This window comes from Ipomoea nil, unplaced genomic scaffold (assembly GCF_001879475.1).
Source record: "Ipomoea nil cultivar Tokyo-kokei standard unplaced genomic scaffold, Asagao_1.1 scaffold2036, whole genome shotgun sequence".
Taxonomy (NCBI): domain Eukaryota; kingdom Viridiplantae; phylum Streptophyta; class Magnoliopsida; order Solanales; family Convolvulaceae; genus Ipomoea; species Ipomoea nil.
This window is the reverse complement of record NW_017618464.1, coordinates 2,042,526-2,154,234: the sequence shown is the minus strand read 5'-3', so window position 1 is coordinate 2,154,234 and position 111,709 is coordinate 2,042,526. Positions and strand designations below refer to the sequence as shown.

General features: G+C 39.5%; 7 protein-coding genes across 14 annotated transcripts; 4 read left to right on the top strand and 3 right to left on the bottom strand.

Moving 5' to 3' along the window:
* Window positions 1-8,309: 8,309 nt before the first annotated feature.
* On the bottom strand, window positions 8,310-14,659 carry LOC109147723 (G-box-binding factor 3-like). Of its 7 annotated transcripts, none has more exons than XM_019295373.1 (10): window positions 14,472-14,659; window positions 13,865-13,913; window positions 13,331-13,405; window positions 12,455-12,538; window positions 12,213-12,293; window positions 11,774-11,934; window positions 11,468-11,612; window positions 11,114-11,191; window positions 8,953-9,078; window positions 8,310-8,778 (listed from the first exon to the last, which is right to left on the bottom strand). In XM_019295373.1, the coding sequence occupies exons 3-10, from the start codon at window positions 13,388-13,390 to the stop codon at window positions 8,686-8,688; spliced, it is 828 nt and encodes a 275-aa protein (XP_019150918.1). In that variant the 5' UTR covers window positions 13,391-13,405; window positions 13,865-13,913; window positions 14,472-14,659; the 3' UTR covers window positions 8,310-8,685. The 7 variants fall into 7 exon arrangements, with proteins under 7 accessions (XP_019150918.1, XP_019150915.1, XP_019150913.1 ...); XM_019295370.1 differs by lacking the exon at window positions 13,865-13,913 and adding an exon at window positions 13,649-13,814; XM_019295368.1 differs by lacking the exon at window positions 13,865-13,913 and adding an exon at window positions 13,649-13,814 and having other exon boundaries at window positions 13,331-13,399.
* Window positions 14,660-23,157: 8,498 nt separating this feature from the next.
* On the top strand, window positions 23,158-25,856 carry LOC109148252 (V-type proton ATPase subunit E). The gene is made up of 6 exons (XM_019296128.1): window positions 23,158-23,353; window positions 23,443-23,543; window positions 24,000-24,156; window positions 24,796-24,989; window positions 25,091-25,190; window positions 25,551-25,856. Exons 1-6 carry the CDS (start codon window positions 23,252-23,254, stop codon window positions 25,584-25,586), a joined length of 690 nt encoding a protein of 229 aa, XP_019151673.1. The 5' UTR covers window positions 23,158-23,251; the 3' UTR covers window positions 25,587-25,856.
* Window positions 25,857-28,145: 2,289 nt separating this feature from the next.
* LOC109148251 (V-type proton ATPase subunit E-like) lies at window positions 28,146-31,511 on the top strand. Its single transcript, XM_019296126.1, has 6 exons — window positions 28,146-28,389; window positions 28,475-28,575; window positions 29,509-29,665; window positions 30,420-30,613; window positions 30,713-30,812; window positions 31,155-31,511. The coding sequence occupies exons 1-6, from the start codon at window positions 28,288-28,290 to the stop codon at window positions 31,188-31,190; spliced, it is 690 nt and encodes a 229-aa protein (XP_019151671.1). The 5' UTR covers window positions 28,146-28,287; the 3' UTR covers window positions 31,191-31,511.
* Window positions 31,512-32,620: 1,109 nt separating this feature from the next.
* LOC109148149 (6-phosphogluconate dehydrogenase, decarboxylating 2, chloroplastic-like) lies at window positions 32,621-34,558 on the top strand. Its single transcript, XM_019295964.1, has one exon. It carries the CDS (start codon window positions 32,853-32,855, stop codon window positions 34,332-34,334), a length of 1,482 nt encoding a protein of 493 aa, XP_019151509.1. The 5' UTR covers window positions 32,621-32,852; the 3' UTR covers window positions 34,335-34,558.
* Window positions 34,559-38,239: 3,681 nt separating this feature from the next.
* LOC109148254 lies at window positions 38,240-39,475 on the bottom strand. The gene has a single exon (XM_019296131.1). The coding sequence runs from the start codon at window positions 39,176-39,178 to the stop codon at window positions 38,303-38,305; it is 876 nt and encodes a 291-aa protein (XP_019151676.1). The 5' UTR covers window positions 39,179-39,475; the 3' UTR covers window positions 38,240-38,302.
* Window positions 39,476-42,066: 2,591 nt separating this feature from the next.
* Window positions 42,067-46,575, bottom strand: LOC109148253 (BTB/POZ domain-containing protein POB1-like). 2 transcript variants are annotated; one of them, XM_019296130.1, is made up of 7 exons: window positions 46,212-46,260; window positions 46,135-46,165; window positions 44,653-44,796; window positions 44,197-44,318; window positions 44,023-44,086; window positions 43,381-43,660; window positions 42,067-43,126 (listed from the first exon to the last, which is right to left on the bottom strand). In XM_019296130.1, exons 3-7 carry the CDS (start codon window positions 44,780-44,782, stop codon window positions 42,301-42,303), a joined length of 1,422 nt encoding a protein of 473 aa, XP_019151675.1. In that variant the 5' UTR covers window positions 44,783-44,796; window positions 46,135-46,165; window positions 46,212-46,260; the 3' UTR covers window positions 42,067-42,300. The 2 variants fall into 2 exon arrangements, with proteins under 2 accessions (XP_019151675.1, XP_019151674.1); XM_019296129.1 differs by having other exon boundaries at window positions 46,135-46,575.
* A 22,208-nt stretch (window positions 46,576-68,783) lies between these two features.
* On the top strand, window positions 68,784-69,614 carry LOC109147766. Its single transcript, XM_019295423.1, has one exon. It carries the CDS (start codon window positions 68,784-68,786, stop codon window positions 69,612-69,614), a length of 831 nt encoding a protein of 276 aa, XP_019150968.1.
* The last annotated feature ends 42,095 nt before the right edge of the window (window positions 69,615-111,709 follow it).

Genomic DNA, 111,709 nt, shown 5'->3' with positions numbered 1-111,709 from the left:
CTATAACCAGTTGAGCTACTCATGCGGGTAAAAATCTTTCTTTTCATTCTCCCTATTAAATATTAATGATGGTAGCCCAAGATACCTCCCCCACCCTAATTTCCATGATCTCACTCACATAATTCTTACACTCCACTCCCACATTCTTGCTAAAAGATAAAGAAGATTTGTTATAATTTATCACCTGTCCAGAAGTAGTGACAGACTTCTCCAAAACTTCCTTTAAAACCCTTCCAATGTATTTGCTCTACAGAACATGTAGCAATCGTCTCCAAAACAAATAAGTGTGATCATTGGTGCCCCTTTAGTAATCACAACTCCAGGGATGTTACCCACCTCCTCGTATATCTTGATCATTGCACTCAAGCCCTCCAATACCAAAATGAAAAATACGGAAAAAGGGGGTCACCTTGCCTTACACCTCTTGATGGAACAATCATTCCAATTTTGTCTCCTTCATTTATGATCTTGTATGCATGGTTGAAATGCATTCCTTTATTAAAGAAATCCAATGTGCATTAAAATCCAATTTCTCTAGGATAGCCGTAAACAACATCCAATCCTACTGTAAACACGACTCTTATCCAATTTTAGGACAGTAAATCCCACCTCCCTTGAGTTTTTCACTTCAAATAGTGGTGTACCTCATATGCAATCATTATGTTGTCGGTAATAAATCTTCCTGGCACGAACACAATCAGTGCTTCCGATATCAAGTTCTCCAAAATTGAACTCATCCTATTTGCAAGCACTTTGGAACAAATCTTATACAAGACATTGCATTGTGCAATAGATCTTAAGTCTCCCATTCCCTGTTGCTTAGCAATTTTTTACACCAACACAATCTAGGTCTTGTTAATCCCTTTAGGTAAAATTTCTCTCTGAACAAAATCTTCATAGAACCGTACTATACCGTTGCCCATAACATCACAATATTGTTGATAAAAGTCCGAATTGTTGATAAAAGCCTGAATTTAGACCATCTTGTTGATAAAGGATGAGGTTTTGGACTTCATAAATTTTCTGAGGGATACAATACAGCACATGTCTCATATCTCCTTTGGAAGACTTGAAAAGATTGAGGGATACAATACAGCACATGTCTCATATCTCCTTTGGAAGACTTGAAAAGATTGTTGTAGAATTCCCACATTAACAGGGCGATTGGTCGGAGATGGGGAATTACGTGGGAAAGGAATTGCAATTTCATGGGAGATGAATTACTAGGAATAAAGTGGGGATTTAAATTCCAGTGTTTGGTTTACAGGAATAGAATTACTGGGGATTTCAATTCCAATGTTTGGTATACATGAGAATTGAAAATGAATATAGTATAAAGTAAAAAATGTCCATTGTTGTTGTTAGGCATTAATTTTAGGTTAAAAAATGAAGGGATAATTTTGACTCATCACTATCTTTTGTTCTTCCTAAAATCACAGGAATTAAAATCTCAAAGGACATGAGATTTTAATTCCATGAAAATGGGGGAATTGCAATTCCTTTGAATTACAATTCCTTTCAACCAAACAAGAAAATTTTGTGGCCTTTGAAATTAAGTGGGAAGGAAATTTACAACCAAAAGTCCTGTAAATTGTTCAGATTACTCTCTTTTTCCACTCAATTGCCTTACTCGTCCTTTAGCCATGTGATTGTGTTGTTCCGTCTACGACGTATGACTGTGAGTTATGAAAGAATGTTGTGTTTAGGTCACCTTCCGTCAACCGAAACTCTTTGGACCACTATCTCCGATGGGTGTCCTATTGCTCTAGGGCCAGCAAATAGAACCTCTGTGCTTCGGCAAAAGAATCCACCCCTCTTCGATCTATTCAATGTCTGTATTTTAATTTTACTTTGAAGCTATTAATGCCTCCCCGTACTCTTAGTACCACGGAAAAGGTTCACAAGCTCACAGTTCAAGACCAAATGCATGTAATCAAGACCTATTTCAAAAGGAATTCTGCAAGGAGAGTGCAGACATCATTCATAGGATTCCGATTCAAGAGAAAATGTCGGAAATCAAACTTACAGGACATTTTAAATCTTATGTTCTTTTTATGCATATTTTTTTTAAACAGATGTTAAAATTAAATTCATTAAAAACCTTATAGTGACGAACTATCAAGAAAAGTCAAAAACTTTGGGTAAAATGTGAAACACAAGAGCCTTAGCTCTTTGATTAAAGGTGGGTGAACGTGAAGATTTGTCCCTTTTGCAAGGGGGAAGCAGATGTTGGAGTTTTCTGCACTGTGGATATACGGTTTGGAACGAAAAGGAAAAACCAAGGTTCTGTATCGTGTATAACACACTACCTTAAAAACATTTATGACCAGGGATTGAGTCGCATGTTTTCGACAGGCAAAACAGAACAAACTCGCAGGCAATAAACAATATGCAAGCTGACAGAATTTCGAAAGCAATAGCAGTAGCGTTCTACACTGTTTCTGTGTGTTTCTCACCATTCTGACAGCATGTATTTATAATACAATGTAGCAGAAGTGTAGCATCATCCCACCTCTCACTACCCACCTTTGTAGTGCTACAAAATAGCAGTAGACCAACTCTGCACACTCCTTCATGGAGTGGGAAAAAAGGTTTTGGGAGGCACACTCCTTCATGGAGTGGGAAAAAAAGTTTTGGGAGCAAAACGTTGACCCCACCACACGCCGTGCCGAGCCGAGCGGCGGCGGCGCGAGCGTGGTTTACCTCTTTTCCCTTCTCATAACACTTCAAACTAGTTTAAAAGCCTTGGAGTATATAAGCAAAGAAATAAGAGGCTAATCTTCCAATGTGGGACAACATGGATAGGCGCCTTTCCCTTTAAATGCTCCCAACAATCCCCCAACATGGATAGGCGCCTTTCCCTTTAAATGCTCCCAACAATCCCCCACCCTTAAAGGGATTTAGGCTGATGCTGACATTGCCTGAAAACGATCAAAGCAAATTTTCATGCCAGTATATAAAACTTGAACTGTCATATAGTGACATTAAGTACTTCTCTACGCAGGAGTGAATTTGATCTTGAACTCATTGAATAGACAAAGCTTGAACTTAATGCACTTAATTTTCTTTGGTCGCCTTGAATTATGTGAGGTCATACTCTTGACCCTGAATTATCCCTTGTTAGGTCTATTCCAGTGTAGACCTTCAACTCTGTCAAGTCTACCTCAACGTAGACCACCATGATTGGCTACAAAGCATGTGGGTTCCAGACCCATTTCCCTTGATGTATCAAGGATAGCCTTTCTATTTAGGCCCTTCATGAAAGGATCTGCAACATTCCTTTCAGATCTCACAAAAACCATTGTGATTACCCCATTTATTATCAACTGCCGTACAGACTCATGTCTGACTCTTATGTGTCTACGTTTCCCATTGTAGACACTATTTTGCGCAACACAGATGGCAGTCTGGGAATCACAATGTATGGGAACAGCAGGTGCAGGGCACCCCCACAATGGCACGTCTGCCAAAAGATTTCTCAGCCATTCGGCTTCCTGACTTGCTAGATCTAGTGCTATGAACTCTGATTCCATAGTTGATCTGGCTATACAGGATTGTTTGGTTGACTTCCATGAAATCGCGGCTCCACACATAGTGAACACGTATCCACTAGTTGAGCTTACATCATCATCGTCATTTACCGACTGAGTTTATTCACAGCAAATGCAAGATCTGGTCTAGTATAGTTCATCAAGAACATTAGACTCCCAATTATCTTTGCATATTCTTCTTGAGACACACTGGCCTCTATGTTTTTTGATAACTTGATGCTGGGATCATAGGGGGTTTTCGCCGGAGTTACATCATAACTCTCAAACCTCTTCAGGAGTTTCTCCGTGTAATGACTTTGGGATAAAAGGTAACCTTTCTCCGTTTTTGTAACCTTTATCCCGAGTATTACATCAGCCTCCCCAAGATCCTTCATATCAAACTTGTCACATAGAGTTCTTTTAGTCTCTTTTATAGCTCCTAGACTTGAGCTAAAGATAAGCATGTCATCTACATAGAGACAGATTATTACGATGCTAGACTCTACCTCTTTTGTGTATAAGCAGGCATCTGAGCGGTTAGTGGAATAACCTAGCTCTAACAAAGTTTTATGAAACTTTTCATACCACTGCTTAGGGGCTTGTTTCAAGCCATAAAGAGATCTTTTAAGTCTGCATACATTTCCTTCTTGTCCTGGATCAACACATCCGGGGGGTTGTTCCATGTAGATCTCCTCTTCTAGTTCACCATTTAGAAAAGCTGTTTTTACATCCATCTGATGTACTATCAACCTGTGTAAAGATGCTAAAGCAAATAGAACATGTATAGTAGCTATCTTTGTTACTGGTGAATAGGTATAGAAGTAATCCTCACCGAATTTCTGTGTGAAACCTTTAGCTACCAGCCTGGCTTTAAACCTTTCAATTGAACCATCTGGTCTCAATTTCCTCTTAAAAATCCATTTACAGCCTATGGGTTTACAACCCTTAGGCAAATCCACTATTTCCCACGTATGATTAGACTGTATGGAGTCTAACTCACTTTTGACTGCTTCTCTCCATAGAGTAGCGTCTACAGATCGCATAGCTTCTTGAATGGATTTTGGTTCTTCTTCTAACACAAGTTGACATATAAAATGATCACACAGTTCATTTAGATCTTTCAATTCAGTCATATACGTTATGAAGTCTGAGCCGAAGTTTTTCTCAATTCTAGGGCTTTTACTTCTTCTAGGCTCTTCTGAATTACATGAGAAATCAGGGAAAAAAAGATCATGTTGAACTTTATTCGCATCTAGTTCAAGAACACCCTTCAAGGGAAACACATGTTCAAAGAAAACTACATCTCTAGATTCACATATTGTACAGTTTTCTAAACACATAAATCTATAAGCTGCACTATTTTCAGCATACCCAATAAAAACGGCATCTAAGGTTTTAGGTCCCAAGTTGGACCTTTTAAAGGACGGGAGTCCTACCTTTGCCAAGCAGCCCCATACTTTAAAGTATTTAAGATTGGGCGCATGCCCTTTCCACAGTTCATAAGGGGTTTTTTCAAACCCTTTGTGCAATACCCAGTTTAGAATGTGGTTAGCTGTTAGAACAGCTTCCCCACACAACGAATCAGGAGCACCTGAACTGATTAGCATGGCGTTGATCATCTCTTTGAGAGTTCTATTTTTTCTTTCTGCTATGCCGTTTTGTTGGGGTGTATAGGGTGCAGTTACTTCATGTATAATGCCAGAAGATTCACACAGATCTTTCAGGAAATTTGATTCATACTCCCCTCCTCTATCGGATCTAAGTCTTTTGATCCTTTTTTCCAACTGATTTTCTACTTCATTTTTAAAAACAACAAACTTTTGTTCGGCTTCACTTTTTGTTCTCAATAAGTATAATTTTGTATAACGGGAAAAGTCATCAATAAATGTTATATAGTAACGCTTACCACCCCGACTTTCAGTGGTTTTAATGTCTGCTAAATCAGTGTGAACCAATTCTAGCAATGATGAAGTACGATGCTTTACAGTTAAAAAGGATGTTCTAGCAAATTTTGCCTCAGCGCATGTTTCACATGTATCATTAGATAGGTTTGGTAGCATATTCACGTTTTTCAGTCTATTTAAACATTTTGCACCAACATGTCCTAATCTAGCATACCAAACATTAATTGATACAGCAGTATAAGCAAAAGAAGCATTCTTATTATCACGAGCAGTCAGAGAAGAACCAGATACATCAGAGTGATTGTTAACTATAGAGACATCTAGTACAAAAAGACCTCCACGCAGATATCCCTTCCCAATGAACTTCTCACAACGAGTCATAACCAGACGGTCAGACTCAAAAACCATCTTAATTCCAGCCTTATTTAGAAGGCATCCGGAAATCAGGTTTCTTCGGAGGGAAGGGACATAAAGCACATTTTGCAACAGTAAATGTTTTCCAGAACAAAGCAGTAATTCTACTTTTCCTCTACCACTTACCTCGGAAACGCTGGAGTTTCCCATGAAGATTTGTTCTCCATCAGTGATAGGCTCAAAAGTTTTGAATGAAGCTTTGTTGTTGCAAAAATGTCGTGAAGCTCCAGTGTCCACAACCCATTCGTCTGGATTTTCCACCATGTTGGCCTCAGTTACTACTGCAGCTACTAAATCAGCATCTTCTGTGTTCTCCATCAGGTTAGCCTGGTTCTTCGGCCTCTCGTTGTTTGGTTTCTGACCATTCTGACTCGTAGACCCTTTGCGCTGATAGCATTGGGCAGCACGGTGGCCTCGTTTTCCACATACATAGCATTCACCACTATTGTTCCCTTTTTTCTGAATTTTTCCACCCTTGCCACGAGTGGAATTGTTATTCTTATAATTCTTCTTTTGGTTTCTAGAATTGTCACCAGGTTTTGATTTCTCAAAGCCAGAGTTAGTTTCAACAATATTAGCTTTAACATTGTCAGTAAGAGTAACAGACCTTTGAACCAGGCGGTTTTCTTCCTCGATATTCACGCTATTAATTAGTTGTTGCAGTGTGTAGCTCCTTCGATCATGTTTCATTTTATTCTTGAAGTCCACCCAGGAGTCGGGCAGTTTGTCAATCAAAGAATCACATAGGACTACTTCATTAACTATCCCACCTTCTGCTTTCATGTCACCGACTAAATTTTCAAACTCATGTACCTGTTCGATTACAGGTTTGGTGTCCACCATTTTAAAGTGTAACCAACGACCCACAGCATATTTGCGTCTCCCCACATCATCGGCCCCATAATCTCAATCATTAAATCCCAAATTGCTTTTGCAGATTTGTATTCAGAAAACATATCAAACAACGGGTCACTTACACGTTGGAGAATGGTTGTCCGGGCAATCTTGTTATCTTTTTCGTATTTGATGCGAGCTGCCTCGGCTGCTGATGTATCTTGCGCTGATGATGACTTTGGGTCTTTGGAAGCATCTGTAGACTTCGAGTCTGTCGCAGCAGTTGAAGCCGTGGTCTGCAGTGCAAGCTGTGTAGTAGGCGCATTAAATTTCGCAGGGTATGCAAAAAGGACATAGTCCACATCCTTTGATTCCAGAAGCATGATTAATTTTGCAGCCCATCTCTTGTAGTTCAAACCACCAGTGAGTGGTTGAATAGGAGCAATATCTGACACAATGTTTGGTATTGCTGACATTTGTGACTCGACTTGGTATATAAATGTTTTTAACTGTTGGAGTTTTCTGCACTGTGGATATACGGTTTGGAACGAAAAGGAAAAACCAAGGTTCTGTATCGTGCGTAACACACTACCTTAAAAACATTTACGACCAGGGATTGAGTCTCATGCTTTCGACAGGCAAAACAGAACAAACTCGCAGGCAATAAACAATATGCAGGCTGACAGAATTTCGAAAGCAGTAGCAGTAGCGTTCTGCACTGTTTCTGTGTGTTTCTTACCATTCTGACAGCATGTATTTATAATACAATGTAGCAGAAGTGTAGCATCATCCCACCTCTCACTACCCACCTTTGTAGTGCTACAAAATAGCAGTAGACCAACTCTGCACACTCCTTCATGGAGTGGTGCGGACAAGGTCATTACATGATCCACAAAAATAGGGTAAGAAAAAAAGTTTTGGGAGCAAAACTTCCCACCCCACCGCACATCATGACGAGCCGAACAAGCAGTAGTGGTGTGCGTGTGGTTTACCTCTTTTCCCTTCTTATAACACTTCAAACTAGTTTAAAAGCCTTGGAGTATATAAGCAAGGAAATAAGAGGCTAATCTTTCAATGTGGGACAACATGAATAGGCTAAAAGAAGTCTTTCCCTTTAAATACTCCCAACAGCAGAATCCAATATCCATGATGCACTTGTCTCAGGACGTACCCTACTCCCCCTAAATATGGGCTTTGACATGTACCAACATTCATATCAACTTTTTCTTGTACACCCTTGCTGATTCATGTATCTTAGGACAGAAACGTCAGGTTTGTATTAATGTGTGGTGGCTGTGGAAAAGTATAAATGATAAACATAACTCTTTGAACTGCACCATGAATTACTCTCAAGTCCATGAAAAGATAAGTTAAGTCTGTTTAATTTCGAGACTCAATACTAAACTATACACTTTTACAGACTAAGGAATTCAACCCAAACCCAAACTTCTAATGTTCACGACAAGAATCAAATATCCACCCTACTACTGAAAGCAAGTTTTATGTGTAGCTTCTTTTTGAAGATAAGTTTTCTAGTCATATGAATGTAATTGACAAGACTAGGATCATCCGTTTTGAGTTTAGGAAGGCTAAAAGCTTTGCCTTCTAGCGATTTAATCCCAGGTCAAAAGCTACTAATAAAAATGCAGAGGCTAAGATCTTCAAATCAACAAGCTTCAGTACTAGATTCTACACAACAGTGCCACGCCTGAAAGCTAAGCAGGCGAGCCAGGTGATGCGGAATAATTTAAAAAAAAAAAAAAAAAAAAAAAAAAAAAAATTCACCAGATCCTAACTTCCATATCAGATAACCAAACCTTGAAACTAACTGAAAGTGAGCCAAGAAGTGCAAAAACCATTGAGTTGCCTTTCCATCTAGACATTCAGTGTTGCAATGACAACAGGTTTGAATAGCCGGTGTTTGCCTGCGGAAAACGCTTCTGATTTGTGAACCAACATTTACAAGTCTGTCATAGTCATTTGAAACATCTGCAGTCTCCATTTTACTTCTTCTTGCAAGAGTCCTCATGCTTAGCTTTAGGGTCATTTGGAACCGCTTCTTCAGGCTGTCTGGGTTGGGTAGATTCCAGCTTCTCCTGCAATGTAAATCTCACATACGTAACAAATTTACGAGAGAAACAATGGGAGGATACATACAGTCACTGATGAGTGTGCATCACGCACTAATGTCAAAACTTTAAAAGTCATGAAATCCGAGTGGTACTAGCAAAAAATAGAAGTAACATGAGGGAAATGAGTAGTAGAATTACCATTAATGTAGCATTTTCGAGCCTCAATTTCTCCATATCCTCTTTCAACTTATTCATTTCAGACTTGAGATTAACATTATCCTTGTTCAGGGAGTCGTAGCTCCTCACCACCTCCTCATATTCAGCCTGTATTAAAATTACAAAAACAAGTTGAGTAATGTGGAAATCCCAAGCTATTTTCAGTAGTACAGCTATAAGTCGTAACTGTATTCTTTTCTATTTGTTTCCTATTTTAGAGAATTTGGTTCTCATCATAGGAAAATGCTAATTGTGCTCAAATTTGTACCTGCTAACATGGCTTCAAAATCCTTTAAACGGAGTATTATTGGCCTTTAAACTCACCACAAATTCATCAAAGCAAACCACATTAGCCAGTGCAAATTTGAGTGCACTAGCATTATCATTTCATATATAACCGATCCAACATCCTATTATTTGGCTTATAATTCCTGGAGACTAAATTTTGTAGGAATTGTTTCCTTGTTTATGGCTGGATTATACAGTCACATTAGTATTAACAACTGGTCTTGTTCATGACCAAAATCGATGAAGAAAGAAAACCTTCTATTCTCAGAAAAAGAAAAGAAAAGAAAAAAAAAAAACACACACACACACACACAACAATAACATCAACAACTTCAATGGTATCAACGCTTTTTATTGAAAGAGGCAGAATCCAAACGGAGTGGATGAAAATAGGGAATTTTTAAAACTTGAACAAAAATAGGTAAAACTACTCTCTTTAATGCATTTGAGTCAAACAATTCTTACGTTTTCAAAAAAAAAAATAAATAAATAAAAAGCATTGGTGAAAAATAGAAATTAGCTCGAAACGAATTTAAGAAATGCGTTTTGGTGTAAAAATTAATTCTCCGCTAAATATAAGAAATACATAGTATACTATATTAATGAATTAATTTTCATTTACTGGTGCCAAACACATTAGCTTAATCAGTTAATGTGTTTGAAATCTATTCTAATTTCAATATCTAATTTTAATAAAGCAGAGTAAGAGGAGAACACTATGGAAATTTCAGAAACTTGAATCCTTGTACATGGAAATGCAATGTCAATAATCCCTGGGAAACATAAGAATTAACCGATATCATGATGGTTTAATATGATGTGGTAATTTTTAGATATAAAAATAGAAGTTATAGTGTTTTCCTGGGGATTACTGAGATTGCATTTCCATATACAAGGGTTCGAGTTTCTAAAATTTCCGTAGTGTTTTCCTATGACTGACCGCACGCTCACTCTGTTTTATTGAGATTAGAATAGATGCCAAAGCAAAAATTAATCTGTTAATAGAATGGAGGATGTATTTTTCATATTTACCGGAGTACTAATATTTACACCCGGCCTAATTTATATTTTTCACCAATGCCAAAAGTAAATATTTGAAAACATAAGAAACGCATTTATGATTCTCCATCTTTGCCTCCTATCCACTGTGGTCGTACACCTCCAAAGTCTCATCTTCTCAAATACTTCCAGTTTCTAGTAATGGAGGATCTGGTTCTTCCACTAACTTTCTCGTCATAAGAAACAAAAATTGAACAGGCAGAATTAGGTCCCATTAAGTTATGATGTTTATACATGGAAAAAGGAAAGATGGCTTCTTGGGGTGAAAATTGCAAGACCAAGTATGGGCATTGCTGTCTCACCTCAAGGAGGTTGGGATGCTGGGTTGTAAGCTGTCTGTTGGGCCCGTGGTTGTAATAAAAAATGTCTACACTCCTGCTGCACAACAGACAACAGACACTCTGACCAAGGCTCTTCCCAACGCTAAGTTCAAAGAAATGAGATACAAGCTAGGCTTAATCAATACCTTACAGCCCAGCGCCCCAGCTTAAGGGAGAATGTGGAGACCCCAAGTTATTTTCAGTAGTATAGCTATAATTCTTAATTGTACTCTTTGTTATTTGTTTCCAAATTTCAAAGTTCATATAAGAGTGATCCTATTATGCAGTTTTTAATTGCCTGATCCTTAGGAAATTTATAGGGATTGTTTCCCTGTTTATGGTTGGACATTACCAGCCACATTTAAATAAATATCTGGTCCTGTTCACAAGCCGAACAGATTAAGAAAAACTTTTATCTGATTCTTAAAAACTTCAAGAAAAATACCAGCAAACTAAACAAAATCACAACATCCTACCTGCTTCCTTAGCCTAGATCTCCTTGCAGATTCTCTGTTAGCTTGCTTCCTTTTCTCCCTTTTCAGCTGCCGTTCATCCTGAAGAAGCAGATATTTCACCTCAAATTAACAAAAGGTAAACACTGATACTTTCAAACAGCTTAAGCCTTAAGGACAAATATCATTTGAGTAGGATGAGTGCATATTTCAGGTCTTTTTTTAATAAATTCTAGAGACTGACTACACTCCCTATTTTTCTAAAATGCATAAAAGTTGGTACAATTGTGATATTATAACAATGAATGATTAATCTTTTTGAAATGATAAAATAACAAAGGATCTGAACTCAAATGAAGAACAATTTACTAACACTACCTGGACCGACACTTCAATGGGAAACCTTACAGCATTACGAGCGAAGCATATTTCTGGAGTTCTATTTAAGGAAGGCTGTTCTTTAACAGTTTTAGGGTCCTCCATACCTTCATTACTTTCATCAGTGGAAGTCGCAATGTCATCACTGCACATGATATGCAATAATAAGAAAGTGAAACGAGAGTTGGCAAGCAAGCATGACCTTGACAACGACAAAAGTAATGGACAAGAAAGCTCGTTCACTTCTCATCTACCTAGTTCATACTAAGGAAGGATCAGAGGATGAAATTATGAAGGATATCAAACCTTTGTGATGTCCCATGGACAGATCCTTCAGCATTAACCTCAAAGTTGTCATTAGTAATTGGCACAGCAAGCCCATTATGCCATTTTAACCTTTTTGCTGAATTTTGATCAATAGCCTCTGATGGCTTAGGAACCAATTCCACGCTTGAAGTAACTGCAGCCTAAGGAAAACAATATTAAAAATTAATATCTTTCCATGGACACCAGAAACACAACTATTCTGTTATTTATGTATATGAACTTAATTACAGAGTATTATTTATAAAAGTAGACAGGAAAGAAATCTTATGACTTGCAAATGAACAAAACAATCCCTCAGATATTAACAAATTTTCCAAACAATTTGTAACAAGCAAATATTCATAGACAGAATGGAGAAAAGCCAGCACACCACTGATAGGAAATAAAAAGAAAATTATTAGCAGAAAGCACTACTTACTAGCGTGACTGCAGGATGAGCATAAACAATTCCTTGAGGGTACATCATTGGATAAGGCATCCCATATGGGGGCATGAATGGCTACAAATAATGACATTCAATATTTATAAAGACTAAGTCAGTGGTTGCTCCTCCAGAAATTTGCCAACCCAATATGCTTTAGAAGTTAGAACCTAGAGAAAAAAAAAAAAAGGAATGCAAATAAGCAAAATTATCAGGTAAAAGAAGGCACACCAGAGTACCTGTTGAGGGGGCCACATGTGAATCTGCGGAACATGCCCAGTTGGTAGTGAAGTGCTTAAATATGAAGATGGTACAGGAAATTGCTGTAGATGAAGCAAATGTATAGCTTAAAACCAGTTTCTATTAAAAAATGATATCTAAACAAGTTTTATGCAGTGATGTTTAGGCATAAAAACTGGGGGAGGCCGGTGCTTCCGCTATATAGAGACTTATAGAGGGATATAACCTGAATAATGTCAGGAAGACTATTGCATCTCCCTGAGGTGTAGATGAATAGCTTCTCAGAAATAACTGACATGGATTTACCTCTCCACCCAGTTTTAAAAAGTGCTAAACATGTCGTGAGCCTTTGAGCAAGCACATATTTCCTAATAATAGATACCCAGGTAAGGTTTGCCTTTTTCTCTCATATTCCCATTATTAACATGTTATCATCCATTCTAACTGGTGAATCATAGTCCTAGATTGAACATCTCCAAACAATCTATATCAAATTTCTTTCATTTCCTCTATGTGCACTGCTTGTGAATTGTCTTAAATGAAGTCATCTCTAATATAGTCATTTCTTGCATTTCCACACCTCCATTTTAACACTCCCTTTTAACTTACTGCCACTTCAGGGATTCTCCCACCACACTGATATAGCGATTCTTGTATCATTGGAAACACAAATTGATTAGCATGGAAAATTTTCACCATCTTTTCCCACATAGCTCATCTTATCTCAGTAAAAATATATTAATATCCAGTTCCAACAACCATTTATAATTAAAGGGGCAATGAACCAGAGGAAAGTTAAAATTAATACTAACAACTAGTGGAGATCCCTTCAACTGAACTTTAGGCATTTCTTTTCAACAGCATGAGGGACTAACCTGTGCCGGTTGAGATCCTAGGTCACATTTTGGTGAGTTATTTTCCTCATCTTTACCCATTGTGTGCTTCTACACCTACAAAGGGTAATGCAAATGAGCCGCTGTGGAGTCTTGACATGAAGTACTATGCTTTTCAATTAACTTTTTGACAACTCAAGCAAATTCATGATCCTCTGAAGAATTAAGAGTTGTAAAACAAGGAAAGCAAAGAGTAGATATACGAAAAGGGGGGCATCAAATGCTGCTATAGACCTATAGTAGTAGAACAGATACACACCCTAGATAATTACATAATGAAATGTTGCAAAAATATATCACCTCTGACAGAGTGACAGAACCATCCCTTTGTCTATGTAAAATTTTATTTTCCATGATTTTATTGTTGGTTTTCAATCATCGCAAAGCATTTTACAACTACTATGGACTGGAAAAATGGCATTTCATCATCAGCTATTGATGGAATGCTGCAATTCACTTGCCACGTCTTTTTTTTACTATCCAATAATATAATCCCGTGGTTTTGTTGGACTTTACCTAAATTTAGGACCTGAAGAATCTAGCCCCAGTTTACTGATAGCTATCTCTGCAATAGAACGGGGACCATCAATAAACTGCCAACATTAGCAGATTATAAAATCGATAATCCAATTCCTTCATAAATCAAGCTCATTACTTCCAGGTTGAAAATCAGCTCTCCAAATTAAGCAACCTAAAATATTTAATCCCTAATGAACAACAGTATGAAAGTTAACAAAACATCAAAGTTTGCCATTCTTACACACAACAACAGACATTGCCACATTCTGATTTGCTACGGAGTAACATATATAGTGATCTTCCTTCAATCCTTTTTTTCCAATGCTATTTTTATTTAGAAAAAAAAAAAAAAAAAATTGTCTTAAGTTAACTTTCGACTCTGCTGTGTTAATTTAAGTACAATCGACTTCAAACGAAATCCAATACGAAGCAGGATTGATAACGACACCAGTAAAGGAATAATAATCGAGGAAACCACTGAAAAAACAGATAAAGTAGAAGGAAAATATGCACACGTCTTGTTTGATCAGCTATCCTTGCATTCAGGCTTTCTACACTATATATATATACATGGAATTGATATAAGCAAGGGAATATGGCTTACAGCAATCGAATTCGTGACTGAATGTTACTCCGTCGATTATAAAACAAAGGAGAAATGTAAAGCGGCTTTTTCTGGGAATGCGGGGGTTGAGTCTCCAGTGAACGACGGTGGAACGAAGGTATTTTTGCAATCTGCAGAGAGAGAGAGAGAGAGAGGGAGGGAAGACGAAGAAGACAAAAAGGTGGGAAGATAGGCCACGTCAAGCGACGCGTGGTGGTCTACTTTTCACACTTGTACAACTTGGCATACATTTGGCGTTTACATATCCAATTTCCACACTCTTGTTTCATATTCAGTTCTTCTTCTTCTTTTTTTTTTTTTTTTTTCGAAAGCTTTTTTTTTTAATGCTATTTTTACTTTATTAAGTTTATATCCAGAAATTCTAACGTAATACGAGTACTCCGTAATAAAATTCTTTTTTTTTAATGCTTATTAATTGACTGATATATCCTGAGTTAGAAAAATTTATTTAATAATTAAATATAAAATAAAATCTGACATATATAGTGTCACTGTGTCACATGAAAGTAAATATTTGCAGGACAGAAATGATGAAAGATTTGTCATATTACTTTATTTTATTAACTTTTAGTTTTTTATTTTACTTTACCTATTTGATAATTTGTCAAATAGTTAAAATGTATATCAGAAAGTTTTCACATGTGAAAGTCTTCTCACTTTATATGAGACAAAACTCTCCATACTTTAACGGTCGGGCAATGTCCCATGAAGTCATGAACTAATACAAATCGGTGTTCTTAAACCATTAATCTTCCCCTTTTAATTGAACTTATGTGTCTACACAAATTCATAGGAAAGGTGAGTCATATATATATATATATATATATATATATATATATATATATATATATATATGAGAGAGAGAGAGGTTTTAGTAAAGAACATGATCCCAGTAAAAAGTGATGACTAATTTGATTCATACGTTCAGCGGATAAGAGTTGTTAAAAAATAAGAGTTAAAGATGAGGGGTCAATTTTATAAATACTGCAAACATGAAAATTTATAATAATTTTAAAATTAATCTCATATTTTTTTATTAAAATTCGAAGCAATGATAAACCCCTAACAGGGCGTTTGGTTGAAGGGATTTTAAATTCTCTTCCCACTTAATTCCAAAAGCCATAAAATTTCCTTGTTTAGTTGAAAGGAATTGCAATTCTATGGAATTGCAATTCCTCCATTTTCATGGAATTAAAATCCCATGTCCCCCTGGGATTTTAGGAAGAAAAAAATATAGTGATGAGTCAAAATTACCCCTCCCTTATTTAACCTAAAATAAATGTTTGACAACAACAGTTGATATTTTGGACTTTATACTACTTATTTCCTTTCAATTCTCATGTATACCAAACATTGGAATTGAAATTCCCAGTAATTCTATTCCTGTCAACCAAACATTTGAATTTAAATTCCCACTTTATTCCCATAATTCATCTCCCATGGAATTGCAAATCCTTTCCCACGTAATTCTCCCTCTCTAACCAAATGCTCTGTAATAGACGGCTAAAATCAATCCTCACTTTTTACAGAAGTGCTATTCTAATTTAAACCGATCAAGTAGGACCAGGGCAAACCGAAAGCTTTATAAGTAATGCCAGCTTGCGCTAGTAGGCTTTTTCATATATATATATATATATATATATATATATATATATATATATATATATATATATTTGAATACTATTGACTCTGTTACAATGTAATATCTATTCATAATGAACTCATGACTTCCTATTTGGGAGAGTCGCTTTGTGCCACTAGACTATCCACAAGGTCATCAAAAGAAATTACAATGGAAATCTGTCTAAATGCACTTAATGTGATTATAATTGAATTACATGGTATGACCAACAATTACATTTATGGTAATTATATATAAATGTATTTAATTTCTATAATTCGTATGATTATAATGGAACGGGTAAGGAAATTATGTTTGGGATTATCATATAATTCATATGATTATCACTGAAATTAAATGTAGAGAATCTCCTGCGCAATTACAGGAATTATGTAGGAATTACTAGGCAATCTGCCTACGCAATTAAATATATGGAGCCTGGTCTAATTATAAGTGCATTGATATACTTTCAAAAAAAAAAAAATAAGTGCATTGATATACCTAGATAAATGTTATATAAGTTTGAACTCCAAACTTAAAGATTTGGAGATTAATTAAATGGGTAGATTACGGAATGTGTCTCAATTAATTTACATACTCTCAAATGTTTATACACTAATGTCTACAATGTTAAATTCATACCTTTTTTTTTTCATCATTGTTAAGATCTAAACCCTACACCATGCGACTGCTAGTAAAGCAAAGGCAAATTATAATGTGGACTAGGGCATGGTGGACCATACTCCAAAACGACGTCATTTTATTTTTAATATCAACTAGTATTTCCACCCGTGAGATGCACGGAATGGAATTATTGTAATATATTAAGAATATTTAAATCGATATATAATTATTTAAGAGTTAATTTCACCAGAGGTCGCTTATCTTTCCTGACAATTCCAAATTTAATCCTAGACTATAGTTATTAATTATTACGATTTATTCTATGTTATAATTCTTAAGTTAATATTCTTACTATTATTATTAACACTTAATTACTTTTAGATATTATTATTACCACTTATATTATTATTATTAGTTTCTTTTCAAGTTCTGTTAGTATATAATGGCCGTGAGGCACAATAATAATATAATCATTATTAAATATTCTTGTATTGTATTCCGTGAGTCACAATAATAATATAACAATAATTACATATTCTTTTAGGATTCCTATTACCATCATTAATTATTCCCTAATTTACCATAATTAAATAATTTGACCAATTATAAAGAAAGATTATCAAATAATGCACGGGACAATTTTTTAATAAAAAATTTTAAAAATTCATTAATAAAATATAATGTTCTCATAGTTTTTTCTTAAAAACTATTTAATAAAGCATTTATTTTAGAAATTGGTGGGTCAAACCGCTTACGGCAGTTTGCGGTGGATAGATCTCAAAAAAAAAACAAAAGCGATTTCAAAAAAACATTTGTCCAAAACGGACAACCGAGTCAAAAGTTATACCGTGCTGAAGTTTTGACACATTACAATTTTAAAAAAAAAAAAATTAATCGCCGGTTCACCCGGAGAGGTGGCCGCGGAAGATGCCGATTCTGGCCTTCATCGCCACGGCCAGCAACGCGATTTTTGCAACATTGATATATAGTATAGATATAGATTAGAATAGGAATAGTTTGCAGAATTATTGTACGAATGGGAAAGTAGAAATCAATATATTTTATTAGGAAGAGAGATTTTTTAGGAATTGGGCGGGAAGTTAAAATTTCAGGATTTTGTTATTATACTAGTTTTTTACGCGCATTGCGCGATTGGGATAATGCCCAATTTTATTTTATTTTTTTTTAAATAAGTACTTTAAAGTATATTAAGGCAGGATTATATTGAAATTGTTCATGCATAGATAATTGAAGGTTGAATTTGCGTGTTTAAATAGGTAATTCTTCTCCCGAAGGTTGAGTCTCCAACCCCAAGGGCCCCCCACACTCCGACCCGACAGAGCATTGTGGGAGGTTGTAAATGCTGATACGCACAAGGAATCTGCCCACTTTGGACATAATTCCCGCACTGCCGCCGCCGAGGTTCAAATCTTGGTCTCTTCTCCCAAATACTATCCACTAAATCATTGAGCTAAGCCGGTGCGGGTTAAATAGGTAATTTTAAGTTTACAAATGCAAGATAATATAGTCAAGATTGATTATAATTTTCAATAAAATAATTGTATAGGTATGATTGAAACCAAATACGGAACATAAGGGAGAACAAATAAAAATTAGGGCATAAAATATTAAATATATACTAATATTGTTTGAGGAGATTCCGACATTAGGATTTGTGGTTAAATTCTATTAAGACTTTAATATTAGAATTAGATTAATGGTGTAATTATAATTCTATATTAGACTTTAATATTAGAATTAGACTAACGGTGAATTAACGAAAAAATTAAATGGATAATCATATAATTAAGGATAAATTAGAAAATCTTAAAAGAAAAAAGTTAAAACCTGGACAATATGAACCATTCATTTGATTTAATAATTTGGCGGTCATTTTTTCTACTCAATGTTAATAATTAAATAAATTCGCTGGTCAAATCCGCTAACGCTAACCCCTAACTGCTGATTGTCAAACAAGGACATTGCGAGGTAGTTCTCCCTTCAATTTGTTGTGTGATTTGAATACTCTCTTTGTCACAAAATCTCTCAAGTAGTTAATATGGTTGGCTTTATTAATTATATTTTTTTAATTTTTTCATGGTATTAATAAAATACCTGGTAAATAAATATATAGCATTATTTTGTATTATAACGTTGATATTTAATTAGAAAAATAGTGCACAAAAAATATAATAGATAATGTAGTGAATATAATCAATTGATGAATTTGAATGTAAAAATTTTTACATTTGAGAAAAATAAAGACAATATAACTAATGAAAATATTTCTTTTAATTAATTTATTGATAATTAATAAAAAAAAATTTCACTGAATAAAGACATTGTAAGGATAATGTAGCGAATATAATCAATTAATAAATTTGAATATAAAAAATTTTTATATTGAAGAAAAATAAAGACAATATAACTAATAAAATTATTTCTCTTAGTTAATTTATTGATAATGAATAATTTTTTTTTTGAATAAAGGCATTGTGGACACATAATTATAAATTAAAGAAATGCATATGTATTATTTTTTGTTGTAACTACTAAATTATTATTTATATAATTTAATAAGAGTAAAATAGAGTACTAATTATGTCAACTTTGATTGGGATGAGATTCGAACCTAAGACCTTTTTCTATTGAAATCAATGAGTAAGTTAACGGTGAACTAACGGCAATTCTTAAAATTTTAACGGAATTAGTAACGGTGTGTGGGTATTTTAGGAAATTTGAGTGTAAAATTTAAATCTGATCAATCTTTCAATCAATCTGAGCCATTCATTTGATTAAAATCTGTGACCGCCATTTTTTCTACCCATTATAGGCCTAACTCTCTTGGGCTCTTATTAGTATAGTAGATATAGTATAGACTAACCCGTGCATCACCTTTAATAACACCATCATGTATTATGTTCATAATATTTGTTCTATATGCCCATAAGCCTAAACCTTAATGTTCATAAACACTAAACTAAATATACATCATATGCATTTCCAATCACTCTATAGTAAGTTCATAATGTTCATTCTATATGTTCATAAAAAATAAAGTTTAATATACATAAACATTATGTTTACAGACTAATCGTGTTTAATAACATTTATTATGTACTATACTACTATGTTAATAATATTAGTTCTATATGTCCATAAATCTAAACCTTAATGTCCACAAACACTAAACTAAATGTACATCATATGTGCCAAGCACTTTGTGCTCAGGTGGCATGTAATGACCTCTCCCATGTGGAAGGTCATGAGATCGAGCCTCAGTGAAGGCGTTGTTGACTCTTTGTGCTTCATTAAGTTGAAAAAATATATTTGAACATTACAATGTAATAGAGTCAGTAGAATTCAAAAAAAAAAAAATGTATATCATATGTTTTTCCGTTCATTATATAGTAAGTTTGTAATGTTCCTTTTATATTTTCATAACAACAAAGCTTAATGTACATAAACATTATACTAGTATCATTCATGTTTAATAACACTCATCATGTACAATATTTATAATATTTGTTCTATATGTCCATAAACTTATACATTAACGTTCATAAACATTAAACTAAATATACAACATATATATTTCAATTCACTTTATAGTAGATTCATAATGTCCATTCTATATTTTCGTAAAAACAACACTTAATGGACATGAATATTACACTAAAATAATGACTTTATATACCTATATAAATAAATAAAATAATGGATAAGAGTCAAATAAGCTCTTAAAGTATAATTGATTGTACAATTACCCCTCAATCTATGAAAAACTCCAATTGAATCCTCCAATTCATCAAATTAGTACAATCCAACATATTAACCTATACACTTCCAGTTAAGCATGACATGTCACCATTGTTATCGCAAGTTGTCATTGTTGTCATTGCCAGTTGTCATCGTTGTCGTTGCCAACTGTCACCGTCCCGACTAGTGTCTTCATAACCTTATTCTGGAAAAGGTGACAGTCGTCACCTCCTTCCAAGTGGAAGGATGCGACAACGTTTTGCTTCCTTTCGTTCTACGAGTCAAAGTCACATCCTTTTATTTTGGAAGGAGGTAAGACGTTGCCTCCTTCTAGGTCAGAAAGAGCTGACAACATTTTTCCTCCTTCCAATCTGGAAGGAGGCAATGTCACCTCCTTATAATCTTGAAGGAGACAGGACGTCACCTCCTTCCAGTTCAAAAGGAGGTTAGATGCGACGATGTGTCGCCTCCTTCCATATTGGAAGGAGGCTGCGAACATCGTCAGCAGTAGTTAACAAAAAAAAAAAGGATAAAATAATTTTTTAAACAAATATTTGTTGACTGGTAACTTGTTGGTTATTGGTAAATAATTAGGTTTACTTGCACAATTTTATAGAGTTTAGTGATTTAAATGAAAATTTTTAAAGTTGGAGAACCTAATTATTTTTTCGCTGAAAGTTGAAGGATCTATTTGATCATTTTTTCATTAAATAATTACAAATTAGTAAATGGGAAAATGACATTTTTCCCCCCTAAATTATATGTTTATAGCACATTTTCTCCTGAATTATTCATGTAAGTATATTAGTCCCCTCAATTATTCTAAAAGTGACAATTTTCCCACTAATATATTAAATTGACATCTCTACCCTTAAAGTAAACATTTTATTTATTTTTATTCTCGAACAAATGATTGTCTATATGTAGGGATGACCACGGTTCGGTTCGAACTGAACCGGACACTATAGCAATCGAATTGAAAGTTTCCGATTATAATTCAGATCTAGAACCCAATATTTGGATTTCAGTTTATTAAAATTATGAATAGAAAAAACTAGATCGCGAACCGTGTATCGGCGATTCGAATTAGCATAACTACTAGTTTTAGTTTAAAATTAGAATTATACGGAGTAATATTTACAAATAGTGTAGGTTCTTTTTTACATTTATTCTGATTCTCACATATAAGTATATATGACCGCGATTTGGTTTTTATTTTGAATCGCCGATTCACGGTTCCGAATCCAGTTTGAACTGATGGTTCAAACTTTTTTTTTTTTTTTGATAAAAAGGAGGGGGTTACCCAGAAACTATCTACACATGATATCCCCTCAGGTAGAGGGCACCGATCTGGTCACGGCTAATTTCTTCACTAACTTCAAAAGGCATATCCGAGTGAGTTTGTAGCCCGATTGGGTGGGTAAGGGCTAGATTGGCTAGGGTGTCGGCGGCCCTGTTTTGCTCTCTATACACGTGTTCGACCTTCACCTCACTGAACCTTGCCATCTCTCGCGCACACCAGCTAATAGTATTCAGGTTGCAGCGCTGCCATGCGTTATCCATTGTCAGGTTGTCTATAGTCACCTTCGAGTCGCATTCCACCACCACCTTGGTTGCACCATACTCATTCGCCATCCTAAGACCATGCAGCACCGCCCACGCTTCCGCATCATCGATCGAGCATAGGCCAATGTTGTAAGTGAAGCCTCGGCACCACCTCCCTTGGTAATCTCGGAGCAAACCACCACATCCCGCTCGTCCGTCCCTTTTGCAGCACCCGTCGGTGTTGAGTTTGAACCAGCCGGCGTCAGGTTTCGTCCAATCCACACTGTGGACCTCCATCGCTTTTCTCCCCGTCCCCTCCACTTGTGTAGTCGCGAAAGCTGCACTCACATCCGCATCATAACTCTCGAGTCAGGCCATGTATCCCTTCGCCCCCCGCTTGCCCCTCATTGTATGCATGACTTCCTGAAAAATAAGAATGTTATCAGTTATCTGTCTCCCGAGAACAAAAGAGTTATGGCCATGTATCTATTTGATTGCTATATTATCTGTTCGGTTTGAACCAAATCGTGGTCATTATTTGTTGGAGAAAAAAAAATAAATGGAATATTTATTTTAAGGATAAATATGTCCATTTAACATTTTAGGGGGAAAACTGCCACTTAAATAATTCAAGGAGAAAAAGTGATATAAGTATATAACTCGGGGAAAAAGTGCTATTTTTCTTTACGAGGCATTTGGTTGGAAGGAAGGAATTAAGAGGGAAAGGAATTGTAATTCGGTGGGAATAAAGTAGAAATTCAAATTACGTTGTTTGATACTTGGTAGGGAGAAATAGAATTATTGGAATTGAGAAGGAAATAAGTTGTATAAAGATTAAAATACCCTTATGTAATAATAATAGTAATAACAACCAAGAGTAGTAATGTCATTTTATATGTTTTTCCTTTCTGAAATTCATTGAATTGCAATTCATGGGTGCAATTCTGTGAAATTGCAATTTTCTCCAACCAAACAATGTAATTAAGGCATTCATTGAATTGCAATTTAACTACAACTAAATTACAATGAACCAAACGCCCTCTTAATAAATTTGTATTGTAGTAAACTGCTTATAATTTTAAATTATTATTCTTGTAATTAAATGTACTGTTTGTATTGTAGTAAACTGCTCTCAGAATAGAGGAGAAATCTGAACTCCGAAGAGCCTCACGCTGAACTTCTCTGGCTCGATCCAATTCCAGATCCGAATATGAACGACGCAGATGTATCCAAGCAGATCCAGCAGATGGTCCGATTTATCCGCCAGGAAGCGGAGGAAAAGGCCAATGAGATTTCTGTCTCCGCCGAAGAAGTAATTATTGGTTGGTTTAAGTGGAATTTCGACTTGCAGAGTAATTGATTGAAATAATTTTGATGTGCTTCGTTTGCTATTAATTTTAGGAATTCAACATTGCGAAGCTGCAACTAGTGGAAGCAGAGAAGAAGAAGATCAGACAAGAGTATGAGCGCAAAGAGAAGCAAGTCGAAGTTCGTAAGAAAATGTAATTGCAATGTTTCCGGTATTTGAATTGCTTGATTTGCAGCTCTGCTCTTGCCACTAACTGTAACTGATGATCTGGTTAATGCGGTTTTTTAGTTTTAGCAATAGTCCATAGGCACATTGTGTTGGCTTTGTATTGCATCAGATTCTGAGCAATGCAAGATAATGATCAAATTAGATTACTAAAATACATTTAACAAGTCACAGATAGTAGGTTTGCCATTTTCTTTGAAATTCTGGTTGACATAAAAAAGATAAATACATATGATTATTTGTATACTTTTTGAGAGAATTTTCACATTGTAATGAAGCTTTGTTAGACCTACTATTAATATATGGGCTTTGTTGAGTAACTTGACTTTCTATTACATCGTATGTACCATTCTGTCTAACTGAGCATGCCTATTAAAGTTCATATTACCGAACAGATTCTTGAATTTGTGGTGTCTTCTTGCAGTGAGTACTCCATGCAGCTAAATAGTTCACGCATCAAAGTTCTTCAGGCTCAAGATGACTTGGTTAACTCTATGAAAGATGCAGCGTCAAAGGAGCTCTTGCATGTGAGCCATGACCACCACAGCTATAAGAAACTTCTGCATGATCTTATTGTTCAGGTAGTGAGTTTAAGCAAATCTTTTTATTGTAATGTGTTTCTCTTAGTTTTGGAATCAAATTATTGATGGTCCGAATGTCCGAGATTCATGATCTAAGCAAACACTTATTTTTATTTATTTATTTTGGGTGTAGGAATCTCAGGACAAGTAAGCTTTATGATGAAAAATTATTTAACCAATGTAGACCTTAGTTAGATGTCCAATGATGCCCGTTTTGGATGTCATTGTTTAAATATGTATATCATTCTAGAAGACCTCTGTATTAGTTTGATCCAAAAATTACTTAGAATGAGGATTTAACCTTGCCTTGTTCATTATTGCATTGGAGTGAGAAATATGAGTAATATTATTAAGAGCATTGTAGTATTAGATATGAAGTATCTTGTAGCACATTCTGCATGACTTATTCCACTAACCAGTGCCAGTTTTCTCACTATTTATATACTTTAAAGTTTATGTACTTGAATCAATTTAAAAAACTGTTCTTTAATTTAAAAACAATATTTTCATTTTAGAACTGAAATTATGCTTGGTGGCTTTGTTATTTGAAGCATGTGTTTTGTATTTTTAAGGATAATGATAACTTGCTAGTCTGAAGTTCTCTGCCTGCAATTATAACTGCAACACACTATGTTTCAGAGTTTGCTAAAGCTCAAAGAGCCTTCTGTTTTACTGCGCTGTCGGAAAGATGATGTGCACCTGGTGGAAGATGTCTTGCACTCTGCCAAGGAAGAATATGCAGAAAAGGAAAGGGTTCACCCACCTGAGATCATAATTGACCACATCCACCTTCCACCTGCTCCTTCTCATCATAATGCACATGGTCCTTTCTGGTATGTTTGTTTGAACCATTCTATTACGAAATGGAAACTGTGGAAATTGACTTTGTTATTTGAGCCCCTCTCACTAATTTTCTTATTTCCTTTTCTTACAGCTCTGGAGGAGTGGTCTTGGCGTCTCAAGATGGAAAAATTGTGTGTGAAAACACTCTAGATGCAAGATTGGAAGTTCTGTTCCGTAAAAAACTTCCAGAGGTAAATCCCTTTTATTTATCTCCTTTTTTCACTATCCATGTTAGGATGCTCTCAAGCATTTTACAGATCTCCATAGCACCGCAGTGTTGTTGCCATTTCCATTTTCTGGTTTCAACGAGTCTGATTGTTATTTCAAATGTTAACGGCTTCAATCTAATAAAAGTTGAAGGAAAAGGAAGACCTTAGCAATTTTACCTTGATAAAATTATCCAGTTAATTAATCAGCTGTGATCAGTGTATCAAATGTTATCAGTAATCTATGGAGTCATTCCCCTGCTCTACATTATTTATATATCTCTAGGTTGCCAAGTTCTTACACTTGTATACACTTTAACTAGATCTCCATTCTGTTAACTGCAGATCCGCAAGTTGCTATTTGGTCAGGTTGCAGCCTAATAGATTGGAGGTCTTCATACACATTCGGTTTTATTTCTTGATCTCTGTATTCTTAAATCTGCAACTCTGTGACAAGAAATGATATCGGTGATTTCCTACTCGTGTACTTCTGTAGCGATGTTTCATGGTTCTTGTTAACAGTTAACACCTACCTTCCATTTATGAAGCTATCATTCATTCATTTTAATTGAGGCATGGCAAAAATACTTGCTTTAAGGTAATATATTTCCGGAGATTCTAGCATCAGACTGGTATTGCCATTTTTTGCTGTAGTAAGTATAAATCATTTGAACCCTATGTTTTGGTGGCTTGAGAATTGAGTCACAAACTTGACTGTTGCTCCATGCAATTTATTACCAAACAAAGTGACTCCTTTCACTTAAACTCATTACCAAGTATTTAATTTTCATTATCATTCTGATTCCAAATGTTTGAACCAAACACACCATAAATGTTTGTAAGGAAAAAAAAAAAAAAAAAAAAAACTGTCAAATAAGTCTTTTAAGTTGAGTGGGTGGGAATGCTCAGTTTAATCTCCTATCAGTACAAAAGTACAGAGTACAATTTGGTTTAAATGTTGTAGCTAATATGTGACTTTCTGGTACTTGTGTGGATTTCAAGTGTACAATATATTTATTTTTTAATTTTTTTTGAGTAACGAGGGAAATACGTAATTACTATTTAAAATTGTGCATGATATAAATATCATTTTGTGATCCTAACTAAACAAAAAATTTCAAAATTTTTAATAAATAAAACAACCACAAGTGACTTGTCCTCTCCAATGTTAGATAGTTGTGTATATACTATTGATTAGAAAAACGTACTATTGATTAAAAAAGCTCACAACTACCCTGACATCGGAGACAACTAATAGTTGTTTATAGAATAAAAAATATGAGTAGCATTTAGACAAATATTATTTTTTTTTAAAATTAAAAAATAATGCATTTCATGTAAAAAATTTAAAGAACAAATTGCACTTTTGGTCCTGTGAGTATTAGGGTACTGACAATTTGAGTACGTGGCTTTCAAAACTCCCAATTTAGACCTTTAACTATGCAAAAATTGACACATTTGATCCTCCGGGCCAAATTGCCGGCCAATTTTGGCCGGAAAAACATAAATTGGTTCGAATTTATTTGTGTTGAGGGCAAAATCGTCATTTCACTCCCTTCTTCTTCATTCTCCCTTTCTTCTTCGTTCTTCTTCTTCTTCTTCTTTCTTTCTTCTTCTTTGCTGCTTTTTTACCGACCCAATACAATGCATGAGCCATGATTAATTAATTTAATAAAAAAAAATCATCTAAATTTCTCTCAAACCAAATTTGGTAAATCCAACAATCACCCATTTTCCAGTCTCCTAAATACATAAAAATAATACGGTTGTACATAAAAAACATATATGTAATCAATAAATACATAAACATATATTGTTGGCTCATGAACTTTCCAAGCCGCCGCTGAGGTCCCTCTCCGTCTCCGCCACTGTCGGCGACGCCCTGTCCGTTCTTAGAAGCTCGGAAGGCATCTCCATAAGCGTGTGGATATAGTGATTTATATATGAAGATTATTTCATGAAGGGAATTTAAGAAAATTTTGCGAAATGATTAATATATTCTTTAACAATTTAGAAATTCAAAATAAATTATTAATGATAACAAAAGCTACAAGTAATAGATTAAAGAAGCAGCAAAGAAGAAGAAAGAAAGAAGAAGAAGAACGAAGAAGAAAGGGGGAATGAAGAAGAAGGGAGTGAAATGACGATTTTGCCCTCAACACAAATAAATTCGAACCAATTTATGTTTTTCGGGGCAAAATTGGCTGGCAATTTGGTCCGGAGGACTAAATCTGCCAATTTTTGCATAGTTAAAGGTTTAAATTGGGAGTTTTGAAAGTCACGTACTCAAATTGTCAGTATCCTAATACTCACAGGACCAAAAGTGCAATTTGTTCAAATTTAAATAATACACACAATTTATTTTGTGTTATACAATTATTAATCAATTTCATGTACAAAATCTTTATGCTTAAGGTATATAATTTCGTAACATGATGTACAGAAATGCATAACACAATATAAATACACATGTTTTCCTTTTTTTTTTTTCTTTTTTTTTTTTTTGAAAAAAACACATGTTTTATATTTTACTTTTTTCTCAAATCTTATTTATGTAAATAATTTATCTCCTATATACATATAATTTCATAATACAAGACATAAATTCATCAAATAATACACACAATATATTTTGTGTTATACAACTATTAATTAATTTTATGTACAAAACCTTTATGCTTAAGATACAGAATTTCGTAACATAATATACATACACATACTTTCCAAAAAAAAAAAAAAAAAAAAATCTATGAGACGCAAATTGAACAACAAACGGATTCCATTAAGACGTGTGAGACGATTTTATAGGTGAATTTGTCTAAAATAAAGCCTAACAGAACAAAGATTTGAGTAAGGGTGTTGAATGCTAGTTTAACAAATATTATGTGGTTTAAATATAATATTGAGAATATATAGGGAAAGACTTGAAATATCTAAAACTGCTATTAGTTCGTTACCTGTCGCCTAAATCACGGTCAGACACGAGACTACAGACTCCGCCTTAGACAAAATATAGAAGAAATCTGAACTCCGAAGAGCATCGAACTCACCTTATCGGGTCGATCCAATTCCAGATCCGAATATGAATGACGCAGATGTATCCAAGCAGATCGAGCAGATGGTCCGATTTATCCGCCAGGAAGCGGAGGAAAAGGCCAATGAGATTTCTGTCTCCGCCGAAGAAGTAATTATTGGTTTATTTGGAATTTCGACTTACAGAGTAATTGATTGAAATAATTTTGATGTGCTTCGTTTGCTATTAATTTTAGGAATTCAACATTGAGAAGCTGCAACTAGTGGAAGCAGAGAAGAAGAAGATCAGACAAGAGTATGAACGCAAAGAGAAGCAAGTTGATGTTCGTAAGAAAATGTAATTGCAATTATTCCAGTATTTGATTTGAATTGCTTGATTTGCAGCTGTGCTTCTGCTACTAACTGTAACTGAAGAGTTTCTGGTTAATGCGGGTTTTAGTGTGATCAATAATAGTCCATTGAGTTTGTTGTATAAAATTCATGTTTTTTTATGGATTTAATTATATGCTTCTTTTGTGATATTAATTTGGTACTTGGTTGCACATTGTATTTGGCTTTGTTTTGCAATAGTGTGAGAGCAATGCAAGATATAGATCATAGTAGATTACTAAATACATTTAAGAAGTCACAGATAGTACTGAATTTAGTGATCATGTTTTATCATTTATCTTTCACTTGTTCATTCTTGTGATTATTAGTCTTTGCAAGACCTTTTGGAGCGCTTGCAGAGCAATCGCTGTAGCTTTGACTTTACATGGAATATTATAAGTAGAAATTGGGCTGTAGTATTATCAGAGACAAACTTGGGAAAAAATATTGAGTTTTAGACACTTATCTCCTCTAATGATGATGAAAGAATGTCTTACACAGTTCTTTAGTGGATAGACTTCATGAATATTTTGTTTCCTGTCTGATAATATATGTGCTTCAGTGTTCAGCACTCAACAACCCGCCTTTCCACTTTTTTCTCTACCTACCCTTTTCTGTTTCGAAGGTATTTATGCATTGTGTGAGAGGTTTACCATTTTCTTTGAAATTTTGACTGACATCAATAAGATAAATATATTATTGTTTTTATGTGACTTTCTGAGATATTTTTCACATATTAATGAAGTGTTGTTAGACCTACCATTAATATGTTATGATTCTCTCTTTGTTGAGTAACTTGACTCTGTATTATGTCGTGCAGACCATTCTGTCTAACTCAGCATGCTTATTTGATGTTCATATTACCAAAACTGATTCTTAAATTTGTGATGCTTGCTTGTAGTGAATACTCCATGCAGCTAAATAGTTCACGGATCAAGGTTCTTCAAGCTCAAGATGACTTGGTTAACTCTATGAAAGATGCCGCATCAAAGGAACTCTTGCATGTGAGCCATGATCATCACCACTATAAGAAACTTCTACATGATCTTATTGTTCAGGTAGTAAGGTTAAGCAAATCTTTTATTGTAATGTGTTTCAATTAATTTTGGAATCAAATTATGGATGGTTCGAGACTCATCTAAGCAAGCACTCCCTTTTCTGTATTTATATTGGGTGTGCAAATCTTAGGACTAGTAAGAGTTTTATGATGAGTTATTTTGTCAATCTAGAGCTTAGTCAGATATCCTATAATGTCCACTTTTTCCTTTTGAATGCCATCGCTTAAGTATGTATTTCATTTCTAGAAGGCCTCTGTAACAGTTTGACTCAAAGATTACTTAGAATCAGGATTTAACCTCCTTTGTTCAGTCTTGGCATTGGAATCGTGAAGTGTGAATTATATTATTAAGAGCATTTTAGTATTAGGTATGAAGCATCTTGTAGCAAATGCAATGGATCTAATTTTGTTCATTCTCCATGAACTTTTCCACTGACCAACTCCAGTTTTGTCAGTATATGTTTCAGCATTAAGTATATTGTAGGAAATGTGATGGCTATAGAGCAGTTTCTTCTTCCTTAATTCTTCTACTGGACATGCCAATTTCTGCAGTATTTATATACTAAAACTCTTAAAAGTATATGTAGTTAAACAACTGTTTATGTTTAATCTAAAAACAATATTCTCATTGTATAAATGAAATTAGGCTTGGTGGCTTCGTTATTTAGCATGTGTTTTGTATTTTTAAGGACAATGATAACTTGCTAGTCTGAAGTTCTCTGCTGCAATTATAACTGCAACACACTATGTTTCAGAGTTTGCTAAAGCTCAAAGAGCCTTCTGTTTTACTGCGCTGTCGGAAAGATGATGTGCACCTGGTGGAACATGTCTTGCACTCTGCCAAGGAAGAATATGCAGAAAAGGAAAGGGTTCACCCACCTGAGATCATAGTTGACCACATCCACCTTCCACCTGCTCCTTCCCATCATGATGCACACGGTCTTTTCTGGTATGTTTGTTTGACCCATTCTGTTACGAAATGGAAACTGTGGAAATTGAGTTTGTTATTTGAGCCCCTCTGACTAATTTTCTTATTTCCTTTTTACAGCTCTGGAGGAGTGGTCTTGGCGTCTCGAGATGGAAAAATTGTGTGTGAAAACACTCTAGATGCAAGATTGGAAGTTCTGTTCCGTAAAAAACTTCCAGAGGTAACTTTCATTTTGGTCCTTTTTTCACTATCCATGTAAGGATGCTTTCAGGCATTGTTGTCTTAGCACTGTAGTTTTGTTGCCATTTTCTGGTTTCAGTGAGTGTTATTTCAAATGTTAAGTGATTTAATTAAAAATAACACTATAAGTTAAAGGAAAAGCTCAGCCATTTTGCCTTCATAGACTTGTCCATTTCATCAATCACCTGTGATCAGGTTATCAAATGGTATCTTTAATCTATAGAATCTTTCCCCGTCTCTACATGATTTATATATCTTTTGGTTGCCCAAGTTCTTACTACTTGGATACACTTTAACTAGATCTCCTTTCTGTTAACTGCAGATCCGCAAGCTGTTATTTGGTCAGGTTGCAGCCTGATAGGTTGGATGTCTTTGTACTTATTTGCATCTATTTATTGATCTCTGAATTCTTAAGTTGGTTACTCGGTGAACTGAAATGTTATTAGTGATTTCCTGCTTTTGTTTCATGGTTCTCCTTAAGACCTACTTTCCATCCGTGAGGTGTCGTTCATTCTTTTTGGGTGAGGCATGGGAAAATACTCAATTTATGTGATATATTTCCTGAGTTCTTGCTTCAGACTGGTTTTCTCAATTTATTTCTGTAATAAGTGTAAATCACTTGAACCCCCCCTACCCTATGGGTTGGGATTTGGATAATAAAAGTTCATTGAGTCATAAACCTGATTGTTGCTCCTTGCAATTTTAAACCTCTGGTTTTGGAAAGCATTTTTGAGTCTCCACGCAAGTGATTTATGTACAATCTTGTGAGTTTTGTATTCAGTTTTCAATTATTGTGGTGTGAGCATTGGAAGGAAACTGGGAGCAATTGTAATTCCGAATCAAATAAAAATGGTTTCACTTTAAACAAATGCCTTGATAGAAGTGATAGAACATGCGAGCGAAAAAGGCCTCCAAAACAAGCCGGCTTTCAGAAGCATGAAAAGTCGTAAGCTTTTGACAAACATGAATCTGTTACATATATTTCCACATATGTGATGTTTGGTTCGGGAAATATTAGAATACATTATACATTGAGAATAGAATATTATTTTTAATTACTTATTCATTTAAATATTAATTTTTAATAATAAAATATGCTTATATTTTACATGTCAGTTCACAAAATTAAACAGTAAACAATAAATAATTAAATGTTAATTTTACGATATATGTTCTCATAATTAATGGACATGGCTCTTCCACTTCCCTATCCATCTAGTAATTTGATCCTCCTCTTGAACAATCGTTATAATGTTATATCGTAGACTATTCACATTGTCCAATACACATAATTTGACTTTATAATATATATATATATCACTATAATATAATTCATGTTTATAATACATAGAATTTATGTTCATAATACACATATACATAAATATGATATAATGAACATGAATTTTATACATTTGAATATAAATTCTGTGTATTATGTTAAGTGATTGTGTCTTCATTATATCGTTATTTATGTGTATGTGTATGTGTATTATTAACATAAATTCTACACATTATAAAGTCAAATTGTGTGTATTGGTGAGCACTGTAGATTCTGATCCACGATATAAATTGCCCTCTCTGAATAAACCAAAAAGGGAAGAACAACTCGTACATGTCTCGGTAGTGGCAATGTAGAGATTATGTTCAAAATAGATAATCCTACATTGACATTTGGCCCTATATATTTTTAGATGCTTTGTTGGACCGGAGTGTGAGGACCCTAGATTTCAACTTTTTGGGGAAGATATAGGAAAAAAAAAAAAAAAACATTCGAAGTTCGAACGGTGTCGTTTAACAGAGCTGTAGAGTGTAGAACTCATCGCCTAAGCTGAAGCGACAACCTAGGGAGAAGAGGGTTGTTTGGTTGGTGGCTGCCTCTTCACGCCCTCGACGAGTCCGTCACTATTACTAAAAAGCCTTTACCTACCTAACCTTCTCCGATATACTTGCACTCCATTACTGAAAACCTTTCTCCTTCAATCTTGATTTTCTGATTCTTCAGTATCATCGTTTTGTTGCCATGGAAGTCGCTGCCGCTCAAGCTCTGTCCCGGATAGGACTCGCGGGTCTGGCCGTGATGGGTCAGAACTTGGCCTTGAACGTCGCCGAGAAAGGCTTCCCAATTTCGGTGTACAACAGGACGACTTCCAAGGTGGACGAGACGGTGGAGCGGGCTCAGAGAGAGGGCCAGCTTCCTTTAGTTGGGCAGTACAATCCCCGCGATTTCGTCCTGTCAATTCAGCGCCCGAGATCTGTTATCATCCTCGTCAAGGCGGGGGCTCCCGTTGACCAAACCATCGCCGCCTTATCGGAGCACATGGAGCCCGGCGACACCATCATCGACGGCGGCAACGAGTGGTACGAGAACACCGAGCGCCGCATCTCCGAGGCCTCCGCCAAGGGTTTGCTGTATCTCGGCATGGGCGTTTCCGGCGGCGAGGATGGAGCTCGGTACGGCCCTTCCCTCATGCCCGGGGGGTCCCACCAGGCCTACCTCAACGTCCAGGACATCCTCAACAAGGTCGCCGCCCAGGTGGAGGACGGCCCCTGCGTCACCTACATCGGCGAGGGCGGGTCGGGTAATTTCGTCAAAATGGTCCACAATGGGATCGAGTACGGCGATATGCAGCTCATATCCGAGGCCTATGATGTCCTCAAGAACGTCGGCGGGTTAACGAACCCCGAATTAGCTGACATTTTCGCAGACTGGAACCGGGGAGAGCTCGAGAGCTTCTTGATCGAGATCACCGCCGACATTTTCAATGTAAAAGACGAAGAAACTGGAAATGGAGAGCTCGTGGATAAGATTCTGGATAAAACCGGGATGAAAGGGACCGGAAAATGGACGGTCCAGCAAGCTGCGGAGCTCTCTATTGCAGCCCCAACAATAGCCGCCTCTCTGGACAGCCGATATATGAGTGGCTTAAAGGGGGAGCGAGAGGAGGCCGCCGAAATTTTCAAGAAAGAAGGGCTAAAAGAGGATTTGAGTTTCATCAATGGCAGTGGGGTTGATAAGAAGAGACTAATAGATGATGTTAGGCAGGCATTGTACGCCTCCAAGATTTGTAGTTATGCTCAGGGAATGAATTTGCTGAGAGCAAAGAGCTTCGAAAAGGGATGGAATTTGAACCTAGGCGAGCTAGCTAGGATTTGGAAAGGCGGGTGTATCATTAGGGCTGTATTCTTGGACAGGATCAAGAAGGCATACCAGAGAAACTCCGGGTTGCCAAACCTAATGGTCGACCCCGAGTTCGCCAGGGAAATGGTGCAGAGGCAGGCGGCATGGAGGAGAGTGGTGGGACTGGCTATCCAGCACGGGATTAGCGTGCCTGGGATGTCAGCAAGCTTGCAGTATTTTGACACGTACAGGCGTTCGAGGCTTCCTGCCAACCTCGTCCAGGCTCAGAGGGACTATTTCGGGGCTCACACTTATGAGAGGACTGATCGCCCGGGAGCATTCCATACTGAGTGGTCGAAGCTTGCTCGTAAGGCTCGGGTTTAATGCAGCTGCCCCGAATTACATTTGGTATCGTTTACCCATTTCCATCCATTATTGCACTACATTGTGTTATTGCAGAGACTTTAGGGTGTCTCTTGTTGAGAACTTTATTCCTTAGCTTTTGTCGTTTTAGTTTTGCAGTCAATAAATTGAGCAATGCCCTTTTAATGTGATAGATATAGGGGTTTTGATGATTGAAGAACTATATATTTCATTCCAGAGAGCTCGTATTTTTGTGGATGCAATATGTTTATGTAGCTATATCTGTGAAGTTAGGACTGCTTTCTTATATTTGGATAGTTCTAGTTCTTGGTTGCAGGAGCGAATATATTACTTTGTGATCATTTATTAGGTGCTTGGAATTCGATTATCTACTAACGGGACAGGTAATTCCTTGAATTCATGAAATGCTGGATATTATTTAGCATGAGCTGATGCATTGTTGTTGTTCTGTAAAGTGCCATGTTGTTTTCCTTGTCAGATGTTCCTTAAGTTTGTTTATGTTGCTTTACTTTATAGTTGAGTTTAAGGTATGCAATCCTATGTAGTGGTTTTTCTGGATGTGAGGTAAAGCCCCCTCTTTTTGGTTGTAGTTAATTGTCAATTGTTAATTTCCAGCACTTTTTGCTTCTCTCTGGTAGTTTATGGCTGCAATTTCTTCAATTCTTCAGTTTTCATTTATCTTATATCTTATATATAATATAATAATAATAATAAGTGGTCAATTTTATAATTATTGAAAACTTTTAAGAGTGAGTTCATTGTATAATTATTGTAAATTTAAAACTGTAGTAATGATAAGCAGTGTTGCAAATCAGCGTCTAGTGCCGGCTGGCCGCCTAGTGTATCACCATAATCAGTGGTATTATGGTCTAGGCGGCTGGCTGACTAGGTCTAGGTGCTAACCGTCTAGGTGTAGACTAGGCTGCCTAGTAGGCGAATTAGCTATTGTTTTTTTTTAATGAGTTATTTCATTCAAAACGACATCGTTTTGAGCAAAATAGTTTTAAATTGTAATACTTATATTGAAAAATATAATATTAATAATTAATTATTTTATTTTCAAAAAAAAAGTGAAGTATTTTTTACTTATTCAGAAAGAATATAATACTTTTGAATTAAAATTTCATCCATGAGCTCTTAAATTTAAGGGCAAAAAAGTAATTTCACATTTCTTTTTTCTTCTCAAACGTCTTCTGGTCTGTTCCGATTTGAAATGGCGCCCCATTAGTTTTAGCATTCACTAATGATGTCTGTTTGTGTCTCTCTCTTCAAAATTTTCAAACTTGGATGATCTACTCCTATGTTCATTACCAAACCATCTCGTCAAAGTGCAACTACCCAGAAATGAAAATGTATAAAATATTCATTAAATCATTGGTTTGGGAGTGAGTAAATAAATGAATAAAATAACAAATTTTACCTCTCCGGCAGCCGGAGTCACCCAGATAGCCATCTCCGGTGAACCCTTCAGCCGGCAGTGCCCTTGAAGCCACCACCCCCAGCTCAAGCACCTGAGTATCTAAAGAAACGCTTTCGTATTAGGGTGACGGCGGCAGAGGAGATGACGGAGAACATGAGAAACAACTAATATTGTCTTTCCCACAACCCTGGAGCTCGAATTGCGTCTGGATCATTGTTGAAGGGATCATACACTTTAACTCCAGTGAGCTACAATTCTGCAAAAGAACCCCGTTGTTGTACGTGGGGGCAAAGTTCTTGCCGAACAGAGGCTTCATGGCTTCAATCCAGTGCCCGCATTTCGTCGGAATATTGATCATTGTCGTGTTGGGAGTTAGCTGGTAGACTGGGAATTCGCCGTCGATGGATATAGCTCCGTCGGAGGTGCAATTCAGAGGGATTTCGCAGCCGGAGGAGAAGCCGAACGGGAACGAACGTTTCTTTATACCATCATCAGCATATGAAAATGAAGTCAAAGTGAGTATGGATAACAATTTAGGAAGCCAAAATCGTCATATAAACTATTGTTAATCACTATTGGATTCAGTTGGAGTTGGTGAATGGTGGCTAGTGTTCCATCGTCACACGTCCGCGATTTTTCCGGCCGCAGCGATGGGAGGAAAAGACCAGAAGATGGGGAAGAAGAAAAGAGGAGTGTGAAATTACGTTTTTGCCCTAAAATTTAACAGCTCATGGATGGAATTTTAACGGAGGACTAAATCGAGTAAGGTTTTAATAGTTGAGAATTTAATTTGGTAAAAATTATAGTCGAGGACCAAATCGGTAGTTTCGCAATAGTCGGAGGACCAAATCAGTTATTAACTCTTAAAAAAAGTATTATACTTTCTCTTATAAGTAACCAATATTTTATTCTTGATTACTATAATATTAAGTATTACTCACTCTGTCCTATTTTATTTATCCTACTTACTATTGGTCAAATCAATTCTTTTTTCTTTGTTTATTTTCTTTATTATTTTTTACTCATTTTTAAATTTAATTTTTGTGTTTAATAGTACTTTTAGTGTAGTTTCTAAATATATAAATTTTGTATACTAATACTAAACTTAATATTATGAAAAATTAGATTAAAAATAACTTCAGTCAAGTCTCGTTAATCAAACCATACACATAAAATGAGACGGAGGAAGTACATTTTTATCTTGATTCGACTTGCATCATAGTCAAGAGAGACGAATGGAGTACATTTTTATCTTGATTCGACCTGCATCATAGTCAAAAATTTGTGAAACGGTTTTACACAATTTTTTTTTTGTCATATATAGGATTATAGGCAATAGGCATACATTATTTCTTAAAATTAAAAAAATGCAATTAAAAATACAATATTACAATGGGCAATTCTGAATAAGTATTATAATGGTGAGAATATCATATTATATAGAAAAAAAGAATGTAATTATGCTACAAGCTCATATACCCCATAAGTCCATAACTTTAATTACATATTTACATGGGAAACCAAAATGGCTTCACCTTCTTTCATTGCGTCTCTTTTTCCAGTTATTAGTTTACCTACCAATCTACCTTATGTAGTTTAATCTGAACTATACTTGATTACCAAACCCATTCACGGTTCAATGTAAGACTTTTGTAATTAGTTTTATTTATTTATTTATTTATATGTTGGTAATATTTATTCGAATAAATTAATTACAATTGATTTTGCACTCAATGAAAGAAGTACCAGACACTGAACCTGTGCTACGTTAAGGCTCCGTTTGAAAAGCAGAAAAAATGACTTTTGGAAAATGTTTTCTGAAAAATGAGTCATTTTTCAGAAAATATTTTCCTTTCCGGTGTTTGCCTACCCAACATAAAATTGTCTTTTTGTATTCATTTTTCAGAAAATGAGCTGAAAAATGAAAAGAATTGAATACTTCAAAATTTTAATTGTTTAATATTTTTGATAAAATCCTTCTCCGTAGAGTCGTCGAAATGGGCTTAACCCCCCGTCCTGCGAAAAGAGTGGGGCGGGCTTTGATATTTATGGCCTGTATTTTGGCGGGCTTTTTAGCCCGCCCCTGCTTAACCCGCGAGCTTAGACGGGCTGACGGGCCTACCAATCCATAATATAAATAAATAAGTAAATAAGTACGTGTATATATATATATATATATATATATACACGCACTATATATATATACACTATATACTATCATTATAAGTTAAACATATATAGTATATAGTAATGTATACACTATACCATTAGTGTATTGGAAAATGACTTCCCAAAAAAAAGGGAAGTCATTTTACTCCAAAACAAGCCTATTTTTCTTTGACTATGACATCATTTTTTATTAACCTCAGTTTTCTCCCTCTTGCCAAACACTGAAAATCTGAAAGACATTTTCGGAGTTTCCAATCGCACCCTGAAACTTTTTGTACGTTATACGCATTGCTTATGAATTAGTACAGTATAAAACTGAATATGAAACATGGTTGTATGTATTTAGGCTGCACAAAAATGTGGAAAAAAAAAAACAGTATCAAAAAGTTGGATTCTCTAATACTGGATAAGTTCGAGTGGTAGTTGCACGAGGCATTCTGCTCTCATCAATCCAAATGGTATCCATGGATTCACCTTCATCTGCTTCTTTCTCCATTTCCCACATTCTCTTACCTCTTACAATTTCAATGCAGAATTTTCCAACTAGTCCGGCCACGACCAACCCCACAATTCCCAACCCGAATCCGATCATCCAAAAAGACCATTCTTTCATCCTCCTCCTCTTCTTGTACGGCACCACAATGGAGAAATGTCCCGGACCTCTTGCGTAGCAAATGTTTAGAGCGTCTGTACTGCTCAAAGAAACTTCTCCTCTAACATTAAACATGGCACATTCTGTTCTTTTCTGGATTCCCGTGTTTAAATCCTTGAACTGGATCGATATTGGCTCTCCTGTCGTGTTGAATTCGAGTCGGCTAAGGTTTCTGAAGATGGAATCAGAATCATAAGCCATGAAACCGACCACGGGAGTCATCATAGAGTAGCCCGAGACGTTGAAGTAGACAGAAGACCAGTTGCCAAGATCATGGTAGACGATGATGAGCCTATGAACGTATGGGACGGGAAGAGTGTTGGGCGGAATATGAAAATGGCTAAAGTTGGCTCCTTTTCTCCATAGCGTCCGGCTTCTCAGGCGCACCACTGAGAGCTTCATCCCGGCCAGGCTCGCCGGAAGGGAAGCGTCGTATAGAGCTCCGGTACGAGGCCGGCGATGATCCAAGGCCTTGAAGGCGTGATCGTGAAGCAGAACATCCAGCGATTGAGTGCTGCTGTTTGAACTGTGAACCAGAGACGATGATTTCAAGAAGAGAAGCAAGAAGGTGAAGAACCAGAGATTGTTGGTACTGGACTCCATTGCTGGAGCGGTTTCATTGAATTCAAGAAGATGATGATGATGAAGAAGGAGAATGGAGAGAGAGAGGGATTTTCAACGGTAGAATGAAAAGAGGAAAGTAAATTAATGGTGAGGTGGAGATGGAGTTGTTTTCTCATACAAAAGTCATGCTTATGTTAAGTTGGACCCATTAGCTTAATCATGGGAATTTCCAAATGAAGATATGGGCATCTTCCTCCATGGAATGCGGGGACTACCGCGTGCTTCCATTCTTTTTACGTTTGCACTCATCATGACTTGTACTTGTGGGACCTCCATTGTTCAAATGTAGTAGTGCACCAGCGAATACGTTAGTTGGGTCTCTCTTTGTTTCGTGGAGTTGTACTTTATGCTATGAATATTGTATTATTAATTTTATAACACATCTTTATAGCGGTGAATATGTTACATCTATCTCTTTATTTGGTTAAGTGTCTCTTTATTTTGTTGAGTTATGCATTATAGTATAATATTGTATCAATAATTTTATAGGACAACATTGTTGGCAATGTTAAGAGGTAGGAGTTAGAATTATTGAAACGTAGTTCTCTTTGTTTTGTATAATATTGTGACTTGTCAAAACTCAGTGATATCCTCTCGCACAATCTTGTCGTTGAGTGTATTCGGGTAATCTCGATTCGGCTAATTCTGTCACGGTTGACAAGTTTTGTTAACAATCTTTGTCTTCAAGTAAATTTTTGATTCGTTCTGCTTTTAATATAATTGCAGCTCAGGAGGGGAAGAAGAGTTTTCCAAGTGAAGTTGTTCGTGTGGCTCGTGATCAACGAGAAGCTTCTAACTAACGTGGAACACAGCAATAGGCACTTGGCTAACAACATGGATTGCCCGGTGTGTGGGGAAGAGGAGGAGAGCCTTGATAACCTCTTCCAGAGTTGTGTTGCGGCACGGGACTGTTGGCATGCTTCTCTTAGCCTAACATCCTTTAGTCCTGGGATATTCTCCCCGTTTATGTCCTTGATTAAGGATAATTGCTCTAGTCAGGAATGGCTCAATGATGGGACGACTTGGGGGGGTTAAATTCTCCTGCACTCTTTGGAGGTTGTGGAAGGCACGAAACAACAAGGTGTTCAATGGAGTTTGTAAGAATATCAAGGAGGTTATTGATACAGCTAGTGTTCTTGCGACAGAAGAGATGAGACTCTTGGCTAAAAGGAATACAACATATGGGGGTAAAGCCATGTGGGTTGGCTGGTCTCCCCCATGAATGTTGGGTTAAGCTTAATACATATGGGGCCAAAAAGCATTTGACGAACTTAGCCAGCGCTGGTGGGTTATTATGAGATTCTCAAGGGAGCTAGATAGCAGGCTTCGTGGTCAACATTAGCATCACATATAGTTTCTTTGCTGAGTTGTGGGACCTAAGGGAGAGGGTCTACGACTTGGTAAGAATGGAGTTTCCGGTGGTTAGTTGTGGAATTGGACTTGGTGGCGTGTGGTCAAAGGTGATGAGTGACGACCATGACCTTAGTGACTTTTCCATCACTCATCACTTATTGCAAATTCCTTGTCTCAGGATTTGAGGAGGTTATCTTCACGCACATTATGAAGGAAGGAAATAGCTGTGCTGATTTTCTTGTCAATCTCGGTCAATCTGGAGAAATGGGAACGCCAGTTCTTGACGCCCCTCTGGAAGATATGTTGAGGCTCCTGGTTGCTGATGCTAGCAGAGCAAGGTTTAAAAGAGTCAGATAGTGTCCGCTTAGGGCGGTGGCGACAGTTGTCAATACGTTACATCTATCTCTGTGTTGTAGAATTGTGCATTATACTAAAAATATTGTATTAGTAGTTTTATAGAACAACGTTGCCCTTGCAGTGTTAAGAGGGATGTGAATGATTCAAATGTAGTTCTCTTTGTTTTGTAGAGTTACACATTATGCTAAAAGTATTGTATTATTAATTTTATAAGACAAAATTGCTCTTGCAATGTTAAAAGAGATGAGAATAATTCAATGTAGTATGTGAGTCAAATAGTCAATGTGCGGACGTCTTGAGAGTCAAGCCACTTGGCGCTTCTCCAATGAGAGAATGGGAAGAGCTTGAGCCTTATAACCTCATCCGTCACCATCTTGCCAGAACATCCCACACGACCGAACAAACCTAGTAATGTTGGTTTGTGGATCCTTCGAAGGTAATCCGCTAAATGGATTATTTTGCACTAGACTTATCACCATCGGATGGATAGTGAAATTGTTCGCCTCAATTGGTGGAACATAGATAGAGTTGTGCTTAGAGAAGTCTTTCTTTAATTTTATAGGACAGAATTATCCCTACACTGTAAATGAAAATGGGAGTGCCTCAATTGGTGAAACATAGATAGAGTTGTGCTAAAATTATCCCTATACCGTTAATGGAAATAGGAGTGATCCTACATGGTCTTCCTTAGTAACATAGCTGATTGGAAATGGGAGTGATCCTACATAGTCCTCCTTAGTAACATCGTTGATCAATCAATTTTGACTGGTCAGTGTTCGGTAAAATGACTTATTGCATTAGCTTATTAGTTCAATAAGCTAAAATCCAAAAAGCTAAAAAAAAGCTAGTTGCTTAGTATTAATTATGAAATGACCATTTTATCATTGTCATTCCAAACATTTATCTCTCTTTTGTTGTTGTTCATCTGCCTTACCCTTTTACTTTCGGTTTCATAACAACAATTATATGGCGTAGCTTTTAGAAAGTAATAATGGGAATGCATTAACATTTCTAGTTTTCAACTAAAAGTAGCAAAGTGCATAAAGAGTGAACCTTTACACACCAGGTTAACAAACATCATTAACACATAAAACAGTGCAAAAGATTTGCAGAATACAGAAGGTTAGTGCTGTCAAAGCTAGGTTAAAAGCAAACAGTGAAAGAAAAGATTAAAGCTCTGCAAATATACATGTAAGCATAGCATACATTTGATAATAGCAGGATGTACATCAACCAGTCACTGTATAACCTAAAAATCCTAAGGAAAGTTTTTAGCTTTATGGCTTTTTAAAAGTCACCATTAGAGCTCATATATGTAAAGCTCTGCGGGGTCCTGTGCTTAAGTCAATAGAAGAAGGAAAGAAATTACAGCAGTCAGACGATTCATTTTGTTAGTCTCCGAGTAGATCGTTGGGCCGGATAGTTAGCTCAGCTCGAAGGTGGAGAACTCCATTGATGAAGTAAATGCTATCGTCGGCTATAAATGCGGGCCAAGGTATACTAAACAGGTTCCTGTACCCAACGGCCTTCCCACCGGTGAATTTGTAGTTGCCTTTATACTTGCCGACGTACTCCTCCCCTGGCTTCGTCCTTGCTGCGAATTCATACTCGACCGCAAATGAAACCGATCCTTTCTCTTGCATGCCTAAGAAGAGCCCGAAGCAGTGGAACGAGTTTTGTTGATCCATGTTGCAGTGGGCCGAGAGGAAGAAGCCCTGTCCGCCTAAATGAAAAGCCTGTGAATACACTCTACCAGCAGGAAAGAGATTCGAGCATTCCTCTCGTTTTAAATCTAGGTAAACGATGCACTGCTGACGGGGCGATTCAAACTCGAGAACTTTAACTGGCCTGTACTTGTATGCCCGCTCCAAAAAGCGATGATACATAACATTAGCCTCGTCAACAGCCATCGAGCGCTGCCGATATGAAGCCTTGAAGAAGAGAGCCTCAAGTACAAGCTTGGATATGAGATCAGGATAAAATTCGGTGCAATTTAGGACCTTTTTCAGCTTTCGGCACGACATGAAGGGGAAACGAATGAGGCGATAAATTCGTGAACTCAAAATTTCTCGTCGGTCCACTAAATTTGGATAATGGATTCGAGCCCACTTCAATAAAAAATCATAAACAGCATCCTCAGAAGTGATCTGAAGGCTATCACTGGATAGAACTGCCTCAATTCCCGCAAGAGGCAAGTTCATCACCTCTTCTTGATGCCTAGTTAAAGCCAAACAAAAGAAACAGGAAATTACCATCACCAATTTAAATTTGGCCCAATAAATAAATTATAATCTCAAACTTAGATAAACAACCTCGAAGTGTCACATTACTACAGTAGAATCATAAGACAAAACCCGAGAAGCATTTTTTTTTTTTCTTTCCATCTCATTTCTCAAATTTTTTGCTCAATCAGGATTCAATATTATTTAAATTATATTAAAAAAAAAACGCCTTTTTGTAAAGAAGCTTACTTGGTTATATCTTTGAAACGCCCAGCAAGAAACTTCTTGGCAGCATCAGTCAAAGATTGAACAGCAGCAGCTATTAAAACGCTAGAAGGGAGGTCCAAATAGAGCAAAGCTGATTCACATGTCATGGGTAGATCTCGCAATACTCGACTACAATATCTCATGCAGGACGCAACCTCAAATTTATCAGCAGCCATCAGCACATCAAGCAAGCCCGAAGGAGTTGTTGTTGATAAAGTATTGCTATACATAAAATTCAGGAGATCCATGAGGGCAGCTTCTTCTGCTCCACACGAATATGAAAACGTGAGGCGAATATAGTTACAGTAACAATGAATCAATGATGCCAAAAAGATTTTGCAATGAAAAGTCCAGATCAATGAACAAGACTAAACTATCTCAAGCAAGGGCTAAAATCCAAGCCCTAAAATTTCACTCTCTGTCTAGGGGTCGCTCTTTAAGCAAATTATGATATGCTAACGGCCAAAGCAGAGATGTAGGACTTTTGAGACAAGAAGAAATAAAAACTTGTTAAATTAGAAACCAGTCAAGCGAAAAAATAAAAGGATATGAAGATGAAATGGTCCAAAATCTCATCTAGACGAAAAATATAAAGACCCACTAGTTAATATTTGTTGCATTTACCAGAGGCATGGATACGTAGAGTTACATGCCGTTGATCGGACTCTGACATACCATTCGAGAATAACTACATAAGAAAATTACAGGTAGCGGAAAAGGAAATGAGAACAAGAAACAGAAACAAAAACAAAAACACAGGAACAAAAAAACAGAAAAACTGCACTAGAGACTTCTAACCTTGTAAAAGAAGGGGCTTTTTGCTGCCAAGATTGGAGAACTGATGTGTATTGTTTTAACATGAAGGACATTTGAGCTGTTTGTGTTCAAGGATGGATCATTGCCCTCAGTAGCTTCAGCAACTACAAAACCATCTATCTTATTAGGAATTAAAACTACACAATAGACTAATAGTTAACCAGCATAAATCAGAAAATTGCATTTTACAGGCTATATATATATATATATATATATATATATATAAAGCAAAAGCTTGATTGCTACAAAATCAAATATTTTGACCTTTCAGATTCCTTGGGGTATTGGGGATTGGAATATTTTACCCAGTCAAGCCCCACTCCCCCCCCCCCCTCCCCCCCAACCTAAAAGCTAAAATCATTAGAGCTCTTGATTGATACAGAATGAAAAGAACACCATTAAATTAAAATAAGTCAAAACAGTAAAGAAAGTGCAAACCCGGGTCATTTATCATGATTCCAGTCCTTGATGGTGTTTCCTCAACCATTGCCACAGCTTCCTCATCATAGACAGGGCCATCTTCAGTATCCAGCACATTACAGTTCAAACCCTGCTCTTCACGACGCATAAGCTCATCCACAGCTAACGCATAAAAGAGAGATAAATCATTTAAGTTACACATATCAAGTATCAAAGAATAAGTGACATGTCAAAAAGCCAACAAATAAATGCACACGACGTCAGGAACAAAATAAACAGAGTGTGCATATGTTAGAGCATCCCCAATAGGCATAGATTTTAAGGAGTTTTTGCAGGTGTGACTAGGAAAAAGGGAAAAAAAATCAAAACAAAATATGAAAAAAAAAAAAAGAAAAAAAAAAAGTTCTTTGCATTAACGCGCCAAGCAGGCGCGTGGCATGCACACGCCCTACTAGGCGCTCCTGGTGAGCCTCACGCGCACCAGGGAGCTTCTTTGTTTTTTCTGGTGGGGCCCACTATTCCTGCAAAAACCAAGGATCTCCTGCAAGAACGTTGAACACTCTCTCTCCTATTTCTATTTCCTCCACCTAAGCTTTAAAACCTGCAAAAACCTTCCAAAATCCACTATTGTGGATGCCCTTAAGCAACATGTTAATTACTCAAAAAAGCTAAAATAAATTGAGACATATTCCTTTATTGGTTAAATGACAAATGATACGTTTTCAAACAGCCAAGTATATTATCCATTAGCCAAAGGTGACAAATCAAAGTACATTTACCTTTATAGCCAAATGATTTAGAACTATGTCTCTGATATATATATATATATATATATAGGCTTGCGCTCCCATGAAAACCACCCTTAGGTGAGCACCTGTCTACTACTGCCTGAGACCTGAGTGCACACAATCTACGACATGAATGCAAGCCAACTACTCCTAGGCATGCCCAGATAACGGTGGAGACCCCGGAGTAGTTGCGTGTGCCGTGTAGTAGATTGTGTGCACTCATACAGTTCTCACGTTCTCACTTAAGGCATGATCTCATTTGAACGCAAATATATATATATATATAGGAAGCCTAAGGTATCATGAGTACTAGGCTCCCAAAAAGGGCTGATATACTCAAGTACAATTGGCTACCAAGATCTAAGTAGCAAATGGGATGCCTAGGATTGTTTCCATTAAGTGATCATCATATCCAGAAACTAAGAATTCAATAAGTTCCATGACAGCTAAAGCAACAGAACCCTAACACCAAACTAACAAAACCAAAAGTTGCACCATGTCATCTCTGCCATTGATGTGAGCAAAATTCAAAAACCCAAATTTCATGTAAAACTAAGAACGTCCCTAAGTTATATAAAATGCCAATGGGAAACAAACATTCAATCTTTGATTTCCAATTTGCAAAATTCACATCACATTGTAAGAAAACACAAATGCATTCAAGAAATTAAAAAGAATTATTAGCCCTAAAGAAAGATATGGGAAAACTAACGATTATCCTTATTGATTTCCTCTCTGCGCCGCTTGCGTTTGCGCGCCCAATCCACCACGCTGCTAAAGCTCTCACCCCCAGTTTTGGAGCCGGGCAAGTCGGGCAGAATCTCAATCCTCAGGGTCCGGTCGGAGAAATTGCTGTCGTTGAAGGCGAAAGCGAAGTTGGCGTCGGAAGCCGACCCACGGTGACTGGAGGGAGAAAAATCGAAGTCCATTATCGGCCGCTGATCAAACAGTTCCGAGTTTTGATTTTTCATACACGGATAATGACTACAAAACTTTACACAAAGTACTACAAATGAGGATGAGGAAGAGAACCCAAAGCGGGTATTGGGTTTTCCAGGGATGGGGTGGTTGGCATTCGGATTCCGAGGGTTAGTTCGAAAATGGTTACAATTCTTGTCGGGTTTCGTGCTGGTAATGGTGAGTTGTAGGTTCCTTAATTTGGACTAATTCTGAATAATGTCTTTATTTTTATCCCATTTATTCCTCACAACAAATTTTACTCATAAAATACTTGATAATTAGGGGCGGAAATAGGTAGAGCCGAGCCTAGCCTAGCCGAGCTTTAAAATATTAGGCTTGGGCTTGTTACAAAAATTTAAGGCTTGGACCTGAGCCTAAACCTGTATGTAGGCTTTTGTTAGGTTCATGAGCCTATAATTAGTCCTGACCTGAAGCCTTTTTAAAAGCTTGTTTAATATGTAGGCCATTAAAAAGGTTTAAAGTAAGTTCTGCTTTGAGCACATTTAAAACCTATATATTAAGTCTTTTAAAAAAATTTAATAAGTATTTCTAAATAATTTATGAAATATACCTAGCTAATACAAAATTAATATATAATTACATAAGTATATCGCCACAATGCAAACATAATAATATTAAAACATATATAAAATAAAATAAAACAAGTTACAACTTCAACATGCTTGTAAACTTGTTTAGGAATGAATTCAATTGTACTATTGATTGTCATCCTATATAATCTCATAAATAGTTAACAAAACTCACATAATTAAATCGTGACACTTCATTAAATATTTAAAAGTAAGAACAATTAAACAATAAGAAAATTTATAATAGGATTAACAACAATGTTTATAGTTAAATCAGAATTTAGAATGCGATTTTGAAGGTGGAGGGTTAGGGTTTGATAATTATATATACTTGGAATTATATTGTAAATATAAAAATATATTAAGTATAAAATAGAATATATACTAACTTAATATTACAAATAAATTATATATATGTGCGTAAATAGGCTAGGCCTATAGGCCTGAAGGCCGAACTTGGTATAAATAGGTCTGGCCTGTTTAATTTAATAGGCTTCAAAATAGGCCCAAGCCTGACCTTTTTACTAAACAAGCTTGGCTTATGCAGGCCTTAAATAGGTCGAGCCTTAGGCCCCTATGAAGGGCCCTAGCCTATTTCTAGCCCTACTGATAATGCAAATTAATTCTAGTCAACTTATTTAGCAGGGATAGATTATGCAAAAGAAGTAATGATACAAGATATTTTACGTGAAAATTCGAAAGGAATAAAAGGCGATCGAACACTTGTGAATGGCTCAGATGATGTAAGAGTCCAAATGGAACTAACTTAGTTGATCGACAAAGTGGTATCATGAGTTATGACGTACACCGCAAGCATGAGTTATGACGTACAACATGAGTTATGACGTACACCGCAAGCTGTTTAATAAAGAAAGAGTGAAAATGTTGTTGTTGTGCCACATAGATGCTTCAAATTGAGACCTAACCTCCAAATATATGTTACAGTCAGACCTACTTGAGATAACAAGATTCTTACATTTAACTCTACGTTTAATGAATAATAAAACATTAAAGCTAAAATTTGTGTTGAACAGTTCAACCTCCTCATAAAATTTAGGTTGCTATGCCTGAACCAGCTAGTGCAATGCTGCACTTTCTCCTACCATTTTGACATGGATATCAAATGACCAATTACAAAGCACATCAAGCTTAAATACAACCCTTCTTTAGTATTATTTATGACTGCCCTCAATGAAATTTCATGCATATATCCAATGTGCTGGCTATATAAACCTGTTGGTTACACTTCTATACTAATAGTTGCCACCAGAAACATTTAATTTAGAACCCACAGCTTAAGAGAGTACAGAATCACAAAAACCTCAAAGCAAAGAATCTCATCTAGTAAAGCCACAGAAAAATCAAGAATAATTTTTTACTTGGAAATTCTAAGGGAAAATCTATCAAAGTCAATGTGTGATCATCCTCATCCCACCAATCACATAAATCCATAAACATGATTGCTCAACTAAAAATCACAAAGCATATTGGCCACTTAATTCAGCCTAACATAACATAAAATGACAAAGCATCTCAAAAGATCAAATTTCAATTTCTACAGAGCAATTAATCGGATCTCGAAAATTCCAAACTTCAATTACAAAATCAGATAGCAAGGTGCTCAAAATTGAACTAACCCAGGTGGAATTCATGACCACATTGAAGCTTAGCCCAAGATCTATCCCCTTACGATTCACAGTTTCAAGGCAAATCAAACACAACTTTGCTGCCGACACCTTGCCGGCTCCGCCTCCACCATCGCGATCGTCAAGAAGATCCACATTGTTTTTCAAACTCTTGTGTTTTTCATCGCAGAGAGTACTTACTGGGACGCAAAGGTCGTGGGTGAAGTCGGCGGAGGAGTGGGGGTTGAAGAAGTAGTTGTCGGCAGGGGAAGAGGTGGTCTCGGCGGAGTGAATGAGGAGGTGGTGAAGGTCTGACGAACCGTCTACGGTAGAGGAGGGGAAAATGTCGGCGTTGGAGAAGTCGAGAAGAGGGAATAACGCAAAGATGGAATAAAGAGAAGCAAACATCATGAAATGACGCAAATACCCTCCTCTCAAACAACCATCTAACGAAAATGTAGACGGAGGATTAAAATTGTCCTCGTCACAATAAGTGTCAATAAATTGTCTAAATTTTTTATAGAGAACTAAAATTGTCTGTGTCACTATAAGTGTAGGACCAAAAATGTCTTTTACTCTTAATATTAATTACCCTTTTGCAACCGTTCTCATAGCTTTGCATTTAAGCATGTACACTTGATATGTATTTAATATTTGCATACTAGTGTAGTGTGAGTTGCATATATATATATATATATATATATATATATATATATATATATATGTATGTATACATATACGTATGTATGCTTACTCATATCTATATTTCATACTTAATTGTGAAGTTGCTTGGTATATGCTACTTGATGATGGATAAACTATACATTTTCCAAAACTTATATATTTATACTTATTTTACAGGGTTGAGTGGTTAATACTTAGCATTTCATGCTAACGGGTTGCTTTTTTCTTGTTTTTTAAAAAACCCTTTTCAGGTTTGAAATAATGTTTTGCATGAGAGCACGCTTTGAGGAGTTAGATAGATAACATCTTTTAGTTTGGTTCTAGCTCCTAGCATGTAGTCTCATCCTTTGCCCTATCACTATGTCGTTTATTTTGGATACATATGGATTTTAATCTTGATGTAGCCTTAGATTACTTGTCTGTTTTGTTGGTGTGTAGACACCTGGATTGGTGTGTACCCTTATTTTGTTAAATGATGAGCTTTGACTCTAGACGTTTAGCCTTGTGGTCACCCTAGTGTGGGTAGCTACGGCAGTAGCATCCCCTATGATGTTTAGATTCTCGACTTTATTTTTCTAATTCAAGGTTTATGTCGTTATATCTACCTCTAAGTGTATGAATTATACTAGGCTCGTAAGTAGGAATTTTGGGGGTGTTACAAGAGGAGACGAGGTATGTGGCTCTGTGTGGTCTGCGACTGGAGGATGACTCACTGTAGACGCCTAGATGGGTGCCAACGTTGCCGTAGATTCTATGTGGACTGTGATGGCGTCGTTGTCTACTCGTCTGACTCTCTATGAAATGAAGGTAGAAAGTAGAGTTATCAAAGCTGGCTGGCAGGACGGGCCTGCCAAAATGCGGGCCTAAGATGGGACAACATGCCCCGCCCCGCCTTAAGCCCACGGGGTTAGGCAGGGGCCCATCAAAATTAACTTTTTTTTTTTAAATGTAGTGTTCAAGTAAATATAAAATGGCTGCTGATGGGATGTGGACCCCGGGCCCAAAACCTGGGAAGAAGAGAAGAAGCCCAAAAATAAGAGCGGCCCGAAGAGGAGGGGCCAAGCCCAAAAGAAGGAAGGCCCAAGAGAACCATGGATCGAGCCAAGAAGTCAGCTCGACCCTGAGGTTGGCGCGAGTACTCAGTCGGCGCGAGTGCCAAGAGACCGCTGGAGCATTTAAGAGGCTGCTTTGAAGATACGGGCAAAGAGACGTTGGGAGGCCCACTAACGGCCGCCTAACGGGCCTAAGGGTTAAAAGAGAATTACTGGGCCAATTTATGGCCTTAAATGTATGCTTTAATGGATTCCAAGGAGACCCACTATAAAAGCGCTCATCAGAAACTGTAAAGGGGACGACCGGTTCATGCCAAGAGAATACATACACATATTCACAAGAGCTATTATTCCCTTCTATTTTTGAAAGGTGAATCCACCAACTACGGTTGTGTTGGACCTCCCTAGGCCCAAAAAACCTAAAACCAACATTGGCGTCGTCTGTGGGAATCGTAACGAAAGGTTACGGTCGTTCTTGTGCATCGAGAGAAGAGTCGGAGACAGAGTAGAGAGACGAGCGAGCAAAAACAATGTCTTAAGAAATGACTGAGGAACGAAGTCACCCCTCTGGTCGAAATGGCGTGCCGGAAGCAGACCTGAGAGACCAGTTGAACCAACGGAATTCGCAGAGCCAGGGAGATGACTCGGCGCCTCAAAACCAGCCTCCATGGATAATACCCCTCACTCCCGAACAGATCCAGTTCATTGCTCGCGCTGTAGCCGTGCAGACTCGGGAAATGAGAGAGTCATAGGTCTCCCGACCGCCGAATCCGCAGCCGCAAAACCAGCACCCGCCCCAAAGGTCTGATAGAGGCGGGCGAGAGGATCGAAGAGTAGAAGATCCGCCAGCTCGGTCGGTACATTCGAGACTGGACCCAAACGCGACGTGTCGATCGGCGAAAGAGCGGCTGGGTAGAGGAGAACCCAGTCGCGCGCGAACAGGCCAACGGAATCGTGAGGCCGTTCGAGAGAGAACTCATACCAGGAGAACCAGAACTCAGGGGCGACGAACCGAGAGGCCCCCCCGCAACGAAGAACGGCAAGCCGAGTCGCAAGCCGGGGAGAGTACCGAGTCCACAAGAAATCATACCAGGAATTCCGGCAAAGTGACTTACCTGGCTCAGGAGTTGCGCAATTTGAAGGAACAAGTGGAAGGCAGAACCAAGTCTCCAGGTCGGACATTACTCACTGCCTTGCCCTTCTCAGCTGAAATCATGGCATACAGGATACCCGGTGACTTCAAGTTTCCAGAGCAAGCTACTTTCGACGGGTCGGGCTACTCCCGCAAACACCTCTTGAGCTACCAGGCAAAAATGCAAGTTCTAGGGGTCAAGGACCCTGTCATGTATCGCGCCTTCTTGCCGACTCTGAAGGGATCGGCCCAGAGATGGCTCGTTGCCTTACCCCCGGGAACGATCCGCAGCTTCGAGGAGTTGGCCGACCGTTTTATGAGTCACTATGCTGCCAACATAAAACCACAGAAAGACCTGACACATCTTAGCGACATTCACCAAGACGAGGGTGATTCCCTCAAAGCGTACTTAGCTCGGTGGCAGAAGGAAATCCAGTCCATCGAAGAGGTCGAGGATCAGACCGCCCTAACATTTTTCATCGAGTCACTCCGATCCGGTCAGTTGTATTGAGACTTGCGGGATAACCGGCCAGCCACGTACGTGGAAGCCATTCACATGGCCAACAAGCGAGCCAACACTGAGCAATCGATGAAATACAAGCGACAACGTGAGGTCGGAGGAGCCTCTGGAGGGAAACGAACCCGAGCAGACGTGAAAGAAAGACATCAGGATCCGCCTAGGCGACAGGAGTATCACGCGTATACGACAGAGCCAGTACTCATCGGCCGACCCCCCAACACCCAGTGCATGAGGTACAAGTGGTAGCGCCGCCCCCGCCGCCTCCGCCCAGCGAGCATACGGCGACTGCTGACCCGGGTAAGCCATCCAAGTACTATCGCTACCACAAAACTTACACCCACAACACGGAAGATTGCTACTGCCTGAAAAAGATTATGGAGGGGATCATCCAGCAAGGTATGTCGCCCCCTAATCAGTGGCGCCGAAGATCTACGTCTCAGGCCAAGGAAGACGGCGACCCCTCTGGGTCGGCTGAGATAAACCGCGGCAAGCAGCTGGCATCCGAAGAAGACGAGGCTCAGTGGAGACAGAAGCAGGTCATTAATATGATAGTTGGCGGACCTGAAGGAGGAAACTCCTCTAACACTCGCAAGACCTCGACCCGGCAGTTGTATGTGGGGACAGTATATGGGCGTGAAGGTAACCCGAAAAAAGCATGCAGGGAGCCCATAACCTTCACGGATAAGGATTTACCGACTGGCCAGACACCGCACCGCGACGCCTTGGTAATTGCGATGGATGTGAATGGGGTGGTCCTTCGACGAATCCTGGTAGACACCGGGAGTAGTGTCAACATCTTGTATCTGGAGACCTTCACCAAGATGGGCCTAGCACGGGAGCGGCTGACCCTAGTGAAGACACCCCTGGCTGGCTTCACGGGAGACTCTATAGAGGCCGAAGGATCCATTACCTTGCCAGTCGAGGTCGGCAGTTATCCCAACGTACAAAAGTTGGATATGAAGTTTATCGTGGTTGACTTAGCCTGCTCCCACAACGCCATTCTCGGACGACCCGGCCTGGAGGACTTGGGAGCGTTGATCTCCATCAAGCATTTATGCATGAAGTTTCGCACGCCGACTGGAGTGGGCGCAGTACGCTGCGATCAAAGAGTCGCCCGCGAATGCTACCTGCAGGCCTGCCGAGGAATGGGAAAACGAGAAATGAGGGTGCATGAAATCACTAAGCGGACCACAAAGAAAGCGATGCCACCCCGTCCTGAACCAGTCGTAGAGTTAGAGGAAATAGAGATTGATCTGGTCCGACCGGAAAGGTGGGTAAGAATCGGAGTCGGCCTCAGGGAGGAGGTACGAACAGAAGTTGTACGCGTGCTCCGAGAAAATCGTCGAGTCTTCGCCTGGGGGTCGGAAGACATGCCGGGAGTGGACGGTTCCATCATCTCTCACCGACTCGCATTAGATCCCGGCCACCGGCCCATGATCCTGAAAAAGCGATACCTAGCCAACGACCGAAGAGAATTTGTGAAAAAAGAAATCAGCACGTTGTTGGCTGCCGGTCACATCCGAGAGGTAAAATATCCATATTGGTTGGCCAACGCGGTGCTAGTGCCAAAGCCGCTGGCCTGGAGAATGTGCGTGGATTACACCGACCTCAATAAGGTCTGTCCGAAGGATCCTTTTCCTCTACCCAGGATCGACGAAACTGCAAGGTCGGCCCTGTTGAGCTTTATGGAAGCCTTCCGAGGCTATCATCAGATTTACATGCACAAATCTGACGAGGAGAAGACAACCTTCATCACCCCCGACGGTGTATACTGCTACCAGGTGATGCCTTTCGGGCTCAAGAACGCGGGGGCTACCTACACCCGAATGGTCGCTCGGTTGTTCCAGGGTTTGTTAGGGAAGTCTATGGCGGCGTACGTTGATGACATGTTGATCAAAAACCCGAAAGAGTAGGGTCATGCCCAAGACCTGGCCGAGTGCTTTCAGGTGATGCTTAGGTATAACCTGCGGCTTAATCCCAAAAAGTGCGCTTTTGCCGTGCAAGGAGGAAAATTTCTGGGATACATGGTAACGAAGAGGGGTATTGAGCCGAACCCTGAGAAGGTCCAAGCTATCATGGATATGCAACCCCCCAGAACCATCATGGACCTACAAAGATTGACCGGTCGACTGGCCGCCCTGAGACGATTTCGATTATATTATGCTCTGAGCTATCAATTTCGAGCATCCAACAATGAAGCAGAGTATGAAGCTGTGCTGGGAGGCATCATCAGACTCGCTAAAGTCTTGGGGGTCGACCGCTTACGTATTAAGACGGACTCGCGCCTTGTGGTAGGGCAAGTATCCAGAACCTGTGAAGCTAAAAGCACCCAGCTAGTATGGTATAAGGAAAAGACCGTGGAGTTGTTGAAAGGGTTCGTCGCACATGAGATAGAACACAACTGCCGAGCCGACAACACATAAGCCGACATCTTGTCAAAAATCGCCTTGGAAGGGATGCCAGATCCCCTAAGAATCTGTCAGAAAGGGATCTACTTCACCCAGCATCGAGGAGCCGAGTGAAGAAATTCAACAGGTGAGGACCCTGGATTGGGACCACGACAAGAACCCAGAAATGTTCTGGATCGAAGACATACTGCGTTACAAGGAAGAGGGAAAATTGCCTGACGACCTCATTGTCGCCTCCCGAGTCCGGAGAAAAGCCCCTTCCTTTGAGATCGTGGATGGGCAGCTGTACAAACTGTCATTCGGGGGACCTCTCCTCAAGTGCCTGCTCCGACCGGAGGCGGAGAGAATAATGGACGAGGCCCATCTATGTGCGGCTCATTAGGGTGCTCACACCCTAGCACGCAAGTTAGTCGTCCAAGGATATTATTGGCCCACCATGATGAGAGACTGCGTCGACTGGATAGCCAAGTGCACTGTATGCCAGGCATTCGCCCGGAAGGATACTCGACCAGCCACCTTCTACACTCCGGTCGCCACTGCCATCCCGTTCGCTAAGTGGGGAATCGACTTGCTGGGCCCTCTACCGGTCGCCCCTGGGCGTTTCAGGTTCTGTATGGTGGCCATCGATTATTTCACCAAGTGGGTGGAGACTGAGCCTCTCGTAACAATGGTCGTTTCACCAAGTGGGTGGAGTATCAGTGCCAACGCTTCTTATGGAAAAAAGTGATTTGTCGTTTTGGATTGCCCGAACACCTAGTCAGTGACAATGGTCGATAGTTTGATTGTCAACCCTTCGCGGACTTCTATCGTCGACACAGCATTCGACATACCAAGGTATCGGTTGCTTATCCTCAAGCCAACGGACAGGTCGAAAACGTGAACCGCACCATTGTGGATGGTATTCGCAAAAAGTTAGATGATGTGGGAGGCAATTGGGCCGATGAGTTGGACCGGGTCTTGTGGGCGTATCGCACCACCCAGAGGCGAGCTACTGGCAAGAGCCCGTTCTCGTTAGCATACGGCTTTGAAGCGAAAGTGCCCATAGAGGTCATCGAGCCCACTCACAGGGTTCGTCATTACACCGATGAAGGAAATGAGGAGAGCCTCAGGATCGAGAAGAATTTCCTGGAAGAACGGAGAGAGGCATCGCACGCTCGCATGGTGGAATACCAGCAGGCTGTCAAGAGGTATCGTGACAAGCGAATCTGACCCCTAACTTTCCAAGTGGGGGGACCTTGTTTTGCACGATCGACAGGCTAGCCGACCCACGGAAGGGGGAAAGTTCGCAGTCAAGTGGGAAGGACCCTACCAAATAGCTGTCGTAGTTCAAGCAGGAACCTACAAGTTGGAGACCCTAGAAGGGGAGCCCATCGATCGAATTTGGAATGTGATCCACTTAAAAAAGTACTACCAATAAAAGGTTAGCCACGTGTACTGGTTTAACGCGGCTTTGAATAAATATTTGTTACCTTTCCGTATCCTGGGGCCACTTTTGAGAATAGAAAAAGCTTAAAGGGTCGCCTCGACTAAGGGACTCGGCAAGAAAAGAGAGAAACGACGTGGCACTGACCCTTAACTGTTTCTGAGATAGAAAAAGCCTAAAGGGTCGCCTCGACTGAGGGACTCGGCAAGAAAAGAGATAAACAACGGGGCACTGACCTTTAACTGTTTCTGAGAAAGCAAAAGCCTAAAGGGTCGCCTCGACTGAGGGACTCGACAAGAAAAGTGAGAAACGACGGGGCACTGACCCTTAACTATTTATGAGATAGAAAAAGCCTAAAGGGTCGCCTCGATTGAGGGACTTAGCAAGAAAAGAGAGAAACAACGGGGCACTGACCCTTAACTGTTTTTGAGATAGAAAAGGCCTAAAGGGTCGCCTCGTCTGAGGGACTCGGCAAGAAAAGAGAGAAACGACGGGGCACTGACCCTTAACTGTTTCTGAGATAGAAAAAAACCTAAAGGGTCGCCTCGACTGAGGGACTAGGCAAGAAAAGAGAGAAACGACGGGGCACTGACCCTTAACTGTTTCTGATATAGAAAAAGCCTAAAGGGTCGCCTCGACTGAGGGACTCGGCAAGAAAAGAGAGAAATAATGGAAGCACGAGGGCATCCACCCTTAAATATTTTCAAAAAATGAGAAGCATACGAAGTCGCCTCGACTGAGGGACTCGGCAAGAAAAGCCCCAAGACACGAAAGATGGGGAAATTATGCTGGTTCAGAAGAAAGTGCAAAGCGAAGAGATCTGAAAGCCAAAAGAAAAGTTTTCATTAATAAAAGTCCAAAGGGAGGACCGACCCTTACAAAAGATAAAGCTACGAAAAACCTAAGCTAAGGAAGGAGATGTTGCCGCTTCATCCCCCTCGACTTGCTCATCCGCCGATGGTCCAGCTGGAAGAGCGGTCGAAGGGTCTTCTGTTTGTAGAGGCACGTCAGTAGGCACAGCCAGGTCCGTCGCTGGCAAGACTGGGGGAGAAAGAGATGAAGTTATTGTCACGGCCCCAGGCGCTGGAAGTGGCTCGATCACCAACTTGAGGCTCCAACCTTCTGGAGTAAAAGAGGGGTTGCGGGCTAGCAAGTTGGTATACAGCTCAAGTTGTGCCTCGCGGTAGTCGCATTCGCCGATGTCGAGCAGATAGTCGTCACCCTCCGGGGTCGCCAGCCACTCGTTTGCTAGCTCTTCCCGACGCCCTGTCATCGCGGACTTCACATCCGTGTCAAAAGCTGCCAACCCCTTGTAATTGGTAACAGCGGCGGCAGCCTTATCCCGCTCCTCCTCCCATAGGCGAGTCACCCTCAGGAGCTCAGCTGTATAGACCTCCCTCTCTTTAGCAAAGACCGCTTGTTCCTCTCGACGAGCCTCGTCCGACTGGCATCGGCGGGTGTTGAGGCTGTGTATCCCAGCTTTGAGGGCCCGCATTCGCTTTCTCATTTCCAGCTGGAGGGCAAGGTTCTGAGGAAAGAACTGTGTTAGAAAAGGCAAAGGAAAGGGAAAAAAGCTAATAACAAGGGGATCGAGCACTCACCCGGTAGGATTGGCGCAGAGAGGCCCCCCATGATATATTCATCCTGCATCTTGTTCGCCGCCTCCAAGTCCTTCGGGAGAAGCACATGCTCGGCCCAAGTCTGAACCGAGAAGTCGCCCTGCCATATTTGAGCGTCTTCGTTCAGCTCCAGACCTACCCGAATCTTCTTGGGCGGAGACGCGTCAGGTTGTTCCAGGGGACGCTTGGAGCTCTGACTCTCCTGGAGCTCTGACTCTCCATTGGGGCTGGAGGTGGAAGCTGAGAAGGAGAAGCTACCGGGGAGGTCGACAAATCCACCACGTTTCTAGGTAGAGTAACGCGCGACACCGAGAGAGGAAGCGAGGATGATGCCATCGGAGTGCTTGTTGAGCGCTGAGTCAGTCGGCGCCTCATCTTCTCCGCACGATCAGCCATGGTGTCGATCGGAATTTCAGCTTCATCCGAAGAAGTGGACGCGGAGTCCTTGAGACCTGCACATACGGAGGAAAAGGAAATTAGAGGCTCGCCCAAGAAGAGGATCAGAAAAGGGGGTCTAACGGAAGACTACTTGTGGTGGCCGCCCCAGCAGGCAGAAGACTCCATTTCGCCATGGCACGTAGTCGCGACCAACGCTGGGCGGAGTAGGGTCCCATTCTTTTCAAATACTTGGCACCCCGGGTCACCTCTGAAGTAAAGACAGCTCGCCGGGAGCAAGGCTTGAAGAGAGTAGCCGACCACATGGTCGGGAAAGCAAAGGAAGAGGAGGAAGGACGAACAAAGAAGAAATAGGGCTTCCAGTCCTTCACAGAATCTGGAAGACCCTAAAAAAGAATACGCCTAGGACGGGCAGAAACTTATACGAAACCCTTAGAGTGAGGGTCGACCTTGTTCACGGTGAACAGACACCGGAACAGTTCTATGTCAGGCTTACAAAGCCACCAATGGCAAAGGACCATGAAGCAGACGAGAAGCCGGTGGGAGTTTGGCACCAGCTGGCCAGGAACCAGATTGTAGTAGTGGAAAAAGAGGGAGAGAAATGGATGGGGTGGCACTCGGAAATCAAAGGCCACCGAGTGCAAGTGTATGCCAACGTAATCCTCCCGCGGGTCAAAGATGGGCCGGTTTTTCGGCGGAAGATTGTCGGCCGACGGACCAAGAAGATGGCGGGCCATCTCAAGGTCTGCCGTCGATATAAACGACGAGGTATCCACCGGAGGAGCTATTGACTCAAAACCTCCCTTCGACCGTTGAAGGCCGTCGAGCAGAGTCGCCACTGTTGTTAGTGGGGCCAGACTCAAAGGTATAGCCGCCCCGGAGGATGACGGGGCCGGCTGAGGAGAAGACGAGGAAGGGAGGTCTGAAGGCACCTCCCGACGGCGAGAAGAAGAGGATGAAAAGGAAGACGGGGAAGAAGTGGCGGACGACCCCGCCCTAGTACCTGTCTATTCAAGACTATCAGCGGACGAGTCTCAGGACCAGTCGAGTGAAGAGTCGACGCATCTGGGTGATCGTGTGAAGTCGAGTAGGTATCCATCGAGGTAGATGATTGGGCCAATTCGACGTGAGTGGGAGTCGGGCTCCGGGCCCGGAGTCGCCGTCGACACCGCAATCAGGCAAATGGGTCCGACCACCCTCAACGAGAGGTTGAGTCGGAAAAATGAAAGCTATTAAAAGGACGACGAGACAAAGCTATTCCTCCAAAAATAGGGAAAACAAGACGGAACGTTTATTAATCAAGGCAGACAAGCCTACATCACAGTCACGGTACAAACTAAGAAGCATAAAGAGCGGGATCACAGTTTAGCCTTCTCCTTGGACGAATGAGTAGGAGGAGGTGGACCTTCCAGGAATAGTCGGGGTTGGAAGGGAGGCGGAGTCGGATCCAGATCCGGTACGTCATCCACATAGAGCGGCGGCTCCCCGTCGTCAATCATCTGAAGAGGCTTTTCAAGAGCGCTGGGGGACATGGCCACCCCGAAGAGTGGAGGAACTTCACATACTTCCTCTTTGTCCAATGGTGGCTCGTTAACCACCGGATCCACTCGCCGGTCGGTTGAGTCTACTGGAATCACGTCCAGCATGTCGGGGGGAACCAAGATGGGATCTGAGCCAGAGTCGCCCACCAGGTGGCCACCATGGGCTAGCCTCTGCTGCCTTAGTTTCTCCAGCCGAGCCTACTCTTTCAAACGGATGGAGAAACGCCGGTCACCATCTCTATAGCTCATGTCAAAGGGAAGAGAGAAATAGCAGCTGCAAATGGTGTCAAGGAAGAAAAGTGAGGAAGGTAAGTAAAGAGAGGCCCTATTTATAACCAGGCCAAGCAAATCTTAAAGAGCAAATCGCGGAGGAGAATCAAAACTGCCATCATTGGGCAAAAAAGAAGGAAGGGATAAAAGTCAGGAATTTACGTCAGTGAAAAATCCCATCAATTTTGCTTGGGCAGGGCAAGATTCCTGCCATGACCTGAAAAGTAAAATCTTCCATAGATACGGGAAGATCGCGAGTGTCAGACCTCGGGCAGTGCGGAGACCGACCGATGGGTCGGATGAACAACAAGCATAATTGCATGCTAGGAAGAAGAGAAAGGAGAACGCAAAGGCAAAAGATAAAATCACGCAGTTTATTAAAAAAAAGGGGGCAATACATTGAGAAAAAGATGAACTTTATTTGTACTAATATAGGTTCCTCTCACAGTCCCTCACTAAATCTCACTCAGCATCATATTCAGTCGCCAGGAAGCCTCAGGCGGCACGATTCACTTGTCCGGCGAGGAGGGCTCGTCCAGAAAGGCCATGCAGGAGATGGGCAGACCGAGTCCCAGAAGGCCGGCATCAGGGGCGGAACCACGGGTGCTTCGTCGTTAGGGTATAGTTCGAGATAGCGGGCAAAATCAGCATCCGACATCAGCTCGGAGGCTGGCCCGTTGAAGTCGTCCAGCGGGATGGTAAAGGTCATTTGGAAGGCCAGCTGTTCTGGACCGCCACCTCGACGAAAGTCCCATCCTTGGCCGTGACACAGGCTTTGGTTTAGGGCGAAGGATCAATCAGAGAAGGGGAATCCACGGTCGGAGGCGAGGCCTCAGTCGCCATCCGCGAGTCAGAGGAGGTCGAGCCGGAATTATGCCTTCGAGAGGAAGGTCTATGAGTTTTTTTCTTTCCTTTCTCCAACACCGATCTCTTGGAAGGGAGAGGGCGAGGCGGCGACCCAAAATCGATCTTCTTTCCTTTTATGGGAGAGCGGCCCATGCTGACAAGAGGGATGAAGAAAGGCCAAAGGCAAAAGCGCTATTTATAAGTCTGAGGAGTGGAGGAAAGAGTTAAAACGGATCCGGCGAATCAGGGAAATCACGCAGGATCCGGATGTTATCCGGCCATTGAAGGAAGAAGATTGGGGAGAGATTCCAGTGATTTGTAGTAAAAAGGCGGTTACTTTTCAACATTCGAGTAGGAGAAAGGACTCAATATTAAAAAGTGAGGGACTAGTTGATGGGGTGTGGACCCCGAGCCCAAAGCCTGGGAAGAAGAGAAGAAGCCCAAAAATAAGAGCGGCCCGAAGAGAAGGAGGTGCCAAGCCCAGATGAAGGAAGGCCCAAGAGAACCATGGACCGAGCCAAGAAGTCGGCTCGACCCTGAGGTCGGCGCGAGTGCCAAGAGACCGTTGGAGCATTTAAGAGGCTGCTTTGAAGATACGGGCAAAGAGCCGTTGGGAGGCCCAGTAACGGCCGCCTAACGGGCCCGAGGGTTAAAAGAGAATTAATGGGCCAATTTACGGCCTTAAATGTATGCTTTAATGGATTCCAAGGAAACCCACTATAAAAGGGCTCCTTAGAAACTGTAAAGGGGACGACCGGTTCATGCCAAGAGAATAAATACACATATTCATAAGAGTTATTATTCTCTTCTATTTTTGACCAAGTACGGTTGTGTTGGACCTCCCTGGGCCCAAAAACCCTAAAACCAACAGCTGCAAATAATAAATATATACTTCATAACCTGATAATAAAATACTAGCAAATATACGCTAACAGTAAATAACTAAATATATGATTCATACACTAAAATTAGTGTGCGTGAAAAATGAAACTAAAATCCAGAGCTATACAATAACATATATTTTCAAATGAACCTGAAGTGTAATTAAAATAATACTTCAGCATTGCTATAATTAAACTAGTATTTGTGGGAAATGAAACAAAAAAATAGAGTTCATGTAATAATGTATATTATCAAATGAAATTGTAGTAGAATTAAAACGATACTTTGAAATTGCTATAATGGAACTACAAAACATAACTATATTGTCAAATGAAACTGAAGTGTAATTCAAATGATATATACTTCATTGTCCATGTTGCTACATAGACCATGGTCGATAGTAAAATTTGTCTGTACCACTTGATTGGGCTTATATAAACACACAGGTCGGTCTTAACAGCCCATTTAAATCAAAGTTTGTAAAACCAATTATAATATACTTTTAAGCCCATAATGGAAGCCTTCGAAGATCCGAACCAATCATTATTGTGTGGACCATGGTTCACACAAGTTGTGTGGACCATATTTTGTCGACGGTAAAATAATGTACATTCAGTACAAAAATAATGTACATTCAGTACAAAGATAATGTACATTATATACAGGGGATGTACATTATTTTTGTTCTAAGTGTACATTATATTCTATAGTGTATATTCAGTACAAAAATAATGTACTTTTTGTTATGGTCCACATAACATTGTGTGGACCATGGTCCATACAATAATTTCGACGGCAAATTATATGGTCCACACAGTGTTATGTGGACCATAATAAAAAGTACATTATTTTTGTACTGAATGTACATTATACAATATAATGTACACTCAATACAAAAATAATGTACATCCCTTGAATACAATGTACATTATTTTTGTGCTGAATGCACATTATTTTATAATATACAAAATATGGTCTACACAACTTGTATGGACCATGGTCCACACAATAATAATTGGCGAACGACAAGTGGCAAATTATACCGTGCACCAGGGAGCACAGTGCATTGTGCGCCCTGGCCCAAAAAACGACATCGTTTTGACTTTTTCGCGTGTTTGCTGTTAAAAAAAAATCATGTTTCGAATGTACGGAATTGTATAATAGAAAATACAGAATTTTATACCCGAAAACACATAATTTTATACCTGAAAATACATAATTTTATACCTGAAAGTCCCCATGTTTCGAATGTACAGAATTATATAATAGAAAACACATAATTTTATACCTGAAAACACATAATTTTTACCTGAAAACACATAATCTTTTTAAAGAAGATAAAAATCCTCTATTTCGAATGTACATAATTTTATACTTGAAAACACATAATTTTATAACAGAATACAAAACGACGTCGTTTTGAGAGGTGCGGGACGCACATTGCTATGTGCGCCCTGGTGCACGGTATAACAATTGACGACACGTTGGTCTAATTTCTGATAATTTTAATTCATGATTACTACATTCCCAACATTTATTCCATTCTCCCAAACCGTGAGATATCATAGAAATTCTTATTAAAAACAAATAAATTATTTGCAATCCAAAAGAAGTGAAGCAGCCTAAGCTCGTGAGATCTTATTAATTAGGCTAATGGATATAAACCTTAATTTCAAAATATGATTGAAATCGTTGTTGGGGTAATATTCCACCAAGTCTAATGGGTTGGTCTCCGATCCATGCAACCATTGAAGGGACGTTATGCCATGGAACCGTGTTAGTACACCGTTATTATTATTTTTTTCTTAATTAATTGCGTGACTTTTCTTCTTTATTTTCACATTTTGCGGTTTCACTTTAATTTGAGGTGAACAAAGATTTCGGACATTCATAAATTATGAATTCATGCCTGCACATTCACTTTGGAACCATGCCTACACATTCCCGTTCGAAATCACGGACATTCATAAATTATGAATCCATGCATGCACATTCACTTTAGAACAATGCCTACAGATTCACTTTGGAACCATGAGATTATGAATTTTCAGTTATGAGATTATGAATTTTCTGTTATGCGATTATGAATTTTCTGTTATGAGATTATGAATTTTCATTACATTCATAATTTCGGACATTCATAAATTATGAATTCATGCCTGCACATTCACTTTGGAACCATGCCTACATATTCCCGTCCGAAATCACGGACATTCATAAATTATGAATCCATGCCTGCACATTCACTTTGGAACCATGCCTACACATTCACTTTGGAACCATGAGATTATGAATTTTCTGTTATAAGATTATGAATTTTCTGTTATGAGATTACGAATTTTCAGTTGTGAGATTATGAATTTTCTGTTATGCGATTATGAATTTTCTGTTATGAGATTATGAATTTTCTCATAACAGAAAATTCATAATTTGATCAAACGCGCGCCGTTAACTCCACATCCGCGAATTTTTATTTTTTTTGCCTAAAAACGACGTCGTTTTGCCTTGTGTTCACCATTTTCGGTGAACACGATTCCATGGCATAATTTAATACCATTGAACTGCTCGGCAGTGTATAAGCATTTGGAAGCTGTAGACAAGTTAAAACTGACCCAATTATCTTACAATCTGACTCTACGTCTCACAGTCATTGATTCGTTGGTCTCACTCAAATTTTTACTTTCAAAATAAGTTTATAAATTTTACCTTGTTAATATATATAGTCACAAGGTATAATGTTCAAATCCTAGCAAGAACAAAAATGGATAAAATGAATTTAATCGGCTTTGTTGTAACTACTAGTGTATAAATATTTGGTGATTTGTATGTCAATTGAAACACATTTTACGATTTCCTCTTTCGCCAGTCTATAGGAGTTAACTGGGTACATTGCATCACAGATCACTCTAGCCTGCATTCAGTTTTCTTACCACTTGTGATTTGTTTATTGGCAGTTTACTGACAAGGGGCATATATTTGTAAGTATCCACCTTGTCGAGGAGGTGGCTGGTGAACATGAATCAAGTACGTTGAGCGGATTAGGAGTCCTGAATAAACAACAAAGCTTGAATAAAATTAAAGCCTTTAATCAAGAATCTAAGCTGAAAAGTGACCAGATCAATTTAATTGTCTCGGTTGAAGACACCGGTGTTGGGATCCCTTTTGAAGCTCAATCTCATATATTCACCCCCTTTATGCAAGTTGGCCCATCCACTACACGGATTCATGGGGGTACTGGTATTGGATTGAGCATAACCAAATCTTTGGTGGAGCTCATGAACGGTGAAATTGATTTTGTAAGCTTGCCAAATACGGGATCCACATTTAGTTTTACAGCTGTCTTGACTAATGATGGTTTTTGTTCAAATGACGAGACCAACAATGTTTTTTCTGAATTCAAAGGGATGAGAGCTTTGCTTGTGGATCGCAGACCTATACGAGCCCAAGTCTCAAAGTATCATATTGAACGTCTTGGTATTCATGTTGAGGTGGTACCAAGTTTCAATCAAGGCGCAAATTATGCCATGGAATCGTGTTCACCGAGAATGGTGAACACAAGGCAAAATAACTTCGTTTTTAGGCAAAAAAAAAAATTTCACGGATGTGGAGTTAACGGCGCGCGTTTGGTCAAATTATGAATTTTCTGTTATGAGATTATGAATTTTATGAAAATTCATAATCTCATAACAGAAAATTCATAATCGCATAACAGAAAATTCATAATCTCACAACTGAAAATTCATAATCTCATAACAGAAAATTCATAATCTTATAACAGAAAATTCATAATCTCATGGTTCCAAAGTGAATGTGTAGGCATGGTTCCAAAGTGAATGTGCAGCCATGGATTCATAATTTATGAATGTCCGTGATTCCAGACGGGAATATGTAGGCATGGTTCCAAAGTGAATGTGCAGGCATGAATTCATAATTTATGAATGTCCGAAATTATGAATGTAATGAAAATTCATAATCTCATAACAGAAAATTCATAATCGCATAACAGAAAATTCATAATCGCATAACAGAAAATTCATAATCTCATAATTGAAAATTCATAATCTCATAACAGAAAATTCATAATCCGTGATTTCGGACGGGAATGTGTAGGCATGGTTCCAAAGTGAATGTGCAGGCATGAATTCATAATTTATGAATGTCCGAAATCTTTGTTCACCTCAAATTAAAGTGAAACCGCAAAATGTGAAAATAAAGAAGAAAAATCACACAATTAATTTAAAAAAAAAAAAAAAGATAACGGTGTACTAACACCGTTAGAACCGTGTTCACCATGAATGGTGAACACGGTTCCATGGCATAACGTCTGCAATCAAGGGTGCCAGGCCGGATTTTGGGCTGTGCAAGCTGGGCTACAGCACAGGGCCCCAAATTTTAAAAGCTCAATATTTTGTTTTTACCTAGTTAGTTTAGAAATAAAAATTAAAAGTTTTTAATTAAACTTAAAAGACTTTATAAAAAAATGGTAGGAACATGTATTTATTGTGTTTTAACTTTGAGGTCTAAGGTTCAAAACTTGTGCACACTATTATTATTATTCCATAATGTCTATTTTTACTTGTGCGTTGCACGGAAAATATTTGTTATAATCTTTAAGTTATAACAACGAATATTATATAGTGCAATTGATGAAATGGGTTGTATCGATTAAGTTTTTTTATGTTATCCTTGCTTGAATTCGAGCAAATAATTGCCCAATTATCCGTGCATTGTGCATGCGATGCATGTGCGATGCACGAATAATTTTTTTGTGTTATATATTTTGATAATAAAATTACGGTATTAGTTTTAAAGATTTTAATTTTGGTAGGGCCTTATTTATTTACTCGAACAGGGACACAAAAATCTAAAAACCGGCTCTGTATAGGACATAAGCGGTGATGACTTTAAATTTGTGGTTCAAACTTAATAATTAGATTTAGCCGAAAGTGGGATTTGTTGAAGTTAGTTAATGTTGAAAAAATAACATAAAAATGGCATTGTAAGTAGCTATTTTGTGGTACAATTATTAGTGGGGTCCACTTTTGATTTGGGTCGAGTCAATGTGGATTCGAGTTCTTCGTAGTGAGACGAAGAGATTGATATATTGTACGCTCAAAACGGATAATGGGTGAATGAGATATTGATTCTCAAAGTAGACCCATTTGAGTTGGAAAAATGAAGGGAAAAAGAATGAGTTTTTGTCCCACATTGGTTTGGGAAGTGGATTTGTATCACTATTTATACAATAGTCTTTCTAATGCTTATTGAATTGCATAGCATAGAGGATCTCTCTCACATGCAAATTAGATTCCAAAATGAGTTTAAAATAAAAAGCGTTGATTTAGACTTAGACTTGACTCGTGTACGCTTATGGGAGTCTAAAAATGGTGTTTTTCCAAGCTACTGGTATACCGGGGTATAGCTCCACTGCGGTTCACATTTTTGAAATGGTCAGATTAATTCCAATTTTGAATTCAATTTTGAATTCTATAATTAATCCCAGGTTCAAACGTCAGTTTTGAAGGTTTCAAACCTGAGTTAAATGTCAAGAATGAATGCTATTTACACCACCTTTTCCTATATAAGAAGTAGTAGTAGCAGCAGAATTTTACAACACAATGAAATATATTTTCCAGCTCTCAAAACTCTCTGCTTCTACTCCTTTCTTAGCCTACTGTGTTCAAAGCTTTGCTCTAGTTCGTCAAGTTCAAAGTTTGGGTGCTCAAACGTTGAACCGTAGTACGTTTTATCCTGGGAAACCTAGGCTACAACGCTCCTAGCACTTATGGGAGGTAGCAAATAAGGTTTTAAGGAAAGAGGGATTCGCTCGACTCGTGCTAATCACCTACACCAACCCGAACCATATCCCTTCGTCATTTCCTTCCCAAGATTTTCATAAAATAATAATCCTTATTTCGTATGATTATTATTGGGTTTTTTTTTTTTTTTTTCCCACCAAATATCCAACAGTTAACGTCGATGGTAATCCATGATGCTACACCAAGGGATTAATCCAGGATGTTCATGGTGTATGGTTGGAGGGATTAGCGGTGTATTCATCAATCAAGATTTTTATATACTTTTCAAAGACTTTTAAAGTTATGAATTTTATATACTTTTCAAAGACTTTTAAAGTTATGAATTTTAAATGACTTTCTTAGACTCTTTTCAAATTTTCATAAAATTTTTTAAACTTTCATAAACTTTTTACAAGTCCATAAAAGTCAATATAACAAACATTTAAAAACTTTTAACAACTTTTCATATTAAAAAGTCTACAAAAATTATTAAAACTCTAAATTGAATACACCCTTACATACATTTCATAACTTCTATTAATACATTATTTATAATTTTCTTATAAAAACTTTTATAATATATAATATATTTTTATAAATCATAAAAATAAATTAATACATTAAAAAAATAAAAATAAAAACTGATTGTCACAAAAATATAGTGTTTTATACATAAAGACAACATCAATCAATTTCACTAAATGATATAATCAATAAAAATGTTTCTTGAACTAATGAAACAACTAATGTTGAATAATATAATTATCAAAATGTCTAGAATAAATAAAAAAAAAAGTAAGAATCAAAATATACATCTTGTTATTACAATCAACCATAAGTTGTAACAACTCATTACTCTCCTTTGGTACCTACAATGCATAATATTCATCAATTTTATTTGTTCCTTACTCTTTTCTTGGTGAGTATCTCGCATTTATAATTACTATAAAGTATATGAAAATCATTCAAAATTTTAAAACTATTTTCTTTTTGTTATACCTTGAAAATTTTTTAAAACTATTTTCTTTTTGTTATACCTTGAAAAAATCAACTTAACACAAATACATATATTAACACAAATACATATGATTCTCTCTCTAGCTTCATTGGCTAGCCTTTTTCTCTTACCCTTGTGACAAGCTTTCTTTTGTCTCTGGTTTATTCCTTCCGTTTCCTCTTGTCTTGTCGCTCTCTTGTGCTTTGTTGACTGTCTTCATGGAATATCATAATGGTGAATCTTCGGGTATTAACCCTCCGGCCATCTGCTGGGCCCTCTATGGCTAACTTTTCCTCCCACCCAGCGGATCCCACTGAGGACCTCCTAGATGCTTATGCGGCTCTGGAACTCACTGATGATACCCCAGATGAAGGAGATCTCCGTCGCACAGAGGATATCAGTCTCATGGTTGTTGGAAAGCTCATTACTGACAAGGTGGTCAAGTTCACCTTCATGCGTGATACGTTGGCGGCGGTATGGCGTCTAGTGAAAGGCGTTGCGGTGGAAGATCTGGGTAACAATACTTTTCTATTTCAGTTTTTTCATGTCTTGGATATGCAGAGGATCCTAGAGGACGGGCCGTGGGCTTACGACCAGAGCCTCCTGGTGCTTTAGAAAATGCAGCCGAACATACCACTTCTGGCAATGTCATTTAACCATGCTGAGTTTTGGGTTCAACTACATGACTTGCCGTATGGTTTCTACTCTGAGAAGACTGCTAAGGCCATTGGTAACCACATTGGCACCTATGTGCGTATTGATGAGAACACTTTTGAAGGATGGTGGAAATCGTTCATACGGATTCGTGTCTCTGTCGACATTACTAAGCCATTACTGTGTAAGATGAGAATACGAAAGACAGGTGAGGAGTGGTCGTGGATATCATTTCAGTATGAATGCCTTCCGAATTTTTGCTTCCTCTATGGGATTCTCGGCCATACTGAGAAGTTCTGTTCGAAACCATTTGATGAGGTGTGGCAAGGTGGAGAGAAGCTGTATGGTGCCTGGATGAGAGTTGCTAGCCGGAGGGCTCCGCCGGCGGCCGGTCAACGGTGGCTGGTTCTTGATCATGGTAGGGGTACGGGGTCGTTACTGGTACAGAGTGGCGGAATTGGTACGAATTCTGCAGTGTTAGGCCTGGTACCGGGTACGTCTCATATCTGGACAAATCCTCAGAGTACGGAGGTGGGCAGAGAAGAACACGTGTCGACTGAGAATATGGATGTTGGAGAGATGGTGGGAGACGTGGATGAGCTGCCACGTGCTATGGAGGCTGAGAAGGACGTTGGTGATGGTCTGACTCTGTTGGATCAGAAGAGGCGTAGGGTGGATGCTGAGGATCCGCTTGCTCAGTCCAGCCTAATGCATTTTGATCTTAATGAAACTGGTTCTCTTTCAAAAAATGGGCCAATGGCGGGACCTGTGGATCAGGCCCGCCCACAACAATGAGTTATTTATCTTGGAATTGTCGTGGGCTTGGGAACCCATCGACAATTGAGGTTTTATTGGACTTGGTCCACTCTAAAAAGCCCAATATTGTGTTTCTTATAGAGACTTTTGTTGGTTTGAGAAAGCTACATCCTATTAAGAGTAGATTGGGTTATATGGGCCTTTTTTCTGTTGATAATATTGGTCATAGAGGCGGGTTAGCCCTTATGCGGAAAGAGGGCACACTTGTGGATATCAAATCTTATTCAGCAAATCATATTGATGCGGAGGTTTGTCTGAGCTCCGGTGAAGCTAGGTGGAGATTTACTGGTTTTTATGGCTCCTCCAATAGAAGTAGAAGGTCTGAATCTTGGAGCCTTCTGAAGCAGTTAGCTACTCGAAGTCCATTACCTTGGGTTGTCTCTGGTGACTTTAATGATGTGTTGCATCCGGAAGAGAAGCGTGGTGGTAACCCATAACCCAGACGTCTCATTGAAGGTTTTAGTGAAGCAGTCGAGGCTAGTGGTCTGAAGGATTTCAGTTTTGAGGGGTATCAGTTTACCTGGGAACGCTCGAAAGGATCCCCTAATTGGGTGGAGGCAAAATTAGATAGGATTCTGACTTCGGATGTTTGGTGTGATCTCTTCCCTTCGGCCAAAGCATCCTCGATTGTTGTTTCTAAGAGCGACCATATGCCTTTGTTTTTGGAAATTCAACCGAGCAGTGGGGTTCAAAGAAGAGGAAGATTCCGGTTTGAGAATTTGTGGCTACAAGACAATACAAGCAGGGAAATTATGATAGAGAGTTGGTCACGATCCTGTGGTTCCCAACTTATGGACAGAGTGGAGCGGTGCAGTAAGGCAATATGGAATTGGGGCAAATCCTTTGCAAAGGATTTTGATAAACGGTTAACCTATTGGAGGAAGCAAATGGAGAATACCAAATCAAGACGTGATGCTCTGGGGATCGTTTTGTTCAAGGAAGCCCAAGCACAATATATCCGTGTGTTGCATCAATAGAATGATTATTGGCGTCAGGGAGCGAAACAATTTTGGCTTCGAGAAGGGGACACAAACTCTGCTTATTTTCATAATTTTGTGAGGAGGAGGAGACAGAACAATAGCATATCAAGACTGCGTGATGATGCAGGCAACTGGGTGGAGAAAGGTAACCATCTTGATTTTTTGATTACCTCGCATTTTGATAATTTTTTGAGTCCTGGATCACCTCTTGGAGAAGATTGAACCCAAAGTTACTGCTGTCCAAATATTGTTCTGGGTAGGAGAGTTGCTCTTGAAGAGGTAAAGGAGGCTTTATTTGACATGAAACCAGACAAATTCCCTAGTCCTGATGGGTTAAGTCCAGGTTTTTTTCAGAGTTTCTGGGATATTCTTGGATCAGAGTTGTTGAGGTTCTGTAATACTTGTTTTAGTTCGGGGAAATTGCCTCTAAGCCTTAACCTTACTCACATTGTTCTAATACCCAAAAAATCCAAACCAGAGTCTGTTTCTGATCTGTGTCCCATAGCGTTGTGCAATATTCTCTATAAGATTGTGTCCAAAATCCTAGCCAATCGCCTAAAGCCCCTTCTTACCAGTCTTATTTCTGAGTCTCAGACAGCTTTTGTCCCGGGCAGATTGATCACTGATAACATAATGGTTGCGTATGAATTAAATCACAATCTGAAACGAAAGAGGCTTGGGATTGTTGGTTATGCAGGGGTCAAGTTAGATATGAGTAAATTCTATGACAAAGTGAGATGGGATTTTCTAAGGGTTATTCTTCATAAATTGGGATTTTCTAAGCAATTAGTCCTCCTTATATGGGAACTTATCACTTCTATTGAGTATAGGTTTTTGGTGGAAGGAAGAGAAATAGGGGCTGTCATACCTGGGAGGGGTTTGCGGCAAGGGGATCCTATTTCTCCATACCTTTTCATTCTAGTCTTGGAGTCCTTCCATTGTGCAATACAATCTAAAGTTAGGGAAGGTCAGTTACATGGTGTATCTGTAGCTAGGGGAGCCCCCATTGTGTCTAATCTTTTCTTTGCCGATGATTGTTATATTTTCTGTCGAGCATCATTGGCTGAAAGCAGTGTCCTAAAAGAAGTCATAGAATCCTTTTCTCTTGCTTCTGGTTAGTCTGTTAATCTGTTGAAGTCTACAGTTTCTTTCAGTCGGAATGTCCAAGGGGATATAAGAGTAGGGGTGTGTGAGATGTTGGGGATGAGGGAGGGTAATTTGAGTGGAAATTATTTGGGTCTACCGTCTCTCATTGGTCGAAACAAAAGAGGAATTATGCGATTCATAAAGGAAAAAGTGGTGGGTAGAATTAAGAGTTGGACCTCTAAGTTCCTCTCAAGGGCTGGTAGGGAAGTCCTTCTTAAAAATGTCATCCAAGCTATCCCCTCTTATGCTATGAGTGTGTTCCTTCTTCCAATTGAGGTGGGCAGGGAGATTGAGAGAACTATGAATGCGTATTGGTGGGGCTGTGAAGGGGAGAGAAGTAGGGGTATAAGGTGGAAGAGGTGGGAGGATTTATGTGTCCCAAAGAAATGGGGAGGGGTGGGGTTTCGGAAAATTCGAGATTTTAATATTGCCCTCTTAGGTAAACAAGCTTGGAGATTGATTCAATCCCATGATTTCCTTTTTGCTCGGATGTATAAAGCCGCTATTATCCCTCTCAGTCTTTCTTTGATGCTATGTTAGGGGGAAATCCTTCCTTCATTTGGCGGAGTATCCTAGAGTCCCAGAATGTCCTTAGGGAGGGGGTGAGGTGGAGAGTGGGGGATGGTGCCTCTATTAAAGTTTGGGGTGATCCTTGGTTTCCTAATGATAATATGCGTTTTGTTCAAACTCCCATGGCAGATCATTTGAGAGATGCAAAGGTGGAGAACCTCCTGACTGTGGATAAATCTGGTTGGGATGTTGAGCTCTTAGAGGACATTTTTTATCATGCTGATGTCGCTCTCATAAGGAATATCCCCATTGTTGATAATCATCATAAGGATAAGCTTGTTTGGATGGAGGATGAGAAAGGAATTTATACTGTGAAAAGCTGCTATAGGAAACTGCAGGGGTCAAAACTCAATCTGCAAACCCCTTTTTGGACTAGTATGTGGAGTATGAAACTTCCCCCTAAGATCAAGTCATTTTTGTGGCAGTTGTGCTCGGGTTCTCTTCCTACTTCTGACCATCTAAGAGCCAAACAAGTTCAAATCCCAGCTATTTGCCAACTGTGTGCCTTTGATGATGAATCTGCTTTTCATTTGTTTGTGGGCTGCTCTATTGCTAGGCAGTGTTGGGATCTCCTGAGAGGTATCGATTATCGCAGCAGCCAAAGTTTCCTTGATTGGCTGGAGCTCCAATTTAAGTCGCTGCATGCTGAGCAGTTGTGCCTTATGATCTCTGTTTGTTGGAAACTCTGGGAGGCAATGAATTAGAAAGTTTGGAATCAAGTGATCATGGCAGCCTATGTTATTGTGAGGGGTGCTCAGACCTATCTCCAGGAATGGTGTATTGCAAATTCTGGTCAGGCAAGTGTGCGCACTACACCTTCAATGGTCACTAACTGGAGTAGACCTCCGATGGGTTGGAAGAAGCTAAATGTAGATGCAGCTTTGCACTCTACACACAGAAAAATGGGGTTTGGTCTGGTCTTGAGAGATGCTTCTGGACAGTTCGTTGCTGCAAGACAAGTTCTCAGGCCAGGTTTGTTCAAACCGGATGAGGCAGAAGCTATGGGTGTCCAGGAGGCGTTCAAGTGGCTGAAGGAGCTCAATGAGGAGTATGTGGAGGTGGAGACCAACGCGTTGAAGGTGGTCAATGGTTTGCAGAATTTTAATGCATTCACCTCTTTTGATCTGTTGGTTGATGATATTAGGAAACTAGCTACTGATTTTGTTAATCTTAGCTTTTCTTTTGTTAAACGATCTGCAAACAGGGTCACCCACTTCCTTGCTAGGGAGGCCTTGTCCAAGTCTGATCGTGTGGACTGTGTTGTCCCTTTTCCTTCTCTTGTTCATGTTTTGGAGCTTGACTCTGTTTAATTAATATATGCGTTTTGGTTTTCAAAAAAATAAATAAAGAAATAATAATGTACATATGTCTACCTAAAATTAAAAATAATGATAGTATAATTCTACTACTTATACCAATTAATAATAGACATATGATTAGATAAAAAAAAATTGTATTTGAAATTTTATTTATATTGCGAATATGAGCAAGAACTTGCCGTTGTTCGTAGCAACAAATTATATGGCTGCGAACGACAACAAAATTTTATTGTTGTTAACAATAAAAAATTCAAATATAATGTTTTTATAGATATGTATAAAAATAAAAACACAAAAATAAAAAAAGTATATAAATATGTATGAAAATTATGAAACATATCGTAAAATTTGACAGGAATAGATGAAAAGTTTGTGGTTCAAACGGAGAAAAAAAAAGTTTGTAGAGAAAGTTTAAAAGTATGGGGTTGGAAGGTTGGATTTCAACTATTTATACTTGTGATGGAAAAGTCTATAGGAATCATAATGGGGTAGAATAATCTATAAAAGTTAATAAATTTTTGAATACCAGTAGACTTTTAAAGATTCCATAAAAGTCTAAATCGAATACCAGTATACTTTTAAAAACTTTTTAAAAAACTGAATAGAATACCAAATGACTTTTAAAGAGTCTTTAAAAATCAAGATCGAATATCATCAAAATTTTAAAGTCGTTAAAAGTCTTTAAAAAGTTATAAAAATCTTGATTGAATACACCCCAATTAGTTTACGAGAACTGTTGGGATTACTACTAGCTTGACGACGAAAGGAACGTCCAACTTGATATTAACTTGCTTATAACTATTCAAATCATTAAGTTAGAGCATCCTCATTAGTTAAGGATTTTTCTTAGTTTTTACATGTCTAAGTAGGAGAGAAAATTAGGAGGGAAGAAAAAGGGAAAAAAAAAAAAAAAACAAAAATCTTACAGAAAAAAAAAACATAGCAATATAGAATCACGTGCCCAGCTTGCGCATGTAATGCACGCGCCCAATTAGCACGGATGTTTTCTAGACGCGTGGCCCGGACATGCGGCCTTCTCCATTTTCCTCAGCAGTGGGGCCATAAAAAACACAATTTGCAGGTGAAAAAAAACCCACCAAAAAATTATCCCCCGCATTAATTAAAAACTCATTTGCTTATTTTTGATCTACAAAAAATCATGAAAGATGCATTGATGGATATGCTCTTAGAGGGCAATACCAAAGGTTAATCTTGTTGGAGTTTTTTAGATTAACGATAACTTCAAGTAAAAGCGGTCCTACAGTTAGTTTGATAACTACAAAGTTTATTATTAGATTTTTTTTTTTTCTGTTTAGACCACGAGCTGTCATGAGCAAGTCTTAACTGTATGAGACACATTTATACCCGTACTATATTCAGACTAATCTCTTATTCTCCGTTCACACTCGGCCGACCCAATTAAGGGGCAAAGTGCTGGCCATCTTGATTTTTTCACTACAAAGTTTAGAATTTGATTTTAAGTTGCAAATGTCTATTGTCATTTTTAATTTAAATCGGTTAAATATAGACCACTTAAACTGATTTATCACAATGTAATTTGTTGCCAATTTAATCATGACACACTCACACACCCCAACTACATTTTTTTTTTTTTTTTTTTGTAAATTAAAGTTTTTCTAGAGCTTTGAAAGAGGTGTTGGTATGCTCTCTTCATCATATACATAAACTTGCTAATAAATTTATAAATGGGATTACATCTAAATTTGATATTCAACAAATTATATGTTTTCAATTTTTGACTATCAAACAAAGGGAGTCAAGCCGACAAGCCATGGTTTTATATTTATATATATTTTTATTTTTATAATCTAAATTTTCTGATTCTCAAATATAATATCTTGCACCACATAAATCTACCCCAAACATCACTAGGGAGATAGATCCTTGGAAACTAATTTGAAGAATGATTGGAAAAAAAACAAAAAACAAAAAATATGTTTTAATTAAAAATCTAGAAAGATATTTTCTGTTAAATTAGATTTTATTTTTTTTGGTTGATCAAAATGTATATATTTATATTTGACTACTTTCTTTGAATACCAAAATACGAAAAGATTTAAAGAATAACTTTAAAAGGTCATTTTAGATTTTTAAAAGGACCCTTAATATAATTTTATTATACATTAAAAATAAAAAAATGTTAAATTTAAATAGTGAATTCGGGTTTGTTGTCACCCAAAATTTAAAACAAAAAAAAACAAAAAAAAAAAAAAAAAAAACAAAGTCATTCCGTCAAAGTGGATAGATCCCTTTACGATGGTCAAAGTGGGTTGAAGCCGGCGGGATGACCTGCACCTACCTCGCGGTGGAACGAGTTAGGGTCACAAAAAAGATGGCTCACAAAATAGCGGGTCTAACGGACATGGCCCTCTTAGACTTGCAGCCTGTCGGCCAGGCCCTATTAAAAATTTTTATTACACAGTAAGGTAGAACGATGCCTTGTTGTGTAACATTATATATATATATATATATATATATATATATATATATATATATATATATATATATATATATATATTACATTTTAAAAATTTTAATTTTTAAACACAAAAAAAATTAATATTATTTGTAGACTTTATTTCTTTTTTTGAACTTTGAATTAATATTAATTTTTGTTAGACTTTAAAGTTGGATTGCAAATTTGGAATGTTAGTATTTGTAGATTATACTTATTTTTTTGAACATTGAATTCAAAAAATAAAAAATAAAAAATAAAAAATTGCATAGCCTGCCAACCTGCGTGGAGCGGGCTAGGGTTGCATATTATGCTGTGCATCTGTATGCTGTGCATCTGTATGCACCATGCATGGTGCATACGGATGCAAAAACGACGTCGTTTTAATAAAACTTGCGTCTCCCCTTAAAATAAAAAAATCAGGTTCGATTCCTAGCAACAACATATGAACTAAAATTCCATAATCGATGAACTATAATTCCATAATCGATGAACTATAATTCCATAATCTAATCTATGAACTAAAAATTCCAGAATGAATGAACTAAAATTCCATAATCTATAAACTAAAATTTTAGAATCGATGAACTACAATTCCATAATCGATGAACTATAATTCCATAATCAATGAACTATAATTCCATAATCTATGAACTAAAATTCCAGAATGAATGAACAATATAATGTTGTTGCTGAGAATCGAACATGAATTTTTTTTAAAGGGGAGACGCGCGTTTTTTAATAAAATGACGTCGTTTTGGCATCCGTATGCACCATGCATGGTGCATACGGATGCACAGCATAACGATTGTAAAGTGTGTCTTGACATTTAGCTCTGTTTGATGAATTATTGGGCAAATTATTGTGTGGACGATGGTCCACACATTGTTGTATGGACCATAACAAAAAGTACATTTTTAATATACTAAATGTACATTATTTTTGTACTGAATATACATTATACAATATAATGTACACTTAATATAAAAATAATGTACATCACCTAAATATAATGTATATTATTTTTGTACTGAATGTACATTATTTTACAGTATACAAAATATGGTATATACAACTTGTGTGAACCATAATGATTAGAATTATTGAGTCATTATAATTTATATTCTTTCAAATGTATATCAAGTCGGAATATTGGGGAATTCAACCTTTTGGAGAAGGAAGAATACTGAATACAGACAACGAAAAAGGATACTTGGCATTTGCTATCTTAACGTGCTGTTAATTTTCATACAGTTATTAGTATAGTGTTGACAGAATTCCATATTCCTGCAAAAGTGCCATAATAATCGGAAGACTAAAGCTAAACCCCAGAAAAGACTCGAGACTGACACCAATTTCTTCCTCAATTTTTTTTTTCTTTTTTGTTTAAAATGCTTTTTAAGAATAAAAAATATTAAAAGACAATCTTAAAAGATCTCCCAAACCAAACTGGAAAACAAAAATTACAGATGATAGACATGCACTGCGATGATTGATGGACAGATTTAACAACTGACAGCCATCTTCATGCAGTACAGCATAGCTTCTGTTCCACTCCTTGCTGGCTTCATTTCATAGTTTCTTGAACCCATCATTCCCTCTCCACTAATGCCTGTTCATGTATACTTCAAATTTGGTTTGGTTATCCCATAACAGTTGAACTAACTAGGTTGGAGTGACCAAGGTTTGATTTTGTAAGCATAAGTTTTAAGTTTGACTTCTAATTAAAGCTGCTTACTGATCTTTTTGATTTACGTCAATTAACTATGGACCAATTGTTTTGCTCATGCGGACCTTTTAGAGTCTTTTATCAGCTAATTAAGTTACAATACCTTCTTAGAGCATTTCCAACCTATCTATCTTCAAAATATCAAATTTTTCTAGCAAATGTCACTTCAAAAGAAATATTCTTAGCATATCCTTACACCAAATTTTATTCATTTCCAACTCATTTACACCAACACACCAAACTTTTACACTAAAATAATTTAATTTTTCAATTATTAATTCGAATTTAGTTAGTTTAATATAATTTAGTTCGAACTTAATTAGTTTAATATAAAATATAATTTGTAATGTAAATAATAGTTTTTATTAATATTAATTTTTTTTCTAACATTAATTATTTTAAAAAATCAAATTTAACAATATTTTTGAAAATTTAATTTATTCCACAATAATAATACAACATACAATATCTAATACATTTTATTATGTTCTAATTATGTTTAATGTATTTGAAATTTTAATTAATATATATTCAATATTGTTTCGATCGTCTCAATGAGATCTTTCAAATGATATAATTTATATTTAATAATACAAACTTTAAATATAAGTATTTAACAAAACAAAAAAATTACATATAAAACAAATAAATGATATATTTGTAATTAGAAAAAGAAAGAAGGGCAAAAGAGTCAATTTTCTCTCCCTTTTCCATTTTCCGTGAATGAACAGTGCCACGCCAAATATGGCGCGGCTTCATTAACCCCAAAAAGAATGGCGATATAGCGATATGGCACTCCACCTTGGAGTGGCAAAATTTACTACTTTGCTGATTTGGCGTTGGAATATGGCGTTATGCCTCCCACCTTGGAGATGCTCTTACTTATTTACCTAGAATTATTTTTTTTCATAATTTGTATTACTCTATTTTTTATTCAATAAAAAGGAGTTTACTCACACTCCCTATTATTTTCCTATTTCAAATTGCAAATCACCTAAAACAAAATACGTCAATATATATCAGGCGTGTAATTATTTCTATGATGGTGTTCTTCGAACTTCAAAGGTTGTAACTTCATTTTCAAGGTTACTCGCGAAGAATAATAATCTAATTATCTTATTCACCAAAGCTCAAAGGACAAACACCATGAGATCGAGCAGTCAAGATTTGGGCAGGATGTTGCGTTTAGTTTCGATAACAAATTTTTTTATTTTTCTGGGAAAATTTGAAACCCAAAATGATAATACACCATTTTTTCATCTGAATTTTATTTTTTTATTTAACTCAGCAAAGGATTCGAAAAAATAATTTTTCTTATTCTATATATTTTTCAAATATAAAAATACATATAACTATAGCAATAGTCACTATTGTTGTTGTTGTTGATTTTACGACTACCGGGATATATAGTTAGTCGACAAGTCAACATGACCAACCAGAAGTGAAATATGAAAGAGCAGAAAATAAATAATTGAAAGGGAAAAATAAAGGAGACACATTTTTAACGTGAAAATCGAATAATGGTGAAAACTACGAGCCTTTTTGGGCGTTGCCAAGTCAAAATCCACTAATTTTTTGTAGGTAGTTATGTACAATTGGGTTCTTCTCTAGAGAGATGTCGATATAGAGGAATGAAGATGAATGATTGAGCCCCTTTGATTGTATTTGACTAGGGACTTTAATTTTATAGTAAAAGAATACTACCACAGTTGGTAATGTAATATGCTTATGGTAATCGGGTATATATATATATATATATATATATATATATATATATATATATATATATATATATATATATATATATGGTAGAGTTCCAGTGAGAACATGTGCTTAGGTGAGAACGTGAGAACACATCATGTGCATCCATTTAATATTTTTTAATAGTCTAGATTAGATTAAGTGTGTGTGAACGCGCATTAAATGTGTGCAAATGCGATTTAGTGTGTTTGCACACATTTAATGCGTGTTCGCACATACTTAATCTAATTAATCTAGACCATTAAAAAAATATTAGATAAGATGCACATGATGTATTCTCACTTTCTCACCTAAGCACATGTTCTCATATGATCCTAACTATATATATATATATATATATATATATATATATATATATATATATATATATATATATATATATATATATATATATATATATATATATATATATATATATATATAATTCCAATTACTTTGAATTTGTAAGATTCAATTGAGTTTTAATTTTACAATTCAAACCGTAATTTAAATTAATAACACAAATAATTTTAGAAAAAAATTTGTAGTATAATTTGCATTTTGTTATATACATAATACGAATAATTTTTTAAATTGATTTTTATTTTTGCTATTGTTAATATTTAAAAGTAATTTATATAAAAAATTATGTTTTTGGATTTTTATTTTTACTATTTTAATATTTAAAAGTAATTTATATATTTATATAAATTTATAATTTAGAAGAGGTAATAATATTTATTGGGGAAGGATAATTTTTTTTTTAAAATAACGTAAAATTGGGACACACTTTTGAAAGTTAGTTCAATTTGCAACCTTAGAGCCTCCCAATTTGTAGTTTTTAGAATGTTTTTCCAACCTTTATGTCCATGTGGAAGAGAAAGATGAGTAGAGAGAAGGGACAAATTATACCTTGGACCATTGTCTACCTTGTATTATATGTTAGATAATAATATTAAGACTAACATAAACTGTAGTAAACGAGTAACCTGCCTCGTTATAACGGAAGCTTTAGGATCGCCCGGATATCCCCAACTATAGTCGTTGGTATTGTCACGAGATGGTAAACCTGCAGAATAAAGGTATGTGTTTTGTCTACTACTTCTCTCCCGAATACGTGATGGTGCGTGTCCTGAACACGGGAGCTGTGGGATGACTATTTTGCTTAGAAGCCTACATGCCATCAACGTAGGCAGATATTCAGTTAAAGTTTAACTGAATATCCTGAGTTGCATAACAGATTAAGTCACTAATTGACTCAATCTCCTACTTGCACCACAGTCACCCAATAATACAATATATTATAATATATTGTATTTAGGAAAAATACTTACATTATAGACTCTGGTATACCTTCAGAATTTGTATCTATAATTGACATGGTTGAAAAAATCGCTAAGTGCTCAAGGGGAGCCTAGCGCCTAGGGCTCCTATGCGGCGATTAATTGGCGCCTGTATATTATTTATTTTAATTTATTATTTTTTAAGGCTTGATAATTATAAATTATTTAGTATTTTAATAGTTAATACTAAAATATTAAATATTAATATTATTAGGGTTATTTAGGTCAAAACGAAGTTGTTTTTAGTTAAATAATCCATTTAAAAAATAAGGGAACAATAGTTAATAGGCCGACTAAGCGACCTAGTCGGTGCCTAAGGGGCCTAGTCGATGCCTAGGAAGCCTAGGCCCTCCTAGGCGGTCAACGATTAGGCGGCCTAGGAAACGCTTAGAGCATCTCCAAGGGGCCTGCCTATCAGCAAAAAATCAGCGCCATCTCGCCATTTCCTTAATTTTTTGGTCTCGAACGTGCAGCAGCAAAACACCAAATCGCCAAATAATTTGGCATTGATGAGCAATGTTGCGTCATATATGCCGCAGCACTGTTCATCCGCAGCAAATTAGGGATGAGAATGAAAACTACCATTTTGCCCTTACTTCTTTTTATAATTCCAGATGTATCATTTATTGATTTTATATGTAATTTTTTATTTTGTTAAATATGTACAGTTAAATTTGTTGGGTAATATGGTTGAAAATCCCAAAATAATAATAATCCTACGGAAAGATTAATATTATATGGGAAAACAGAAAATTGGGAAGGAAAAGGTTGAGTGTTTGGGTATAGGTTTAGCACGAGTTCGAACACAAGGTTCTTTTCCTTAAAACCTTATTTGCTACATCCCACAAGTGCTAGGAGCGTTGTAGCCTAGGTTTCCCAGGATAAAACGTGCTACGATTCCTTGTTTAAGCACCTAAACAAGGAACCCGGCAAACAAAGCAAAGCTTAGAACACTGGTTGGCTAAAAGAAGAGAGTAGAAGCAGAGTTTTGAGATGAAAAGCTACTGGAATTCCTTTTTGTTTCTCACTGTGTAAAAATACTACTGCTCTACCTCTCTTTATATAGGGCTGTTGGAAAGGATAGCATTCAACATGGCTTTTAATTGGTATTAAACCAATTGTATAACACCTGTAACGGTCACCCACTAAGTAGGATTAAACTCATATTTAAAATTGGAATTAAAACAGTATTAATTCCGTAACAGATGAGTTTAATCTGTACAACAGGCTGAACTTTCGGGTTTCAGACCGTTGGGGTGCAGGTTCACACGAGAGTACATCTCTCGTGCTCACTGTGGTGCAACCCGAGAGTGCACCACTCTCGTGGTCACAGATGCACGAGAGTTGGCATAACTTAGCCCGCAAGGCCAGCCAATTTCCGGACCGAGAGTTGGCATAACTTATGCATTTCCGGACGACATTCGTGCCCGCAGGTGCCGGCGCACGCGAGCTCGGGCTTGATTTCAAGCCTTTTCGATCTCCTCTAGTTGGATTTTGATTTGCACCCCCCCCCCCCCCCGCGCGAGAGAGCCTCTATGCTATACAATTCTACAAGCTTGAAAAGAGCTCATGTATATAAGGGGGGCAAATCTTGTTTCCAAACCAATGTGGGACAAAGTCCCTTATTTTCCCTTCATTTCCCAACTCAAATGGGTCTACTTTGAGAATCAATATCTCATTCACCCATTATCCGTTTTGAGCGTACAATATATCAATCTCTTCGTCTCATTACGAAGAACCCGAATCCACTTTGACCCGACCCAAATCGGAAGTGGACCCCACTGATAATTGTACCACAAAATAGCCACTTAATATGCCATTTTAAGCTAATTTTTCCAACAATCCCCACATGAATGAAAATTGATTTTTGGGGTAGTTTTAAAACGGAAACAACTGTGTTCAACGGTTGATCCCTGCATAGGATAGGTAGGGTCACACCCTTTGAACCTTCCCTCGTGAAGATACATTTACTCTACTGACTGTACGGTAGAACGCGATGTCTTTGAACCGACTGCCGTTTGTGTAGACGATGACATATCTCACACAGGAACCTCCCAACCATGCTTTGTTCTCATGATTGTGCCCATTTTGGTCGTGGGTCACCATTCCTGGTTCTGCAAGAGTTTGTGAAGAATTGTGCCCGTCAATTCTCCTTTGAAGCGACCCTCACTTCTCTCTCACATAGGTGATTCTTTCCCGAGTATCCCGCATACTCACATATGTCAACCGACATTCGAATCACTAAAGCATTTAATATGCTAACCTTGTGCGGGAGCCACTGTTTCTAACGAGGAGTGGTAGGGAATCAGAGACCCCCACAGTGACACGCTCTATTTCATAATTTAGTTGTCCCATTGAACCTAGGTGCCAGCTAGGTTGGGTGTCCACTATAGAACTTATACCAAGGGCTTTAGACCCATTCCTCGTCTCAACTTCTCCACAGCTACTCTACATAACCCTTTGGTTAGCGGATCCGCTATATTGTCTTCTGACTTTACGTAGTCAATCGAGACAACACCAGTTGTGAGAAGTTGTCTAATGGTATTATGTCTACGACGCACATGTCTAGACTTACCATTATACATATGATTCTGTACTCGTCCAATTGCAGCTTGACTATCGCAATGCACACACATTGGAGGTGGTAGGGAATATCCCGACCGACATAGCTTCACCACGACCGAGGTACCTTCGTCTTTTTCTCTTTGTCTTTGCAGGTAACAGGTCGGGCTCCTTGTGAAGAACCCGGTCGGGAGTTGCCCGACCGACAGTGTCGATCACCGAGCAGTAGCCCTTTGGCGAGAGAGCTGATAAAGGACACGTGGCGACTCTCTACGACGACGGACAAGGCACCCGGGAGGACGACACGTGGAGGCTACGTGAAAAACATGCCGAACGGCCGGATTCTTGTCTCCGGCGCAGCGGCTATAAATACCCACAGTAGCTACAGTGTAGGGGACTTTTGGACGATCGATAGGTTGTTGTTAGAGAATCCCGACCGCACTCAGTCGGTACTCAGAGCAACCAAGTAGATTGTACTTAGGGCCTCTATTGTGATCAATAAAGACATTTACTTGCTTTAATTGGTCTCGAGTTATTTCATATTGCTTACGTATAATTAGCAGTATCATTTTGGCGCCGTCCGTGGGGATCCGTACAACAAAGCTACGTCTTGACGAGCACTCAGTCTCTTTGCAACAATGTATCCGTGGGCATACAACAACTTCGCCGACGACCAAGCAGATGCGGCGAGCTCATCTGACCATCACGCTACCCAACAGCAAGGTCAAACGGTCGATCTAAACCTCAACCTCTCGCCACCGCATCCATCAAACACATACCCGGCCGCCCAACAGCCGGTGAACTACATACAACCGGGATTTCACACGCCCCAACCGATGATGTATCCCGGTCAGTATCCGTAACCGATCCCACCTCAACCATATGGGTACTGGCCAGGCCAACCGATGTACTATACACCCCCGGTTGGCTACCCACCGTTCACGCTTGCGTACACGGCTCCAGCCGCCGCCCCTCCAGTACACCCGGCCGCTCAAGTAGAGCCGCAGCATCAGCCCACTTCCCGGGCTCGACGCTCGGCTCGTTCGCGGTTGGGGTCGGGGGGTGCTGTTGCGATGGAGGCACCACGGCAGGCCCAGCAAGCAGAAGAAGTCCCCGCCCGAGCGGAGGACCCTGAGGAAGTTACCCGAGCGGTATCTTTTAACCGTCTTCGACCGGAAATGCGGCAAAGATTGGGACCCCAGGACCCAAACCGCCAGCCGGAAGATGTGCACATGCAGGACGCCAGCCAGGAGGCTTCATCCGGGCATAGCGGGTCGAGATCACACCGACGGCGACGCGCTCGGGATACAGCCCAAGCCGTTCAAACCGCCGAGCTCAACGAAACCCGAGGACTGCTCTATAACCTCCAGGCGGAAGTTGCGCAACTCAGGAATGCGTACCCTGCAGCACCCCCGGTCGACTAATCGACCCTACACCAGACGCCCTTTACAGCAGCGGTAATGGCTCAGCCTTACCCGCTCGACTTGAAGGTTTCTGGAGAGAAGAGTTATGACGGACGGGCAGACCCTGAAGCCCATGTGAATGATTTTTACAGCAACATGATGTTGAAGGGCGTTTCAGACGCCGTAATGTGTAGGGCATTCTACTCTACGCTCACCGGTCGAGCAGCAGAATGGTTTCGGACCTTACAACCGGGCTCGATCGACAAATTTGACACTTTGGCGATCAAGTTTGTGAGGAAGTTCATCACTTCCAAAGTGGTGAGAAAGCCCTACATGTATCTCGAGAAGGTCAAGCAGCTCGAAGGGGAAAGCTTGACCGACTTCCTCGTCAAATGGAAGGCGGCGGTCGGGGAGGTCGAGCCTATGGACGACGCGACCGCCACCCACATGCTTCACATCTCTCTCCGGGCGGGATATTTGTATCAAGACTTCATCCTTCACCCCCCGGCTACATATGAGGAGGCCCTTCGGAGGGTCACAGATTACGCCAACGCCGGCGAGGCAAATGCTGTAAAGCGCTTGCAGGAGGTCGGCTCTTCGTCCCGTAAACCGGCCGGGCGGGCGGAACATCGGTCGGGAGATGACAATCCCCGACCCCGCACCAGGCCTGGCGAGTTTACGGCTTTGAACCGATCCGCAGCGGAGGCCATGCAGTACGCCCAGTCATGCAATCTCATTAAACTCCCCCATCCCGATCGAGACGGCCCTGACAAGAGTAAGCATTGTGCTTACCATCGATGCGCCGGGCATGACACAGAGGAGTGTACCCACTTGCGCCAATTATTGGAAGATCTGCTTAACTTGGGAAAATTGGACAAGTGTGTGGGGAAGAGAGAAGACAATAAGAGGAATACCGATCGGAGAGATCACAGGCGTTCTCATCACCGCTCCGATCGGTCAGGTCAGGACCGAAGAGATGATCGAAGGGACGATCGTCATGATGACCGACGGGACCCTGACCCTCCGTCTAGCAGCCGCCCATCTGGAAAGCCCACCATACATGTCATTTTCGGCGGGCTGGAAGATGCTTCCCGACCGAGGACTAATTGCCCGGTCGCAATAGTGGATTCCCGGGAGACCGGGAAGAGGCAGAAAATGGAACCCATAACCTTCACCCTCGAAGACCAACCTACCAGCAGTGACCACGGCATGGAGGCGCTCGTGGTCACGATTGACGTTAAGGGGACGGACGTCCAGAGGGTTATGGTCGATACGGGCAGCAGTGTGAACGTCCTATACTTGGACGTCTTTGAGAAACTTGGCCTCGACAGGAAGGAGCTGACTCCGGTCGGTGTACCACTGTCAGGATTTACCGGGGCTCTTATTTACCCCGAGGAAAAAATAACGCTCCCGGTCGAGATCGGCGCACCTCCAAAGTCGATCAAAACGGAGTGGTCAACCTCCATTGCGTCCACAACATTATCTTGGGCCGGCCCGCCATTATGAAGATCGGTGGGATAATTTCTTTGCCCCACCTATGCATGAAATTCCCCACCCCCAATGGGGTCGGTGTGGTCCGCGGTGATGTCCAATCCGCCCGGAAATGTTATACCCGAGCGGTTAATAGACGCGACTCCGGTCCGTCTTCCCGGGAGAACACCATAGCCAAGGAGGAGGCTAAGGATCGGAAGGAACAACCTGAGCCTTCCGAAGAAATAGAAGAAGTTCCCCTGTCCGAGGACCGCCCGGATAGGAAGATTAAGATTGGCCGAGCCCTCACCCCCGAGCTTCGAGCGGAAGTTTTGGCCATACTCCGGGAGTATGCTGATATCTTTGCGTGGGGGCCCGAAGACATGCCCGGGATCGATCGATCGGTCATCTGTCACAAATTGGCCGTCGATCCCACAGCCAAGCCGGTCGTGCAGAAAACACGACACCTTTCCTCCGATCGCCGCGAGTTTGTCAGAGAAGAAGTCAAAAAGATGGCGGCGATCGAGCACATCCGTCCGGTGATCTATCCCGAGTGGGTGGCAAATATCGTTCTTGTTCCTAAGCCCCCAGCTTGGAGGATGTGCATCGATTTCACCGACCTCAACAAGGCCTGTCCGCTCGACCCATATCCTCTACCGAGCATTCACCAGATGGTCGACGAGACGGCCGAGGCCGAGTTAATGAGCTTCATGGATGCCTTCAAGGGGTATCATCAGATCATGATGCACCATGAAGACGAGAGCAAGACAGCCTTCGTGACCCCGGACGGGCTGTATTGTTACCGAGTGATGCCGTTCGGCCTCCGGAACGCAGGAGCGACCTACCAGAGGATGGTCAATATGCTCTTTGCCGATCTATTGGGCCGAACGATGGAAGCTTACATCGATGACATGCTGGTCAAGAGTCGGGACCGATCCGACCACACTCGGGACCTCCGGGAGTGCTTCCAGATCATGAGGAAGTACCAGTTGCGGTTGAACCCGACCAAATGCACATTCGCGGTTCAGACCGGCAAGTTCCTCGGCTATATGATGACCAAGAGAGGAATTGAGCCCAACCCGGCCAAAGTAAAAGCGATTCTGGACATGCAACCACCTTCCACTGTTCGGGAAATCCAGCAATTGACCGGTCGGTTGGCAGCCCTCAGCCGGTTCCTCTCCAAGCTAGCCGAGCGCGCTCTACCTTTCTTCAAGGTATTGCGGAAGGTTAATGGATTCGTCTGGGACGAAGAGTGTCGAGCGGCTTTTGATGAGCTGAAGGAATATCTCATGTCACCGATCGTGCTCTCAAAGCCCGAGCTCGGAGAAGAGCTAGACGTGTACCTCGCCGTTTCTGATCGTGCAGTAAGCGCAGTGTTGTGTCGAACCGATCCGGAAGGGGTCCAGCGACCGGTGTACTATGTAAGCCACGCGCTACATGGTCCCGAGCTCCGGTACTCCCGGCTAGAGAAGGTCGTCTATGCCTTATACATTGCCGCGAAGAAGTTGGCTCCCTATTTCCAAGGTCGAGCAATTCGCGTGTTGACCGATCAGCCGATCGGCCCAGTCCTCCGAACTGCTTCATCATCAGGTCGCCTAGTCAAGTGGGCGTTAAGGCTGACCCAGTACGCGATCGAATACCGACCGAGACCAGCAATTAAAGGTCAAGCTCTTGCTGATTTCTTGGTCGAGTGCACCGCCCGGGATACCCGACCTCCCGAGGTTGCGGATCCCGAGGCTGAGTGGTGGTCGTTGGCTACTGATGGGTCAAGTAGCAAGAAAGGAGCAGGAGGAGGAGTGGTGGTCACAAGCCCGGAAGGATTCAAGGTTTACTTTGCACTCATGTATCAGTTCCACCCGACTAATAATGAAGCCGAGTACGAAGCATTCGTTAATGGCTTACAGTGCGCTCGGGACTTGGGGGCTGACTACATCCGAGCTCAAACAGACTCCGCGCTCGTGGTCGGGCAAGTTCTCGGGGATTATGAAGTCAATGGAGAGCGCTTACAGCTATACCGAGACCTGGCCATGGAGAAGCTTGCTCAGTTCCGGGGGTATACCGTCCGGCACATACCCCGATTGGATAATGCCGATGCAGATATCTTGTCTAAATTGGCTCAAGACGCCCCGGAACACATGTCGAAGATAGCTCGGATTTTGGTGATCCCGAGACACAGCATCCATCGTCTACCGGTCAATCCAATCCAACCGGTAGAAGATAATTGGATCACCGATCTGAAGGAATTCCTCGAGCACGGTCGACTCCTAGACGACCCCCAGCGTGCTCAAAAAGCCAAACTGAGAGCCTCGAGGTTCCAAGTTCTGGATGGTCGTCTCTATCGGCGATCGTATGGAGGCCCTCTTATGCGTTGCTTGACCGCATTTGAGGCCGATTTAGTCATGAAGGAACTTCACTCGGGAATTTGTTCTTCACATCAAGGAGGCCGATCGCTTGCCCGTCGTATCATGCTGATCGAGTACTATTGGCCGTCCCTCCAGCTAGACTGTGAAAAGTTAGCTCGGGAATGTGAGACGTGCCAACTGTTCGCCCGGATGCCTGGACGGCCGGCAACCTTCTATCAGCCAGTCACGACCGCAATTCCTTTCGCTAGGTGGGGGGTGGACATCTTGGGCCCTTTCCCTCAGCTCTCCGGTCGGAGAAAGTTCGTGATTGTCGCCATTGATTATTTCTCCAAGTGGATAGAAGCCGAGCCCATAGCCACGATCACCTCTCAGCAATGTGCTCGTTTTCTTTGGCGCAATGTGGTTTCCCGCTTTGGCGTGCCCGTACAACTCATCAGCGACAATGGCCGCCAATTCGTAAGCCAATACTTCCAGAACTTTTTGGCCACGATCGGGACGACTCACGTCCGGTCCTCGGTGGCTTACCCGCAGGGAAACGGTCAAGTGGAAAATGCAAACCGGACGATTTTGGAAGGTCTGAAAAAGAAGCTGCATTCGGCTGGTCGGAATTGGGCCGATGAGTTACCATATGTCTTATGGACTTATCGGACGACCCCGAGGGAAGCTACTCTGGAGACCCCTTTCGCCCTGGTTTATGGAGCTGAAGCCCGACTCCCGATCGAGGCTTGGATCCCGACCGATCGAGAAAGAACCTACAATGCGGAGGAGAATGAACATGCGATGGTCGTGGATCTCGACGCGGTCGAAGAAAAAAGAGAGCTAGCCGCTCGGCGTATGGCCGAATACCAGAAGCGTGTTAAGAGTTCGAAGGACGTTCGGGTCAAGTTGGAGATTACGTTCTACGACGAAGGGAGGCCAGTCAACCTTTAGAGGGCGGAAAGCTAGCTCAAAATTGGGAAGGGCCGTATATCATTAGCGCAATTATACGCCCGGGTACATACCGGCTGGAAACGACAACCGGTCGGGTAATCGAGGGGACTTGGAATTTCGAGCACCTCGTTATGTTTAGGCATTAAGCCTATTTTTTGTAATCTTTGGAAGAAGAGGGGGCTCGACCTGCGTGTAGGTCCTGGTCGTCGTTTGTAATTAAATTTCTATGTATATACGATCGGTGATTGCTCGACCGTTTGCATGCGGCGGCCCGATCGGTTATTCTCTATACCTCTAGTGCATGCAGATCAGGGATGAAGGAAGTATTTACAGGCCCGTCGTTCGGAAGTATCCCGACCGTAGAGGCTTACTTATTTTCAAAAAATTTCGTCAAGGCCTAGAGCTCGGGTAAACCCGATCGGGTCGGCCATTTTACGACGAAACGTCAGATGTGCGACCAAGCCGTAAGGCCCTAAGGTCGAGCGTCAGCAGGGTCGAGTATTGCGAGACCGGGCCTGAAGGCCGGGCGGTCAAGCGACTATGATCGGTGTGTAACTACGATCAGTGTGTACGAATTAAAAGTAAAGGCGTAAAAGCACGAAACGAACGATGTAACTTAGCAAAAAAGGAAATTTATTAATCACAAAGAGAGCGCCCGGTACAATTTCGGGACCGGGCTCCCGATCAGTGTCTCTTACAAAAATAGAAGAAGCCTATTCCTACTTCTTCGCCTCCCGAGCTCCAGCAGCCTCCTTCCCACTCGGAATGGCCGCAGACGATCCGCCAGGCTCGGCCGCCCTCTCTTTCGGAGTGAAGGGAGAAGGACCGGGGTCAGCTAGGTCCGGGGGTAAGGCCGACAGGACCAGCTGCAGGTCGTCTCCTTCAAGAGCTTGCTCCATCCGGGTGCGAGCCCGCTCGAGCATTTTGCGTTGCCCGGCTTTGAAGGCCCATCGTCCAAAGGAGAGGATTAAATCCTCTCCGATCTTTGTTCCCCGGGCCGCTGTGAGAAACGCTGAGCCCGACTTGCTGTCCTTAAAGACAGATTGTACCAGCTCGATCGGGTTGTCGAGCCGGGCTTTCAGTTCTTTGGCCTCCCCGATCGCCCGTTGGGCGACCTTCTCCGCCAGAACCCGGTCTTCTTCACTCTTCTTTAGGCCCTTCTGGGCCTTCTCCAGCTCGGCCTGGATGTCCTTGACTTCCTTCAAGCGACGAGCGGCCGTCTTCTTATGGTGGTCGGCTTCCTCGGCCAGCATGGCTCGACCCTGCAAAAGCTGGGCCGCTCGGGAAATCTGCAATGTAAAAAGATAGTCAAGATTAGCCCGGACGAAGACACTTGCATAAAAAGGGAAAGTCAGTGGGAGGAAGCTTACCTCAGCCAGGTCGTGGCCAATCCTCTCGGCCACTTGGGTCGGGGTCATCTTCCCCAAATCCTCTCTGGCTGGCCCGGCGTTGCCGATCCGGGCCAATATGGACATGTCGTCCTTCTCTCGCCCGACCGAGGGGCTCGGACTGCGTTGTTCTCGGCGGCGTTTCATGCCCCCCACCTCGGTCACGCCCCGGTCGGAGACCTTCTCCTTACCCCGGGCAACTTCCACCCGGGTAACCAGGACATCAGATGGCTCCACGACGAAGCCCTCGGCCGTCGTCACGGTTGAGGCGCTTAGGGGTCGGGCCGAGGGGATCTCCTTTTCCCCGGCTGGCTTCGCCTTCGTCTTCTTCTTGCCGCCAAGGGAGATCTTGGCGGGCGGGGGAAGGGGGGCATCTTCGTCACCGAACTCTGCCATGGCTGCAAATAAAGAAACAAAGTTAGATCAATCGGTATAAAGTTAAATCGGGAAGAGTAGCTCGGGTTAAACCTTTCTTCTTCCGCCTCGACGGCTTGGCGACCGTCACGCCCATAGGTACGGGCAGATATTTCTCCCGTAGCTCATATGTAGGGGGCGGGAGTTTAGCCGCCTCGAGACTCTCGGCCGTTCGGAAGATTGTGTATTCGTGCAGTTCGCTCGAGATCCGAGCGACCGTCTCCTTGAGCGCTTGTGTCTCGTCCGGCACCACTTGTTTCTGGAAGTGGGTGCTCCAAGCGCGGTCGACCGGGAGAATCCAGGGATCGTATTTGATGGAGAAAATCCTATTCTTCCACCCCTTTTTGTTCCCGGGCAAGCCTTTGATCGCGCACATGTCCGCTCGAGACTGCAACATTAGGAACCCGCCCCCATAGCTGCCCGGGAGAACTTTGACTTGGTAGATGTAGTTGAATAACTCCATCGTACAAGCGGCCTCGTGCCGAGCGCATATCTGGGGGAAGCAGGCGATGATCCGGTGTGAGTTGGGGCAGATCTGGGTCGGGACGACCCGGTAGTAGGCTAAGAAGGCGGTCAAGAGGGGAGGGAAGGGAATGGCGATCGGGGCCATCAGGGAATCATAATGCATCCCGATCCATTTGCCCCGGTGCCGATCAATGACATTCCCTAGCTTCCGGCTCGTGTCGAATTCTACCTGACCCCTGAGCCTCTCGGCGATCCTGGCCGCTTCACCTTTGGTCAGTCGGCTCATTTGTTGTTCGACATTCTCGCTGTTCAAGAATTCGAACTCTACGACTGCTGGTGCGGTCGGCCCAGTTGTATCTTCTTCGGCCGGCTCGGGGGTATTTTCCCGGTCGCCTCGTCGAGGAGCAGTTTCCGGGTGGTCCCCAACCACCCGGGTAGGCGTTTCCCTAACACCTTCGGTCGGGGAGCCTTGTCTGCCTGATGAGGCTCCTTCTTCTTCCTCTTCGCCGGAACTCCCCGATCCGGTTGAGCTGGAGCTCGATGACTCGGAGGAGCTTGACGCGTTGTTTTGTTCGGAAGCCCGCTCAGGGGCTGGCGCCGGTCGGTGGATGACCTCGGGAGAGTAGGACATGATGTCCACCTCCTCGTCGCTGAGGTACTCGACCTCCTCGTCGTAGTCCGCAATCGAGGCGTTTTGGCTGTCAGAATCCGTCATTTCGATCTACCTAAAGGTCGGTCGGGGTTAGTAAGGGACTTGAGACGTCCGGGACAGTTAATTGGCCTATCAGTTCTACTTATGAATGAAAACGTAAAGTAAAAAGAGGGGTTGAGAACTTACCGAATGGAGGAACTTTGCGAATGAAAGCTTGAAGTCTTTTAGCTCGACTGCCTTGCTAAGGTGCTCTGCTCGGGGCTCTCTGAGGGTACCGACTGAAGCAAAAGAGTGAGGAAAGTTCAAATGAGGGCCTCAGGGGCCTATTTATAGGAGAACATTTAGGCGGGAAACGAGTTCACTTGCATGACACGACCCGCACTGATTCCGAGGCGACTGTTGCAGTCGCAGAGGCCGGCAGTGGCCGACACGTGGTGAGGGGAGGAATGACAGCTGGCAGGTCGGTTTGATGGCCGGCGGTTGGGCTTCTTCATCCCGTCCCGTTTTTTCCCGGACGGTCAAAAAGGCCCAGGCTGGGGGGCTCTTGGTAGGGAATATCCCGACCGACATAGCTTCACCACGACCGAGGTACCTTCGTCTTTTTCTCTTTGTCTTTGCAGGTAACAGGTCGGGCTCCTTGTGAAGAACCCGGTCGGGAGTTGCCCGACCGACAGTGTCGATCACCGAGCGGTAGCCCTTTGGCGAGAGAGCTGATAAAGGACACGTGGCGACTCTCTACGACGACAGACAGGGCACCCGGGAGGACGACACGTGGAGGCTACGTGGAAAACATGCCGAACGGCCGGATTCTTGTCTCCGGCGCAGCGGCTATAAATACCCACAGTAGCTACAGTGTAGGGGACTTTTGGACGATCGATAGGTTGTTGTTGTTAGAGAATCCCGACCGCAGTCAGTTGGTACTCAGAGCAACCAAGTAGATTGTACTTAGGGCCTCTATTGTGATCAATAAAGACATTTACTTGCTTTAATTGGTCTCGAGTTATTTCATATTGCTTACGTATAATTAGCAGTATCAGGAGGTACAGGTCTTTCCCAATTAGGAATATCCTCTAAAAAATGGCGTAGCCATTCAGCCTCTTCACAACATTTGTCCAAGGCTATTTGCTCAGATTCCATCGTGGATCTAGCTATCACGGTCTGTTTAGAGGATTTCCATGCAACGGCTGCACCGGCTAGTGTAAACACGTAGCCACTCGTGGACTTGGAGTCCTTAATATCGGATATCCAGCTAGCGTCACTATACCCTTCAAGTACAGCAGGATATCTCCCACAGTGCAGTCCAAGGTCTCGAGTATACCTTAAGTATCTCAGAACCTTCACTATTGCCGTCCAGTGCATGGCACCGGGGTTACTCGTATATCTACTGAGTTTACTAACCGCAAAGGCAATATCCGGCCTAGTACAGCTCATTAGATACATCAAACTACCAATAACCCGAGCATATTCTATTTGAGAAATACACTCTCCGTGGTTCTTGGTTAGATGAACGCTTCGATCTAATGGCGTCCTAGTCCCTTGATGATTATCCTTGTTAAATTTTTCAAGGATTTTATCAATATAATGTGATTGGCTTAACACCAGACCATCAGGTCTTCTAATGATTCTAATCCCGAGGATTAAATCAACCAAACCCATATCCTTCATGTCAAATCTCGTATTTAACATGTTTTTGGTAGACTTGATCATTCGATCGTTACTACCAACGATGAGCATGTCATCTACGTATAAACAAAGAATGACATAACCGTCTATCATTTCCTTAACGTAGACACATTTGTCACTTTCGTTTATTTTAAACCCATTAGTTAACATCGCATGGTCAAACTTCTCGTGTCATTGCTTAGGCGCTTGTTTTAAACCATATAGCGATTTAACCAACTTACACACTTTCCTTTCTTGGCCCGGAACCACGAACCCTTCGGGTTGTTCCATATAGATTTCCTCATCTAGTTCGCCATTTAGGAAAGCGGTTTTAACGTCCATTTGATGAACTTCCAAATTCCGCAGCGCGGCTATAGCAAGTATCATTCTAATGGAATTTATTCTCGTCACAGGAGAATACGTGTCGAAGTAATCAAGGCCCTCGCGTTGCCTGTAACCCTTGATTACAAGCCTAGCCTTATACTTCTCGATGGAACCATCGGGTTTCATCTTCCTTTTAAAGACCCACTTGGATCCTAAGGGTTTACTACCCGGAGGAAGATCAACAAGTTCCCAAGTGTGATTCTGTAAAATAGAATCCACTTCACTTTTAATAGTCTCTTTCCACATTGGTCTTTCTGTAGAAGTCACGGCTTCTCCGTACCTTCGAGGCTCGTTTTCTATCAAACAAGATAGAAAATCAGGTTCATTTTCTAATAAACAAGTTAGAGTACTCGAATCGTACTCCAACAAGTAAGTTAGAAAATCAGGACCGAATGATTTTCCAACTCTCGCCCGCTTACTGCGTCTTGGCTCGAGCTCGGGTTCTCTCTCGGATTCCCCACTATCATTATCCATAGCTTCGTCAAACGTTCGTTTTGACGAACTCGGTCCCTCATTGGACCTACAAGGAAATACATTTTCAAAGAAAGATGCATTCCTTGATTCTATTATCGTGTTCTCGTGTACGTCCGGATTATGGGACTCGTGTACTAAGAACCGATAAGCACTACTATTATGTGCATAGCCAATAAAGATACAGTCCACCGTCTTAGGTCCTATCTTTACTTTCTTAGGTGTTGGCACCAAAACTTTGGCAAGACACCCCCACACTTTCAGGTACTGGTAGGAAGGTTTCCTACCGTTCCACTGCTCATAAGGAGTCTTATCAAGCTTCTTGTGGGGTACCTTATTTAAAAGGTAATTACTTGTCAAAATAGCGTCACCCCACGCGTCTTGAGGTAGGCCCGAACTTATAAGCATCGCATTCATCATATCTTTCAATGTACGATTCTTTCGCTCGGCAACACCGTTCGATTGAGGTGAGTAAGGTGCAGTACGTTCGTGTATTATACCTACACAGAAGTCACCAATAGGTGCTTCGTACTCACCACCTCGATCGCTTCTAACTTTCTTAATCTTACGATTAAGTTGGTTTTCAACTTCATTCTTATAAAGAATGAATTTTTCCAAGGCTTCGTCTTTGCTTTTAAGCAAATACACATAGCAATAACGTGTGCTATCGTCGATAAACGTGATAAAATATTTATTACCACCTCTCGTTTGTATCGATCTAAAATCGCACAAATCACTATGGATTAATTCTAGTGGTTCAGTTTCCCTTTCAACCGATTTGAAAGGTACTTTTGTTAATTTTGCCTCAACACAAATTTCACATTTGTTATTTGTGTTAATTTGAAAATTAGGAATATGGTCCATGTTAATTAATCTACGTATAGAATTATAATTAACGTGACCTAGTCTACCATGCCACAAATTGGAAGACTCAAGCAAGTAAACGGAATTAACTTTGCTCTTATTCATGATAATAGGCATTACATTGAGCTTAAAAAGCCCATCAGTTACATAACCTTTGCCTACAAACATTCCTAACTTAGACAAAACAACCTTGTCTGACTCGAACACCGTGCGAAAGCCATGCTTGTTCAACAGTGAGCCAGACACCAGATTCTTCCTCAGCTCTGGAACATACAGCACGTTGTTCAACGTCAGTTCCTTCCCGGAAGTCATCTTCAGGACCACCTTGCCCACGCCTTCCACAGTAGACTGAGCAGAGTTTCCCATCCAAACCTTCTCGCCCTCAACGGTCTCAAAGGTGTTGAACATTTCTCGGTTGCAACACAAGTGCCTTGTTGCACCAGTGTCGATGAACCACTCTCGTGGGTTAGAGTCCACGAGGTTCACCTCGTTCACCATAGCCGAAAGGCTAATCTCGACCTCCTTCTGATTGCTTTCCTCAACCATGTTGGCTTCAGAACTCTTGTTCTTCTTCTTTGGAACTTTGCACTCAGAGGACTTGTGGCCAGTCTTGCCACAATTGAAGCATTTTCCATGAAATTTCTTCTTGGTAATGCCTCCTTTCGGACCTAGCTTTTGCTTGTCCTTCTTGTTCTTCTTGGAGTTTTTAGCATGCTCCACAACATTGGCTTTAGCACCAATAGTGACAGAATTTCTTCCATCATTCGTCCTGTTCCCCTCCTCAATTCGAAGTCGCTGGATCAGGTCCTCCAGGTTCATTTCCTTTCGCTTATGCTTAAGGTAATTCTTGAAGTCCTTCCACCCTGGAGGCAGCAAGTGGATAACAGATCCCACTAGGAACGCTTCACTCAACGTCATGCCTTCGTCACGGATTTCATCAAAGATTAGTTGTAAATCTTCAACCTGACTTAGCACGGTTTTGGAATCAACCATTTTGAAGTCAAGGAATCGGCCAACCACAAATTTCTTTGCGCCGGCATCCTCACTTCGGTATTTATGATCCAAAGCTTCCCACAGCGCTTTCGCTGTGCCAATCTTGCGATATACATCGTATAACGCATCACACAATCCATTTAGGATGTAGTTTCGGCATAGGAAGTCCGAATCCTTCCAATAGCCAACTGCCATCACGGATTGGGCATCCTGTTCCCTTAGTTCGGGAACCTTCTCGGTCAAAAATCTCGCCAAGCCGAGAGTTGCTAGGTAGAACAACATCTTTTGTTGCCACCTTTTGAAATTCGATCCAATACCGGTGAATTTCTCCGGTCTTTCGGCCGAACCACTCGATACCGTATGTACCCGAGTCATGGGAATATATCCCTCGGTGCTCCCACCATCTTGTGAACCAACGTTCATTGGTGTAGCTTGGGAATTAGCAACATTATTGCCATTCCCACCACTGTTGTTCTCAACAACATTCTCCTCCCCGAGAGCTGGCAAAACTGGATTCTCCATTTCTTCTAGGAAATTAGAGATAAACAACCAACGGGAAACGGATATAAGGTTTTAAGATTGTTGGGTAATATGGTTGAAAATCCCAAAATAATAATAATCCTACGGAAAGATTAATATTATATGGGAAAACAGAAAATTGGGAAGGAAAAGGTTGAGTGTTTGGGTATAGGTTTAGCACGAGTTCGAACACAAGGTTCTTTTCCTTAAAACCTTATTTGCTACCTCCCACAAATGCTAGGAGCGTTGTAACCTAGGTTTCCCGGGATAAAACGTGCTACAATTCCTTGTTTAAGCACCTAAACAAGGAACCCGGCAAACAAAGCAAAGCTTAGAACACTGGTTGGCTAAAAGAAGAGAGTAGAAGCAGAGTTTTGAGATGAAAAGCTACTGGAATTCCTTTTTGTTTCTCACTGTGTAAAAATACAACTGCTCTACCTCTCTTTATATAGGGCTGTTGGAAAGGATAGCATTCAACATGGCTTTTAATTGGTATTAAACCAATTGGATAACACCTGTAACGGTCACCCACTAAGTAGGATTAAACTCATATTTAAAATTGGAATTAAAACAGTATTAATTCCGTAACAGATGAGTTTAATCTGTACAACAGGCTGAACTTTCGGGTTTCAGACCGTTGGGGTGCAGGTTCACACGAGAGCACACGGACCAGCAACACGAGAGTACATCTCTCGTGCTCACTGTGGTGCAACCCGAGAGTGCACCACTCTCGTGGTCACAGATGCACGAGTTGTGCTCTCGGTGCACCACAACCTCTCTTGCTCCTCTGTAGCACAAGAGTAGGTGCTCTCGGTTCGGTTCCGACATTCGTCGCCCGTAGGTGCCGGCGCACGCGAGCTCGGGCTTGATTTCAAGCTTTTTCGATCTCCTCTAATTGGATTTTGATTTGCACCACCCCCCCCCCCCCCCCCCCGCGCTAGAGAGCCTCTATGCTATACAATTCTACCAGCTTGAAAAGAGCTCATGTATATAAGGGGGGCAAATCTTGTTTCTAAACCAATGTGGGACAAAGTCCCTTATTTTTCCTTCATTTCCCAACTCAAATGGGTCTACTTTGAGAATCAATATCTCATTCACCCATTATCCGTTTTGAGCGTACAATATATCAATCTCTTCGTCTCATTACGAAGAACCCGAATCTACTTTGACCCGACCCAAATCGGAAGTGGACCCCACTAATAATTGTACCACAAAATAGCCACTTAATATGCCATTTTATGCCATTTTAAGCTAATTTTTCCAACAAAATTTTGTATAATTAAATATAAATTATACTATTTTAAAGATCTCATTGAGACGATCGAAAAAAGACTAATATTGAATATATATTAATTAAAATTTCATACGACATAATATTTTGTTAAATACGTACATTTAAAGCTTGTATAATTAAATACATACGATATAATATTGATATTAGAAAATACAACATAATTTAAAAAATATTGTTAAATTAAATTTTTTAAATAATTTATGTTATGAAAAAATTAATGTATTGTGGAAACGATATAGTAATTCTGATAATTAAATATACTAGATGTTTTATGCTATACTATTATTGTAGAATAAAATAAATTTTTAAAAATATTGTTAAATTCAATTTTTAAAATAATTAATGTTATGAAAAAATAAATGTTAATAAAAATTATTATTTACATCACAAATTATATTTTATATTAGACTAATTAAATTCAAATTAAATTATATTAAACTAATTAAATTCGAACTAATAATTGAGAATTAAGTAATGTTAGTGTAAAAATTTGGTGTTTTGGTGTTTTAGTGTGAAAATATGTTGAGAATATTCCTTTTGATGTGACATTTGATAGAGAAATTTGGTGTTTTGGTGTTAAGTAGGTTGGAGATGGCCTTAGACGACATAGTTAGCCGCCTAGACTACCGATTATGGTGATACGCAAGGCGGTCGGCCAACGCCTAGTTCCTAGGTGCCGATTAATCGGTGCCTAGGCGGGACTTTTGTAACACTTAGGGCATGCTTGGTTCATGGAAAATGTTTTCCTTGAATTTGAGGAAAACAGGGTTTTCCTTTGTTTGGTTCATGGAAACATTTTCCTCAAAAATGAGGAAAACATTTTCCATGGTCCCCTGGTATTTTGTTTTCCATGGAAAACAAGTAGGACAATTATGTCATCACCAACTGTTCTTAATTATCATTATTATTGTTGTTGTTATTATTATGTAGAGGTATAATTGTCTTTATACTCTTTATTCATTACAATTCCAAACTCAAGCAAACAATGGAATCGATATTCCTACTAATTTATTTTCCACCAACCAAACAATGTAATTAATCTTCCCGGTAATTTCTTTTTCATTGAATTTCAATTTCATTTCCCCTCAAATATTTTTCACGAACCAAATGGGGCCTTAGTTGACACATTTTGTACATGCAATTGATAGTTTTTGTACCTCTAGCTATCATATTATGTGTTAGTAATTATCAAGTCAGATTCTGTATCAATAGTTGACACATTCTGTACATGTAGCTATTATTTTAAGTGTCATCAATTATCAAGTTACAGAGTATTTGTTTACATGTACATAAACTGGTAACGGTAAGTACATAATATGTTAACTGAATATACATAATTTTTATATCATGGTTCACAATGCAAAATGAACCATAGTCTATGGTATAACAATGGGAGAGAAGGTTGATGTTTTTTTTCAAGAATTGTTTTTTTGCGGGACCCACTATCTCACAAAAAACAATTGCTTTCACATTAGTTGTTTGTCATGCGTAACTTATGCCCGCCCAGCAGGTGCATTAGTTCTTTTACTCTTTTTTTTTTTTTTTTTTCTCATTTCTCTTCTCTCTCCTATGTTCTCTCTTAATCATTTTTGCAAAATCAAATCAAATCTCCATATAATGAATTTGCTTTAATAGGGATGTAGTGTAAACAGTAAATGAATTGCAAATTTAGTGATATGGAAGTAGTGCCACTTTTAAAAGTAAGAGAGTATGTATTGCAATGATACATTTTGAAAGTCAGAAATCCATTGATACATTTTGAAAGTCAGAAATCCATTGATACATTTTTATTTTCTTGGTAGGGTTTATAGCCATAGATTGTATGGTCTACTGATACCAAATGAGAACAATAATTCTGAAAATATAAATCCGTGATAATCTAAAGTAAATAATGAAGAGATATATTTATAATGATACAAAGAGTCTCAGTTAGATTAAAAATGATACTCCATAAATGATAATATTCATAATACTGGGGGTGTTTGGTTATTGGCTAATAAGCCAAATGTTAACTAATTTGACTAAATTTAGCTGTTTGACCTACCAATAAGCTGTTTTGAAGTGTTTGGTAAATAGTTGATTGGGCCAATAAACCAAAAATGGAAAAGCTGGTGGATGTAGCGTTTTTGATCGGCTGATTTGAAATTAATGGTATATTAGGCTTGTTTGGTTAATGGCGAATCTGCCATTTTTGACATTTTGACCACGTCAAAACGTCAAAAAATTCGTTTGGTAAGTCAGTGATTTGCTCCAAACCGCTGAAATCCCAAACGCTGCAAAGTGTAACGTTTGGGGTTAGCGTTTTGGGAAAGGTTAAATCCTTCCCCAAAACGCCCTCCAAATAATAATAATAATAATAATAATAATAATAATTAATAAAAAAAAATTTAACTAAACAGGAACCTAATGCTCATTAAATAAATGAGCCTTAGGCTCCTTTCGCCTTCTCCATCCGATGTGGGAACCCATCAGATGGGAAAGGTTTGGGAAGAAGGGAGTTGAGCTCCTTTTATAGAGGAGTTCAACCCCCTTTTTTCTTCTCGCCTTTAGCGAGTTTCTCCTTCTCCATGTGTGAGCGTTGACTTCTGTGTGTTTTCTCCGGTGAGTTATGTCAGTTAGAGTGTGGTCGTCTGTTTTAGCCATGGATACTGTTGCTACAATTTCCTTTGTCGATCTAGACGAGGATGAGATAGTACAACAGATCGGAAAGGTTTCCCTTGGTTCTACTGAAAAGGAAGCTGAGTTTTACATCGTCGGTAGATTGGTGATGGACAAACCTACTAAATTTCTGTTTCTTAAGGATACTATGGCCTCGATATGGAGGCCGGCTTTTGGATTGAATGCGAAGGAGTTGCAGCCGAGACTTTATTTGTTTCGGTTCTATGATGATGAGGATGTTTCCATGATTATTGAAGATGGCCCCTGGGCTTTCGATCAAAGTCCGTTGATTTTTAGACGAATCGCTACAATTGAAGAAGCCGACACTGTGATTTTAAATCATGCTGAGTTTTGGGTTCAGATTCATGGTTTGTTATCTGGTTTTTGTTCAAATGTTTTTCTGGAGGGTATGGGTGGGTTAATCGGACAAGTGATCAAGCTTGACGAGAGAAACTTTAATGGATCTCTACGGAGTTTCTTTCAGGTACGGGTTTCGGTTGACATTACCAAGCCACTCAAGAAAGGTATGATATAGAAGAAGGATAACGGAGATTGGTTTCGCATTGACTTCAAATACGAGCGTTTTCCCACCTTCTATTTTGCGTGTGGTATGCTGGGACATGGCGACCGGTTCTGTAGTAAGGTGGCTCATGGTGATCCGAAACCCTACGGTCCAGAATTGAGGGCAGAAAATCGGCGAGGTTTTCCATCTGCAGTTGAAAAATGGATCTCACCGAAAACAACCTTGGAACGGAGCAATTGGTTGGCGCCAGGAAATGCTGTTGATTATGATCAAAAAGGTAAAAATATATTAGTTGCTAATACGGGTGATCTTACCATTCCGTGCATGGTACTGATACGCGTACGCTTCATGGAAAATCTGTGTCGTACAATGTCGGAGGATTTTCTGGAATCACAGAATCCTAGCGCGAGTACATGAATATCCCTGAGGCTGAGTGGTCGATTGTTGATCAAAAGCAGCGCCGTATTGCTGAGGATGAATCTACTGATGATGTTATGACACTTGATATGGTGTCAAAAAACTTGGAATTGGCGGGAGCTGCTGCAGCCCAGTCCTGCCCATCCCAATGGCAATCCACGAACAGTTCGGGAAATCTAGGTCTTAGAAGCCAAGACAAAGCCAATGTGTTTTTTTTTAAGTGAAACAAAAGTTCGGCAAGAACATGCAGAACAACTCAAGCGTAAACTTCAGCTTGATGGCTTATTTTATGTTGATGGTGGAGGTATTGGTGGGGGATTAGCACTGTTATGGAGGGATAAGGACGTTGCTAGTTTCATCAGCTATTCAAAAAATCACATCGACATTCGAGTAAGGTTGCCTGGCAGCGAAGCTTGGCGTTTGACGAGGTTTTATGGATATCCTGAGAGGAACAATAGACAACAATCCTGGGATCTTCTGAGGTCATTAAATTCCAAGTCAGACTTACCATGGCTCGTGGCTGGTGATTTTAATGATTTGGCATCTCCAGGTGAGAAGCGGGGTCTTAGACCCCATCCGGTGGCGCTTCTTGATGGTTTTAATCGGGCACTAGAAGACTGCCAGTTGTTTTATTTGGGAATGATTGGAAGACAGTTTACTTGGGAACGCGGCAAAGGAACCGAACACTGGGTTGAAGAACGATTAGATAGGGGTATGGCGGGTGTGGAATGGAGGTCTTTGTTTAATCAAGCTCAGGTTCGTAATTTGGGCGTTGTTATGTCTGATCATACGACTATCTATGTGGATATTCATGGGCCTCGTTTGAGAAGGCAGCGACGTCAATTCTTTTTTGAGACTCGGGGTGCAAGGACGTGGTCCTACGTTCGTGGAATGACACTTTGGGGGATTCGTTGCCTAACAGACTTGACTATTATGGAGCTTCTCTAAAGTTATGGGGCGGTGATTTGGTTAAACAAATTGACAAGGACATTAGCCAAATACAAGCACACTTAAATGGTTTGAGGGATCGCAGGGATGAACCCTCCATGATTCTATTCCATGAGTTGATCAATGGAAAGCTCCAATCTTTATTTGATCAACAAAATGATATTTGGCGCCAGCGTGCCAAACAACACTAGTTAGTGAAAGGTGATAGAAATAGTGAAAGGTGATAGAAATACCAAGTTTTTCCATTCTTATGCCTTCGCTAGACGTCGTAAGAAGAAAATTTGTTAAGCTACAAGATGAGTTTGATAATTAGGTGGAAAGACATGGCTTGTTAGATTTGGCTACGAGATATTATACTTCTATTTTTTCCTCAGGAGGTGTTAATGCCACTTCTGCTATGAATGATCTATGTCCGAGGATTTCTGATACTGATAACCAATTGCTACTCCGGTCGTTCACTGTTGCGGATGTTAAGGGGCCGGATGGGTTTAGTCCTGCTTTCTTCCAACATTTTTGGAATGAAATATAGGTGTTGATGTAGCCCAATTTGTGCTTGACTGTGTGAATACGTTATCTTGGCCTACAGGAATGAATGATGCCTTTATTACCTTGATACCGAAGAAAACTAGCCCAAATCGGATGACTGACCTTCGTCCGATTGCGTTATGCAATGTCACGTACAAAATATTATTAAAGATGCTGGCCAATAGATTGAAGGAGGTTTTGGATGGTGTGATATCAGCTCCACAGAGCGCGTTCATTCCCGGACGTTTAATTACTGATAATGTTCTCATCGCGTGTGAAGTGGTTAATTATCTTAACAGGAGAAGGGACGGTGTTACGGGCTGGTGTGCGTTGAAACTCGATATGGCTAAGGCCTATGACAAAATGGAGTGGGATTTCTTGAAGCTTATTATGACTCGTTTTGGTTTCGCTCAACGCTGGATTTCTTTGATTATGCACTGTGTAACAACCGTTCGCTATAAGGTGGGTGTGAATGGCATGTTGACTGATTTTATTTTGCCAACTCGTGGGCTGCGCCAAGGGGATCCTTTGTCGCCGTATTTGTTCATTTTGTGCGCGGAGAGTTCCTTTGTCCCCGTATTTGTTCATTTTGTGCGCGGAGAGTTTAGGCCATCTTCTATCCAATGCTGTTCTCAATCGGAAAATCTCTCATTATGTTGTTGCTCTTGGGGCTCCTGGGATCTCTCATCTATTTTTCACGGACGACAGCCTGTTGTTTTTCAAAGCATCGTCTTATGAGGCTTGTTACGAAAGTGGAGAGAGAGAGTTTCTAATGTGCTGTCATATATTATATCAAACTCTCATAGGCATAGAAAATACAAAGCCCTATAAATAGGTACTAGAAAACTACGAATAGGAAACAAGTTTCCATATGTCCTACCTACCTAAAACTCTAAACTGCCTAATATATAGAGATTCTATATATCAAATACATATTCCTTAACAAGGCTTAAGCAGTTAAGGAATGTCTTACAATTTATGAGAATATGTCTGGACAATCGGTAAATTATTCCAAATCTTGCTTATTATTTAGCCGTAATACTGATATTAATGTTCGCAATGCAGTGGTTTCTGTTCTTAATGTTACGGTAACAGATAACTTAGGTACCTACCTGGGTTTACCGATGGGTATTGGCCGTAATAAGCGGGAGATTTTTTCATATATTGAAACCAAGATGAGGCATCGTTTAGGAGGATGGTATAAGAAGATTTTATCTCGTGCTGGTAAAGAAGTGATGTTAAAGAGTGTTGCACAGGCGTTGCCAACCTACACCATGAGCATATACTATCTTCCTTCAACGTTTTGTGAACATGTTGAACGTATCATGAACCAGTTTTGGTGGAATGCTCGTGGAAATACTGGAGGTGGGATTCGTTGGATGAATTGGAAAAGAATGTGTAAACCGAAGTTAGAAGGTGGCTTGAATTTTAAGGACCTTAATAAATTCAATGTTGCATTACTTGCAAAGCAATGTTGGAGGCTATTATCACACCCCGCGACTCTTGCAGCTAAGCTTTATTAGGCGAGATATTACCCCATAATCATTTTTGGATGCGAAAATCCGAGGCAATCCCAGCTATTGTTGGCGTTCCATATTTGTAGGCCAGGAGTTGCTTCGTAAGGGCTGTGTTTGTAGGATTAGTAATGGTGCTTCCACAGTAATCTGGAAACACCATTGGCTTCCTGATGTGAACAATCCTTATGTGATGACTCGATGTACGGACAATAACAGTAATATGAAGGTAAGTGATTTGATGAATCATGAAACTAAAGATTGGGGCCCGGGTATTCTAAGCAATTTGTTTGATGACGGGGATGTTGAGCTTATTAAAAAAGTTCCAGCAGCTATTGATTATGATAATGTATGGTGTTGGAAGTGTGACACTACAGGACATTACTCGGTGAAACATGGTTACAGGATTTTGAACTTCTCACAGGTGGCTACCCCTTCTTCTTTTGCTGCATGAAATGTAATCTGGCGTTTAAAAGTCCCCCCCCCCCCCTCCCCACCCCACCCCACCTCACCTTGTCATCTCTGTCAACAACACCCTCAAGCGTTGATACACTGTCTGTGTTTGTGGATGCGGCCGTCTTCCCACATATATATATATATATATATATATATATATATATATATATATATATATATATATATATATATATATATATATATATATATATATATATATATATATATATATATATATAAAAGAGCACTCATATGTGGTCATGTCATTCGGTGTGGCGGTGTGGTCGTATCTGTGTCATTGAATCAGTTTAATCTAACGACAGTGGTAATTCTGAGGATTTTCACGCGTTTTGGTACGTGGGGGTGTTATGGTAATTACAGTGGCCATTTATAGCGGGCGGGTTCCAGAATACACCAACAGTGTTGACAACATGCACCAATAGTGTAATAAAATACACCACAGTGAAACACACCAATAGTGTATTCCCGTGTTATGGTAATTACAGTGGCCATTTATAGCGGCCGGGTTCCAGAATACACCAACAGTGTTGACAACATGCACCAATAGTGTAATAAAACACACAACAATGTGATTTTCCCTATTCTGGTGCTTTATGACGAGTTTACCCTTGCAGTTTGCTGGGTAGGAGAATGTGCGCAAAAGTACTGGAAGAATCTTGATTAATATGATTCATTGGATCTATCTAATCTAATGGTCTATAATTGACCATATGACCACACCTAATAACATGGCCACATGTGATCACCCCTATATATATATATATATATATATATATATATATATATTCAAATACAAACCATCCTTAAAATACAAACTGTGTGCATATAAGTATCTTAATGTGTGCACGAGCTAAATCCAGATATTGTTGACAGTGTGCCCAGTGTGCATGTAAGTATGTTAATGTGTGCACGAGCTTTGATGGATGATTGTGATTTTTTCCTCCTATGTGCTGTGTGCACGGACTTTGATGGATGGTTATGATTTTTCCTCATACGCGCTGTGTGCGTGTAAGTATGTTAATGTGTGCACGAGCTAATCCCAGAAATTGTTGACAGTGCGCATGTGTGCATGTTAATGTGTGCATGAGCTCAAGTTTGTATTTGAACGCAAACATATATATATATATATATATATATATATATATATATATATATATGTGTGTGTGTGTGTGTGTGTGTGTGTTTGTATTTATTTATTTATATGTATGAATGTATATCAATGCTTAAATATAAAAAAAAATAAATATATAAATATATACACATGTATATTTTATTATATAAATATATATTAATTTTTTTATTATTATTATTATTATTATTATTATTATTATTATTATTATTATTATTATTATTATTTAAAGATTAGTTAACAAGGACAAAGTTGAAATAATTCAAGGTAATTTAAGATTACCTAAGAAAATATGGGTACTCACATTACCGTCACATCAACTTTCAAGTAATATAACATTATCGTAATTTCATAATTTAAACCAAACAATGTAATATAACATTATCTGATTCAGATTACCTTTGAACCAAACGCCCCCTTTGAGTATAGGGGTGACATGATTGTCATTTCTGTCGTAATTGGAGAGTAGTGATTTGAACACGTGATGTGATCACCTATCCATTAACCAGAATCTTCGATGCATTTCCACTATAGCATCATCACCTATTTTGCCTCAACTTCTGGCAAGAGCATATTAGGCGTCAATAATAATGTGCTAACCAGGGAGGATATTTTCTTTTCGAATTAATTATTACTCAATAACTACTCCCTCCGTCCCTAATTATTTGTCGTATTTGCTCTTTAAAATGTGTTTTAATATTACAAAATAAATGTTATTAACATTCTAATTTTACCCTTCAAAAGTAGGTATCATTTGTACAAAGTATACTGTATTTACCTCATTAATTATTTAAAAATTTGAAAAAGTAAGTAAATTGAGAAATATAAAATGATACTTAGGGCATCTTCAATAGTGGAGATTTTGGTGTAGATTTTTAGGAGTTTTTGTAGATGTGATTTAGGAAAGAGAAAATGAAAGGAGAGGGAAAAAGAAAAAAAAAAAGTAAAATCAAATTCTAATATATATGTGGTCTAATGGTATCCGGGTTGGACTTCCATTTGGAAGGTTGTAAGTTCGAGCCTCAGTGAAGGCGTTATTGGCTCTTTGTGTTTCAGTAGGTTGTATATGAACAGATACTACAATGTAATAGAGCTAGTCGAGTTCAAAAAAAAAAAAAGTTCTAATATATATATATATATATATATATATATATATATATATGTGTGTGTGTGTGTTTACGCGCCCAGGGATGTTGCGCTTCATGCATGAGGCGCAATTATTTCAAGCGCAATTATTTCTTCCCACAGTGGGACCCACTCCACTGCAAAATTCTTTATGCTTGTAGGACCAACTCTCACCCTCTCTCTCCTCCCTTCTCTCTCTCCCAACAAGGCATTGAAGTAAGAAAACCTAAACACCCACATGGTTTAGCTCAATGGTTTGGTGGATAGTATTTGAGAGAAGAGACCAAGGTTTGAACCTTGGTGGCGGCAGTGTGGGAATTATGTCTAAAGTGGATAGATCCCTTGGCATTTGGCCTGTCTACTGAGTCATTGTGATTTCTTTTATTATTATTGTTGTTGTTATGAATGTCCATTTAGGTCTTTTTATATGTTAACCGTTAATCTAAACAACTAATTTTACCAAACATCTTTTTACAAACCAAATAATTGTAAGTAGGGGACAAATTCCAGTCTTGCAACATGAAGGGCACGTGGAACCCATGCACAGCCTCAAACCGGGGTCCCAAGGGGCTCATACATGTGTCGTAATGTTTCTGTGGGTAAGTGCCGCGCTGTCGGGGACAGGTCAGTAGTTAGCCCCCGACCTGAGTAGGTGGGTGTGCGCCGAGGGTAGACGAGCCATGGGCGCGACAATTATAACTGTTTGACAATCCGCACGATCGGGATGATGAAGCAAATGTATGATCAGTAGTGGTTGGATCACGCCAGTCTCAGGTAAGGGATCCGATACCGATCATCGTACATGCACTGCTCCCAAGCGATATTCCCTATCACAATTCCTCAATTGGGATGTTGGTCATATTCAAAATTAAGGCTAAGGTTGCCTGTAGAGTGTTTTTCTGTTACTGTTTGTGCAATTATTTTTATGCTCTTCTCCCTAGCACCATACAGTACGTTTTCCCTAGCAGTTTTCCCCCCTTATTATTAAGGAAATAGAACCAATCAAGGCATGAAACAAGATGGTAGATTCACGGTGAATCTCTATAAATTTTTGGTGACAAAACAAATTTTTATCTCGGAGGATTATCGTCGGTAAAATGTATTTTTTGTAAACGCTTACTTGATACTTATTTATGTTTAAGTAAGCTTTATTTTTGATCGGCAACATTCATACTCATTGGTGCTAAACTTTTACATGAATTTGGAGGTATAATTTGAATGTTTGATATGACAAAATTTGGCACTAAAAATTGAGAACAATGGAATCACTATTGGATCTAATAAATACTGCCATGAGTTTCACTAAAATAATAGGACATGTTAAGGTAGTATGTAGTGCCAAGAACATGTTACAATGCATTTAAAGGTGAATTTACGTGGTTCCCTCTTGCATGCATATATATATATATATATATATATATATATATATATATATATATATATATATATGATATTATGATACGTTAGCTAATGATATAATTAACTACGGAGTATTTGTCAACCGCCTCAGCTCCCACTTAGCTAAGTGATGATGCGATAGTGATTCTTATTCACTTCACACACTATCGATAGATAAGGATCGTTATGCGTCCCGTGTCCAGCATGCTTGCTGGACACGGGTAACAATGTCGTTAGGCACTGTTATCTCTTTTTTTTTTTTAATTTCAGACCGCTTCATTGTAAGAGTATATGTTCATAATTTTATTACTATATGTTAATAACTATACATTCATAACTCCATAACTGTACGTTCATAACTCTATAACTGTACATTCATAACTCCATAACTGTACATTCATAACTCCATAACTGTACATTCATAATTTTCGAAGCTCTATGTTCACAATTTTAGAGCTCTATGTTCATAATTTTATCACTATATGTTCATAATTGTAAGTTCATAATGTTAGAGCTCTTTGTTCATAATTCGATCAATAACTGTACATTCATAATTCCATACTGTAGATTCATAATCTCATAACTGTAGATTCATAACTCCATAACTGTAGATTCATAACTCTATAACTGTACATTCATAACTCCATAACTGTACATTCATAATCTTCGAAGCTCTATATTCACAATTTTAAAGCTCCATGGTCATAATTTTATCACTATATATGTTCATAATTGTAAGTTCATAATGTTAGAGCTCTGTGTTCATAATTTCATAATTGCATAACTGTATATTCATAATGGCATAACTGTACATTCATAACGGCATAACTGTACATTCATAATCCAAAAAAATAATAATAATAACGCCGTTAACGGCAAAACGCGCGCGAATTTTTTCTTTTTTAACTAAATGACGCGTTTTTTTTAAAAAAACGACGTCGTTTTGGGCCCGTGTCCACAATTCAATGTGGACACGGGTCCAGGGCATAATTTGCCGATAGATAATGTGCCTTATTTATTCAATAATTACTTTTAGCAAATAATCTGTCAAATATGTCTATTGATCCTATTAATCAGTGATTAGGTCCCATATGTATTTTTCAACTTGGACCAAATATATCTATCAATACTCCTTACGCCAAAATTGTAGGAGATCTATCGATGTAAGAGATAAGAATCATAATACTAGATTTAGTAAATAAAAACATTATCACTTTTGAAATATCTTAAAGAATTATGTTCTAGAGACGTTCACCCAGATTATGAAAAACATTAGTAAATTTATAAGTGTACCAAACAATAATACGAAGTACTAAAAAAAAAAAGAAAGAGAGAAAAGGAAAAAAAAAAAATTAAAAAAAAAGTTTTGGTTTGGTGCAAGGCAATGAAAGGACCAGTGTAAGATAGAGTGGGCAGAGACGAAAAGACGGTACACAATGCATTTGTCAGCTTAAGGAATGCAAACTTGTAAACATATGGAATCTTTTCTAAAAGGGTATAAGGTGTTGAATTATTGAGACATTTATTAAGCTGAGAATTGGCGGATAATGTAAGATGCATTCTCTTGGGTGGGGTTAATAACTAGTGAGGGGAAGAATTGGCCTGCAAGGGGTGGGGAGAATGAAAAAATAAAAATAAAAAAATAGAAGGGACCACGTGTTCTGCGCGTTTGGCGCACAGCATGGCCACAATCGGGTGCGTAAGGCGCGCCTGACATTCATTTTTTTTAATTTAATTTAAAAAATTCAGTTTTGGTTTTTTTTTTCCTCTCCCCTCCCACATTCTCTTTCTTAATCACTCTTACAATCTCCCCCTAATATACTCAACTGATAAGGATGCTCTAAGGTGTTGAGAGAAAGGCTTTAGGAGGGAGAACTATAAGGTCGTTTGGTTCACGGAATGTTAGATTACCTTAAGCAATGTTAGATTCATGTGTTTGGTTAAAATTGAAGTATGTAATATATATAAACATGTTTGGTTTAGGGGTTATTTTTTATGTTATAATTATTATTTTTACTTTAATACACTTAACATATTTTCATGTATTTCAATAAACTTTTAAATTAAAATAAATAAATAAGATAATGGTATCATATATGATTACATGATTTAAAAATAATTAATTAACATAACTTGTGAAACAAAATTATTTTATAAGCTAATATGAAGTAATAAAAAATAAAACAAAATATATAGTTACAAAAACAATTAAAAATGATGCGT

Excerpts from the sequence above, each read along its gene's own strand:
- LOC109147723 (XM_019295368.1), bottom strand. The coding sequence starts at position 13,702 with ATGGAAAATAAAATTTTACATAGACAAAGGGATGGTTCTGTCACTCTG. Across the intron at positions 13,400-13,648 it reads GTTCTGTCACTCTGTCAGAG|AAGCACACAATGGGTAAAGA; the intron begins GTGATATATTTT and ends TTGTAGGTGTAG. Across the intron at positions 11,935-12,212 it reads CTCATCCTGCAGTCACGCTA|GCTGCAGTTACTTCAAGCGT; the intron begins GTAAGTAGTGCT and ends TGTTTTCCTTAG.
- LOC109148252 (XM_019296128.1), top strand. The coding sequence starts at position 23,252 with ATGAACGACGCAGATGTATCCAAGCAGATCCAGCAGATGGTCCGATTT. Across the intron at positions 24,157-24,795 it reads TGCATGATCTTATTGTTCAG|AGTTTGCTAAAGCTCAAAGA; the intron begins GTAGTGAGTTTA and ends ACTATGTTTCAG. Across the intron at positions 24,990-25,090 it reads AATGCACATGGTCCTTTCTG|CTCTGGAGGAGTGGTCTTGG; the intron begins GTATGTTTGTTT and ends CTTTTCTTACAG.
- LOC109148251 (XM_019296126.1), top strand. The coding sequence starts at position 28,288 with ATGAATGACGCAGATGTATCCAAGCAGATCGAGCAGATGGTCCGATTT. Across the intron at positions 28,390-28,474 it reads TTTCTGTCTCCGCCGAAGAA|GAATTCAACATTGAGAAGCT; the intron begins GTAATTATTGGT and ends TATTAATTTTAG. Across the intron at positions 28,576-29,508 it reads GTTGATGTTCGTAAGAAAAT|TGAATACTCCATGCAGCTAA; the intron begins GTAATTGCAATT and ends GCTTGCTTGTAG.
- LOC109148149 (XM_019295964.1), top strand. The coding sequence starts at position 32,853 with ATGGAAGTCGCTGCCGCTCAAGCTCTGTCCCGGATAGGACTCGCGGGT.
- LOC109148254 (XM_019296131.1), bottom strand. The coding sequence starts at position 39,178 with ATGGAGTCCAGTACCAACAATCTCTGGTTCTTCACCTTCTTGCTTCTC.
- LOC109148253 (XM_019296129.1), bottom strand. The coding sequence starts at position 46,393 with ATGAAAAATCAAAACTCGGAACTGTTTGATCAGCGGCCGATAATGGAC. Across the intron at positions 44,087-44,196 it reads AAAGCCCCTTCTTTTACAAG|TTATTCTCGAATGGTATGTC; the intron begins GTTAGAAGTCTC and ends TTTCTTATGTAG. Across the intron at positions 43,127-43,380 it reads CGTTTCAAAGATATAACCAA|GCATCAAGAAGAGGTGATGA; the intron begins GTAAGCTTCTTT and ends GGCTTTAACTAG.
- LOC109147766 (XM_019295423.1), top strand. The coding sequence starts at position 68,784 with ATGCAGCCGAACATACCACTTCTGGCAATGTCATTTAACCATGCTGAG.